Genomic DNA, 144,179 nt, shown 5'->3' with positions numbered 1-144,179 from the left:
TTTCAAGTAAGATTTAAGGCCTAATCTTTCAAAAACGTTCAGCGTTTTGATCAAGCCTGCCTGGAGTGCCGGTTGGGCAGAGTTGCTTTGCACTTTTTTTGACCACTCCATTGGTTATGATGTACCAGGCAAGATCAATCAAGCACAGCTAAACACGCCTGAAAGAATTTGCCTGTAATCTCTCTTGACCAACATTCATAGACTAATGAGATTACCACAGTATATGCCAGATACTGGTGAACTGTTCTTGTGGGCTTTAAAAAATGTTTTATTTTAACCCTTGCGGTTCTTCCTGTCTCTCTCTCTCTCTCTCTCTCTCTCTCTCTTGTACAGGCTATGCTCTCCAGATCCAATGTTACCAGTGTGAGGAGGTGAAAAACAATGAATGCTCCACGCCGGAGTTCATTGTCAACTGCACGGTCAACGTGCAGGACATGTGTCAGAAAGAGGTACTGGTGAAGAAGGATGGTAAGAAAACAGAGTCTCCTGGGCAGTCCCATTCCTTTCCTCATTTGTTCTTCATTGGATCGAGATAGTGGGAGAGTAGTCCCTTCTCGCAGATGCTGTATCTCCGCCACAGCAGAGTGTGAGCTTTAGTTTGACGAGAGAGACTAGTGAGAGAAAGACAGGAAGTTTGGGGGATCTGTTTTGTGTCAGAAGGGCGTGGGTCGGATTAGAACCCACGTCGAACACAATAGAGCTGTGTTCTGCAGCTAGACCACCCCAGGCCACACTGCCTTCTCTGACACCTACCTTGCAATGCAAAACAACCCACACCGGACTGTGACACTTTTAACATGTGACCTAAATAAGGTATATTTTCCTCTTTCGTGTACTTCCTCTCTATCTCTGAATTCAGTGGAACTGACCTATAGGGTCTCCTTGTAACGTAAACAAATGAGATCATAAACTAGGCCTATACCTATGCCCACTAAATCAATTGGGAACTATCAAAGAATCTCCATAGATGAAGAGGCTATTACCATAGTTAATTCATGGTTTATGGCTCATATTCTTTTAATGGGATTTTCCCAAAGGAAGGTTAACCCCCTTGGTTGCTGGTTGCTGTACTCAGTTGATCCATGAATATTTGTTTTTCATTATAAACTGGGTAATATGAGCCCTGAATTCTGATTGGCTGAAAGCTGTGGCATGTCAGACCGTATACCACGGGTATGGCAAAACATTTATTTGTACTGCTGTAATTACGTTGGTAACCAGTTTATAATAGCAACAAGACACCTCAGGAGGTTTGTGGTATATGGCCAATATACCACCACAGCTAAGGGCTGTATCCCGGCACTCCACGTTGCATCGTGCTTAAGAACAGCCCTTAGCTGTGGTATATTGGCCATACAGCACACCCCTTCATTCCTTATTGCTTAATGAGATAACGCCCTTCAAATACACTAGGCCTATTGTTCCTACCACATCCAGTGTTATTACATGTACAGTATGTCACTTGTGATCAAATGTATGCTTTCATTTACAAGAGTATTAAAAAAATGTACCAAGACCATCATACATGTAGCTAGATTGTCTTTAGAGAGTGTTTTATGCCCAAACTATGTCTCTGAACGTGATGGTGGACAAGCTTCATCACTCAAAGGCAATGATCTATGACAATAATGTCATGGACAAATGTACACTATGTGTAATGCTGTGTAATGGTTTGAATAACCTTGAGATAAGGATGCACTTTTGTGTGAAATGCACATGCTTACAGTATATTCACAAATCTTTTCCAGTCTCTGCACTCTTTAGAAAGGTCTTCTGAGTCATTTGATTCAAATGCGATGTTGGCAAAGGGATTCTTATGTGCTCCTGTAAGCAGATAAAATGAAAATTCATGCATACTTTTATTCTAACATAAAACCTTCTAGCAATGTTGGGTAATGAATGTGTTCCTTAATTTGATCATTTCATATAATGTCAGCCTGAGACCAGGAGCCTAACTAATTATCTTTATGTGCAGCAACCGCAATTTATCACAAATAATGAATTTGCGAATTACCATAACATTTTCGTGGAAAGAAGTACTTGCATAATGTGTGTATGATATGTGAAGACCTCTGTAACATAATCCTCAAGGAAAGTTGGCTTTTACACGTGAATTGGTGTCAGCTTGGTCTCTACCCATTCCTCTCCCCAATAAAGGTTTGGGGACTTGGTTTGTTAGACAGTCAGTTCTAAATGTGCAAAGTGATGAAGTATGGAACAAAGAAGAGGGTTGATTAAGCTAAAGTTGTATTGTTAGTTATGTCAAACTTAATAGCAGTAATCAGGGGCCGACACAGGCTGAAATTGTCTACTTTTGTCTTGAAGGCTTGTCTGACGTCTTTGAGACAAAACAAGAATATTGTATTGCATTTACAAATTGCCACTTTGTCTGACAGCTCATCTGTCATTATTTCAAGAGAAAGACGAGTAAATTAGAGCAGTAAAGTTTTGATGGAAGTTTTAATGTGACTAGCAGTTCTCTTCCCCCTTTCATCTATTTCCTCTCTACGCTTTAATTACAATTTTTCGTAACACTTTACTTAACGTCGACAGGTATAACGCACTATGCCACAGTTACAATGCAATGTAAGACATGTCGTGAGCACTTATGAACTTGCGAATGACTGCCTACCGGGGAACAGTGGGTTAAATGCCTTGTTCAGGGCCAGAACGACAGCTCGGTGATTCGATGCAGCAACCTATCGGTTACTGGCCCAATGCTCTAACCACTAGGCTACCTGCCGCCCCTTCTCATCATTATGACAGCTCTTTGCAGTCTGTTGACAAATTTCAGCAAAGAACACATTATAAGCATCCATATATGCTTATAACAATTACTAATGCTTATAGATTCAGTGGAGCGTGAGTCACATCTCCAGGGTCACCTTGGATTTGTTTGTGTCCAAAAGCCCAGTGTCTATTTCCTAGGAAGGAGTAGGGAGAAGTGGGAGTTGTTGAGTCCCTGCAAGGTGTTCATTTATCAGGCAGGGAGACGCAGGCTTTCTTACCACCTCCTGTGGTAAGACTTAATGGCACAACAACATTTCCATGAAATCGAAATACTCTTGTTCATGTGCATTCTCTCGCCACCATATAAATCAAAGCATAGTTTTGTTGCAATTGTTCCATAGTTTGAGAGCATTATATTCTGTCGAGGTGACATTCTCAAGGTTTTATTTTTTACAACGGCTCTACAAAGGTTCCAGGCACTTAGAGGATCACCTCCCAGGAATATGAACCATTCCAGTATTGATCAGGATAAAGTTCTGTTAAATTGCAAATAGCACTGAATTACAATATACTGTATGTCTCGAGAATTTCTCACTAAGCTAAGATCCTAAGGCTAATATTTTCAAATCACCACATTTTCTTGATGTGTAATTGTTATTCCTGTATATTTGTGAAAAAAAGGTAGATTAGATCATACTTTGTCTGATTTTCACAGTATTTGCTTTACGCACAAGAAAATGCACTGTGAAAGGGTGCGAGACATGGTATAGGCCAGACATCCCATAAAACAGACACACATTAATGAAAACAAAACAAAAATGACAGTTGAAGGACTTTTAACCCTCCCTTCCCCAGTGCTTGTGCTACCTCAGTTTGCTCCGAGACTTGGCAGTATTTTCTCCAACAGTCTCACTACCACACACACCTTGACCTGGACTTCCTGTATAGCTTTGCACTATCCCTGACCGCTTCTCTCTCTCCTTCTTCAGGCATATTTTACCGCAAGTCCTGTGCCTCGTCCGGGGCATGCCTCATATCCTCATCAGGCTACCAGCAGTTCTGCACTGGAAGGATCAACTCTGTGTGCATCTCCTGTTGTAACACACCGCTCTGCAATGGGCCCCGGAAGAAGAACCGCCCGGTCCCGTCGGCCGCCACCTCTTCATTTTCCTCCCTTCTTTTGCTGCTGGTCTCCCTCACGCTGGTCTCCCTCTCTCTGGCATAGACCTAGAAGCGTCTATTTGTCCCCTCCTCTACCCGAAGATCACACTAGAGTATTATGAGAGTACATAAAGCCTACAGTGTACATAACACTACGTAGTGTATTGGCTACATCAGACTCTAGTGTCGTCTTTGGAGAGGAATCCTATACATAAGAGACTATCACAGGAGGTTGGTGGCACTGGGACGAACGGGCTCGTGGTAATGACTGGAGCAGAGTAGGTGGAATGGTATCAAAGACATCAAGCACATGGTTTCTATGGTTTCCAGGTGTTTGATGCCATTCCATTTGCTCCGTTCCGGGCATTATTATGAGCCGTTCTCCCCTCAGCAGCCACCTGTGGACTCTACAGCTTCATCTTTGGATCGGATACTCAAGAGCTTAAGACTCTTTGGAAGGATCCCCTTTTATAATCCTGGTGTTTTGAGTTTTTGAGAACTGAATGCTTTACCATTGCCTCCTTCTTCGTCGTTCATCCCTTGCCCTCCAATCACCCTTTGCTTACTCTGTAGGGTCCCTATTGGGGGCAGTGGGCACTGACCTCATCAACGTCGGTGTTCTCATGTTTATAGGTAGATCGAACGCGTCAGATCAATAGTTCCGATGATTAGGAGTCAGACGGGATCACAGTCAGTGAGTACTCAGCAGCCGTTTAGCTGTGTGAGAATTGTGTTAACTCATCATAGATCTGAGTGTAGAGATGGCACTGACAGCTGAGGACATTGAGCAGCGAGTTGTAGGGATTGTGGAGATATACTTAGATGTCTGCATCATTTGCTACTGGTACAAGTTCTTGTTATAGTAAGTACTAAATGCTGGATATCATGTCTTATATCATTTGTAAGTACAGATGTATGATCTTAATTTGACCAGTTTCTCACAGCAGGAAAATATTCCTACAGCAACAAATCCTGAATTATTGTGTAGATTATAATTAATGGACATTTTTGTAGGGGTTGATAAAACATTTTGATAGGGCAAACCAAGTCCAAAATGTTAAAGTGGAAATTACAACTTTAGAAGCCTTTAAAAACCTTGAATACACTACAAGTTTACTTTTCCTACTGTGCAGGAAATTCCCTGCAAAAACAGGTTGATCAAATTAAGATCCTACATCTGTATATACCCAGTTACTTTCTTGGACTTCAAATATTGCTGAAAGACACAAGGGATTTGTTTTTAAACTTATCCATTTAGACGTTATATAAATCAACATATTCAGTAACCTGTTATTAGCTGTAGTCATTTACAGAATGATAATAATCTGCATCAACCTGGTTTCAACTTCAAAAACTTTTTAGGTGTCATTAGGGAGGCAGGTAGCCTAGTGGTTAGAGCGTTGGACTAGGAACCTTAAAAGGTTGCAAGATCGAATCCCTGAGCTGACAAAGCAAAAATCTGTTGTTCTGCCCCTGAACAAGGCAGTTAACCCACTGTGCCTAGGCTGTCATTGAAAATAAGAATTTTTTCTTAATTGACTTGCCTAGAAAAAGTATATTTGAAGTCATTCAACAGTCCTTATAGTTCAGCTTTTTAGTTGTAGAACTTATGCAGTTCAGTTATACATAACTGATAAATTGCAGGGATGCATATTATAAAATGTTCTGTATAGACATGAGATATGTGGCTGTCATTGCGGGAAGGTCGGATATAAGTATTGGTTATTGTAGCTACCTGCTTAAACTGTGTAGAGGTGCTTTTTAGTGTAGTTGCTCACCTGCCACTATTTATGATGTTAGTATAATGCTCATTCAGCAGCATATGTCCTTTGCAACACATTGACTCACAGAAGTGGAAACAATTGCAAAACGATCCGCGATCTGGAACGCTCACCACGTACGGTGTGTTGTGGAATGGATCACTTAGCTATCGGTGGAGGGTCAGAGTTGATGGATACATATGCTCAACAATGCATCATGTACAAATACTGCTCCTACTGTTATGTCTTACTGAAATTATATTCTCTCTCTTTCGATTGATGTTTCCTGTCTGATGGATTGCCACTTGAAAGTACCAGAGAGAGCACAAACACAACTGTTTAGGATTGTATAACATGATCCACATAAAACATTGGAGTGAGTGACTGGTCAAAATGTTTCTATTGACCCCTAAAACTGACGCCCCTCAATGGTAATTAGAGTTTATATGACTACTTGTTGACGCGACATTGTGGAGTTAATTTGGGAGGGAACTGTACAAAAGTGTAAAGGACAACAGTTGCAGGAGGAAATACATGAGGGGGTGTTTATTTTTGTTGGCTAGTGTTTCTTTCTTGGTTCTTGTGCCATGGGCTTTTGCCAGTCATACTCAGTACTAGCTTAACAGTAGCTTTACAGCATCTACGTTGTCTTTTTTTCCAGCTGAGTCTATTGTCAATTGATTATTTATTTATTCTTCTGAAATGGCAGCACAGAGACTGAAGGGAAGACCTTTCTTTTTAAGATACAGCATTTATTGAAATGTCAATAGATTTCAGAAACATATCTAATAACTTACTCTCATTTTGATTTGATTCGATGTATTAATTGGCCATTATAATTATTGAAAGGCTTTGTAAAGAGGATCATGTAAAAAGTATGTCATAATTCATCTTTCAAATTAAAAGATAGTGATTAAATTAAACGATAGGGATAATGATAGAGCTTTTTTCCCCACCTGATTTGATGTTTATCTTGAATGTGTAAGGCATTGAGCTAACAGGTAGACATGTTCAACAGAATTGGGGAATTATGGGTAATTTTTTTGATGGTCTCCCTTAATTGGTCTTCTGTGAAGAGTGATTGTATATTCTGCCCATGTGAAATGCAAATAAAGAGTTATGACAAAAAGAAAACTGCTTCTGAAACAGCAGACTCACCATTCTGTTTTCAATTGACCTAAATACGTAATAGACAAATACAATATGTATAATACGATTTTTAATGACCTCATGAGTCTTAAAATGCCAACCTCTTTTGCTGGGGAGTTAAGGCTTGTCTGTAAGTGAGACGTGGGCCTTGTTAAGTCAACCTCACACTGCGAGAGAGAGATGGAGGAAGGGAGCCAGGGAGAGAGGGATGCCCGACACAGCCGTGCCCCACGTTTAAATGAGAGACCCAGGGTGACGGAGGCTGTGAAATATCATGTCTCGGAGCCTAGCTTGACATTTCAGTGACCTCCAGCGGCTAGGGTTTTTCTTCTTATTCTCCACCAGGTACGTACTATGTGGACCTTGTTCAACTGATTCCACCGTCTGTAAAATGGATATCACGGGGAGATGTCCCTGCATTTCATATTTCTGTCACTTCCACATAGCTAGATGTAGGCTAGGGCAGAATGGAAAACATTGAAGTGGTTTCATCGATTAACGTTGACATCTAAGTGGACAAAGCCTCCACCCACGCACCTGTTTCGTTGTAATTCTGCAGCTCCCAATTTCCAACGTTGTAATTCCATTATTACAGAGAATACTAATGCAATAGACCTTCATTTCAGATTTTTTTCTCTCTCAAAGGTTTGCATTGTTAGGTTTCTCTAATTAAAACTACTGTATAATTGTGTTGGAATATGACGACCCATTCGTGTCCACGATTAACCATGTCTTCAGAACATTGTCACTGTTTCGCTGTCTAGCCTTGCACAAACTAGTAAGACCATTGTAAATGTCTTTCCGTTTAATAACAATATGTCATTGAATTTGTAAAGCACATTTCTCACACCGAATATTCTACATTTCCCTCCACAGTAGATGAGGGACTAAATTAACTGTACCGTATAATGCTACTTTCTGCCATCCACTTTGAGTACCACACTACCATACACTTTACATTGTCACCACCTTCAATTATCATGCTACGAGAGGCAATAAGGAGTTCGGCGCAGAGGCCAATTATAACCAAGCAGCTTCTTGCCATTCCTTCATGTATACACGGGGAAGTACATATTTTGGTGCAGTCAGTGATGAACAAGCAGGCGCTAACAAGCACAACGATCATTTGCTTCAGGCAGAAAAGAAAGTAGAGGATGGTGCAGTATGTAGGTTTCTCTATGGTGTAAGAAACTATGGATAAGACCGTTGACGGTGATACTGTTCAAATCTGTGTGTTAGAGAGATCAGCTGTGTCAGGGTCGTCCCCTGCCTTCTTGGTGTCTGCAGTGACAAACAACCCAGTGCTGCCGTAATGTAGGCTGTGGGCAAGTCTTACACAATACACTTTCCTTTACATAGCACTGTTTTGCCACTTAGAGGCAACACAGACGGATGTGGCTCTACGCAATGGAGTGATATGCTATCAGATGTCTTCAAATATACCCTAATGGAGCATGGGGTGGCAGGGTAGCCTAGTGGTTAAAACGTTGGACTAGTAACCGGAAGGTTGCAAGTTCAAATCCCCGAGCTGACAAGGTACAAATCTGTCGTTCTGCCCCTGAACAGGCAGTAAACCCACTCCACTGTCATTGATGGAATATGTCAACGAAATATGTATCTTTGGCCAACAGTCAGCATAAAGTCTGATGTGTCCTATGCGAGCATGATTGGGCTTCTTCTGGAGTTATCAATATCTCTGTGTGTGTGTGTTTCTAATATCATATACAAAAGCCCAGAATGCCCACTTTGGAGATAGTCACCACTGGTTTTCATTGTGACCTGATAAAGGCTGGCAAAGAAAATAAGAGATTACAATTTAAAGCCCATGAACAAAAACACAGAGAGAGTGGTTTGAATACAAAGCGGCCATGATTGAAAACCTCCTCTCAAATGCTCTCTACACTGTTTCTCACAATGAGTCTTGCTGCTTATTTCAAGCGTTTTGGCGTGGAATGCAATTACACTCGAACACATTGAAGATGTGATTGTTATGGCTTCTCAACAAATAAACTTTCAGGCAAATAGTTTTAGGTATTAAAACGTCTTAAGGATCCACCCCTTTTTTCAATTTTCACCTAGAATGACATACCCAAATCTAACTGCCTGTAGCTCAGGACCTGTTGATACCATTTGAAAGGAAACACTTTGAAGTTTGTGGAAATGTGAAATTAATGTAGAATAATATAGAATAGATCTTGTAAAAGATAATACAAAGAAAGAAACATGCAGTTATTATTTATTTTTGTACCTGAAATGCCCAGGTACAATTTAGATTTTGGTCACTAGATGGCAGCAGTGTATGTGCAAAGTTTTAGACTGATCCAATGAACCATTGTATTTCTGTTCAACAATTTGTATCAAGACTGCCCAAATGTGCCTAATTGGTTTATTAATACATTTTCAAGTTCATAACTGTGCACTCTCCGCAAACAATAGCATGGTATTATTTCACTGTAATAGCTACTGTAAATTGGACAGTGCAGTTAGAATAACAAGAATTGAAGCTTTCTGCCAATATCAGATATGTCTATGTTCTGGGAAATTTTCTTGTTACTTACAACCTCATGCTAATCACATTAGCCTACGTTAGCTCAACCGTCCCGCGGGGGACAAGATAACATGCACTTCAGAAGGGGCTGCTGCAGGCGTAAGTGATTTAGAAACCGATTCTATGTGCCTCTCTAAGGCAGAGTTCAGATTTTTTTTTTATATTGATCTTTTGTCCAATCACATCAGCTCTGAAAAAGATGTGAAAAGGTCTGATGTGACTAGTCAAAAGACTGGAAAAAATGTCAAAATTGGGCTGCCTCTGTAAATGCAGCCAAAATTACATTGTCTGTCAGTCTGTCAGTCTCTCATCGAATGCTGATGCACCAGGTCCAAAAGCCCCTTCAGTGAGACATAACGCCTCATGGCTTCTTTTCAAGCTCTGGCAAGGGCAATGGAGCCCCATATTCCTCTCAACGTACAAAAGTAATTCCGGCAAAGATATAAAATCAGTGTATGGAAGGCTCCAGGTGTATCGGCAAACACCTGGCACGTGTTCCCAACAAAAACCTAGCAACATATAGTCTTAGCTTCCTGTGAGGTGTAGCGGACCTTGAGGTCTCTGTTTCTGCCCGGTACGTTCGAGTAGCATTAATGCCTCGTTCAACTCATGAGCTTTAAGATGATGTGCTTGAGATTTGGATGAGGAGATGTCTTTCACCTCCACCATTTGTTTTGTTATCTACTCTCCTTTAGGAATACGATGGCAACAACGAGCATCCGCTTTCATTCACATCAACTGTCATCCATGTCTTAAGTGAGGCTTACATGCTTCCCAATTGATTGCGCAACGATGGACCAACAGCACATTTACAGTGTTAATAAGTCCCAGTAGTAATATTTCTAGTAAACACACACAAAATCATAGGATGAGGCACATGTGAGCCGGAAGCAATTATGTACTCTTCGTACAGTAAATGAAGAAGATTAAGCCTCGGCCGGTGGGATAAAAGTACGCAGTTAGACGCACAAGATCACAGAGAAACACAGTGCTGAACACAAGCAAAGCGGACGCTCCTGTAGGATCATTAAAGCAGCGGCAACTGCACCCTGCAGCAGAAAAAGTGTTGTCGACAGACAGCGCTATTAAGCAGAGAGGCTGTGTGGAAAAGGAGAGAGCCAAAGGATTGAGATAGTAGGAGAAGAGGGGGTACTAACTGCAGACTACAGACCTCCTGGGTTTAAGAAACAGCAAAAAAGACAGAGATTATTAGAAACAATAGGGCTACCTCTGCTTCGGCCCTAATGATGTTTGTGCAAACATAGTCATATTAGGGGGTGCTGGTTGAAACACTCTAGTTGATGAGGGACTTCAACTCATGTTTGATTTGTTTACTTTGCAAGTGTGTTAGCCAGGATGGCAAAAGTATTCATATTTTGGGAAGGATTGTGTGCAAGGTAGTTATTATGTTTTTGGGATGGGATAGTGGAGGTGGGTCCAAAACCATAGGAACATCCTAATCACCCGACTGCTAATACTGGCTTAATAGGATAATTTTGGAGCCAGAGTTTCGATGGGATTGATCTGAGTTATCATTTCACGTGTGTTAATTGGCATGTTTAAATGGGGGGGGCTTCGCAGCAGACTTAAATATTGAAATGGCATCACAAATACATGCTGTTGCAGACATGCACGGTCAGGGCAATGCACAGACAGACCTTTTGGTGGGGCAGATGCTCAACAAAAAAAAAGACCACCTAAAAAGAAAAATCCGTAACCGCGGTCACCGACTCGGTGAGCAGTTATGGCTTTGATTATTTAAAGAAAAGGAGCATGTACTCTACGCACTTAGAGACGTATAGGAGCATGTGCCTGCATGTGGTGTACATGTACCACGGGAAAACGGGCACGCATTATATAGTGTCTTTGCTTCGATTGCTTTGTGCTCTCAGACATCCTGAGTTATGTCCAAACACTCCAAGTTATGAGGATCAACAATACAGCCTGGCTGATCAAAACCAGCTAATTGATGAAAGTAAATGTTCGTTTTCTCTCCCACTCTAAAGTGATCTGATGGGAAATTTAAAAAAGTGTCTCAACTTATCTTTTTCTCAAGGGAGCTAATAAAGAAAACGAAACTTAATAACACATCTGTTTTGATTGATTCAACTGTGTTATTGGGGATGGGAGCAAGAGCGGATCTATATCATTAGGCAATGGGAAAACATTAACAAGCTTTGGGGCCTACACTAAATACATCAAGCCACCAGAAGAAGCCAGAAGATAAAAGAGACTGTATTAATCAAAATAATGTCGGTCGGGAGAACCCTTGGTGCAATGCCCTGTCGTTTTACACTGATTAAAATAGAAGCCGGCACTTGGAATCCAATAGTTATGCTTTATAGATTGAGACATGCAATGATGGAAATGGATGTCTTGTAAAATGTTAATCTAGTGTTCGTCCCAAATGGCACTCTATTACCAACGAGTGCAATACTTTACACCAGGGCCCATAGAGAATAGGGTGTAATTTGTGGCTAGCATTAATCTTTTCCAGTCATTTATCTCCTAAAGTAAGATGCCATGTCTCAAAGGTTTTTTACAACTTTGGGATAATTATGAACAGATGTCCACTTTTTCAGAGTAAAACATTTAACTGTCCCTAGATTGAGAATTGATAAACCCCTGACTATAGACCGAAAAAAAAAAAATATTAGATCATTTTTAAAAATCCTACATTTTACTGATGTAATTTCTTGTCAAAAGTTTGAACACACCTACTCATTCAAGGGTTTTTCTTTCTTTTTACTTAAAAAAAATATATTGTAGAATAATAGTGAAGACATCAACACTAAGAAATAACACATATGGAATCATGTAGTAACCAAAAAATGGTTAAACTATTTTTAATTTTTAATATTTGAGATTCTTCAAAGTAGCCAACCTTTGCCTTGATGACAGTTTTGCACAGTCTTGGCATTCTCTCAACCAGCTTCACCTAGAATGCTTTTCCAACAGTCTTGAAGGATTTCCCACATATGCTGAGCACTTGTTAGCTGCTTTTCCTTCACTCTGTGATTCAACTGATCCCAAACCATCTCAATTGGGTTGAGGTCGTGTTGATTGTGGAGTCTAGGTCATCTGATGCAGCACTCCATCACTCTCCTTCTTGGTCAAATAGCCCTTACACAGCTTGGAGGTGTGTTGGGTCATTATCATGTTGAAAAACAAATGATAGTGGGACTAAGCACCAACCAGATGGGATGGCGTATCGCTGCAGAATGCTGTGGTTGTAAATAAATCACTGAAAGTGTCACCAGAAAATCACCCCCACCTCCATGCTTAACGGTGGGAACCACACATGCAAAGATCATCCGGTCACCTACTATGTGTCTCACAAAGACAGTGGTTGGAACCAAAAATCTCTAATTTGGACTCCAGACTAAAGGACCGATTTCCACCTGGGCGAATGTTCATTGCTCGTGTTTCTTGGCCCAAGCAAGTCTCAAATCAAATCAGATCTTATTATTATTGGTGTCCTTTAGTAGAGGTTTCTTTGCAGCAATTCGACCATGAAGGCCTGATTCACGCAGTCTCCTCGGAACAGTTAATGTTGAGATGTGTCTGTTACTTGAACTCTGTGAAGAATTTATTTGGGCTGCAATCTGAGGCTGGTAACTCTCTTGAACTTATCCTCTGCAGCAGATGTAACTCTGGGTCTTCCTTTCCTGTGATGGTCCTCATGAGAGCCATTTTCATCATAGCGCTTGATGGTTTTAGCGACTGCATTTGAAGAACCTTTCAAAGTTATTGACATTTTCCATATTGATTGACCTTCATGTCTTAAAGAATGGTGGACTGTCGTTTCTCATTGCTTATGTGAGCTGTTCTTACCATAATATGGACTTGGTCTTTGACCAAATAGGGCTATATTCTGTACTACCCCTACTTTGTCACAACACAACTGATTAGCTCAAATGCATTAAGAAGGAAAGAAGGCACACCTGTTCATTGAAATGCATTCCAGGTGACTACCTCATGATAGCTGGTTGAGAGAAGGCCAAGAGTGTGCAAAGCTTTCATCAAGGCAAAGGGTGGCTACTTTGAAGAATCTCAAATATAAAATATATTTTGATTTGTTTAACACTTTTTTGGTTACTACATGATTCCACATGTGTTGTCATGCTTTTGATGTCTTCACTATTATTCTACCATGTAGAAAATTGTAAAATTAAAAACCATTCAATGAGTAGGTGTCCAAACTTTTGACTGGTACTATATGTATTTTTTGTTGTGAAGCCAGTACATACAAATCATGCAATACCACAAATATTCCATGTGTTATGGTGAGTATATTCCCCCCAATATTCAATTGTTTCGTTACAGCAACCTGCAATATAACCTCTCTTTGAGGGGAAAACTAAATTTAGTTTCAGGTTTATGAATTCCATCAGTGTGTTGAGCCTCTGTTGACCCATTGGAAGGTGATTCATCTTGACCAGGAAATTGCTCTACAGGTGCTTCTCTCCATCACTCGTAAAGCATTTCCATGAGCACCTCCAGATTGACTGTCACAGGTTAGTTTGTCACCCACAAATAATGGATGCTGTTGCACTGGATGCAGACAACCAGCCACCTAGGTATTGAGTGTTATTGCTATTGTCTTACGTGAATGTTACCGTTAGGTTTACTTTAGGTATCTCATCCAAATTCTCACACCTGAAGACTCCTTTGGGTAAAGTAAGTTATTCTATTTTATTGAGAATAAATAACTTCATGCCGGATTCACAACACTTCTGATTGCATTGTTAACATCATGGAGTAGTCCATAGTCCCACAACCTCTAATAAACATCCATTTTATAATCAGGAAAAGATGCCTACAGCATTTTGATATTGTTTCCGTCAAGGACCACATATATTAACGTGATTCATATTCATGCGTCTGGCCTTGCCATCTTCAAAATAAAAGTGAAATCAACGTTTGACATCTGTTTTGCAAAAGTGTAACGTAGACGCAGTGAGTCAGAAAATAAGTGCAGTGTGAGTTTAATAAGAACGAACATGGACCGAATACAAACCAAGAACCATATCTAACAAGGAAACATAAACAATACTACCTGATGACTGACGGAACAGAGTGCTATATAAATGTTAAGTAATCAAGGTAGTAATGAAGTCCAGGTGTGACTGATGATGGGGCGCAGGTGTGCGTAATAATAGTTGCCAGGTGTGGTTAAGGGGTGTTGCCAGGACCGTAGGTTAATAGACCGGTGACGTCGAGCGCCGGAGGGGGCAAGCGGGAGAAGATGTGACAAAAAGAGCTTGAATCCATCACCCCAAGGGAGTAAAACTGAATATGTAGTTTAATTTATTTTTCTTATGCACAGATTTAGACTATAAGTCAACACGAACTAAACAAACAGGTATATTGATTAAGTCCATTAAGTCCATTAAATCTAGAATCCTAAATAGCTTAATCTATTTTTGGAATTACAGTGGAAATTATTTATATATATATTGAATAATATAACTTAAGGCACCTTCAGAAATTATTCATACCCTTTGACTTATTCTACATTTTATGTTACAGCCTGATACGCACAATACCCCATAATGACGAAGTGAAAACATGTTTTTAGAAATGTATTGAAAATAAAATACAGAAATATCTCATTTACATAAGTATTTACACCCCTGAGTCAATTCTTTGTAGAAGCATCTTTGGAGACTTTGGTGTAAGCTTTGAACACCTTGATGGTACAATATTTACCCATTATTCTTTTTTAAATTCTTCAAGCTCTGTCAAGTTGATTATTGATCATTGCTAGACAGCTATTGTCAAGTCTTCCCATAGATTTTCAAGACGATTTCAGTGAAAAACTGGGCCACTCAGGAACATTCAATGTCATCTTGGTAAGAAACTCCAGTGTAGATTTTGCCTTGTGTTTTAGATTATTGTCCTGCTGAAAGGTGAATTTGTCTCCCAGTGTCTGTTAGAAAGCAGGCTGATCCAGGTTTTCCTATAGGATTTTGCCTGTGCTTAGCTCTATTCCGTTTCTTTTTTATCCTAAAAAACTCCCTATTCCTTGCTGATGACAACCATACCCATAACATGATGTAGCCACCACCATGCTTAAAAATATGAAGAGTGGTACTCAGTGATCTGTTGTGTTGGATTTGCCACAAACATAACACTTTGTATTCAGGACAAAAAGTACATTTCTTTGCCATATTTTTTTGCAGTGTCACTTTTAAGTGCCTTGTTGCAAACAGGATGCATGTTTTGGAATATTTTTATTCTGTCATTTAGGTTTGTATTGTGGAGTAAATACAATGTTGTTGATCCATCCTGTTTCCTCATACAGTATCACAACCATTAAACTCTGTAACAGTTTTAAAATCACCATGGATCTCAGTGAAATCACTGAGCAGTTTCCTTCCTCTCTAGCAACTGAGTTAAAAGGGAAAGGAAAGGGGGTTTACCTAGTCAGTTGTACAACTGAAATGCATTCAACTGAAATGTGTCTTCCGCATTTAACCCAACCTCTGAATCAGAGAGGTGCGCGGGGCTGCCTTAAATCGACAGTTCGGAAGGATACCTGTATCTTTGTGGAGACTGGGTGTATTGATACACCATCCAAAGTGTAATTAATAACTTCAACTTGCTCAGAGGGATATTCAGTATGTGCCTTTCTTATTTTTACACATCTACCAAATCGGTGCCCTTCTTTGCGAACCATTGAAAAATCTCCCTGGTCTTTGTGGTTGAATCTGTCCTTGAAATTCACTACTCGTTTGAGGAAGCTTACAGATAATTGTATATGTGAGGTACAGAGATGAGGTAGTCATTCAAAAATCATGTTGACCACTATTATTGAACACGGAATGAGTCCCTGCAACTTATTATGCGATTTGTTAAGACGATTAACTCCTGAACTTATTTAGGCTTGCCATAACACAGGGGTTGAATACCTATTGACCCAATTCATTTTTTATTCATTTCAAAAAAACATTTTGAACAACATGTTGACATTATTTTGTGTAGATCAGTGACACAAAATCTAAATTTAATCCATTTTAAATTCAGGCAAAATGTGGAAAAACTAATAGGGGTGTGAATACTTTCTGAAGGCTCTCATGAGCTTAGTTCAACTGTTGTAGCCCATTAGAACCCCAAATATAAGCTTGTTTTACTCCAAAGTTTGTAAACAATATAAACGTAAACAAGCCTCAAAACATGGTTAAAGCTTTCATTTTGATATCATGTATGGTCAGTCTTTGCAGCCATAGCTCTGTCTATGAGTTTGAGAGTGGTTATACCCCACAATATCAAAATGTTTTGGTAAAAAGCTTAGGGATGGCCATAGAGACATTTTCTCTTGGCCCATCCCTAAGCTTTTACCTAAACAGAGGTGGGGTGTCCACTTTGTTATTGTTTCAACTGCAGATTCCAGCTTTAAGAGCAGTGAGCTGTGACCTGACATTATTTTCATGAATATATACACTCACTGGTTAGTTTATTAGGTACACTACCCTGTTCACAAAATGGATCGCTCCTACGACACAGTGAGTCACGTGGCTATAGCTTGCTATATGAAGCATGCAGACAGACATTGAGGCATTCAGTTACTGTTCGATTGAACGTTGGGCAAAACTAATGACCTAAGCGACTTTGAGCGTGGTATGATCGGCGATTCCAGTATCTCAGAAATGGCCGAACTCCTGGGCTTTTCACTCACGACAGTGTGTTTCCCCAGAATGGTGCGACAAACAAAAACAACATCCAGTCAGCGGCAGTCCTGTGGGCGAAAACAGCTCGTTGATGAGAGAGGTCGAAGGAGAATGGCCAGAATCATGCAAGCTAACAGGTGGGCCATAACCAGACAGATAACAATGCAAGTAGTGTGTAGAATGAGATCTCGGAACAGACAACTTGTTGATACGGAACAGACAACTTGTTGATACTTGTCACGGATGGGCTATTATAGCAGACGACCACGCCGGGTTCAACTCCTGTCAGTTAAAAAGAAAAGAAAGGCACGCGTTCACTATTACTGCACAATTGAGGAGTGGGAAAACATTGCCTGGTCCAAGGAATCCCAGTTCCTGTTGCGTCATGCTGATGGCAGAGTCAAGATTTGGCATAAGCAGCATGAGTCCAGGGACCCATCCAACCTGGTGTCAACGGTACAGGCTGGTGGCGGTAGTGTCCCGCCATCCGAACTGCAGAAACTGCATGATGTCATCATATCAGCGTGGACCAACATCCCTGTGGAACAATAAAAAAATATAAAAACGCATCATGTAAAGTATTGGTCCCATGTTTCATGAGTTTCATAAAATATTACAGAAATTGCACAAAAAAGCTTATTTCTCTCAAAGTTGGTGCACAAATTTGTTTACATCCCTGTTAGTGAGCATTTTTCCATTGCCAAGATAAATCAATCCACCTGACAAGTGTGGCATATCAAGAAGCGGATTGAAAATAATTATCTTTACACAGGTGCACCTTGTGTTGGGGACAAAAGGCCACTCTAAAATGTGTGTTTTTTTTCCACAAAACACAATGCCACAGATGTCTCAAAGTTTTGAGGGAGCATGCCATTGGCATGCTGACTGCAGGAATGTCCACCAGAGCTGTTTCCAGATAAAATAATGTTAATTTCTCTACGTCATTTTAGAGAATTTGGCAGTACGGCCAAGCGGCCTCACAACCGCAGACCATGTGTAACCATGCCAGCCCAGGACCCCCACATCTGGCTTCTTCACCTGCAGGATCATCTGAGACCAGCCACCTGGACAGCTGATGAACCGGAGGAGTATTTATGGTCTGTAATAAAGCCCTTTTGTGCAAAAAACTAATTCTGATTGGCTGGGCCTGGCTCCCCAGTGGGCACCCCTGCCCAGTCATGTGAAATCCATAAATTAGGGCCTAATGAATTTATTTAAATTCACTGATTTCCTTATATGAACAGTAACTCAGTAGAATCGCTGCAATTGTTTGTTTATATTCTTGGTCAATATATACAGTACCAGTCATTGTAGAATAAGACATCAAAACTATAAAATAACACATATGGAATCATGTAGTAACCAAAACTGTTAAACAAATCAAAATATATTTCAATTTTGAGATTCTTCATTAGTAGCCACCGTTTGCCTTGATGACAGCGTTCTACACTCTTGGCTTTCTCTCAACCAGCTTCATGAGGAATGCATTTCCAACCGTCTTGAAGGAGTTGAGCACTTGTTGGCTGCTTTTCCTTCACTGCGGTCCAACTCATTCCAAACCATCTCAATTGGGTTGAAGCTGGGTGATTGTGGAGTGATTGTGCAGTTCTCCATCTCTCCCCTGCATGGTCAAATAGCCCTTACACACTCTGGAGGTGTGTTTTGGGTCATTGTCCTGCAGAAAAACAAATTATAGGGCCTCCCGGGTGGCGCAGTGGTTAAGGGCGCTGTCGTAACCGGCCGCGACCGGGAGGTCCGTGGGGCGACGCACAATTGGCCTAGCGTCGTCCGGGTTTAGGGAGGGCTTGGTCGGTAGGGCTGTCCTTGTCTCATCGCGCACCAGCGACTCCTGTAGCGGGCCGGGCGCAGTGCGCGCTAACCAAGGTTGCCGGGTGCACGTGTAGCCTCCGACACATTGGTGCGGCTGGCTTCCTGGTTGGATGCGCGCTGTGTTAAGAAGCAGTATGGCTGGTTGGGTTGTGTATCAGAGGACGCATGACATTCAACCTTCGTCTCTCCCGAGCCCGTACGGGAGTTGTAGCGATGAGACAAGATAGTAGCTACTACAATAATTGGATACCACGAAAATTGGGTAGAAAAAGGGGTAAAATAAAAAAATAAAAATTATAGTCCCACTAAGCGCAAACCAGACAGGATGGCGTATTGCTGCAGAATGCTGTGGTAGCCATGGTGGTTAAATTGGTTGAATTGTAAATAAATCACAGACAGTGTCACAAGCAAAGCACTCCCACACCATCAGACCTCCATGCTTCATGGTGGGAACCACACATGAAAAGATAATCCGTACACCTACTATGCGTCTCACAAAGACAGTGGTTGGAACCAATAATCTCAAATTTGGTCTCATGAGACCAAAGGACAGATTTCCACCTGGTCTAAATGTCCATTGCTGGACTTGGCCCAAGCAAGTATCTTATTATTGGTGTCCTTTAGTAGTGGTTTCATTACAGCAATTCTACCATGAAGGCCTGATTCTCGCAGTCTCATCTGAACAGTTGATGTTGAGATGGGTCTGTTACTTGAACTCTGTGAAGCATTTATTTGGGCCGCAATTTATGAGGCTGGTAACTCTAATGAACTTATCCTCTGCAGCAGATGTAACTCTGGGTCTTCCTTAAGTGGCGGTCTTCATGAAAGCCAGTTTCATCATAGCGCTTGATGGCTTTTGCGACTGCACTTGAAGAAACTTTCAAAGTTCTTAAAATGTTCTGGATTGACTGAGCTTCATGTCTTAAAGTAATGACGGACCGTCGTTTCTCTTTGCTTATTTGAGTTGTTCTTGCCATATTATGGACTTGGTCTTTTACCAAATAGGGCTATCTTCTGTATACTAACCCTACCTTGTTTAAACACAACTGATTCCCCAAAATGTACTTTTAACAAGGGACACCTGCTAATTGAAATGCATTCCAGGTGACTACCTCATGAAGCTGGATGAGAGAATTCCAAGAGTGTGCAAAGCTGTTTTCAAGGCAAAGGCTGGCTATATTGAAGAATCAAATATGTAGAATATATTTTGGTTTGTTTAACACCTTTTTGATTACTTCCACATGTGTTATTTTATAGTTTTGATGTCTTTACTATTATTCTACAATGTAGAAAATAGTAAAAAATTAAGAAAAACCCTTGAATGAGTAGGTGTGTCCAAAGTTTTGACTAGAATGGTATATTACATGACCAAATGTATGTGGACACCTGCTCGTCAAACATCTCATTCCAAAATCATGTGCATTAATATGAGGTGGTTCCCCCTTTGTTGCGTTAACAGCCTCCACTCTTCTGGGAAGATTACTGTGGGGACATGCTTCCATTCAGCCACAAGAGCATTAGTGAGGTCGGGCACTGATGTTGGCCAATTAGGCCTGGCTATCACGCTGAAACAGGAAAGGGGCTTCCCCAAACTGTTGCCACAAAGTTGGAAGTACAGAATTGTCTAGAATGTCATTGTATGCTGTAGTATTAAGATTTCTCTTCACTGTAACTAAGGGGCCTAGCCCGATCCATGAAAAACAGACCCGGACCATTATTCCTCTTCCACCAAACTTTACATTTGGCACTATGCATTGAGGAAGGTAGCGTTCTCCTGGCATCCGCCAAACCCAGATTCCAAGATGTAAACGCATTCTCTGAAGTGAAGAATCACGCTTCACCATCTGGGGACGGACTGACAGATTTTGAAGCGTGATTCATCACTCCAGAAAACACGTTTCCACTGCTCTAGAGTCCAATGGCGGCAAGCTTTACACCACTCCAGGTGACGCTTGGCATTGCGCATGGGGATCTTAGGCTTGTGTGCGGCTGCTCGGCCATGGAAACCCATTTCATGGAGCCCCCGCCGAACAGTTATTTTGCTGACGTTACTTCCAGAGGCAGTTTGGAACTCGGTAGTGAGTGTTGCAATCTAAGACAGAGGATTATTACTCACTACGCGATGCAGCATTCGGTGGTCCCGTTCTGTGAGTTTGTGTGGCCTACCACTTCGCGGCTGAGCTAGTGTTGCTCCTAGACATTTCCACTTCACAATAACAGCACTTACAGTTGACCAGGGCAGCTCTAGCGGCGCAGACATTTGACGAACTGATTTGTTGGAAAGGTGCTACATTGAAAGTCACTGAGCTCTTCAGTAAGACCACTCTTCTGCCAATGTTTGTCTATGGAGACTGCATGGCTGTATGCTTGATTTTATATAACTGTCAAGAACAGGTGTGGCTGAAATAGCAGAAGGGGTGTCCACATACTTTTGTATATATAGTGTATATTTCTGTCCAGTTCCTGTGCCGTGATTGGATTGGCATTCATCCTTTTTCTATAGCAGGGGTCTTCAACCTTTTCTTGCCCAGGGAACCCTCCCAGGCAAACCGGAGACCCAGGGACCCCTTTCATACATTAGCAAAATAGCATTTTTTTTCACGTCTTGTCTTATCAAGGTGAATGATAATATCCAGGAGAAGTATTTTAACCGTACCGCAACTGGGAATGGTATATGGTAGATAGGAATGTCAAAATAATGAACAACTATCACAACTCAGGATATGACCCAAATGCAGACACAGGAGGCGGATAGTTTGGTTCTCATAGTATGTATTATAACAAATGTATTATAACAAAGGGACAGGCAAAGGGCAGGTAGAGGTTCGTAATCCAAGGCAGAGTCAATCATGGAGAGAACGGCAGGCAGGCTTAGGGTCAGGACAGGCAGAAAGGTCGGAACCCGGGAAGACTAGAAAACCAGAACTTGAAAAACAGGAAATACACTGGTAAGACCTGACAAAACAAGACGAACTGGCAAGAGACAAACAGAAAATGCAGGTATAAATACACTGGGGATAATGGGGAAGAACAGGAGACACTTGGTGGGGGGTGGAGACAAGCGCAAGACAGGTGAAAAAGATCCCGGTGTGACAGCCCCCCCACCCCAGGGGCGCCACCTGGCGTCCTAACCAGGCATGTACCTGGTGAGTCCATATAACGTATTATGTGATTTGTTGAACTAAATTTACTTCTGAACTAATTTAGGCATACCTAAACAAATGGGGCAAATACTTATGTAACGACTATATTTTAGTCATTTAATTGTTATTAATTTGTAAATATATATACACACACATACATAGAAATGTTCACTTTGACAGAGTATTTTGTGGAGATCAATGTAAAAAAAAAAGTAATTAAATCTATTTCAATCCCACAAGTTCAAGGGGGTGTACTTTCTATTGGCACTGACTGTACATTGCACTGTCAAATGCATATTGCCACCTAATGGTGAAATAGTAATACACCCCAAGCTATAATAACAATGTACTGTATGCATCCACTTTCTTATAGCAGCCCTTCAAATACAGTAACTCTGGGCCTGTATATTTAATATTAAATGAGGACAGGAATCAAATGTACCTTTGAAAGGTTTCTCAGCTAAACTGTATCCATTTGTCAGCTTTGTCGACACACAGTAAAGGGATGGTTCCTCCCATTGACTGGAGACTGGAGAGGACCGTTTGAACAAGAGAAAGCTGAGGGCTTTGTGAGGATACAGGGAGTGACGGACCACCAACGTGAGCGATGGATGACTCTTCCTGGAGAGAAATAAGGCAATGTTCTATAAAGCTCAGGTATTGGATCTAGTCTAGCCGCTAGGTGGCTCCATGATGGATCCAGCTCTCAGCCCCAGAGCTCTCTCAGCTAATATATCTTTATCAGTGGCCTTCCATGTGGTCATGGTGAAAGGGAATTACAATCCTCCTTGGCTGGTTGATGGGAGGTAAATCAATGATATCATCTTTAAGAAGAGCAGGTCGCTGGAGATGTTTTTTGGGGGTGCTGCACTAGCCTGTAGCTTCGAGGAACACATAGCTCTGAAAATGGAAACTTTTGAGAGATTGTCTTGGGTGAAACTGATCACTCATGCAGTATACTTCTTGAATCTCCCAATTTTACCAATAGACTATTGAACAATTTACATGGGATAGAGAGAAGAGATCTTGGTTTTCATGTTCACCCAAAAGGTCAATCTAACGCATTGATACAATGCTTTTAAATGTAATTTATTTCAATACAGTCATGCAATGTTCAAAGAAGATATTATATTCAGATAGTCTACTACCCTCATCAGCAGTCACAGAATCCTGTCCATGAATTGACTGAACAGTTGCTACTATAAAAATTACCGTTACATTATAGAGAATAATTGTTTCATATGTTTTACATGCAATTAGAACGTGTACATGTACGTACCCCTCTGATAATGTGCTATATTAGAAATGCTTTAACAAACGTTATGATCAGCGTCTCGTCAGCCGCTTTAAACTTCCGCATCATGTGATTGCGGAAGTAACTTCACTCTGCGGGTTCAGGGTTCCGCCTCTAAACTAGCTAGCTAAATAAATGGTTATCCCTCTACCCAAAACAAACGACTTTCCTTTTTATAAGTCCCATTTGGAATATAGCAGCAATTCACCATTGAATTCTGCAGTAGATATTTAAGGAAACATGGCTGGACGTCTACCGGCTTGTGTAGTTGACTGTGGCACAGGGTAAGTAGCATGTGCTAATGCTAATAATTGATTAGCTAGCTAACTCATTTATTGGCTTTAGCTAGATGCACCCAGACATGGCATACACGTTGGGCGTGCAAAGTAAACAAATCAAGACCGCTAGCTAGTCAGCAACAACCTTTATTTACTTCATTTCGTTTAATCTAGCCAGCAAACTAGGTAGTTAACCATTTTAGGTTCAAGAAGATAGCTTGCTAGTAGCTAATTTCCATCAGTGTCCCCCACTCGTTAGAAGTTACATTAGCAGTATGCATTGCCTTTAATCTGTTACTGTAGTCTACGTAAAATGTATGTTTTAACTTGTGGAAGCGTATAACTGGCATAGTCCATAGACAGTCATAGACTGTCATGAGTTTTCGGTTACCACCAACTGAATTTTGCTCTGCTCGGACACCATTATGATCTATATAACCCACTGAACTTTCTCATGCAATGCATTTGTTGTAGGTACACAAAGATTGGATATGCTGGAAACACGGAGCCACAGTTTATTGTTCCTTCATGTAAGTATGTCTGTGTTACACAGCATCGGTTCCGAACTCGGTGCATGTTTTGGTTTTTGCCCTAGCACTAAACAGGTGATTAAAATAATAGTGTTAGGGCAAAAAAAACACCCCTTGGGGTCCCGAGGACCGAGTTTGGGAAACGCTGTCATACAGTCTTCTAATGATAATGTTCTATGCCCATTCATATGTAGCCCTTGATCATGACTATCAGTTCCTTTCCATTACACGGGTCATTGGACGAAGGTGTCTTCTGTACTGTACGGATCACCACCTCAAGCTGAACCTCGGCAAGACGGAGCTGCTCTTCCTCCCGGGGAAGGACTGCCCGTTCCATGATCTCGCCATCACGGTTGACAACTCCATTGTGTCCTCCTCTCAGAGCGCTAAGAACCTTGGCGTGATCCTGGACAACACCCTGTCGTTCTCAACTAACATCAAGGCGGTGGCCCGTTCTTGTAGGTTCATGCTCTACAACATCCGCAGAGTACGACCCTGCCTCACACAGGAAGCAGCGCAGGTCCTAATCCAGGCACTTGTCATCTCCCGTCTGGATTACTGCAACTCGCTGTTGGCTGGGCTCCCTGCCTGTGCCATTAAACCCCTACAACTCATCCAGAACGCCGCAGCCCGTCTGGTGTTCAACCTTCCCAAGTTCTCTCACGTCACCCCGCTCCTCCGCTCTCTCCACTGGCTTCCAGTTGAAGCTCGCATCCGCTACAAGACCATGGTGCTTGCCTACGGAGCTGTGAGGGGAACGGCACCTCAGTACCTCCAGGCTCTGATCAGGCCCTACACCCAAACAAGGGCACTGCGTTCATCCACCTCTGGCCTGCTCGCCTCCCTACCACTGAGGAAGTACAGTTCCCGCGCAGCCCAGTCAAAACTGTTCGCTGCTCTGGCCCCCAATGGTGGAACAAACTCCCTCACGACGCCAGGACAGCGGAGTCAATCACCACCTTCCGGAGACACCTGAAACCCCACCTCTTTCAGGAATACCTAGGATAGGATAAAGTAATCCTTCTCACCCCCCTTAAAAGATTTAGATGCACTATTGTAGAGTGGCTGTTCCACTGGATGTCTTAAGGTGAACGCACCAATTTGTAAGTCGCTCTGGATAAGAGCGTCTGCTAAATGACTTAAATGTAAATGTACTGAGGAGTTTTGTTAAGAACCGCGAAGCTCGGTCTGAACATTAACACGCATCGCTTGCAGTACGGTTTTGGCAGCATAAGGACCTTTTATATTTTATATCAGCGAGAAATAATAATGAAAGAAAATAGGGTTAGGGTTCCCACACTGCCATATTTCCATGTTACAGCGCTTGTTTATGGAAAACAGAGAGAATAAAGAGTGGGCTACCTGTGCTAAATAGCTATCTGCTTCTTCCGAACACTTGTGTGTAAACGGAAGACGGACGCCACAAATGTTTTGTCACTGATAAATATGGTCAGCTGCAGCTGTGTTAAAACAGTGTGCATCCTGCATTTTGATGTGATATGAAAGTAGAGGGATTTATGTTTTTAGAACCATACCGCAATTGAGAATCGATTCACGTTTAGATGGAGTATTTGGTTGTTTTGGCTTCCAGAGCCAATTCGCCATTTAAACAGAAAATCCTTGGTCTATAAGCCAAATAATGGAGCCTAACTCATAAGGCGGACATACTGTATGGTCATTAGTTAAATGAATCTGCTGAAAGCATTTTGGTATCGGTCCTTCCTGTTTTTCTTATCTGATTAGAGTGCTCAATGGAAGTAGGCGAACACGCCTAATTCAACAAAATTGTAAAACCACAAAGTTTGAGTTGGCTGCCTTCCTCTAGCAATGAGTCATCCAGTGGACCCTAAATGGCAATGCTAGCTTGTTAGAGGCACCATAGACTAGTTATTCAGTGATAAATACAAACCATTTTTGTCTATTTTCAATTATCTTAACCTATTCACTTGTTTTCAGTACTTGAAACTGTCCAGACACAGCTTGAAAGGAAGCTAGTCCAGCCTATATCCAGTGTTATGGCTCCATAGCAGAAGTCCCCTTGTGCCCCTGCTGACTAGAATAACGGACAAACTTGCTAAGGCTTGCTAAGGACTTGAAGTAGCCAGTAGATAGATGACATGTGCACGTTTAGAAGCCTGGATGGATGACAAATAGGCCTACACATTTAGAGGCTACAAGGAAGTAGTTGAGGGAACAATGTTCATAGTCCGACATTATAATAATATATAATGTATGCCATTTAGCAGACACTTTTATCAAAATCGACTTGCAGTCATGCGTGCATACATTTTATGTACGTGTCACACGTACATAAACCAAAGTGATCAACTTTGTCAATGAAGTCACATTATGCAGATAGTTAAAGGCCCAATGCAGCTGTTTTTATGTCAACATCAAATCATTTCTGGGTACAATTAAGTACCTTACTGTAATAGTTTTCCATAAAAAGAAACAAATGTCTTTTAAGGAAAAGATTATAATTCTCAAGCAATAATTTTGCTAGGACTGTTTGGGTGTAGTCTGAGCAGGGTCGGAACAACTGAAAACTAGCTGTTATTGGCAAAGTGGTTTGGAACTCTTTTGTTATATTAACTTATTTACCATCTCGTGATGTCACCAGACAAGCCGTAACTCCATCCATGCAAAACCTGCTGATTTAGAATGTCCTGTATCTAATGTATTTTCAAATCGAAAGAGAACGGTTGCTCTCTCCCAGAAGCTTAGCTGGTGCATAAAAAACATAAATTCAGACAAAGGGGTGTAATTGGTTCACACTCAGAAAGTTGTCGGATAAAGCTTACTTCATTATTTAATGTTGTGAAAATAATTAAAAACATCAAATTACTTTTAGTTGAAAACAACGTATGTGACATTGATATTAGTCAAATATTTATTCCAGCGATAAAATTGACCAAAAAGCTCAAGTAGGTTTAATTTGGTCATAAAGTCAGTATCGTGCAAAACAGAGTTTTGTGAAATTTGTGTTCAAGAGTTCGTCATGATTTAAGGGTTTGGTTTTGATTTCAACAATGCCCATTACCACAGGATATCCAGTCATATGGCAGACCACAGACAACGAGACAAACTTGCACAGCAGCTCGGACTTTGTTTACATAAAACAAGATGTCACAAAAATGTTTTACTTGAGAAATACTGCACCAAACACCTTAGCTAGATGTAAAACTGCGCGACTAAAAGCTCCTCTGCAAAAACGTCAAAGTAAAGTAAATATTTCTCGAGCTATTTTACGGTGAATTCCAGACCACTCAGTCGCCCCTACCAACTCGCTCAGAGGGTGTCCGTTGTCACCTGTTGCTGACTACTCAGAGGGAGACTGTCAGTGGCAAGGGGTTCAATAAACCAACTTTAGTACGCACACTTGTGACTTGAATGATGCAATTCATGTGCCACATTCAAATAATAATAAAAAACATGAAATTCCAAATAACAAATCCCCTCCACCTATTTACAAGATGTAAACCTCTAACATTTAATATGGGAGGTATTCCATTTGTTACATGTCAAGTTTTAAATCGGTTGAAAACAAATGCATGTGTCATGTAATTAAAGTCTTGATGTTTCAATCAACAATGTCCAAACCATATCTAGGCTGGTACTAAGGATTGATGGCGTTGAATCTTCCTAAACTTCAGGTATTGCCATCAAAGAGTCGGCCAAGGTTGGAGACCAAGCCCAGCGCAGGATGACGAAGGGGGTGGACGATCTGGACTTTTACATCGGTGACGAGGCAATAGACAAACCAAATTATGCAACAAAGGTACATTGCATTTTCCAGTGATGGGAGGTCTACTTAAAGGCTAACCTGTAGGCTCTACATAGATTTTTGGACTTATATTCTAAAGTAATTAATATAATGAATTTATAACTTCCTCAAAAGCTTGGTTCAACTGGCATATCCCATCAGAACTGAAATATAATCTTGTTTTTACTCCAATGTTTGTAAAACATGGTGAAACCTACTATGTTGGATGGTCAGTCCTTGCAACCATATCTCTATCTATACATTTTAGAGTGGTTACATTTCTTCAACCCATTAGTCAGATTTTTACCAAAACTGTCGGGAGAGTTTGCTTTATTGTTTCAACTGTAGATTGCTATGTAAATGTTACATGTAAAGTCATGCGGAATGCCTGTTAGAACTGAGTAGAACTGGAAAAATAATGTGTGTGTGTGTGTGTGGTTGTTCCCCTTGTTACAGTGGCCCATTCGTCATGGGATCGTGGAAGACTGGGATCTCATGGAGAGGTTCATGGAACAGGTCATCTTCAAGTATCTGAGGGCAGAGCCCGAGGACCACTACTTCCTCTTGGTACGTTCATAACATGCACATTAGTGTGGAAATTATGCTACCTAGTAGCAGGAACCTATGGGATTTGTACTTTTCTTCTCCACAGACAGAGCCCCCTCTGAATACCCCTGAAAACAGAGAGTACACAGCAGAGATTATGTTTGAGTCCTTCAATGTTCCAGGTCTTTACATCGCTGTACAGGTAAATCCTCTCTACGTTCTATGTTGGATCTATATAATCTCTTCCCTGCACCTCTTCATGGTCAAGTCAAACTTGATTTCGAATGCATTATCACAACTCTCAATATACTTCACAGAGAAAATTAGGGTGTCCAGAGGTGTCCGTGAAACCTCTGAGTGGATCTCAGTTCTGGGACCCTTTTCAAAACAGGAATAGTAGGAGTGCTGATCTAGGATCAGATCTCCCCACTGACTATATGTAATCTTATTGATTGTGATCTAAAAGGCTAAACTGATCCTAGATTAGCACTCCTGATCTGAGACTCTTTGAATACGTGTTGTAATCATTAGTGGAAAGTGACACGGCCTGTGTTTTCCTTGTCAGGCGGTCCTGGCGCTGGCAGCCTCATGGACCTCCAGACAAGTGGGCGAGAGGACCCTGACGGGGACGGTGATTGACAGCGGTGACGGGGTCACCCACGTCATCCCAGTGGTGGGTACATGCCTTCGATCATCATTCCATGTAGTCTTTACTAGAACTGGGTCATGTTTAGTAGGTAGCAAATGTTTTGAAGCAAAGTGAAATGGGGAGGAACTTCCTGAACTTGTCCAACAAGAACACATTTTCTTAATCTGTTGCAAAAGTTTGGAACGGTGTGCCCTACTGAACACTACTCTGATGTATTTGACCTACAGTTGAAGTCGGAAGTTTACATACCTTAGCCAAATACATTTAAACTCAGTTTTTCACAATTCCTGACATTTAATCCTCGTAAAAATTCCCTGTTTTTAGGTCAGTTAGGATCACCACTTTATTTTAAGAATGTGAAATGTCAGAATAATAGTAGAGAGAATGATTTATTTCAGCTTTTATTTCTTTCATTACATTCCCAGTGGGTCAGAAGTTTACATACACTCAATTAGTATTTGGTAGCATTGCCTTTAAATTGGGTCAAACATTTCAGGTAAGCTTCCCACAATTTGGGAATTTTGGCCCATTCCTCCTGACAGAGCTGGTGTAACTGAGTCAGGTTTGTAGGCCTCCTTGCTCGCACACGCTTTTTCAGTTCTGCTCACAAGTTTTCTATAGGAATGAGGTCAAGACTTTGATGGCCACTCCAATACCTTGACTTTGTTGTCCTTAAGGGTCATTGTCCATTTGGAAGACCCATTTGTGACCAAACTTTAACTGATGTCTTGAGATGTTGCGTCAATATATACACCATTTTCCTGCTTCATGATGCCTTCTATTTTGTGAGAAGTGCACCAGTCCCTCCTGCAGCAAAGCACCTCCACGACATGATGCTGCCACCCCCATGCTTCACGGTTTGGATGGTGTTCTTCGGCTTGCAAGGGTCCCCCTTTTTCCTCCAAACATAACGATGGTCATTATGGCCAAACAGTTCTATTTTTGTTTCATCAGATCAGAGGACATTTCTCCAAAAAGTACGATCTTTGTCCCCATGTGCAGTTGTGAACCGTAGTCTGGCTTTTTTATGGCGGTTTTGGAGCAGTGGCCTCTTCCTTGCTGAGCGGCCTTTCAGGTTGTCGATATAGGACTCGTTTTACTGTGGATATAGATGCTTTTGTACCGGTTTTCTCCAGCATCTTCACAAGGTCCTTTGCTCTCGTTCTGGGATTGATTTTCACTTTTTGCACCAAAGTACATTAATCTCTAGGATACATAATGAGTCTCCTTCCTGAGCGGTATGATGGCTTCGTGGTAACATGGTGTTTATACTTGCGTACTATTGTTTGTACAGATGAACGTGGTACCTTCAGGCGTTTGGAAATTGCTCCCAAGGATGAACTAGATTTTTTTTCCTGAAGTCTTGGCTGATTTCTTTTGATTTTCCCATGATGTCAAGCTAAGAGGCACTGAGTTTGAAGGTAGGCCTTGAAATACATCCACAGGTACACCTCCAATTGACTCAAATTATGTCAATTAGCCTATCAGAAGCTTCTAAAGCCATGACATAATTTTCTGGAATTTTCCAAGCTGTTTAAAGGCACAGTCAACTTAGTATATGTACACTTCTGACCCACTGGAATTGTGATACAGTGAAATAATCTGTCTGTAAACAATTGTTGGAAAAATTACTTGTGTCATGCACAAAGTAGATGTCCTAACCAACTTGCCAAAACTATAGTTTGTTAACAAACAATTTGTGTAGTGGTTGAAAAACGAGTTTTAATGACTCAAACCTAAGTGTATGTAAACTTCCAACTTCCAACTATTGCTAACACATACATGGTAACGTATTACATTCCTGTATGAGCGATAATGGATTGTGTGGTTGATTGGTGTTGTGTTTTCTTCCAGGCGGAAGGCTACGTAATCGGTAGCTGTATAAAGCACATCCCCATCGCTGGTCGAGACATCACCTACTTCACCCAGCAGCTGCTGAGAGAGCGGGAGGTGGGCATCCCACCAGAGCAGTCATTGGAAACAGCCAAAGCCGTCAAGGTACCTACACATTTCAAACTTTTTGTTCCCTACACAAACCGAAGGAATTAATACATGTATTAGTTGTGAGCATTTCTCAGGTTCAACAGCAGAGGTCAGTATTGCTGCACCATTGACCAGAGATGTACAAGTCACAGATCATGACTCCTTCTTGTTAACTCTTTGGCATCTACCCAGTGTCTTGTGTACACTTGTTTATGACTTACAATTGATAACGATTCCATATTGTGTTCCAGGAAAGGTTCAGTTATGTCTGCCCTGACCTGGTGAAAGAGTTCAACAAGTACGATACGGACGGCTCTAAGTGGATCAAGCAGTACACGGGCATCAACTCCATCAGCAAGAAGGAGTTCACCATCGACGTGGGCTACGAGCGCTTCCTCGGCCCCGAGATCTTCTTCCACCCAGAGGTATGATCCCATTGATTTTCAATGTATATTCTTGTGCTTGTATTATGTAATGTATCTAGTGCTGAGCGATTTTAGTGCTTTTTGGTTTGATTATTAAAACATATTTTGGTTTCGAAAATAATTTTTAAACATTAAATCCATTGTGCAGTATGTGGGTTGAATACTGTAACACAGAATAAAACAATTAATAAAAGTCTCATGATGGTAGTGGCCGCCCATTACTGCTTATCACCTATAACCATAATTTATTCACATTACTTTAATAAAATATTTCAGTTGTGTATATTACATTTGTTTTATTTGATGACTTTATTATTTAATTCCAAGTCACCATCTCTTTAGAGTTGATGCTCATGCTGTCTGACAAAATAACTATTTTGTAGTTCTTCAAAGTAAATTAGGCATATTTTAATGACTGCTGAATACCAACTATCAATCACTTAGATCATGTATATTCAGGTAGAGATATACTGTATATACAAAAGTATGTGGACAACCCTTCAAATTAGTGGATTCGGCTATTTCAGCCACACCCGTTGCTGACAGGTGTATAAAATTGAGCACACCGCCATGCAATCTCCATAGACAAACATTGGCAGTAGAATGGCCTTACTGCAGAGCTCGGACTTTCAACGTGGCACCGTCATAGGATGCCACCTTCCCAACATGTCAGTTCGTCAAATGTCTGCCCTGTTAGAGCTGTGCCGGTCAACTGTAACTGCTGTTATTGAGAAGTGGAAACATCTAAGAGCAACAACGGCTCAGCCGTGAAGTGGTAGGCCACACAAGCTCACAGAACGGGACCACCATGTGCTGATGCGCGTAAAAATCATCTGTCCTTGGTTGCAACACCCACTACTGAGTTCCAAATTGCCTCTAGAAGCAATGTCAGCACAATAACTGTTTGTCGGGAGCTTCATGAAATGGGTTTTGATGGCCGAGCAGCCGCACACAAGCCTAAGATCACCATGCGCAATGCCAAGCGTCTGCTGGAGTAGTGTATAGCTCGCCACCATTGGAATCTGGAGCAGGGAAAATGAGTTCTCTGGAGTGAATCACACTTCACCCTCTGGCAGACCGACAAACTAATCTGGGTTTGGCGGATGCCAGGAGAACGTGGCAACAGTTTGAGGAAGGCCCGTTCCTGTTTTCAGCATGACAATAGCCCCGTGCACAAAGCAAGGTGCATACAGAAATGTTTTTTTTGAGATCGGTGTGGAAGAACTTGACTGGCCTGCACAGAGCCCTGACGTCAACCCTATCGAACACTATTGGGATGAATTGGAACGCCGACTGCATGCCTGGCCTAATCGCCCAACATCAGTGCCCGACCTCACTAACGATCTTGTGGCTAAATGGAAGCAAGACCATGCAGCAATGTTCCAACATCTAGTGAAAAGCCTTCCCAGAAGAGTGGAGGTTGTTATAGCCTCAAAGGGTGGACCAACCCCATATTAATGCCTATGATCTTGGAATGAGATGTTCGACGAGCAGATGTCATATAGTGTAACTCGCCAAGTAACAGCTGCTCTCTATATCACCTCACGACCACGCATTCTTCTCTGTTCGGTAGCAAGCATAAAGTAAACTGATTGGACAAGTAGATGCACAATGGATTATGGTCATTGTAGTTAATTACCATGTTTTTATGTGCTAACCTATGTGGAATATTGGCCTGTTGGAAACTACAACTCCCTACTACATTGCACAGTTCAGGCTAGTTCTGATTTATTTCTAGAGAAACTGTGCAATGTGCAGCATTGAGCTCCCAGGAGAAAACTGAACTGACATTGGTCAATTAGTTGTTTAAAAAAAATGAAAAATAACTGACATTTCTGTTAATAACATTGGTTGTACTGTATTATACTTTTCTCCTCCCCCAGTTTGCCAACCCTGACTTCACCCAGCCCATCTCAGAGGTTGTTGATGAGGTCATTCAGAACTGCCCTATTGACGTCAGACGTCCCCTCTATAAGGTACGCCTGTGGAGTTCAAGTTCATTTTATTTCATTCACATGACAGGCGACAAGAACGTTGTGTTTGACAATATAAAAGCAGCCCTCGTGATTTATTAAAACGATACATTTATGCCACATACTGAGACTCGTCTCCATCCAGAAATTACGAGGATGAAATGGGTTTTACTTTCTAAATGATCTATTCAGGAGTATTTCAAGGTTCCTTGTCTGTTGCTATGCAGAACATTGTGCTCTCTGGAGGCTCCACTATGTTCCGAGATTTTGGCCGTCGTCTGCAGAGGGACCTGAAAAGGACAGTGGACGGCAGACTGAAACTCAGTGAGGAACTGAGCGGTGGCAAGTTGAAGGTGAGAACTGATTTACATTTGACCTAGTCAGCTGAAGCACTCTTGTAGGGATGCTACATCTTTATGGGTGTTGTGGCTCCTAAAATGTTCAAAATGATGTCATATTTTGCATTTCCAGCATAATCATAGGTCATTATTGAGGAAATAACACCGATGTTTCATGTTCTTTTGCCAGCCCAAACCCATCGACGTGCAAGTCATCACTCACCACATGCAGAGATACGCTGTTTGGTTTGGCGGGTCCATGTTGGCATCAACTGTGAGTTCTAAAACTTAGAGGGGTCTTTGTCTGTTAACTCATGTTACTATCAGAAATATATATTCTACTGGTGTAAAAGCTCAAGACAGACACTTGGAGGCTTTGTTAGCCTTGGTTAGAATATAAAATTGGAAACTTGAAAGGAAAAGTGTACACCATCAAATAATAACGGTCATATCTACTCTTTCCTCAGCCGGAATTTTACCAAGTGTGCCACACCAAAAAAGACTATGAGGAGATCGGACCGAGCATCTGCCGCCATAACCCTGTCTTCGGGGTCATGTCTTAAAAAGGACTTCAGTTATCACTGGAGCTTGCAGTTGGAGCAGAATGGAATGGAGTGGACGGACAGAGGCAGAGGGGCATTCCTGCACTATGGTCGCTGCTTAAATCTAGCCTATTTCCAGGGCTGCGGTTACAGACAAAATACAGGAAGAGAATGACATAGAAATAGAATGACTAGATTCTATTCCTATGGAGAATGACTCATTTATCAACTGCAGACCAAACGATCAGGCTGACAAACGGGGGTGAATATCTATGTAAAATCGAAGGAAATGGTGTCTTAAAGCCAAATGCATTTTCAGAGCAATTGTGTGGACACAGTAATGTGCAAGAACAGGATAATAAAGTGAACTCCTGTATGATTAAGTATGTGCCCATTATTTCTATGGTATCCACACATACAGCAATTTAAGTACAGTTGGATTATATTTACATTTACATTTACATTTAAGTCATTTAGCAGACATATTTACTCAATAGCTCTTTTTTTTTTCCAGATGCACTTCTCTGTGTGTTCAAGGGTATAGCTTGTTTATATTTCATATTATTGAGTTTATATATATATATATATAAAATATATATTTTTGGGGTGGACAAGAACCCATAACGCATGTAATATTGATAGTGGTTATATTCTCTCAAGCTATAACGTAGTCTTACCATCCCCAGTTGTTTTGTTTTGTTGTGTGGTCGCTTCGTGGATTGGTTTGGAATAATCCATGAGTCCCTGAATCATACAGTATCTTCACCAAAAAAAGTTACATATATTATCCGTTAAATTGAAATGACTGTTAGACCATCATTGCTGTCGAGGATCTCGTGTATTTCAACACCTACCCACATTCCAATAAAGGCAGACAGATATTTCTATAAACGTGTCTCGATGGTTTTGGCCTGAAAGGATTATTTTAATGTTACAGCAAGTGTCTTAAGTCTAGAAAGTGCTTTTGATACGTAACTTTCAAAACCAGGTAAACAAAGCAGTAAACTGAAGATGAAATGATATTCAGCAATGGAATCCCCTCTCCCCTCCCTCCCCAATACATTTCAGGGAGTGACTTCATCAGGAATTAACATACAATAGACAAATGAGTTGTATATACCAAAGATGGTGGATAAAAAAAATGTGCTTAATATGGCTGTTTACCATTTAAAATCAAGGTTCCTTTCTGGCTCAGGGTTCCTCCATTTTGGTCGTGTTCCCCCTGCTCAGACGTTGCATGCATCAACCAATGGTTGTGTGCTCTTAGCTGATAATTAACGATCCAGGTGTTTTAAGATCTGGTATGCGTCAGCAACGCCTGGACATGGGAACGCCCAATCTCTGGCATGCTCATATAAAAGAGGGAATGCCTTCTTACACAGGCAGGAATGTTTTCAAATGAAAACTGCCCAATAACAGTCAAATCACTTCAATATTACTGTCTGATCACCGCATTTCAAAAAGAGGGCTCGCGATTTTAACCAATCGCAGCACATTTGCATCCAAAAATGGTTCAATCAAGCCATAATTTTCCCTCACCAATGCAATTTTGTGAGACATTCGACAGAAATCACTGCAAAATGTCAGAATTGCCAGAGCAAAAAAGCACCAATGATGTTGCATTCATAACCAACAGGAGATGGTAATTATTTGTAAATACCAGTTGGCTGTATTGACGTGCTTGAACTAGTTGAGAAACATTGATTGGCTAATGGCAATATAGTATCATGCTTGTAAAGAAATTATAGTGTTCAAAAACCATATTAATAGATTTCTTTTAATAAATAATGTTTTGTTGGTACATTTACCTGCCTAAAATGCTGTTATTGAGGTCATTTTCTTAGTAGTTGACGTCAGAGGTCAGCATGTGGGAGAACTCTGTGCTCAGGAATGATGGTGGTTTCAAGACAACTGGGAACTCAAAAAATACATATAAGGTACAATCATGACATCAGTGATCTTCTGGTTGTAAAGTCGGAGCTCTAGCAAGATGCCAAGTTTCCAACTTGGAATTCCGAGTTGACCGCTCAATATGAAGGAGCTCGAATTCCGTTGATGACAACTCCAAACAAATTTTTCCAGTCAGAGCTAGTTTTTTCCCTAGTTCCCAGTTGTCTTGAACGCACTGAAGTAGGAAGTCAGAGATTTCCGAGTTCCAAGATCCAAGTAGCCAGTTGTTTTGAACACGGCATTATAGACGTGTTTCCCACTTGTAATTACGAATTGGAGGGGCGTTCAAATGGATTATTCCCAGTCGTATGTGGTAATACCACCTTCCCAGTTAGTTGAGACCGCAGCATAAGTTAAAAAAAACTTGACCAATAGAGTCCATTTTAAACTTGTCTAATAAAGATGGTTGATTAGCCTAGGTGGGAGTCATGGGCAACTGCAATTAAACATGGCTCCCGGAACATGAATATGTCAACATAAATGGACGGACGGACGGGACTCTAAAAACTGCAATATTCTCTGCTTTTCTGAAACATGGCTCTCGGACAAGATACCCCCCATGGCTATCCAACTCAATGGATTCTCCATTCACCAGGTGGACAAGACAGTGGAGTCGGGGACATCTAGGGGGGAGGGGTTTTCCTCTACATCAACACCAACTGGTGTGCCAACTCCAGCGCGGTGGAAGTGCCGACCCACTGTTCACCTGTCTTGGAATACCTGATGGTCAAATGCCGACCCTTTTACCTCCCGATTTCAGCTGTAATCGTGACTGTTCTATACATTCCACCTCAGTACAGGAAAATAACAAGCTGCCACTTAACAAACTGTACAAGGCTATAAACAAGCAAGAAACTCCACATCCAGAGGCTGCTTTTTTTCTTCCCATGTCCGCCATTCGGCAAATCAGATCATGACTCCGTACTCCTGCTTCCTGTTTACAAGCAGAAACTCAAACAGGAAGTTACCCGTGACTCGCTCTGTTGAAAATGGTCACCAGAATCAGAGATTATGCTGCAGCTTTGCTAGTGCTGATTTGAATATGTTTTGAGACTCCACTAACCAACTCCGTCACTGGCTTCATTAGAAAATGTATCGGCAATGTTGTCCCCACGGTGAGGGTTCGCTGCTTCCCCAATCAAATGCCCTTGATTAACACAGAGGTTGGCGCTAAACTAAAGGACAGTGCTACCGCACACAGAACTATCGTAGACAACCCCAAGGCTATGGCAGAGGACAGGAATAAGTACAAGAAGTCCCGCTATGACTTCCGTAGAGTCATCAAATGTGCAAAAGGACAATATAGGAATAAGGTGGAATCAAACTACACAGGCTCCGACGCCCGCCACACGTGACAGGGACTACAGTCCTTTACGGATGGCAAATGAAGACCCAACCGTGATCTGCCCAACAATGCCTCTCTACCAGACGATCTCCATGCATTTTATGCATGCTTTGACAACAACAAGATCGTGCCAGGTGTGAGGGCCCTCACCGACCGTGTGGATTGGGTGATCTTGTTCTCCGAGGCCGATGTGAGAAAAGTCTTTAATCAGGTCAACATCCGCAAGGCCAAGGGACCCAACGGTATTCCGGGGTGCATTCTCGGAGCATGCGCAGAACAGCCTCTCCCTGTCCCAGACTGTAATCCCCACGTATTTTAAGATGACCACCATTATTCCTGCCCATAAGAACTCTAAGGCTTCATGCCACAAGAACTATCGCCCTGTAGCACTCACTTATGTAATCATGAAGTGCTTTGAGAGGCTGGTTATAGCACAGATTAACTCCACCATCCCAGACACCCTAGACCCACTCCAATTTGCATACCGCCCCCAACAGATCCATAAATGACACAATCTCAATTGCACTCCATACTGCCCTCACCCACCTAGATAAGAGGAATACCTACGTTGCATTCAGAAAGTATTCAAACCCCTTGACTTTTTCAATATTTTGTTACCTTAGCCGTATTCTAAAATTGATTAAATTGTTTATTTTTTATCATCAAATTACACACAATACCACATAATGACAGAGCAAAAACTGTCTTCTTGGGTATGATGCTACAACATTGGCAAACCTGTATCTGGTATGTTTCCCATATTATTCTGTACAGATCCTCTCAAGCTCTATAAGGTTGGATGGGGGGCATTGCTGCACAGCTATTTTCAGGTCTCTCCAGAGATGTTCGATCGGGTTCAAGTCCGCGCTCTGGCTGGGCCACTCAAGGACATTCAGAGACTTGTCCCGAAGCCACTTCTGCATTGTCTTGGGTGTGTGCTTAGGGTCGTTGTCCTGTTGGAAGGTGAACCTTTGCCCGAGTCTAAGGTCCTGAGAGCTCTGAAGCAGGTTTTCATCAAGGATCTCTCTGTACTTAGCTCCCTTCATCTTTCCCTTGATCCTGACTGGTTCCCAGTCCCTGCCGCTGAAAAATATCCCCACAGCATAATTCTGCCACCACCATGTTTCACTGTAGGGATGGTGCAAGGTTTCCTCCAGACGTGACACCTTGCATTCAGGCCAAAGAGTTCAATGTTGCTTTCATCAGACCAGAAAATCTTGTTTCTCATGGTCTGGGAGTCTTTAGGTGCCTTTTGGCAAACTCCATGCAGGCTTTCATGTGCCTTTTACTGAGGAGTGGCTTCCGTCTGGCCACTCTGCCATAACGGCCTGATTGCTGGAATACTGCAGAGATGGTTGTCCTTCTGGAAGGTTCTCCCATCTCCCCAGAAGAACTCTTGAGTTCTGTCGGAGTGACCATCGGGTTCTTTGTCACCTCCCTGACCAAGGCCTTTCTCCCCCGCTTGCTCAATTTGGCCGGGTGGCCAGCTCTAGGAAGAGTATTGATGGTTTCAAACTAATTCCTTTAAAGAATAATGGAGGTTCCTGTGTCCTTGGGGACCTTCAATGCTGCAGAAATGTTTTGGTACCCTTCTCCAGATCTGTGCCTTGACACAATCCTGTCTCGGAGCTCAACGGACAATTCCTTTTGACCTTATGGCTTGGTTTTTGCACTGACATGCACTGTCAACTGTGGGACTTTATATAGAGACGCGTGTGCCAATCAATTGAATTTACCAAAGGTGGATTCCAATCAAGTTTTAGAAACATCTCAAGGATGATCAATGGAAACAGGATGCACTTTAGCTCAATTTCGAGTCTCATAGTAAAGGGTATGAGTACTTACAGTAGCAGTCAAAAGTTTGGACACACCTACTCATTCAAGGATTTTTCTTTATCTTTACTATTTTCTACATTGTAGAATAATAGTGAAGACATCAAAACTATGAAATAACACATTTGGAATCACGTAGTAACCAAAAAGTTTTAAAACAATCTAAATATATTTTATGTTTGAGATTCTTCAAAGAAGCCACCCTTTGCCTTGATGAAAGCTTTAAACACTCTTGTCATTCTCTCAACCAGCTTCATGAGGTAGTCACCTGGAATGCGTTTTGATTAACAAGTTGTGCCTTGTTAATAGTTCATTTGTGGAACTTCTTTCATTAATGCATTTGAGCCAATAAGTTGTGTTGTGACAAGGTAGGGGTGGTATACAGAAGATAGTCCTATTTGTTAAAAGACCAAGTCCATATTATGGCAAGAACAACTCAAACAAGCAAAGAGAAACGACAGTTCATCATAACTTTAAGACATAAAGGTCAGTCAATGCGTAACATTTCAATACCTTTGAAAGTTTCTTCAAGTGCAGTCGCAGAAACCATCAAGTGCTATAATGAAACTGGCTCTCATGAGGACCGCCACAGGAAAGGAAGACCCAGAGTTACCTCTACTGCAGAGGATGAGTTCATTAGAGTTACCAGCCTCAAAAAATGCAACACAAATAAATGCTTCACAGAGTTCAAGAAACAGACACATCTCAACATCAACTGTTCAGAGGAGACAGTGTGAATCAGGCCTTCATAGTTGAATTGCTGCAAATAAAACACTTTTAAGGACACCAATAAGAAGAAGAGACTTCCTTGGACCAAGAGACACGGGCAATGGACATTAGACCGGTGGAAGTCTGTCCTTTGGTCTGATGAGTCCAAATGTGAGATTTTTGGTTCCAGCAGCTGTGTGAGATGCAGAGTAGGTGAATGGATGATCTCTGCATGTGTGGTTCCCACTGTGAAGCATGGAGGAGGAGGTGTGATAGTTTGGGGGTGCTTTGCTGGTGACACTGTCAGTGATTTATTTAGAATTCAAGGCACACGTAACCAGCATGTCTACCACAGCATTCTGCAGCAATTCGCCATCCTATCTGGTTAACGCTTAGTATGACTATCAGGCTGTGCAAAGGCTATTTGGCGAAGAAAGAGATTGATGGAGTGCTTATTCAGATGACCTTGCCTCCACAATCACCCAGCTTCAATCCAATTGAGATGGTTTGGGATGAGTTGGATGGCAGAGTGAAGGAAAAGCGACCAACAAGTGCTCAGCATATGTGGGAACTCCTTCAACACTGTTGGAAAAGCATTCTAGGTGAAGCTGGTTGAGAGAATGCCAAGAGTGTGCAAAGCTGTCATCAAGGCAAAAGGTGGCCTCTGAAGGATCTCAAATATAAAATATATTTTGATTTGTTTAACACTTTTTGTTATTTCATAGTTTTTATGTATTCACTATTATTCTACAATGTAGAAAATAGTAGAATAAATAAATCCACTTGAATGAGTAGGTGTGTCCAAACTTTTGACTGGTACTGTATGTAAATATGGTATTTCTCTTTCACATTTTTTACATTTCCAAAAATGTCTAAAAAACGATTTTCACTTTGCCATTACGGGGTACTGTTAGTAGATTGATGAGGATTCATTTTTTATTGAATTCATTTCAGAATATGGCTGCAGCTTAACAAAATGTGAGAAAGTCTGAATACTTTCCAAATGCACTGTATGTGAGAACGCTGTTCATTGACTACAGCTCAGCGTTTAACACCATTGTCCCCTCCAAGCTCGTCACCAAGGTTATGATGACACGACGGTGGTAGGCATGATCACCGGTGACGATGAGTTAGTTTACAGGGAGGAGGCCAGTGACAAGGGAGTGTGGTGCCAGAACAACAACCTCTCCCTCACCGTCAGTATGACCAAAGAGCTGATCGTGGACGACAGGGAACGGGGTGGGCGGGCACGCCTCTATCCACATCGGCTACAGTGGAGCAGGTCGAGAGCTTCAAGTTCCTCGGTGCCAAAGTCACTAAAGACTTAAAATGGTCCAAACACACGCACACAGTCACGAAGAAGGCACAACATCTCTTCCCTTCAGAATGTTGAAAAGGTTTGGCATGGGCCTTGACAATTCTCAAGGTGTTCTACACCATTGAGAGAATTTTGACTGGCTGCAATCACTGTGCTGTGGTAGGAAGGCCCGGAAAATCGCTAAAGACTCCAGCCACCCAAGCCATAGACTATTCTCTCTGCTTCTGCACAGCAAGTGGTATCGGTGCATCAAGTCTGTCACCCACAGGTTCTTGAACAGCTTCTAACCCCAAGCAATAAGACTGATAAATTGCTAACAGAATCGCTACACACACTATCTGAGTTGACCTTACTGACCTTTTAGTTTTAGTTTTGCACTGACTCTATGCACACTCACACACTCACTCCATCATCTGCTCACTCACACATAATAAGCACGTACATTTATCCTGACTCAACAATCACGCACACCCACTCACATACAAACTGCTGCTGCTACTCTGTTAATCTAATAACCTGTTGCCTAGTCACCTTACCCCGATACATGTCTACCTCCATCACTCCAGTATCAACCTGTTCAACCTCTCTTTCGTATCGTCTGAGATTCCCATAGATTGGAAAGTTGCCGCGGTCATCCCCCTCTTCAAAGTGGGAGACACTCTAGACCCAAACTGCTACAGACCTATATCTCTTCTACCCTGCCTTTCTAAGGTCTTCGAAAGTTAACGAACAGATTACCGACCATTTCGAATCCCACCGTACCTTCTCCGCTATGCAATCTGGTTTCAGAGCTGGTCATGGGAGCACCTTCAGCCACGCTCAAGGTCCTAAACGATATCATAACCGCCATCGATAAGAGACATTAACTGTGCAGCCGTATTCATCGACCTGGCCAAGGCTTTCGACTCTGTCCTCCAGATGAGCTTCAATGCCATACAACTCTCCTTCCGTGGCCTCCAACTGCTCTTAAATGCAAGTAAAACTAAATGCATGCTCTTCAACCGATTGCTGCCCGCACCTGCCCACCGTTCTGACTTAGATTATGTGGACAACTACAAATACCTAGGTATCTGGTTAGACTGTAAACTCTCCTTCCAGACTCACATTAAACTTCTCCAATCCAAAATTAAATCTAGAATCAGCTTCCTATTCTGCAACAAAGCATCCTTCACTCATGCTGCCAAACATACCCTCGTAAAACTGACTATCCTACCGATCCTCGACTTCGGCGATGTCATTTACAAAATAGCCTCTAACACTCTACTCAACAAATTGGATGCAGTCTATCACAGTGCCATCCGTTTTGTCACCAATGCCCCATATATTACCCACCACTGCGACCTGTACGCTCTTGTTGGCTGGCCCTTTCTTCATACTCAACGCCAAACCCACTGGCTCCAGGTCATCTGCAAGTCTCTGCTAGGTAAAGACCCACCTTATCTCAGCTCACTGGTCACCATAGCAGCACCCACCCGTAGCATGCGCTCCAGCAGGTATATCTCACTGGTCACCCCCAAAGCCAATTCTTCCTTCGGCCACCTCTCCTTCCAGTTCTCTGCTGCTAGTGACTGGAATGAACTGCAAAAATCACTAAAGCTGGAGACTCTTACCTCGCTCATTAGCTTTAAGCACCAGCTATCAGAGCAGCTCACAGATCACTGCACCTGTACATAGCTCATCTGTAAATAGCCCATCCAATCTACCTCATCCCCATACTGTAATTATTTATTTATTTTGCTCCTTTGCACCACATGTATCTCTACTTGCACACTCATCTTCTGCATATTCTACCATTCCAGTGTTTAATTGCTATATTGTAATTACTTTGCCACCACGGCCTATTTATTGCCTTTACCTCTCTTATCCTACCTCATTTGCATATGCTGTATATAGATTTTTCTACCGTATTATTGACTGTATGTTTGTTTATTCCATGTGTAACTCTGTGTTGTTGTATGTGTCGAACTGCTTTGCTTTATCTTGCCAGGTCGCAGTTGCAATTGAGAACTTGTTCTCAGCTAGCCTACCTGGTTAAATAAAGGTGGAATAAAAAAAATAAAAATAATCCCTGCACATTGTAAATATGGTATTGGAAATGACCATGTATATAGTATTCTTACTTACTTATTGTGTTTTTCATATTTAGGTAGTATTTTCTTGTAATATTATATTGTTATTGACCATTGCATTGTTGGGTTTTGAGTTTGCAAGAAAGGCATTTCACTGTACTTGTGCATGTGACATGAAAACATGAAACTACTGTCCTCCAAGCTCATCACTAAGCTCAGGACCCTGGGACTGAACACATCCCTCTGCAACTGGATCCTGGACTTCCTGACGGTCACACCCAAGTGGTGAGCGTAGGCAACAACACATCCGCCACACTGACCCTCAACACGGAGGCCCCTCAGGGGTGCGTGCTTAATCTTTTCCCGAACTCCCTGTTCACCCATGACTGCTTGGCCACGCACGACCCCAAAACCATCATTAAGTGTGCTGATGACACGATGGTGTTAGGCCCAATCACCAACGACGCTGTGACCTGGTAGTGTGCTGCGAGGAAAACAACCTTTTCCTCAACGTCGACAAGATAAATGAGCTGATCGTGGACTACAGAAAACGGAGGACCGAGCACGCCACCATCTACATCGACTGGGCTGTAGCAGAGCTTGTCAAGAACTTAAAGTTCCTCTGTGTCCACATCACTAAGGAATTAACATGGTCCAAACACACACCTTCCCTGCCTTCCCGGACCTCTAAACCAGGCGGTGTCAGAGGAAGGTCCTAAAAATTGTCAAAGATTCCAGCAACCCAAGTCATATATTCTCTCTGCTGGTAAAAGTCAAGAGGTCTGAATACTTTCCAAAAGCACTGTATGTACATATCGAACTCAATTACCTCATACCGCTGCACAAAGACTCTGTACTGGTACTGTATATAGGGCATTTATCATGACTAATGGTGTATTTATTCCTTTTGTTTTTAACTTTCTATAATTTTTTTTATTTTTCTCTCTGCATTGTTGGGAGGGGCCCGATAAGTAAGCATTTCACTGTTAGTCTACACCTGTTGTTTACGAAGCATGTGACACATACCATTTGATTTGCTCCCGGGTTTAACAAGAAGGCCTTGCTACCGTCCCAGAAGGACAGTCACAGGCCAGCTGGTCGAGAAGACTGTCGTCCTCAACGCCAAAGCTGTGGCTGAAGCCAGTAATGTTGTGTGGCTCACTTGGTAGAGCATGGTGCTTGCAACTCCAGGGTTGTTGGTTTGTTTCCAACAGGGGACCAGTACGAAAATATATGCATCTGGATAAGAGCGTCTGCTAAATGACTAACATTTAATTGTAACGTGGCAATCCTGAGAGCTTCTCTCTCTCCAAGCTGACGACGTGTATAGCCGCCATCACGTGAGAGGAGATTAACGACATGTTTTCATTAAAAACGTTATTTAAATGAGCATATTCAGTTTGATTTCATTCTTCCACCATATGATATAGTCCGGGCAAAAGCAAATAATTTGTTCTGAGATTCTGAAATTGCTAGCCAAACGGCTGGTCGTCAATTCTACTGGCATGGTTGCTATCCATAAGGACATAAGGAGTTCTAAGAAGACAAAAAAATATTTTATGCAGGCTAGCTACTTTTCCTTTGCTAGCTAGACAACTAAGGCTGGCACACAATCACATCAAGCAGCTGAAATGACAGAAAACTATGTGCATTTTTGTTTGTTTGACCTTTGTTTGAATTGCCACATTCATTATAATGATTCTGATGAATGAATTCGCCTGGCTCAGAGAAGCTGTCAGTCTCACCACGTTCATTTTCTATGTCAGGGGTTTTCAAACCGGGGTCCGCGTTGGTACTGTGGGTGGTCTGCAAATTGTTTTGGGTTGAAAAATATTTTTTCAGTTTTATTTTATGAATATCGCTAGCTGCAACAGAATACTATTGTGGATCAAATGTGTACGTCTTTGCGTCCAGTCTGAAGGAAGTTACAGGTAGTTTCACGAGCCAATGCTAACTAGCATTAGAGCAATGACTGTAGTCTACAGGAACATGGAAATAGATACTGTAAATGGCTTCATTGCCAAAATCTCGAACTATCCCTTTAATATGGAGAAAATTACAGTCATTGGAGCTCATTACAGTATATTTGTTTTAGGGGGCGGGCCGTCTAAGTGGTAATTTTCAGGATAGAAAAACATTTTCAGTGTCAACTTAAATGACCAAAACCAGATAGAAAGCACACATAAAATATATATATTGAACTGCAAAATCTTCTCTCAGATCAATGAAACATTTTCTAGAATTGCAGAAAATGTGCATTACTACAGCAATATTTTCTCTATGCTGCCAAGATACTTTTCTAAAAGACTATGTTAGAGTTTACACTTCCTCTTTCAAAGAACTGTGGCGAGGACAAATAATGAAACTGTCTACCAGACATATTCATTTTAAAATGTTGATTACTTCTACTTGCTATTATCATTCCCCCAATGACTGTATATGAATGAACAAAGCCATCAATCACGTGACACCATTTATTCCGATGTGAAGTAGATTCAATAGCGCACTGAAGCCTAATGAAGTCGATCAGTCCACCATCAGACTGTTCGGCCTGTCCTGAAGTCATCAGGTGAGAATCGCAACTTGACCTGTTGGTTGATGATTATTTTCTGTTTTACTTGGTGGGTGACGGCTATCCAATTGAGTTGCTTATCCAAATGTTTGATTGTTCTTACCAGGTCCTGGTTTAATCGTCCAGACGACTTCATATGGTCCACTAGTCCTTTATCTCTCTGGTGTTCCTCCGAGGTTTGTCCAAGAGCAATCTGTGGTGGTGAATGAAGACACGATACAGTATAAAGACGTAAAATGGCCTTCTCAAACCCTTTTTGTCAAAATTGTATTTGGCTACCCTTCACTGCCTGTCATCTTGAATTTAAATAAATGGGTGCACACATTCAATAGAATCAGGATACAGCTTTGCCAAGTTTTTAATCGTATTCTTTTTTGAAAGGCTTTTCAGTTTGGCATGGTATTGTTAGTGGGTGTTCACCCTAAATGTTTTTAGGTGTATTTTCTTTTGAACATTACTGAAGGGTTCATTGGTCTGTGCTTTACTAATGTATCATGATCTGTGATAAAGTCAATCAAAGTACTTAACATGACTGTCTTGAGTGAATTATATATACAGGTTTTATTTGAATAGTACACATTTGGAGCTAAAAGCTGAATTGCAGCATAAATAGGCCCACATGCAACTGATTAAACCAAATAGAAGGTAAGTTATCCTATATTCATCTGAATGCAGACTAAAATATATTTTTCAAACACCTACTGACATTCTGTGTACTGTGTAATTTCAACTGAAATGTATCATTCAAATCACAAAACCTGTGAAGAATTTATGCCAGTAATTTGTCTTAGTTATACCAGTCCTTTCCAATTGGATGGACTTGTGATTTACCGCCCACCCACACAGACACCCACATCTTCCTGAGCAGCCTCCTAAAAAGCAAAAAGGGTGTAGTGTGTATGCCTCTATACATTGAATAAGCGTATTTTCTCTGTGATAGATGCATGCAAAATGGAATGGAATGGAATGTAAACTCCCATAGTGTATTTGTCAAAAACTCTGCCTACTCAAATATTATCAGAACCATACCATATCATCAAAGACCATGAAGATGTAGGTGCTGGGATTTAGAATGTTAGACTGCAATGAGTACCCCTTTCCTGAATTAAATGACCTAAAGCGTCCCCTTTGGCCTCATGAGTGGGATGTTATTAATACATTTCATAATTAACAAGGATTATAAATAAAATAAAACTATGAAAAATCCAGTATTTCTGGGTCAAAAAGTTTTGTTATATTTCAGTCTTCTGTGATGTATATAAAGTGTAATATTCAAAGCTGCAGGAAGTAGTTTGGGGGGGGGGGGGGGACTAGTAAAGGCCCAGTGCACTGCTTTTGTGATTTTTATTTTTGTTCCTAAATATATACTGAACAAAATTATATACGCAACATGTAAAGTTTTGGTCCCATGTTTCATGAGTCATACTATAAGGACCCAGATTATTTTGCTCAAATTTTGTGCACACATTTGTTTACATCCCCATTAGTGAGCATTTCTCCTTTGTCAAGATAATCCATTCACCTGACTGGTGTGGCATATCAAGAAGCTGATTAAGCAGCATGATCATTGCACAGGTGCACCTTGTGCTGGGTACAATAAAAGGCCACTCTAAAATGTGCAGTTTTGCCACACAACAGAATGTCACAGATGTCTCAAGTTTTGAGGGAGCGTGCAATTGGCATGCGGACAGGAATGTCCACCAGAGCAGTTGCCAGAGAATGTTATGTTAATATCTCTACCACAAGCCGTCTCCAACGTTGTAGAAAAGTTGGCAGTACGTCCAACCGGCCTCACAACTTCAGACCAGGTGGCGTCGTGTGGGCTAGCGGTTTGCTGATGTCAACGTTGGGAACAGAGTGCCCTATGGTGGCGGTGGGGTTATGGTATGGGCAGGCAGAAGCTACGGACAATGAACACAATTGCATTTTAGAGATGGCAATTTGAATGCAGAAAAATAGCATGAGGAGATCCTAGACCTATTGTGAGGCCCATTCTTTTAACGATATCTGTGATCATCATATGCATATCTGTATTCCCAATCATGTGAAATCCATAAGATTAGGGCATAATGAATTCATTTCAATTGACTGATTTCCTCATATAAACTATAACTCAGTAAAATCGCTGAAATTGTTGCATGTTCAGCACCCCTACTTCCCGTGGCTGTGGTAAAATTTGGATGCAAACTCAAAATTGAATACATTTCAACTTTATAACCGATTTGGTATAGTTGTCTTTTTTTTAAGCCCATAACCATATGTGTGAGGTGTATACTTTTGTTTCAAATCAGATTTGTTCAAGACTACCAAGAATTACTCTGTGACCCTGATTTAGCCCACTGACCACTTTAGTGGCATTTAGATGTCATTTTAGCTGAGGTCAGCTGTGCACCTACTCGGTCCTATCGTATGCTTGGTAAGAGTAGTACTGCTTCCTGTGAGGTATTAGAGTGAAAATGTCAGCAAGGGTCAGTCATAATGGTCTCCTTGTATCTTGGATGATGTTTGGAGTAGTTTGACATGAGTTATAGCTCGATTCTTAATTCATTTTTTCCCTACACATAATAAACGTGTATGAAAACAGTGTCAGGTGTGCTGTTTGGGGTTAGCAGATGAAGCCCACGAATGCTAGCTAGCTACTCAGCTTGCTAGCTAACTAGCTAGCTAATATTTGCTAGCAAGGATTTTAGCTAGTCAGTTTGTATACATTATAGACATTTACATTTTGGGGGGAATATCTGTATCTCCATCATTCGGAGGCATAGCGTCAAGGTTTATTTAATGTTACAATCTTGCATGCGTTTTGCTACATTATATATACAAAAGTATGTGGACACCCCTTCAAATTAGTGGATTTGGCTATTTCAGCTACACTTGTTGCTGGCAGGCGTATAAAATCGAGGATGCAATCTCCATAGACAAAGCTTGGCAGTAGAATAGCCTTACTGAAGAGCACAGTGACTTTCAATGTGGCGTTGTCATAGGATGCCACCTTTCCAATGAGTCAGTTCGTCAAATTTCTGCCCTGCTAGAGCTGTGGCGGTCAACTGTAAGTGCTGTTATTGAGAAGTGGAAACATCTAAGAGCAACAACGGCTCAGCCGCGAAGTGGTAAGCCACACAAGCTCACAGAACGGGACCGCTCACTTAAAAATCATCTGTCCTTGGTTGCAACACTCACTACCGAGTTCCAAACTGCCTCTGGAAGCAACTTCAGCACAATAACTGTTTGGCGGTAGCTTCGTGAACTGGGTTTCCATGGTTGAGCAAGCCTAAGATCACCATGCGCAATGCCAAGCGTTCTCTGGAGTGATGAATCACGCTTCACCATCTGGTAGTCCGATGGACGTATCTGGGTTTGGCGGATGCCAGGAGAATGCTACCTGCCCGAATGCACAGTGTCAACTGTAAAGTTTGGTGGAGGAGGAATAATGGTCTGGGGCTGTTTTTTATGGTTAGGGCTAGTTCAGTGAAGCGAAATCATAACGCTACAGCATACAATGACATTCTAGACGATTCTGTGCTTTCAACTTCCTGCCAACAGTTTGGGAAAGGCCCTTTCCTGTTTCAGCATGACAATGCCCCCATGCACAAAGCGAGGTCCGTACAGAAATGGTTTGTCGAGATCGGTGTGGAAGAACTTGACTGGCCTGCACAGAGCCCTGACCTCAACCCCATCAAATCCCTTTGGGGTGAATTGGAACGCCGACTGCGAGCCAGGCCTAATTGCCAAACATCAGTGCCCGACCTCACTAATACTCTTGTGGTTGAATGGGAGCATGTGCCTGCAGCAATGTTCTAACATCTAGTGGAAAGCCTTCCCATAGGAGTTGAGGCTGCTATAAAAGCAAATGGGGACCAACTCCATATTAATGCCCATGGTTTTGAAATGAGATGTTCGACGAGCAGGTGTCCACATACATTTGGTCCTGTAATGTAAGTGTCAGTGTTGGTTTGAGGAGAGTGGTTTTTGCACTGCTGCTATTTGGAGATCAACATGTATTCTCTATAATTATGCCAGTATTCATCCTCTGAGTCCTCTCTCAGCTTCAGCCCACTCTGTTGACACACTGCCTCCTCTCCATGTGTGTCTCTTCATAATACAAATTCACCTCAGTGTGAAAAAAAAGGGAAATATTAGGATCAATGTGGCAATTATTAATGTTGCCGATGAATGAAATGTTAAATGGAAGTGCTACAATGTGAAAACCTACTGGTATACTTATATATTTTTTTTACATAATTGTGCTGTCTGAACTGTGAATAATAGTCATATGAATAGTATTTACATGCATTAATATTACCTCCCCCAGCTTCATGACTTTGAGGTATTGGTTATTTTTCATCATGATGATATGATACAGCAGCGGTATTGTTAGTTACATAAGAATGTGAAGAGGCTGGCAATGATTCATTTCCCACTCTGCAAAAACGGGTTAAATCAACGCTGTTTCCACGTCACTTCAACAATAAACAAAAATTGCGATGACGTTGAATCAATGTGGAAAACAGATTGGATTTGCCAAAAGCCACCAACATCAGGGAATGTTGTACCCAACTTTAAAGCGAACTCTAACGAAATGTTGAATTCACGTTGACTTCATGTCAGTTGACAACTCAGCCAAATGTAAATCAAAACTAGACATTTAACTGGTGCCCAATGGGTTGTCCTTAAATATGTACACTAAGTGTACAAAACATTAGGAACACCTGCTCTTTCTATGACGTAGACATACCAGGTCAATCCAGGTGAAAGCACTTATTTATATCACCTGTTAAAACCACTTCAATCAGTGTGTGTCAAGAACGGTAACGCTGCTGGAGTCTTCACACTCAACAGTTTCCCGTGTGTATCAAGAATGGTCCACCACCCAAAGGACATCCAGCCAACTTGACACAACTGTGGGAGGCGTTGGAGACAACATGGGCCAGCATCCGTGTGGAATGCTTTCGACACTTTGTTAGAGTCCATGCCCCGACGAATTGAGACTGTTCTGAGGGACAAAAGGGGGCTGCAACTCAAATATTAGGAAGGTGTTCTTAATGTTTTGTACAATCAGTGTATACTTAATGTACAGCAGTCAGAGATCATCTCAGGAAGTGCAATGCACATCCCATGAATGTGATAACCAAACATACTCTGTTGATTTATTTTACAGTAACATCATTTCCACTTGTAGATGACAACCATTCAGTAAATGCAACATGTATTTGGAAAAAGAGGGCATTACAAGGGACTGGGGCTCAACATGCCTTTAGGAACTGCCTGAGCATCTTAAAGATATCTCCCCATGTACATATTCAGGCAGTGTGTAGGCATGCCAGAAATTCTTCAGTCTACATGTTTTACAATCAAGGTCTTATTTTCACCAATGGGACTTCATCTAAGGTTAACTCTTCAAGGAATGTGAGTGAAACGTTGTGAGACATGTACTAGGCTACTGCAATGTTCAGATTGTGGTCCTCGAAGCAGATCAGTGAAGGCAACAGAACAATATTTCAGAGGTGGATAACAGTATTTTAGTCTCAACCATGAAATACTTCATACCGAAACCTTTCATTTCAAGTCTTACTTGTGAAATTCAGAGGAACCAAAGACGACAAAACACTTGACGACTGAATAACCTTAATATTTTTTTGAAAAATCAGCTGTAGCTCTTAGTTTTATTTTTACTATCCCTTCTCTACATGAAGCAAACCCAGTAAAACCAGTAACATATTCAGAGTCTGCTTTGGAGGAGGTGTGTCAGATATATTTTCCACAGAGGGAGAGAGAGGAGCAGCGACTGAAAAACTCATCACCGGGAGGCAACAAAGATCGAATGCAGTAACTGCAAAGTGTTCTAGACACCGAACACATTTGATAGCAACGTGCACCCTGAGCTTGGAAAACTCTAGACCACATTTCATTTGTCTTTATCAATTTATCTTTATCTCCGTCAAAGGAAACTGTGTCCAAGATGAATCAAACAGCCTGCGTCTCTCATCAAATACCATGCCAATCATCTAAAGACATGGTAAGTGTGTTGATTTTATAATGCATGAGGTCCACAACCTACTTATACATTCAGATATATGTCATATTTCTTCCTATGTCTAAAGTCTGCAGTAGCCTAATCACCACCTGTGGCTTACAATGTTGCCTGTATGACAATGGGATTGTGATCAATGGTTTGAACAGGTGTGTGCAAACAATCGTATTCAAAGCTCCATTTTTTTCCATCACTGTCAATCACAATAGTGGGTTGCTCAGGCTAAAAGTTGTCTCTTCTGGACTTGAAAGATGAATGAGTATCTGCGCAGCTTCTGCCTTTATAGAAACTAGTTATTCAAACAATCTAAGCACCCAGAACCCAATCTTATGTGTGTAATTTATAAATCTGTCACGAGACACCACGCAAACAATTAAACCCTGTCATATGAAATGATTATAGTGGCGGCACATTAAAGGGATATTATCTTTATCAACATCCGAAACACCAAAAATAAAGGGACCACAACTGGTCTCTTAGCAACAACGGTGATTGCATGGTCTGAAAACATGGACATTCAATCCAATGGATTCAGTGGCAGTCGGTGCTGTTTAAGATCAGGGAGGACAATGATTTTTTATGAGCATGGCCTTTTTTCTATTACAGCATATTTGATGACTGTCATTCATATTCCATTCACACAGCTCAATGTAACATACGTGATAATCCAATGTTCCCTATACCCATCATGAGGTTGCTACAAACTATCCCTTGAAGGAAAGTTTACAATGTAGGTGCACAGGTCGAGAGAAATTTGAGTAATCGAGATGACAGACATTGACACATTCAATATATCGCCTGCATCTTGCCTGCATCTAGCTGATCTAGGTTGTAAGCATAGAGTACCACAGTCATAATACCCATAAAACCTAGTGGTTAAACAGGGAAATGGTTCCAATCATTTTTCCACCATTCATTTTTCCCATAGGAGATTTTAGAAACACTTAAAATAAGGGCTGTATTTCGTGTAGGCTCACCTTGGCATGATGTTTTGATAACTGTGTAAATCTCTCTAGGACAAGCTGACTTTTATCAATATATTTGCCTGTATTTTCCCCCCCAAAAATGAAATACTAATTAGCTGCAAATGTGGCTATTATAAGGAACTACATATCATGATCTAGACAAGAATGACGAATCGAGGCAAAGGTTAGAATTAACTATCAAATGTTAGCTAAATGTTCGTAATGAATAAATTGGCAAAATTACTTTAAATAGACAATATTATGAACTGTCTTGTGCACGTTTTAAATTGACACAATACCTCTTGGTAAAGGTGTCAGCTAGAGATAACGTGCAGGAGCTTGCAGCGATTTATAGTCTTGCATGATGTCTACTGATGCTAATTAACATTTTTGAATCTGAGATTAAATAGAGGTGAATATATTGATAAAAGTCACCTATTAATCCAACGGTTGCAAACGAGAATTTCTATTAGACAACTACAGGTATGTTTATCCCAGTTTCATTATGTTTGCTTTCATTTAAGAAAGAATCGGCAGAATGAATACACCCCTGATCACACGCAAACACAGTTCACTTTCATGGCAGCGACATACAAACAGCAAACAGCATGATACCTTTTGGTTGCATAATTCCTTCTCGCATCTACGTGCCGTCCTCCTCTCACCTTTTCCCTTCACTTGTGGACTTCAGTGCAAAACACATCAGCTATCTGTGACCACGCGAAAAAAACCTTTCAAGTCAAACCTTCATATCATAACCGCTAACGGCTACACAAAGCCAACATGGTTGTCACCATATCAGCTAACGTCAAGTCAACATAGATACTTGAACTAACGCGTTAGTAAACCCACTACAATCATGCAGTACAGTGTACAGTTAGCTAGCAGTTTAGCAGTTACACCTGCGGGCCCCGGTGGCAATACATTTATAAAACCAACAGCTTACCTTGACTTGGAAGAGGTCCAGTGTTGGATAGCCATAGACAGCTAGGTAACTCTCTGTTTGAGCCGGGTGTTTGAGTAAGCTAAACTAGCTATCTGTATTCACTAGCTAAGTGAAAGTGAGAAAAAAACTAAATATAGCCCTCTCTCTATCTTTCTCTCCCTCTCTCTTGTTTATCCTTCATTTTTGAAGAAATTACTCTGTTCAAAACTGTTCAACTATTGTCTTTCTCTCTTTTTGAATAAACTACTAACCTCATTGTATGCACTGCAGTGCTAACTAGCTGCAGCTTATGCTTTCAGTACTAGAATAATTATCTGATCCTTTGATTGGGTGGACAATATGTCAGTTCATGCTGCAAGAGCTCTGATAGGTAGGAGGACATCCTCTGGAAGTTGTCATAATTACTGTGTAAGTTTATGGAATGGGGTGAGAATCACGAGCCTCTTAGATTTTGTATTGAAGTCAATGTACTCAGAGGAGGACGGAAACTAGCTGTCCTCCAGCTATACCATGGTGCTACCTTACAGTGCTGTTGAGGCTAATGCATACTTCCATTGCAAAACAGTGTGTTTTCGTCAATTATTTGGTGACGTGAAAATGTTGAGTATAGTTTTATCTAAAAGGGATAACTTTTTTAATGTTTCACTATTTATATTTTTATGAAATTCACTGAGGAGGATCCTCCTCCCCTTCCTCCCCTGAGGAGCCTCCACTGCTAGAGACATAGAAGGCTGCATCATGTGTTCAAGGCAAGTGTTAGGTTTGGGCAAGTAATAACATTTCTTACCATGAAAATGAAATGCACACAATTCATTGGCTTAACCAAAGGTAATATATACAGTTGAAGTCGGAGGTTTACATACAATTAGGTTGGAGTTATTAAAACTTGATTTTCAATCACTCCACAAATTTCTGGTTAACAAACTATAGTTTTGGCAAGTCGGTTAGGACATCTGCTTTGTATATGACAGAAGTAATTTTTCCAACAATTGTTTACAGACAGATTATTTCACTTATAATTCACTGTTTCACAATTCCAGTGGGTCAGAAGTTTACATACATAAGTTGACTGTGCCTTTAAACAGCTTGGAAAATTCCAGAAAATGATGTCATGGATTTAGAAGCTTCTGATTAATTTACATAATTTGAGTCAATTGGAGATGTACCTGTGGATGTATTTCAAGGCTTATCTTCAAACTCAGTGCCTCTTTGCTTGACATCATCGGAAAATCAAAAGAAATCAGCCAAGACCTCAGAAAATAATTTTAGACGTCCACAAGTCTGATTCATCCTTGGGAGCAATTTCCAAATGCCTGAAGGTACCACATTCATCTGTACAAACAATAGAATGCAACTATAATGACCATGGGACAACACAGCCGTCATACCGCTCAGGATGGAGAAACGTTCTGTCTCCTGGAGATGAACGTACTTTGGTGTGAAAAGTGCAAATCAATCCCAGAACAACAGCAAAGAACCTTGATGATGGAGGAAACAGGTCAAAAAAATGATCTATATTCACAGTAAAACGAGACTTATATGAACATGGTGTAAGGTAGCCTAGTGGTTAGAGCATTGGACTTGTAACCAAAAGGTTGCAAGATCAAATCCCCGAGCTGACAAGGTAAAAATCTGTTATTCTGCCCCTGAACAAGGCAGTTAACCCACTGTTCCTCAGCCATCATTGAAAATAAGAATTTGTTCTTAACTGACTTGCTTTGTAAAATAAATAAAACATTTTTTTAAATAAATAACCTGAAAGGCCGCTCAGCAAGGAAGAAGCCACTGCTCCAAAACCGCCATAAAAAAAGCCAGACTACGGTTTGCAACTGCACATGGGGACAAAGATCGTACTTTTTGGAAAAATGTCCTCTGGTCTGATGAAATAAAAAGAGAAATGTTTGGCCATAATGACAATCGTCATGTTTGGAGGAAAAAGGGGGAGGCTTGCAAGCCAAAGAACATCATCCCAACCATAAAGCACGGGGTGGCAGCATCATGTTGTGGGGGTGCTTTGCTGCAGGAGGGACTGGTGCACTTCACAAAATGAATGACATCATGAGGCAGGAAAATGATGTGTGTATATTGAAGCAACATATCAAGACATCAGTCAGGAAGAGAAAGCTTGGTCGCAAATGGGTCTTCCAAATGTACAATGACCCCAAGCATACTTCCAAAGTTGAGGCAAAATGGCTTAAAGACAACAAAGTCAAGGTATTGGAGTGGCCATCACAAAGCCCTGACCTCAATCCTATAAAAGAATTCTGGGCAGAACTGAAAAAGCGTGTGCGAGCAAGGAGGCCTACAAACCTGACTCAGTTGCACCAGCTCTGTCAGGAGGAATGAGGTAAAATTCACGCAACTTATTGTGGGAAGCTTGTGGAAGGCTACCCGAAATGTTTGACCCAAGTAAAACAATTCAAAAGCAATGCTACCAAATACTAATTGAGTGTATGTAAACTTCAGACCCACTAGGAATGTGATGAAAAAAATAAAAGCTGAAATAAATCATTCTCTCTACGATTATTCTGACATTTCACATTCTTAAAATAAAGTGGTGATCCTCACTGACCTAAGACAGGGAATTTTTACGAAGATTAATACATGTCAGGAATTGTGAAAAATTGAGTTTAAATGTATTTAGTTGAAGTGTATGTAACCTTCCGACTTCAACTTTATGTATATATAGATATAGATATTTTTTATTTGGTTTATCTTCACCTCTGAATTATATAGAACATATTTGCCACAGATATACTGTACATTTACATCTGTGATATTGGAAGGGGTATAGGGACATAAGAGCTTTCTCTCTGAGGCTGACATTTGTCAGGTTTTTAAACAGGTCAATACTCGCAGGGCCAGGGCCAGACAACATTCCAGGGCATGTCCTCAGGGCATGTCCTCAGGACATGTGCAGACCAGCTGGCAGAGTCTTCACAGACAATTCCAAACTCTCCTTTTTCAAGTCTGTAATCCCCACGTTTCAAGCTGACTACCATCATTCCTGTTCCCAAAAACTTGAAGGCATCCTGCCACAATGACCCTGTAGCACTCACATCTGTAAGTGCTTTGAAAGGCTGATCATTACACATCAACTCTATCATCCCAGACATCCTGGACCCACTCCAATTTGCATACCGCCAGAATTTGCACTCCACTCTGCCCTCTCCCACCCGGAAAAGAGGGATACCTATGTGAGAATTCTGTTCATTGACTACACCATAGTACCCTTCAAACAACACATTTCAGAACATTTTGAAGATTGTTCCACAAATAGTACATATTTACCGCAATTCTCAAGTATCTCTGCACATGACTGGCACTGACCCCACATATAGCTTCCCCTCTTATTTCTTATTTCTCGTGTGTTTTCTTTGTATATACATACAGTGGGGAGAACAAGTATTTGATACACTGCCGATTTTGCAGGTTTTCATATTTACAAAGCATGTAGAGGTCTCTCATTTTCATCATATGTACACTTCAACTGTGAGAGACGGAATCTAAAACAAAAATCCAGAAAATCACATTGTATGATTTTTAAGTAATTAATTAGCATTTTATTGCATGACATAAGTATTTGATACATCAGAAAAGCAGAACTTAATATTTGGTACAGAAACCTTTCTTTGCAATTACAGAGATCATACGTTTCCTGTAGTTCTTGACCAGGTTTGCACACACTGCAGCAGGGATTTTGGCCCAGTCCTCCATACAGACCTTCTCCAGATCCTTCAGGATTCGGGGCAATACGGACTTTCAGCTCCCTCCAAAGATGTTCTATTGGGTTCAGGTCTGGAGACTGGCTAGGCCACTCCAGGACCTTGAGATGCTTCTTACGGAGCCACTCCTTAGTTGCCCTGGCTGTGTGTTTCGGGTCATTGTCATGCTGGAAGACCCAGCCTCGACCCATCTTCAATGCTCTTACTGAGGGAAGGAGGTTGTTGGCCAAGATCTCACGCTACATGACCCCATCCATCCTCCCCTCAATACGGTGCAGTCGTCCTGTCCCCTTTGCAGAAAAGCATCCCCAAAGAATTATGTTTCCACCTCCATGCTTCATGGTTGGGATGGTGTTCTTGGGGTTGTACTCATCCTTCTTCTTCCTCCAAACACAACGAGTGGAGTTTAGACCAAAAAGCTATATTTTTGTCTCATCAGACCACATGACCTTCTCCCATTCCTCCTCTGGATCATCCAGATGGTCATTGGCAAACTTTCGACAGGCCTGGACATGCGCTGGCTTGAGCAGGGGGACCTTGCGTGCGCTGCAGGATTTTAATCCATGGCGGCATAGTGTGTTACTAATGGTTTTCTTTGAGACTGTGGTCCCAGCTCTATTCAGGTCATTGACCAGGTCCTGACATGTAGTTCTGGGCTGATCCCTCACCTTCCTCATGATCATTGATGCCCCACGAGGTGAGATCTTGCATGGAGCCCCAGACCGAGGGTCATTGACCGTCATTTTGGACTTCTTCCATTTTCTAATAATTGCGCCAAAAGTTGTTGCCTTCTCACCAAGCTGTCCTGCAGCCCATCCCAGCCTTGTGCAGGTCTACAATTTTATCACTGATGTCCTTACACAGCTCTCTGGTCTTGGCCATTGTGGAGAGGTTGGAGTCTGTTTGATTGAGTGTGTGGACAGGTGTCTTTTATACAGGTAATGAGTTCAATCAGGTGCAGTTAATACAGGTAATGAGTGGAGAACAGGAGGGCTTCTTAAAAAAGAACTAACAGGTCTGTGAGAGCCGGAATTCTTACTGGTTGGTAGGTGATCAAATACTTATGTCATGCAATAAAATGCTAATTAATTACTTTAAAATCATACAATGTGATTTTTGTTTTAGATTCCGGCTCTCACAGTTGAAGTGTACCTATGATAAAAATTACAGACCTCTACATGCTTTGTAAGTAGGAAAACCAGCAAAATCTTGTTCTCCCCACTGTATACACTACCATTCGAAAGTTTGGGGTCACTTAGAAACGGTTTGAATTTTTTAAAATATATATTTTTTAATTTTACCCCGTTTTCTCCCCAATTTTGTGGTATCCAATTGTTTAGGAGCTACTATCTTGTCTCATCGCTACAACTCCCGTACGGGCTCGGGAGAGACGAAGGTTGAAAGTCATGCGTCCTCTGATACACAACACAACCTTGCCGCACTGCTTCTTAACACAGCGCGCATCCAACCTGGAAGCCAGCCGCACCAATGTGTCGGAGGAAACACCGTGCACCTGGCAACCTTGGTTAGCGCGCACTGCGCCCGGCCCACCACAGGAGTCGCTGGTGCGCGATGAGACAAGGATTTCCCTACCGGCCAAGCCCTCCCTAACGTCCTTGTTTAAAAAAAAAAAGAAGCTATTTTTTCGTCTAGCATCCCGGAGTTGCCTCTTCACTGTTGACTTTGAGACTGGTGTTTTGTGAGTACCATTAAATGAAGCTGCCAGTTGTGGACTTGTGAGGCGTCTGTTTCTCAAACTAGACACTCTAATGTACTTGTCCTCTTGCTCACTTATGCACCGGGGCCTCCCACTCCCCTTTCTATTCTGGTTAGAGACAGTTTGCGCTGTTCTTTGAAGTGAGTAGTACACAGCATTGTACGAGATCTTCCGTTTCATGGCAATTTCTCGCATGGAATAGCCTTCCTTTCTCAGAACAAGAATAGACTGACGAGTTTCAGAAGAAAGTTCTTTGTTTCTGGCCATTTTGAGCCTGTAATCGAACCCTCAAATACTGATGCTCCAGATACTCAAATAGTCTAAAGAAGGCCCGTTTTATTGCTTCTTCAATCAGGACAACAGTTTTCAACTGTGCTAACATAACTGCAAAAGGGTTTTCTAATGCCTTTTAAAATTATAAACTTGGATTAGCTAACACAACGTGGCATTGGAAAACAAGTGTGATGGATGCTGATAATGGGCCTCTGTACGCCTCTGTAGATATCCCATTAAAAATCAGCCGTTTCCAGCTACAAAATTAATTTACAACATTAACAATGTTTACACTGTATTTCTGATCAATTTGATGTTATAAAGTGGTCCATTGAAGTGACCACAGTGACCCCAAACTTTTGAACGGTAGTGTGTGTATGTATATGTGTATATATATTTGTTATAATGAATACTGTACTGTGTGGTAGAGCTTACAAGTTAAGCATTTCACTGTGCTTGTGCATGTGACAAATAAAACTAGAAGGAAAACTATGATCCTCAAAAGAGCTGTGGTATTAGGATTTGCCCAAGGAAGTGTTTAACTCTATGCAGACAAGCTGTCTCTGAGGGTGACAGGCAAGTTGTAATCCCCTCATTTAAATGCATGATTTATGGTGTGAATTCTTGTCAAGAATTCTGCTCTAGAAATGCTAATGTGGACTACAGTAGGTTTTGGAGGGATGTAGATGTGACCAAATAACGTATTATTTGGGCTTGATTTACTGAAAGATTGGCAGCAACTAATTTGTGTTTGTTTGAGTGTTGGCACTTTGGTAACAAAGACATTTCTCAAAATGAGAAAGGATGTAATTCGGATGATGTAACGTGATTTCAAGTTCACAGATTAACACCCTGCTCACAAGTTTGCTTCATCTACTCAGTATGTACACTGAGTGTACAAAACATTAGGGGCATTGAGTTGCACCCCCTTTAGCCCTCAGAACACCCTAAATTCATTGGGGCATGGACTCTACATGGTGTCGAAGGTGTTCCACAGGGTTGCTTGCCCGTGTTGACTCCAATACTTCTTACAGTTGTGTCAAGTTGGCTGGATGTCCTTTGGGTGGTGGACCGCTTATGATACACAAAGGAAACTGTTGAGAGTGAAAAAACACACGTCTGTAGCCATGAAGTGCTTTGAAAGGCTGGTAATGGCTCACATCAACACCATTATCCCAGAAACCCTAGACCCACCCCAATTTGCATACCGCCCAAACAGATCCACAGATGATGCTATCTCTATTGCACTCCACACTGCCCTTTCCCACCTGGACAAAAGGAACACCTATGTGAGAATGCTATTCATTGACTACAGCTGAGCGTTCAACACCATAGTACCCTCAAAGCTCATCACTAAGCAAATAACCTGGGAATAAACACCTCCCTCTGCAACTGGATCCTGGACTTCCTGACGGGTCGCCCCCAGGTGGTGAGGGTAGGTAGCAACACATCTGCCACACTGATCCTCAACACTGGAGCTCCCCAGGGGTGCGTGCTCAGTCCCCTCCTGTACTCCCTGTTCACCCATGACTGCATGTCCAGGCACGAGTCCACCACCATCATTAAGTTTGCAGACAACACAACAGTGGTAGGCCTGATCACCGACAACGACGAGACAGCCTATAGGGAGGAGGCCTTTTACGCTACTGCTACTCTCTGTTCATCATATATGCATAATCACTTTAACTATACCTACATGTACATACTACCTCAATAAGCCTGACTAACAGGTGTCTGTATATAGCCTTGCTACTCTTATTTTCAAATGTCTTTTTACTGTTGTTTTATTTCTTTACACACACACACACACACCTTTTTTCCCGCACTATTGGTTAGAGCCTGTAAGTAAGCATTTCACTGTAAGGTCTACATCTGTTGTATTCGGCGCACGTGACAAATACACTTTGATTTGATTAACAGGTGACATCAAGATATATATATTTTTAACTAGGCAGGTTAGTTAAGATCAAGTCCTTATTTACAATGACAGCCTACCCCAGTGACACTGGACCAATTACACACCGCCCCATGGGACTCCCAAGCACAGCCAGATGTGATACTGCCTGTAATTGAACCAGGGACTGTAGTGACACCTTTTGCACTGAGATGCAGTGCCTTAGACCCCTGCGCCACTCAGGAGCTCATTAAAAAGCTGTGTATCATAGTCAACAGTTGACACACTGATCCACAGACCATGTTGCTTCGATCAGATAGAGTGAAAACGTAGAGAGAACGAGAACTTAGGCAGATAATACTGTCGCCTAGTGGTAATGCATTATATTGAAGTCATCCTTGCTGTATGAGTGTCATACATGCACATCTCATGCTTGACCACTAGAGGGTAACGCTATCTTATTTATACTGCCATCAAAGTGAACTACATCTTTATGGCTGAAGTAAATTCATCTCAACCAACATTGAGGAAGATAATTATGTAATTTCACAGTGTACAGGCCAGGGACAGGGGACTGATGGGATACAAGGTTTAGAGTACCCTTTAGGGTAAACAAAAATATGAAATGTCCCGTGGTTACCCAACATCCCTGCTCATGAAATCATTGTGGAGAACATCAAAGGCTGAAGTAACCCACGTTCTCTTTCTAGACAATCCAACAAGACATGGACAATTTCACAGCAATCTGTGAGAAAATGTAAAGCCCTCAGCTAGGTGCTCTGGTTGAAGGAATGGTCATCTTTGTGAGTTGTTATACAGTTATACACCGAGTTATGACAGTAGGCTGTATTCATCAGTTCTACAAGAGGTTCTGGAACAAGAAGGAATGCTCTGTGGATAGTGTGCGGATAGACTGGAGTACCAGACTGTTATATCAACCTTAAACGTCATATACAGTACCAGTTTTCGGGCTGCAATACACCTAGAACTCTGTGTAAACATTGGCTGTAATAGACTATATGTGGGAATATGTAAATCTTCACCTTAGATTGACCTATACTTCCTGTTTGTTTGTGTTATTGTCATTGTCCGTAGATTTGGGCTGACTCAGAATGTGCCTCATAACATCTATTAAAATCCAACTGGATTTAATTCATGTACAAGGCTGTACGTTTCACCAAGGTTTTGGGTGTTCAGGATGTCTTTGTTCCAAGAGAGAAATTCAAGGCAGTTGAGAAATTGTGGGCAAACAGAAGTTGACTCCTTGAATTGTAAACTGAGTAAATCTTGAAATCGATTTGTTGGTGTTTGTTGGTGTTATGTCAATTAATCAATAATCCTTATTTTGTTCCATCCATAACATTGTGGTTTACATTATAGGAATAAGTGTTATGTGAATATTGGGGACATTATATGTTTAGTAGGTGCCCATAGCTTCCCCACTCTGTTCCCCCATTCTGTCAGGTTAATATAAACAGGGACAGGTGTAAGCCCACCTGGTGCAACCAGCCCCAGAGCATCACTATAGGACATACAATGTTGCCTGGCAGCCTTCGCTGTGTATTCCTCATTAGTAAAGCTTTGCCCAAACAAGTAGAGCCTCCCATGATCCGTGATGTCACTCCAGGAGCAGACAGAGAAGGGGGGGGGGGGCTATTTCTGGAGCTTGAACAAGGGAGGGGTCAGTGGGGGCAAAGACCTTCCCCATCAGCCTCATCTTTTGAGATGCTGCTAATAGCCATTCTCGTTCCTGTTCGTTTTACTGTGAAAGGGAAGTTAGGGGTGGAGAGGAGGATCAGTGTCCAGACCAGAACATTGTGATATGGACAATTTCAATAATTTGATGTGGAAGAACACAATGGAATTATAATCAATCTTACTTGTACTGTATGATTTTAAACAGAACAGAAGGGAGATTTGATGGTTGGTTGTCTTGTTGTAATGTATATTGAGGTACTGGATTCTTTCTGTGTATGTAAATAAAAATCAAGAGGCCAAGCCAGGGCTCCTCCCTGTGACACGTGCAGGAGAGATTAGTGGCGCTGATGCAATGTTTGGAATCGCACTGAAACAAATTGCACTGCATTACTGGCTGTGTTATCCTCTGGACAAATTACTCAACCGTGAAGGCGAAACTGCTCAGTGCTAGAAGTAAATCTACACCGGACAGGGGAGAGGAAATCAGCATATATCCTGTCCTGTCCTGAGTCACGGCATCTAAGAAAAAACCCGCCCTGATAGGATGATTTGAATGGGGGAAATATTTTGACAACGCGTCCAAAGATGACTGAGGACGACTTTACAGAGGTGAAGTGTGTATGACGGATCTCAACACCCCACTTACTCCCTCTCCCATCCCCTTTTCCCCAGTATGTCGGAAGGGGTTTAGAGACTGTTTTCTCATAAGCGACCAGTCTTTCTACCATACAGGCTGAAGTCCCTGGAGGGATGCTGGATTAAGAGCAGGACAGAGGAGGAGGACAGGGGGAGGGGATGTGAAGGGTAAGACTCCAGTGCTTGGCTGGTATGGATCCCTGGAAGAGAGAGGGCCATGAGAAATATAGACAGACCCTGTGGCTAGGATGGATCCCTGGGAGAGAGCGGGCCATGAGAAATATAGACACAGGCCCTGTGGCTGGCATGGATCCCTGTGAGAGAGAGGGCCATGAGAAATATAGACACAGACCCTATGGCTGTTATGTATCCCTAGGAGAGACAGGCCATATGAAATAGAGACACAGACCCTATGGCTGTTATGTATCCCTAGGAGAGACAGGCCATATGAAATATAGACACAGACCCTATGGCTGTTATGTATCCCTAGGAGAGACAGGCCATTTGAAATATAGACACAGACCCTGAGGGATCTGAAGTGTGTCAGTGCTGAACTTGTTCTATCCCAGAGATAATTGTGTCCCTGCACTGACATACATAGATAGCTGTTGGACACCAATATGCCTTTAATATTCTAAGTAGACGGCAATGTCCAATATGTATGGAGAAAAAAAGAAAAAGAAAATGCGTGCACTCTCTACTGTAAGTCACACTGGAGAAGAGCATCTGCTAAATGACTGCAATGTAAATGTAATGTTTGAAGGGATTATCACTATGCTGTTGACGTACCTTTGCCAGTTGTGTACTTCAGCTACTTTGGCCATTACCTTTCATGTTGGTTAGCCTTAATTCAGTTCCCTGTTTATAATGCATCATTATGTCAACTGGCTCTGGGCGAAGATTAATCATAGTGGCATGTTTATCTTCTTCCATTTTTCTCATTTGCTTCATTAGATGTCGTTAATCACCGCAGATCATCACCACATAATAGTTAACCTTTTAAATGGTCTGTATACTGATTTAAATGTTAGCTGTGCTTAACCGTGTTTGGTGGAGGTGGGCTATTTGTTCAAATGGTCGGGGCAACCTGGGTCAAAAAAACTATTGACCTGTGCATTTATTAGTGCCAGCAGGAGTGGGTAGAGAATAGTTGAAACTTCCTCATATTTCTATCCGCCTGTCTATGATTTGGAGTGTAATTATCTGTATACCACTACACCTTATCATTAACCGCACGCAGTAGATAAAGTCAGGGATATAGTCGGTGTAGCTGGCGCTCCGACAATCTCCTTCTGAGCTGGTTCACTGACTATAGTGCTTATGTGAGGAAATGAGGCTATGTCCCAATTATCTCTCCTCCCTCCCGAAGTGTGCACTTCACTTCCCTTCACTGATTTGAAAGGGAAATGGCCGATACAAGAAATATGGTGGAAGCTCCCACTAGCCCGTGCCTCCACCCCATACAAGGGTTTTCGATTTTCGGAAAGTAGTGAACGAGTGCACACTTCAGGAGAAAGGAGATATTATTGGGACGCACACATTGTAACTGTAGCACTGTGTGTTCAGTTTGTTGTCTAGCGCCGACTCTCTACACTGGTGTATTTGGGCTTGGTTTTCAAAGGCTTAGGCTAGCCTGTGGGCAGCACATCCCGACTCAACCATGCTCATTGTCTTCCAGTACATGTCCACTGCCTGTTTAAGTATTCAGAGGAAAGGCTTGTTGGCTAGGTCAGTCTATTGCTATAATAACAGACGACTTGATGAGGACTCTTGTCTTGTTCCTCCTCTCTAGTGTCTACCTCTGGATAGAAGGCAACGTAACCTGTTTCAGAGTTCATGCTGTCCTGCAGACCAGGTGTCTGAGTGGTTTGCTGTTTTCATCCCTACTGTAGGCTTCTGTTTAATAAGTGAATGTAGTTGATGCACTCTGACACCGTGCCTCAGTGTGGAGAAGTAGGCCCGTGTGTGGGGCCTAGTCTGGTTAATGCAGGATTGAGTTATGAGACGATAATCTGCAGCCGTAATTGAGATTGAGAGATCGACAGCCTCCGGCGAGATAATATTGTCTGTGCATTGTCTTCCGGAACACAGTCTTACAGGCTCTCATTTGGGACCTGGCGGTTAGGAACTTCTGGATGGCATTCCTTATATAGTGCACTACTTTTGACCAGAACCTTATGCAGCCCTAGTCAAAAGTAGCACACTAAATAGGGAATAGGGTGTTATTTGGAACACGTCCCTGGAGGTCGGCCATTTGAGAGTATTTCAGATGAGAATATTTGATTACTGACATCAGCGGAGCTTTGGGCCGTGAGTACCACATTGAGATGGTGAAAATGAAGATTATAGGGCATTTGTCTCTCCACAATGATAATATGCCTTTTGAAATTGCCCAACCAAAGATCAGTGTGAAGATTCTTGGCAACAAAAAAAATAAGTAGAGACTAAGTGGCGACACCCCTTAGGAAACAGAGTTGGATCTTGCAAGCTCTCGTTTGAGTCGCTTCCTATGACCTACAATCCTAATAGACAGACGAGACTCCTGCCCTACCCCAGCCTCTCCCCCACTGGGAGAGCACACCAGGCTAAAAATACCAGGATATCACACTTAGAAAACCACCTGGAGCTATAGACGAACCCTACTCATCAACTATCTAGAAATGGTGTAGCCTACACATCAAGGTCAATTCAAATTGAGCTATCATGATTACGGTGTTTCAAATTGCCACAGCAAGATATTCATCCGTGATTGTTTTGCATTGTATTCTTCGGATGTTCGCCATGTAAATTGCCTCAATTAGTCAGGGCATGAGTAAGGAGAGAAGGGAGGAAGGCTCCCTATACATGTTCATTTAGAATAGAATGACACAACGTGGACTCTGTCCAGTCTAGAGGATATGACTGAACTTCAGCACTCTAGGGGAGGTAACACCTCTCCCTGAGTCAGAGTGAAGACCATTTAAACACGCACGCATGCACACACACGAATGCACACATGCACACACACACACTCACACACACACACACACACACACACACACACACACACACACACACACACACACACACACACACACACACAGTCTCTGATTTCTCTGTTTAAATATTTAATGGGAGAGCGGTTTTGATTTCTCTCTCTCTTCCCCTGCTCATTCCAAATGATGTGCTTAATGCGTACCAGTCTGGTTATAGACTGGTTATAGACTGGTTATAGACTGGTTATAGACTGGTTATAGACTGGTTATAGACAAGCTACGCATGTCTTAAATTATGTGTTAAATTGCCATATTTATAGACCTATCCAAGGCCTTTGATACTGTCAACCATCCCCTACTCATTCGGAGGCTGTCTGAAATGGGCCTCGACCAGGACCATAAGTCAAGTTACCTCGATATTACTAAAGGTAACATGGGGTCGATTTTGGGACATGTCGTCTTTACTATTTATTTAAATAATATTGGTCTATCTGCAAAAATGTGTAACATTCATCTGTATACACTCGAAATTGCCCCTACTGCTGACAAGGCTATGTTAGAGCTGCAATAAAATAAAATAAACTAATTAAGAAGCTGAAGTTAAATTAGGCTTATTTTATAGAAATAGATCATGCCTCTCCCTTAACAGCAGGAAGCAGATTGTACAGGAAACCTTCCTGCCAGCTCTTGATTGTGGTGACACCATTGATCAGAATGCAGCAGCCACTACTCTAAAACCGTTGGAGACGGTGCACCATAGCGTGCTTCGCTTTATCACAGGCGACAGGTATAATACTCATCACTGCATCCTTTATCAGAAAGTCGGCTGAACCTCTATGAATTCCCGTAGATCCATTTATTTCTCCCTTTTTTGTTTACAAAGCTCTGCTGCACAAGCGTCCGACATATCTCACTACTCTGTTAAAGTATACAAATAGAAGGCACCAAATCCACTCACAGGGTTGGTTAACTCTTGAGGTCCCTGGTGTCTCTACCAGCCTAGGAACATCAGCATTTAGCTTTAATGCATCCCCTTTTTTGGGAGAATTGACAAACCTCGTTACATCTTGAATCCCCGGTGCCAACAGGGCAGTTTAGAACGCTGAAGAGGAACGGATTCACTGAGGTCTTCGGGTGTTTTGGTTGATTGTAATAATGTATTGGTGTTGTTGCAGTGTATCTGTAAACGTTGTAGTTTCTTTTTTTTGCTGTTTTATTGAATTATCATGTTGATTTGGGAATAAATACAAGTTCAATAAGTAAACAAAAATGTCACTTATACAGTATCTCCCAACTCCAAAAAAGCCAATTAAAGAAAAATATCCCCGGGCTTGATTACCTTTCCTCCCTCCTTTTATTTTTTAGAGGGGAGCTTGAATAAAATCTAAAGGTCGATCTCAGTCACACCCATTGGCTGCTGTTCTATCACTGATGTAACATGGTGGTTATTATTATATTTTGATTGGTCGTATTTGTAAGTTAGAGGACTTCAACGCGGATTTGGCGGGTTGGATCACTTTCCTTATAGTGGGGTCTTGAGATGTCTTCTCATAGTAGTATTGTCTCTCTCTCCTGTCTGTCTGTCTGTCTGTCTGTCTGTCTGTCTGTCTGTCTGTCTGTCTGTCTGTCTGTCTGTCTGTCTGTCTGTCTGTCTGTCTGTCTGTCTGTCTGTCTGTCTCTCTCTCTCTCTCTGTCTCTCTGTTTCTTTGTCTCTCAATATTTTCTATTTCTCTCTCTCTCAATCTTTTCTACAGTGCCTTCGATTAGTATTCAGACCCCTTGACTTTTTCCACATTATGTTACGCTACAGCCTTATTCTAAAATTGATTAAAAAGTTGTTTTCCCCCTCATCAATCTACACACAATACCCCACAATGACAAAGCAAAAACAGGTTTTTAGAATGATTTGCTAAATATCATATTTTCATAAGTATTCAGACCCTTTACTCAGTACTTTGTTGATGCACCTTTGGCAGCGACTACAGCCTCAAGTCTTCTTGGGTATGATGCTACAAGCTTGGCACATCTGTATTTGGGGAGTTTCTCCCATTCTTCTCTACAGATCCTCTCAAGCTCTGTCAGGTTGGATGGGGAGCGTTGCTGTACGGCTATTTTCAGGTCTCTCCAGAGATGTTCGATCGGGTTCAAGTCCAGGCTCTGACTGGGCCAGTAAAGGATATTCAGAGACTTGTCACGAAGCCACTTCTGCGCTGTCTTGACTGTGTGCTTAGGGTCATTGTCCTGTTGGAAGGTAAACCTTCGCCCCAGTCTGAGGTCCTGAGCGCTCTGGAGCAGGTTTTCATCAAGGATCTCTCTGTACTTTGCTCCCTTCATCTTTTCCTCGATCCTGACTAGTCTCCCAGTCCCTGCCGCTGAAAAACATCCCCACAGCATGATGCTGCCACCACCATGCTTCACCATAGGGATGGTGCCAGGTTTCCTCCAGACACGATGCTTGGCATTCAGGCCAAATAGTTATTTATTGGTCTCATCAGACTAAATAATCTTGTTTCGCATGGTCTGAGAGTCTTTATGCACCTTTTGGCAAACTGCAAGTGTGCTGTCATGTGCCTTTTACTGAGGAGTGACTTCCATCTGTCCACTCTACCATAAAGGCCTGATTGGTGGAGTGCTACAGAGATGGTTGTCCTTCTGGAAGGTTCTCCCATCTCCACAGAGGAACTATGGAGGAACTATAGAGCTCTGTCAGAGTGACCATCGGGTTCTTGAACACCTCCCAAGGCCCTTCTCCCCAGATCTGTGCCTCGACACAATCCTATCTCGGAGCTCTACAGACAATTTCTTCAACCTCATGGCTTGGTTTTTGCTCTGACATGCACTGTCAACTGTAGGACCTTATGTAGACAGTTGTGTGCCTTTCAAAACAGGTTCCTAAATTGCTAAAAAAAATTGTTTTCGCGTTGTCATTATGTGGTATTGTGTGTAGATTGCTGAGGGCATCTCTTTCATTTAATCCATTTTAGAATAAGGCTGTAAAGTAACAAAATGTGGAAAAACTTAAGCGGTCTGAATACATTCCAAATGTACTGTATTTCTCTCTCTCTTTCTCCTTCTCTCTCTTTCTCTCTCTCTGGTACACACCCACACCATGCCAAAAACACACACCTTCAACACTAACTCAATGACAACTCAGCCCTGTGTTTGTGAGCAGCAGGGAATTTGTACCAATTTGTAAATCACAATTATAATCTTGCAGGACATGGCACTCATTTGGAAGAGTAATGATGTTGTGAAGAATATGCAGGCCCGCGTATGACTCACAGAGTCATTCAACAGGACCGGGGATGGATGGCTATTCTGAGAACCGCTATGTGGACCATGATTGCTTGGCAGTGCAACAGATAAAGGAACGCTGCAATCTGCATCATTAACTCAGGCTGGAGATTTTTCAAACACCTGAAACAGCATCTTCCTGTAATCTAGAGCCATACTCATCATGCTTAATTCTATGTCCAAAATATAATATCTGGGTAAAAGATTAACAGGAATGTGAGTCTTATTTAGTACATTTAGTAATTTGCTTGCTTTTCTAAAGTCTACCGACCTTGCCTGCAGGATAGTTAGACAAGCTAGCTACTCTAACTTGATTGATAGCCTGAAATGGCTTATTGGTACCTAGTTATGAGGTTGGGAGATTTGGAGCCTATCTGGGCTAGCTACAGTGCCTTGCAAAGTTTTCATCCCCTTTGGCATTTTTACAATTTTGTTGCATTACAACCTGTAATTTAAATAGATTTTTATTAGAATTTTATGTAATGGAAATACACAAAATAGTCCAAATAGGTGAAGTGAAAAAAATATATACTTCATATAAAATAAAATAAATAAAAAAAGACAGTAAAGTTGTGCGTGCATAGGTATTCACCCCCTTTCCTATGAAGCCCTTACATAAGGTCTGGTGCAAACAATTGTCACGGCAGATTTCCTCCTCTTCCTCTGAAGAGGTGAAACAAGGATCGGACCAATACGCAGCGTGGTAGGTGTCCATGGTTTTTAATAAGAAAAACTAAACATGAACGCAAATACAAAATAATAAAGTGAACTGGCAACGAAACAGTCCAGTGTGGCACAAACACTGACACAGGAAACAATCACCCACAAAATACCCAAAGAACATGGCTGCCTAAATATGGTTCCCGATCAGAGACAACGATAAACACCTGCCTCTGATTGAGAACCAATCTAGTCAACCATAGACTTACATAAACACCTAGAATGAACACAACCCCATAAATTTACAAAAAACCCTAGACAGTACAAACACCCTACATCACCCATGTCACACCCTGGCCTAACCAAAATAATAAAGAAAACAAAGATAACTAAGGCCAGGGCGTGTCACCGATTACCTTCATAAATCACATAATTAATTAAGGTCCACCTGTGTGCAATCTAAGTGTCACATGATCTGCCACATGGTCTCTGTATACATACACCTGTTCTGAAAGGCCCCAGAGTCTGCAACACAACTAAGCAAGGGGCAGCACCACGCAAGAGGCACCATGAAGACCAATTAGCTCTCCAAACAGGTCAGGGACAAAGTTGTGAAGAAGTACATATCAGGGTTGGGTTATAAAATAATATCTGAAACTTTGAACATCCCACGGAGCACCATTAAATGGAAAGAATATGGCACCACAACAAACCTACCAAAACTCACAGACCAGGCAAGGAGGGCATTAATCAGAGAGGCAACAAAGTGACCAAAGATAACCCTGAAGGAGCTGCGAAGCTCCACAGCGGAGATTGAAGTATCTGTCCATAGGATGACTTTATGCTGGACACTCCACAAAGCTGGGCTTTACGGAAGACTGACCAGAAAAAGTCAGACACGCTTAGGGTTCGCCAAAAGGTCAAACATATGGAAGAAGGTAATCTGGTCAGACGAGGTAAAAATTGAGCTTTTTGGCCATCAAAGAAAATGCTATATCTGGCACAAACCCAACACCTCTCATCACCTCGAGAACACCATCCCCAACATTAACATTAACATTATGCTGTGGGGATGTTTTTCATTGGCAGGGACTGGGAAACTGGTCAGAATTGAAGGAATGATGGATGGCGCTAAATACATGTAAATTCTTGAGGGAAACCTGTTTCAGTCATCCAGAGATTTGAGACTGGGACGGAGGTTCACCGTCCAGCAGGACAGTGACCCTAAGAATACTGCTAAAGCAACACTCGAGTGGTTTAAGGGGAAACATTTAAATGTCTTGGAATGGCCTAGTCAAAGCCCAGACCTCAATCCAATTGAGAATCTGTGGTATGACTTAAAGATTGCTGTACATCAGTGGAACCCATCCAACTTGAAGGAGCTGGAGCAGTTTTGCCTTGAAGAATGGGAAAAAATCCCAGTGGCTAGATGTGCCAAGCTTATAGAGACATACGCCAAGAGACTGGCTCTACAAAGTATTGACTTTGGGGGGGGGGGGGGGGGACAGTTATGCACAAGTTGTCTGTTATTTTTGTCTTATTTCTTGTTTGTTTCACATTAAAAAATATTTTGCATCTTCAAAGTGGTAGAAATGTTGTGTAAATCAAATGATACTAACCCCCCAAAAATCCATATTAATTCCAGGTTGTAAGGCATCAAAATAGGAAAAATGCCAAGGGGGTGAATACTTTTGCAAGCCACTGTAAAGCCAACTTCATAAAATTGGTAGAAGCTAGTAGTACTACAGAGAAACAACAACAAAGTATTTTAAATAAAATATAAAATATTTTTCTATAATATTTTTTAAATTTTTTTACAGAAATAATCTGAGGGGCCCCATATGGGCAGGAGGCCTCTGCATGAAAGGCACTGTTGGCCGCTGGTTTAAGACTGGCAAGATTATTTGCTCAAAGTCCATGTAGGTGATATCTCATTTTCCTTGTAATATTTCTGGTTTGTTAGATTTGTTTGCTTCAGTGAACGACTGACTGTCAATTCTCTCAAAGCACAATGCCGTTGTGTAGTTTGGAACTTCAGCACCATGGACAGCTCACATTGAGCGCTGTATCCTTCAAAGTGCGATACGAATTTATTCAAACTCACACTTACACTAAACTGGATTATGATACAAAGAATAGACACATCACACTAATGACATAACCCTTGCCAGTCAAATTGTATCCAGTACTCTGAAAACTCTTGTCATGAACACGAAGTGTATTAATTTTCCCGCCCCCTTGGCCGAGTGTTTGTCTCTTTTATTGTCGTGTGAGCGGGGGATATTTCTACTCGTGGTCGTGGATGTTTACAGCGTTAGCAACAAACACCCCGCATACTTTCTTTCTCACGATATTGCGTGCTTTCCTCTGCTTGAAAGAGATAGGGGATATTTGATACACTGGGGAGGGGGAGGGGGGGGGGTACCTTTTCTTCATATATGCTTCTTTGAAATGCGAGCGCCAGTAGATTTCTTGAAATCGTGATGCCACCTACTTGACTTGGGTTAACATTTCTCGATTGTGTTGTGTGTCAAGCCCCTCGCCATTCTCTGGGTTGATACGTAGCTACCCCGAAAGGTCTGTGCATACATTGCACACATTATCGAGTCCATCTGACCGAGGAGGTCCGAAAATCAAGATTCCACAATGACAGCTTCAAAGGAAGGAGAGGAGGTAGGATGGTATACGCTAATACTGATTTTGATTGAGGCATTGCATTTGTGTAGAGATGGAGTGCTTATATTCCAGTTGAGTCTGTGTCAACTGCGTGATGGATGCAACAGATCCGTCATCATGCAAAACAGAACTGATGCCATAATGCAAGGGATTCGTTTGGTTTGAAAAGACGTGAGATGTATTGATCTCTTCCGATAGGCACACTTTGAAGATGTTTTAAATTAAGATTTAGCCAACCATTCATGGTGCTTTTATTAATTGACTCCCAGTGATGCATCTTGTATTGACATCCTTCCATCATGACCCTGGCTACTACACCATGAATGCTAAGATGAACTGTTTCATAGGTTTCTGAAGTTGCCTCATCTTATCACAGCAATAACAATGTCCCGAACATGTGTAACTCTGTGTTGTTGTATGTGTCGAATTGCTACGCTTTATCTTGGCCAGGTCGCAGTTGCAAATGAGAACTTGTTCTCAACTAGCCTACCTGGTTAAATAAAGGTGAAATAAAAAAATACATTTAGAAAAATCGAGTTCAGCACATGCTCAAACCAATATGAACGCTGTTAAGCCAACTCTCAGAGAAGTATAGCATGCATGTATGGGAGCCACATATACTTAGTCTCATTACAAATGTGTCAAGCTCAGTTAATAAACCCCATATTCAGTTATGTGTAGCTTCAATCGAACACAAGTTTAGTTGATATTCACATTAAATATGTACATCTCATGGATTCAAGCCAAGACACACTGATCATTCTCTGAGGCAATTCACTTATTTCAAGGTGAGATCTTATTACTTGAAAGTGATTCCTATTAATAACAATAATAATAATAATAATTTGGTGGGTGCTTATATTTGTCCCATTTCACAGATGTACAAGTGTGCATTATAAACGTGTGAATAGAACATGCGTTTTTTTTGCATATCCTCCCTGCCGATCTCCCTCTGAGACACCCTTGGGGAGTAGGGTCATGGCCCTGGAGCAATTAGGGTTAAGTGCCTTGTTCAAGGGCACATCGGCAGATCTTTCGCCTTTTCTGCTTTGGGATTTGAACTCGCAACCTTTTGGTTACTGGCCGAACTAGAGCTGGGATGATAAACCGAAATGATCGACACGGAGCATACTAATATCATTCATTATGATAAGTAGCCAATACTAGAGAAATATGACGTTTGAAATGAAATGCGTTTGCTAATATGGGTGATTGCCAATGGGACAATGAATAGCTACAACCATCAAACCAGTAGTAATACTTTAAAGGATGCTGCATAATGATGTCATAAATGTAACCTATTTATCATTACCACACAAATGAGCAATAATTATTTATTGCAATATGAATTTTTGTCCATATCGCCCAGCTCTAGGCCCATCGCTCTAACCGCTAGGCTAACTGCTGCTCTCTATTATTGTAGTTGTCTGAGTAGGAAGTGCTATTGAGTGCTATTGACTAGAGGGAGATTTCTTAATATGTGTGTGTGTGTGTGTCCGACCAACCCCGCCATGTGGTATCTCCAGCTCTCTGGGATCCATGAAGATGATAGACTTCAACTACAGGGATAAAGGAAATGATTTAGCTCATTGCACATTTTGGAAATGACTATAGTCAGTTTTGTATACAAATGTAGGCATGCTGTTTGAAATGTTTAGCAGCAAACTGACAAACGCTTTCCTTATGATAACATAAAAGATACCAAAGACCCCCCAAATGGTCATTCGGTGTCAGTGAATCTCTTGCATAACTGACAATCAAGGTATGTTTGTTGTACAAATCCTTTCATTAGCCGAACACATTGCGACGAGTACAGTTCCTCAGCCAGCCCTTGCTGTTTAATCTAATTTTTTTAAATGTCATGTAAAACCACTGGACTGCAGTTCTTACAGGCCTTATTCTCTGGTTTTCATTAATGATTCCGGTTTGCAAACATAGTTTTAGGCGGTTTCAGAGAGTCTGGCCAGCACCCTGCTTGGGCTTTATCTGTCTTTGATAAGTAGAAGGATAGCTCCGATACGTGTTTAACAAATACTCTGGGACTTTTAAAGCCCAGTGCTGTGCAGTGACTGCTCAGGCAGCTGCTGAGTAGAGCGGAAATCCTATTGACGGACATGTAGTCTCAGTAGGAAGGAACATGATTTATTCTAAATCTTCTCTGGATTAGGAGCAGAATACAAATCTGGCCCTCTGTGTGTGTGTGATCTCTCTGTGTGTGTGTGTGTGTGTGTGTGTGTGCGTGTGACATGCTCACCCTTTTCCTCACTCACTCTACACCAACCTTGTTTGTGTGAACACTCTTGACAGTGATAGAACCGTCCTCGTAAGTGTGTGGCCTAGATGCACATTTTAACTGATGCACATGAGAATTGCCCCCCCCCCCATTGGCTGGAGGTCATCCAAAAGGGCAAGTGTGGTAGCCTATTGTCAAATCAAATACATCTTTTATTTGTCACATGCTTCATAAACAACAGGCAACTAACAGTGAAATGCTTGACTACGGGTCCTTTGTCAAACAATGTAGAGTTAAGATAATGATACAAAATGTGATGAAAAACGTACATAGTGACACGAGGAATAAATCCGCAGTGAATACTGAATAACAATACCAGGTACAGGTAACATGGGAGTACCAGTACCGAGTCGATGTGCAGGGGTACAAGGTAATAGAGGTAGCTATTAGGGCTGGGATTTATCAGGGACCTCACGATATGATCACGATACTTAGGTGCCGATATGATATGTATTGCGATTCTATGTATTGCAAATCAATACTTTGATTTTATTGCCATTTGATGTTCCAAACGTATTGCTCACCTGCCGCAGAGAGACAAGACAGCCACGAGAAAACAAGTGTTGATCAGTCATGGAAATGAAAGTGCTGAAAACTAATTGGCTCCCAATTTCAAAAGAAGACGGAGAACCAGCTATGAAGGAAACATACTGGAGTTTTGGTGCTGGTACAGCAAAAAATAATACTCAGATTTGGTCAAAACGACACGATATGTTAAAAAATATATACCCTGATATGTAACTGTATATTTTTCCCCCCATCACACAGTTAGGCAGGAGTAAAGTGACTAGGCAACAGGATAATGCAGATAATAGACAGTAGCAGCAGCATATGGTGAGTGTGAACGTGTGTGTGATCGTGGGTGTGTGGTGTCAGTATGCATGCGTGCGTGTGCTATGTGTGTGTATGTGTGTGTTGGGATGTCAGTGTGAGTGTGTGTGAGTGTATGGGTAGAGTCCAGTGTGTGTGCATAGAGTCAAAAAGAGTCAATGCAGGTAGTCTGGGCAGCCATTTGTTTTATCAGTCTTATGGCTTGGTTAGTAGAAGCTGTACAAGGTCCTGTTGGTTACAGACTTGCTTCACTGGTACCGCTTGCTATGCTGTAGCAGAGAGAACAGTCTACTGCTTAAGTGGCTGGAGTCTTTTGAAAGGGGTCCTGATGACAGGGAGCTTGGCCGCAGTGATGTACTGGGCTGTACTCACTACCCTCTTTAGCGCCTTGCGGTCTTGTGCCTTGCATTTGCCGTACCAAGCGGTAATGCAGCCAGTCAAGATGCTCTCAATGGTGAAGCTGTAAAACTTTTTAAAGATCTGAGGGCCGATGGCAAATCTTTTCAGCCTCCTGAGGGGAAAGAGCTGACGTGCCCTCTTCCCAAATGTGTTGGTGGGTGTGGACCATGTTAATTCCTTAGTGATGTGGACACTGAGGAACCCACTCCATTACAGCCTTGTCGATGTAAATAGGGGCATGCTCGCCCCTCCGTTTCCTGTAGTTCACGATCAGCTCCTTTTCTTGCTGACATTGAGAGAGAGGTTGTTGTCCTTGCACCACACTGCCAGGTCTCTGACTTCCCTATAGGCTGCTTATTTTGCACTCACATCATGGTCCTCTTTTCAATGGGCTGAATACAATGAACTAGAGGGAGAGAGTGAGACATTACTAGTCTATACCTGTCTACAGCTCCGCTCTGATGTATGGCGAGGCTGGCTAGCTGAATGTACTGCCAACAGATCTCATAATGAAACCACTACAACAGCACACCTCTAAATAATTCAAAATTCACTGAAAGCTGCCCCAGTAGGGAGTTATGGGTATGTACTGTATACGGCCCAGGGGTAACTCCACATGCCTGTTCGATTCAATACTTTCATGACAGGTTAGACTGAGTTAAGGCTGAGTAGGGGGCCTTGGGAGATCAAACCCATCTATTTTCCTGGCACGTATCTATAAATATTATATTCATATTAGCTCTGGTCCTGGGTGTGAGTGTGTTTTCCTTCACAGGCTCAGCATTAGCAAGCCCCACTAACATCATGGACCAGAGTTTTACATGAATATCTGTTAGGAATTGGGACTCATAAAAGGGATCATTAGGGGCCAGACAGTGACAGGTGGCCCTGTGGTCACAAACAAAAAGAGTCTGACAGCAGAGTGGAGGGCTAGGGAGATGTGTTCTGTAAGGACTTGGCAAGACCTCACTCTCCCTAATTGCACTTGTTTGTAGTGGCTGGCACATAGTCAGGAAGTTAATGAGACTCAGTGACTGCAGGGAGAAAACTCACTGCTCTCCTAAATCCCAGTGCCTTGAGAAGATGCTCTGTCAAAAATCACTATTCTAGTGGATGATGTGTGCAAACATGGTTTTGTATACAGCAGATTTCTCACGTCAAGCACAGAATTATATAGGACTGTAGCCTGTATACAGTTGAAGTCGGAAGTTTACATACCCATAGGTCGGAGTCATTAAAACTCGTTTTTCAACCACTCCACAAAATTCTTGTTAACAAACTATAGTTTTGGCAAGTCGGTTAGGACATCTACTTTGTGCATGACACAAGTCATTTTTTCCAACAATTGTTTACAGACAGATTATTTCACTTATAATTCACTGTATCACAATTCCAGTGGGTCAGAAGTGTACATATACTAAGTTGACTGTGCCTTTAAACAGCTTGGAAAATTCCAGAAAATGATGTCATGGCTTTGGAAGCTTCTGATAGGCTAATTGGCATCATTTGAGTCAATTGGAGGTGTACCTGTGGATGTATTCAAGGACTACCTTCAAACTCAGTGCCTCTTTGCTTGACATTGTGGGAAAATCTAAATAAATCAGCCAAGACCTCAGGAAAGAAATTGTAGACCTCCACAAGTCTGGTTCATCCTTGAGAGCAATTTCCAAATGCCTGAAGGTACCACGTTCATCTGTACAAACAATAGTATGCAAGTATAAACACCATGGGACCACGCAGCCGTCATACCGCTCTGTCTCCTAGAGATGAACATACTTTTGTGCGAAAAGTGCAAATCAATCCCAGAACAACAGCAAAGGGCCTTGTGAAGATGCTGGAGGAAACAGTTACAAAAGTATCTATATCCACAGTAAAACGAGTCCTATATCGACATAGCCTGAAAGGCCGCTCAGCAAGGAAGAAGCCACTGCTCCAAAACCACCATAAAAAAAGTCAGACTACGGTTTGCAACTGCACATTGGGTCAAAGATTGTACTTTTTGGAGAAATGTACTCTGGTCTGATGAAACAAATATAGAACTGTTTGGCCATAATGACCATCGTTATGTTTGGAGGGAAAAGGGGAAGGCTTACAAGCCAAAGAACACCATCCCAAACGTGATGCACGGGGGTGGCAGCAGCATGTTGTGGGGGTGCTTTGCTGCAGGTGGGACTGGTGCACTTCACAAAATAGATGGCATCATGAACAAGGATAATTATGTGGATATATTGACGCAACATCTCAAGACATCAGTCAAGAAGTTAATGCTTGGTCGCAAATGGCTCTTCCAAATGGACAATGACCCCAAGTATACTTCCAAAGTTGTGGCAAAATGGCTTAAGGACAACAAAGTCAAGGTATTGGAGTGGCCATCACAAAGCCCTGACCTCAATCCTATGAAAAATGTGTGGGCAGAACTGAAAAAGCGTGTGCGAGCAAGGAGGCCTACAAACTTGATTCAGTTACACCAGCTCTGTCAGGAAGAATGGGCCAAAATTCACCCAACTTATTGTGGGAAGCTTGTGAAAGGCTACCCAAAACGTTTGACCCAAGTTAAACAATTTAAAGGCAATGCTACCAAATACTAATTGAGTGTATGTAAACTGACACACTGGGAATGTGATGAAAGAAATAAAAGCTGAAGTAAATCATTCTCTCTACTATTATTCTGACATTTCACATTCTTTAAATAAAGTGGCGATCCTAACTGACCTAAAACAGGGAATTTTTACTAGGATTAAATGTCAGGAATTGTGAAAAACTGAGTTGAAATGTATTTGGCTAAGGTGTATGTAAACATCCGACTTTAACTGTATCTACAGTTGTACTTTCTAGCCTGCATCCAAACTGAATGTATCTATTTACATTTTGTGAAGTGAAGCAGAACAATTCACATTAAATCCAGGCTAGTAAGTTACTGCTCCTGGTGAAAACAATGTTCTCCTTAACTGGTTCATTGGGAGATCACAGTAGGCTCTCCACAGTAGGCTAGACGAACAAGTTCAGACTCGCAGAGCCATGACTCATGTTTCTAAGTGCTAATCAAAAGATTAATGTAACGCCACAGTTGGCAGGAACATGACCTCGTTAGTTTGTTTGTCTGCCCAGCAGTGTCTCACATGACAGGTGTTACTTACGGTGTTGATTACCTTGCGCTGGACTGCCTGTCTGTTTTGCATCCTTTGTTGTCTATTTGCATTGTTCTGATGAATGGTCTTGTTTCCAGAAATGTAACAGGTTGGAAACATGATTGGCCGAGTGTTGCCGTCCAAAATATTTTCTTTATTGAATTGGTATAACCTACTCATGACAAACTAGCAAATGATGAAAAAACACCTACAGTATGTGCACATTTACCATAAATCTGTTTGGTTTTATAGTTATACATATTACATTAACTGGGCATAGGTTACAGGCTGTGAACCAACCATGTAAATCCAGTGTGCTTTTACAATTGTAATTCTGCATTCTATCCCAAATCAATGCAACCAACCGTGTACAGTTGTAATTCTACATTCTTACCAACATTAGATGAAATTGACATCATTTATTTATGCATAGACTATAGACATACCAAAAATAGATGTAACAAGCCGTGATACAACTCTATGATTCAGTGGCTATGACTCAGTGTTTTTAGAGGAGAAATGAAAGGGGCATTTGAAGGTCTCAGGGAGTATTCTCTCTGGAGATAGCTTCTTGAGAGCAATCAATAGTTTGTGTTTCCACCACTCTCTGCCCTCCCTTCGTCCCTTTTCGACTGAGAAAGGAAGGCTAGGTGGTGTACTGTAACACCCGTCTATACACCTCTCAGCTCTAATCATGTCCGCTCTGGTCAGTCCGAAAAATGTCTAGACATACACCTATTCACTTGGACATATTCAGAATGATCATTATGAAAAGGGTGGACACCTACTGCTTTGAGGCAAAGACATGTCCATAGACAGCAGTGTGTGAGCCCATTTAATTAAACCATAAGCTTGCAGTAACCGACTGGCACTGTCATTATATTAGGGATTATGTTGTAGGAAGTGGTGGGGTTGGTTCCCATTGCTGACACCAAACGTCGACTCCACTTAATTACAATTTAGAATTAGAATCTTGCAACACTGTTTAATTGACAATCCACAAGTGCATATGAACACCATATTTCCTCATTCCAGAGGAGACCCTATGTTTCATAGGGGCCTCTACTACCGAACATGTTTATGTCTGGTAGTAATCATTACAGTACAATATTTACTTGAAGAGTGTTCTCAGTTTGCTTTGTGTGTTTTTTCCCCGCCAGGACTTTGTGCAATTAAGCCCTGAATCGAGGAACTACAAAGGAATAGCCATCTCCCTGCTGGTCATAGTGGCGGTTTGCTCCCTCATCACAATGTCTGTCTTTGTTCTCACACCAGGTACTGTACCCAACAGGGGACCAAGAGACCTCATGGAGTTTATTTGCAGGGTCATAGTTACTGTAGGCCTGTATTCTAACTAACAAAATATAAGAACCAGCATTTTTCCTGGTCAGGTTATATAGTCAGAGCCCTGAATTTTTCAAAACAGTTTTATGATCAGTGTAATATTGACTGTTGTTATGTGTGTATGAATATCAATTATTTTCCTGTGTGATTTTATCCTTATCAGGCTGTAGTATCCATATTTTGATAACTGGCCTAACACTGATATCCTATTTGCAGTGGAACTTCCTGGTGCGGCTAACTCCAGACTTACTGTGCTGGACCTGTTCAAGCCAGAGTTCTCGGTGCACGATCCTGAGGCCAGGTGGATAAGTGGTAAGTACTTTCAGGGTAACCGTCCAACATTCCTGTTCTAACGAAGCCTTCAGACGGATCCTTATACTCTCAATCTGATTGAGTCTCACAAGAAAAGGTTGGATTTCATTTAAAAGCATCCCCAAAAGCAAAAATGTATAAGCCCTCAGCAGTGCCACAAAGGGTATGGAGGCTAGTATTATAAGAGAAAGGGTCTGCCCAGGAGGCTACTATTATAAGAGAAAGGGTGTGGCCAGAAGGCTAGTATTATAAGAGAAAGGGTCTGCCCAGGAGGGTACTATTATAAGAGAAAGGGTGTGGCCAGAAGGCTAGTATTATAAGAGAAAGGGTGTGGCCAGAAGGCTAGTATTATAAGAGAAAGGGTCTGCCCAGGAGGCTACTATTATAAGAGAAAGGGTCTGCCCAGGAGGCTACTATTATAAGAGAAAGGGTCTGCCCAGAAGGCTAGTATTATAAGAGAAAGGGTCTGCCCAGGAGGCTACTATTACAAGAGAAAGGGTCTGCCCAGGAGGCTAGTATTATAAGAGAAAGGGTCTGCCCAGGAGGCTACTATTACAAGAGAAAGGGTGTGGTCAGGTTGGCTAGTTTTTGGAAGCTATTGGGCTACAGTCTATCTGATAGGTGAATGAGGGTGACAGAGATTCTATTCTCTTGACATGATCCTAGAATCCAAAGTACTTATCATAAAAGATTAAGTCATAGATTTTTGTTTGTTTTGTTGTTATACATTTTAAACTTTGTTTCACTCACAAGCAGAGCATTCTGAACCTCTCAGCTCAAGCATGTGAGTATTCCTGCAAGCCTTCATCTCATCTTGAGCTATAATGACAGCTGAGAGTTTAGCATGGCATGGGAGCAACACCTCCTGACCAGTCTCAGTAAAACAGATGGCCTCCCAGTCATGCCCCTATTCTGTCCGGTTTGCCAAAACAGGGTTGACTCTATCTCAAGCCATCACTGGGAGCCCCTCTGGGATATACTCTCAGGTAAAATCTCCCACCCCGTATCCAGAACAACACCCCTTTCTCCAAAACCTAGCAGGTTTCATAATAGTGTGAGAGAATCGTTTGGGGTGGCAGCGCTGGTGTCTGTTCTGTTGTCTGAGCTGGTGTGGTTCTTCTTCGCTCCTCTTGGCCACAGCGAGCGGAATCTCTTCCAGCCTGCGTATGAAATTGAGGCCTGGAAGCCTGCGGAGAGCTTTTCCATCCAAGGGTAGCAAATACAAATGACTTTTTCAGTCGCCTGTTGATTCTCATTATGGGGATTGGAGTGTGATGCCTTCTCGCACACTGTGTTGACCTGATGGACTGCATTAACTCTTATGGGCCTCCCGTCGTTTTTCACAACGCCTTCCGTGATGGATCAAGCCATATCGTCTGCTCACGCTGACGATTCTCATTCTGTAGGACACAGCAATAAAACTTCGCTACCCCCCCCCCCCCCCCCCATGAAACGCTGTGAGAAATATAATGACCAGTGATTTCATCACCACCTCTCATGTTAGCTGATATTACGTTATAGTGGTACATATTGGTGAGATTAGAGCCAAGCTAACAGGTGGTATGAAGACAGACATAAAGACAGAAAGACAGACAGACAGTCATGTAATGGTGAAAGGCAGTGGTCTGCCATGGCACAGCTGCAGAGGCAGTTCCTGCTAGGACCTCATTACATTTGGGGGGATTATCTTGGTGAGTGCTCCCTGTCTGCCTGCTGCTAGCGTGCTCTGCTACAACACTATCAGACTGTTCCTAAGTAGACACAGCCCCTTAGAAAAGCTGCTCAGGTTTAGACTATTACCATTAGAAAACTAGTGTTCACAATCGCATACATGTTAACGGGATTGTCTTTTTTTAATACCTTGTTTGAAATGATCAGCACTAACTGTGTATCACGTTGTCGGTTCTAGTTCATAATTTTTTTAAACATAAGTACCAAAAAGTATCAATTAGTGTTCATTTCACGTCGTAAATAATGTTGTAATAGTAAACGTACTCTTGCTGATCATGATATGTAGTATGGCCCTTGTTATTTTCTAGTGCATACACTACATGAACATCCAAACAGCCTGCATCCCAACAATTCATTTAAATATCATACAATTAATTTGTGTAACCACGGAAACTATATACCTTATTTATCGATTTCCTGAATATATTGTACGTGGTGTATCATTCTCCACAGACTGGGGAAGGATAAACACTGTTTGTTCTGGCCAGTGGGATGTACTGTATATTTGACTTATGTAAATGAGAACTAACCCTACATTTTCACACAACATATTAGTCAGAACACGTGTTTTAATCAGGGAAGACGACACGATGTTCATACTAAATATAGCCTCTGAAATGTGAACACCATACACACTCTGTTTACCCCGTTTGTCACCATCGCCTGGAGTGGTGGGTGCAGAGTCAAATGCAGAGAGCAGAGGGGAAATCGACTTTATTTGGATTCCCAAATGAACGCCCAAAACAACAGGCGCAAAATCGACAGAAAAATAGTCCGACCCAACACAGGGCACAAACGGACAGGAACACAAACCACGCACACCTTGACTAACAGAAAACAATCCCGCACAAAAATAGGCGGGCCTAACAGGCTTATTTAGACATGAATCAAGAAACAAAATAAGAGACAGGTGCAACCTATAAGACCCAACATACATATAGAATATGAAGTAGTTGTCCATAAGTATAGAATATGAAGTGGTTGTCTATACATATAGAATATGAAGTGGTTGTCTATACATATAGAATATGAAGTGGTTGTCTATACATATAGAATATGAAGTGTTTGTCTATACATATAGAATATGAAGTGGTTGTCTATACATATAGAATATGAAGTGGTTGTCTATACATGTAGAATATGAAGTGGTTGTCTATACATATAGAATATGAAGTGGTTGTCTATACATGTAGAATATGAAGTGGTTGTCTATACATATAGAATATGAAGTGGTTGTCTATACATATAGAATATGAAGTGGTTGTCTATACATATAGAATATGAAGTGGTTGTCTATACATGTAGAATATGAAGTGGTTGTCTATACATATAGAATATGAAGTGGTTGTCTATACATGTAGAATATGAAGTGGTTGTCTATACATATAGAATATATAGAATATGAAGTGGTTGTCTATACATATAGAATATGAAGTGGTTGTCTATACATATAGAATATGAAGTGGTTGTCTATACATATAGAATATGAAGTGGTTGTCTATACATATAGAATATGAAGTGGTTGTCTATACATGTAGAATATGAAGTGGTTGTCTATACATATAGAATATGAAGTGGTTGTCTATACATATAGAATATGAAGTGGTTGTCTATACATATAGAATATGAAGTGGTTGTCTATACATGTAGAATATGAAGTGGTTGTCTATACATATAGAATATGAAGTGGTTGTCTATACATATAGAATATGAAGTGGTTGTCTATACATATAGAATATGAAGTGGTTGTCTATACATATAGAATATGAAGTGGTTGTCTATACATATAGAATATGAAGTGGTTGTCTATACATGTAGAATATGAAGTGGTTGTCTATACATATAGAATATGAAGTGGTTGTCTATACATATAGAATATGAAGTGGTTGTCTATACATATAGAATATGAAGTGGTTGTCTATACATATAGAATATGAAGTGGTTGTCTATACATATAGAATATGAAGTGGTTGTCTATACATATAGAATATGAAGTGGTTGCCTATACATATAGAATATGAAGTGGTTGTCTATACATATAGAATATGAAGTGTTTGTCTATACATATAGAATATGAAGTTGTTCTCCATACATATAGAATATGAAGTGGTTGTCTATACATGTAGAATATGAAGTGGTTGTCTATACATATAGAATATGAAGTGGTTGTCTATACATATAGAATATGAAGTGGTTGTCTATACATATAGAATATGAAGTGGTCCTCCATACATATAGAATATGAAGTGGTTGTCTATACATATAGAATATGAAGTGGTTGTCTATACATATAGAATATGAAGTGGTTGTCTATACATGTAGAATATGAAGTGGTTGTCTATACATGTAGAATATGAAGTGGTTGTCTATACATGTAGAATATGAAGTGGTTGTCTATACATATAGAATATGAAGTGGTCCTCCATACATATAGAATATGAAGTGGTTGTCTATACATATAGAATATGAAGTGGTTGTCTATACATATAGAATATGAAGTGGTTGTCTATACATGTAGAATATGAAGTGGTTGTCTATACATGTAGAATATGAAGTGGTTGTCTATACATGTAGAATATGAAGTGGTTGTCTATACATGTAGAATATGAAGTGGTTGTCTATACATGTAGAATATGAAGTGGTTGTCTATACATATAGAATATGAAGTGGTTGTCTATACATATAGAATATGAAGTGGTTGTCTATACATGTAGAATATGAAGTGGTTGTCTATACATATAGAATATGAAGTGGTTGTCTATACATATAGAATATGAAGTGGTTGTCTATACATGTAGAATATGAAGTGGTTGTCTATACATATAGAATATGAAGTGGTTCTCCATACATATAGAATATGAAGTGGTTGTCTATACATATAGAATATGAAGTGGTTGTCCATAAATATAGAATATGAAGTGGTTGTCTATACATATAGAATATGAAGTGGTTGTCTATACATATAGAATATGAAGTGGTTCTCCATACATATAGAATATGAAGTGGTTGTCTATACATATAGAATATGAAGTGGTTGTCCATAAATATAGAATATGAAGTGGTTGTCTATACATATAGAATATGAAGTGGTTGTCTATACATATAGAATATGAAGTGGTTGTCTATACATATAGAATATGAAGTGGTACTCCATACATATAGAATATGAAGTGGTTGTCTATACATATAGAATATGAAGTGGTTCTCCATACATATAGAATATGAAGTGGTTGTCTATACATGTAGAATATGAAGTGGTACTCCATACATATAGAATATGAAGTGGTTGTCTATACATGTAGAATATGAAGTGGTACTCCATACATATAGAATATGAAGTGGTTGTCTATACATATAGAATATGAAGTGGTTCTCCATACATATAGACTATGAAGTGGTTGTCTATACATGTAGAATATGAAGTGGTACTCCATACATATAGAATATGAAGTGGTTGTCTATACATGTAGAATATGAAGTGGTTCTCCATACATATAGAATATGAAGTGGTTGTCTATACATATAGAATATGAAGTGGTTGTCTATACATGTAGAATATGAAGTGGTTGTCTATACATGTAGAATATGAAGTGGTACTCCATACATATAGAATATGAAGTGTGTGTTATAGGTACCCCCTGGGGGATGTCATGAGTGATTCAACATAGTATCAACTTCATCACCACAGTCATACCCTATTAGCTCCATACACATGTCCAGCTTGATCATGACTACCAACATATGTGATTCCATAACCTCTGACATGTCTCTGTAATAATTCATTATTCATGATCACCTCTGTATTCATATATATTGTCATGTCCATGTTTTGGTGACTGATACAGTATTTCTATTCATCATGAATACCGTAGTAGTATTTCAAATTGGAAGACGTATTTTTAACAGACGCTTTTATCCAAAGTGCCTACATTTTCTCATGGGCGTCCCCAGCAGGAATCTAACCCATAATTATGATGTTGCTAGTGCCATACTCTTTTCAACTGAGCCACACAGGACCACAACACTAATTTGACCTGATTATGCTCTACATAGATAGTGTTTGAATGTCATGTGAGGAAGGCTATTTAAATATTATTATTGCCTTGCCTTGTAGACATAGGAGGGATTTTCATGAGCTGAATAAAAATATATTTCGAATGACGTCACCGAGGCAGAGACTGCAGTGGCTAAGCAAAATGGGCCATTTAAAGGTTATAGTGTCACATGAGCTCCAGCTAGATAATGTGACTCACCACATAGGCTACAGGCTTCCAACTGGGCTTGTTGGTTGTCTTATTCCAGGTTCTCCTGAAATCAAAGTATTGCTAAATGGTCTATAGTTGGCCAGGGTTTCTCAAACTCGGTCCTGGGGCCTTCCCTGGGTGCACATTTAGGTCATTGCCCTAGCACTATACAGCTGTTTCAAATAGCCAACTCATCATGAAGCTTTGATTATTTGAATCAGCTGTGTAGTGCTAGGGCAAGAACCAAAACGTGCACCCCATGGAGGGCCCCAGGACCGACTTTGGGAAGCCCTGTAGTAGGCTACCCTTTTCACACTACTGAGCCAGTCAAGCTGTACTGCACCGCCCTGGTTACACATCCACCGTAGTTGGTTGAATATCATCATAGTTTCCCTTCATTATCATGTCAAAAGTACGAGTTGAGGTGTCATAGAAATATTCCAATTATGTTGTACCAGTGAAGCATGTAACTTCCTGCTCCTCTCCATCAACCTCACAACGGATCACTTAGACATGTACATCCTCCAGGTTTTAGGAACAATCTGAGGAACTGCCCCTCCAAAAGAATTCATGCTTTGGCATGTTTTTGTGAGATGTTTTGTGTGAAATCACAAAGGTGTGTTTACAAGCAGTAAGCTAACATTATACCTCGCTCATCAACTCATCCCTGACCGCTGGCTACGTCCCTTCTGTCTTCAAGAGAGCGAGAGTTGCACCCCTTCTGAAAAAACCTACACTCGATCCCTCCGATGTCAACAACTACAGACCAGTATCCCTTCTTTCTTTTCTCTCCAAAACTCTTGAACGTGCCGTCCTTGGCCAGCTCTCCCGCTATCTCTCTCAGAATGACCTTCTTGATCCAAATCAGTCTGGTTTCAAGACTAGTCATTCAACTGAGACTGCTCTTCTCTGTATCACGGAGGCCCTCCGCACTGCTAAACCTAACTCTCTCTCCTCTGCTCTCATCCTTCTAGACCTATCGGCTGCCTTCGATACTGTGAACCATCAGATCCTCCTCTCCACCCTCTCCGAGTTGGGCATCTCCGGCGCGGCCCACGCTTGGATTGCGTCCTACCTGACAGGTCGCTCCTACCAGGTGGCGTGGCGAGAATCTGTCTCCTCACCACGCGCTCTCACCACTGGCGTCCCCCAGGGCTCTGTTCTAGGCCCTCTCCTATTCTCGCTATACACCTATCATTGCTATGCAGACGACACACAATTAATCTTCTCCTTTCCCCCTTCTGATGACCAGGTGGCGAATCGCATCTCTGCATGTCTGGCAGACATATCAGTGTGGATGACGGATCACCACCTCAAGCTGAACCTCGGCAAGACGGAGCTGCTCTTCCTCCCGGGGAAGGACTGCCCGTTCCATGATCTCGCCATCACGGTTGACAACTCCATTGTGTCCTCCTCCCAGAGCGCTAAGAACCTTGGCGTGATCCTGGACAACACCCTGTCGTTCTCAACTAACATCATGGCGGTGGCCCGTTCTTGTAGGTTCATGCTCTACAACATCCGCAGAGTACGACCCTGCCTCACACAGGAAGCAGCGCAGGTCCTAATCCAGGCACTTGTCATCTCCCGTCTGGATTACTGCAACTCGCTGTTGGCTGGGCTCCCTGCCTGTGCCATTAAACCCCTACAACTCATCCAGAACGCCGCAGCCCGTCTGGTGTTCAACCTTCCCAAGTTCTCTCACGTCACCCCGCTCCTCCGCTCTCTCCACTGGCTTCCAGTTGAAGCTCGCATCCGCTACAAGTCCATGGTGCTTGCCTACGGAGCTGTGAGGGGAACGGCACCTCAGTACCTCCAGGCTCTGATCAGGCCCTACACCCAAACAAGGGCACTGCGTTCATCCACCTCTGGCCTGCTCGCCTCCCTACCACTGAGGAAGTACAGTTCCCGCGCAGCCCAGTCAAAACTGTTCGCTGCTCTGGCCCCCCAATGGTGGAACAAACTCCCTCACGACGCCAGGACAGCGGAGTCAATCACCACCTTCCGGATACACCTGAAACCCCACCTCTTTCAGGAATACCTAGGATAGGATAAAGTAATCCTTCTCACCCCCTTAAAAGATTTAGATGCACTATTGTAAAGTGGCTGTTCCACTGGATGTCTTAAGGTGAACGCACCAATTTGTAAGTCGCTCTGGATAAGAGCGTCTGCTAAATGACTTAAATGTAAATGTAAATGTAAATGTAACGTTTTAACAAGCAGTAAGCTAACATTGTAACGTTTTAACAAGCAGTAAGCTAACATTGTAACGTTTTAACAAGCAGTAAGCTAACATTGTAACGTTTTAACAAGCAGTAAGCTAACATTGTAACGTTTTAACAAGCAGTAAGCTAACATTGTAACGTTCCTAGTCATTTCGCACATTTGGGCATGGCTAGGTGGCTTTGTAGATTTGAATTACATTTTCCATTGTTATTTTTTATTATTTGAGGAATTCAGTTCTATAATATATAACATAATATAATGCAGACCAACCGTTTTACGCTCATTCTGCATTATTTAGCATACCAGTTACGTAGCTGCATTTAAGATCACATTTTTACTCAGAGGAACTGCCCGAGGCCAACAACTGTGAATTGGGAGCCATCTTCCTAAAGATAGATAGTGAGATTTGTAATGCAGAACAAAATGAAGCCATTGCAATAATGTGGCTGGCTGGCTGGCTGGCTGCAGGTCAAAAAGGTTTTGCTCAGTAGAAATGAGGAGAGATGAGAGGCACTCTTAAAATGAACTGCTGGAAAATTAAATGCCTTCTCCCTCTCTCTTTGGGGTCTGAAATGGATATTGATAAGTGGTTATACAATGTCAGAATGTGTAGGCCTATTTTTTTCATCTTATCTAAAATGTGGTTATCAAGGAACATTTTACAAAAAAATTCCTGTATCCTTTTACAGATTCAGAGGTTTTGTACAGGAACAGAGACGGCCACGTCATCAAGTTCAACTTTGCTTTAAACGAAACAGAAATGATCCTGAGAAATAGCACGTTTGTAAGTAGCTTGCCACCAATGGGTCCCCCTCTCTAACCTCAATTGACCCATCAACATTCATAACACAGTACCATATTTACCCATCAGCATTCATAACGCAGTACTATATTGACCCATCAGCATTCATAACACAGTACAATATTGTTCCATCAGCATTCATAACAAAGTACTATATTGACCCATCAGCATTCATAACACAGTACCATATTTATCCATCAGCATTCATAACACAGTACTATATTGTTCTATCAGCATTCATAACACAGTACCATATTGACACATCAGCATTCATAACACAGTACCATATTGACACATCAGCATTCATAACACAGTACCATATTGCATAGAAATATCAAAGCTGAGCACATTGTCATTATTTGCCTCCTGTAACATTGTGATAAATCAATTTAAATATTGAAAAGGTGTGGGCTACGGAGAAAAATATGGCAAAGACTGCTACAAGCACAGGAAAGTTCCAGGGGATAAAGGATGAGGGGATGTGTGGTTGTGAGACATTGCGGTGGGAACGTAGGTCTGAGCAGGTGTCATGTCATTGATGTTTGATGAAATGTATGTCTGTCTGTTTATTGTCTTTTGTTTATGTATGGTTGTTATTGTTTGAGAAAAAATGATATAATCGTTTAAAAAAAAAGACTGATCTGACAGGTCATGTTTTATGTGTTGCATAAGGCTAAGCGGCTTTTGACTGTCATTGGCAGGCTTGCTTTTTGCCATTTAATAATCTAACTGGGCGAAAAGCAGGGCACCATTAATCCCTGATTAATGTTTAGACATGCTAGCTACAATTTTGGGTGGAAAGGTTATATGCCTGTGATTGTAATAGCATGGTACAGTATACAGGCTGTGTATTGGTTTACCATCATCTGAATTATTTCTGAGATCTACAGTGCATTCGGCAATTATTCAGATCCCTTCCATTTTTCCACATTATGTTACGTTATAGCCTTGGGGGGGGGGATGTATTAAAAATTAAAAACAGAAATACCTTATTTACTTACAGACCCTTTGCTTTGAGACTTGAAATTGAGCTCAGGTGCATCCTGTTTCCATGTTTCTACAACTTGATTGGAGTCCACCTGTGGTACATTTAGTTGATTGGACATAATTTGGAAAGGCACACATCTATCTATATAAGCACCCACAGTTGACCGTGCATGTCAGAGCAAAAACCAAGCCATGAGGTCGAAGGAATTGTCCATAGAGCTTTGAGACAGGACTGTGTCGAGGCACAGACTTGAGGAAGAGTACCAAAAAATGTCTGCAGCGTCGAAGGTCCCCAAGAACACAGTGGGCTTCATCATTCTTAAATGGAAGAAGTTTGGAACCACCAAGACTCTTCCTAGAGCTGGCCTCCCGGCCAAACTGAGAGGCAATCGGGGGGAGATGGGCCTTGGTCAGAGAGGAGATATCCAGAGTTCCTCTGAGGAGATGGGAGAACCTTCCAGAAGGACAACCATCTCTTCTGCACTCCACCAATCAGGCCTTTATGGTAGGGTGGCCTGACGGAAGAAACTCCTCAGTATATGGGACATGACAGCCAGCTTGGAATTTGCCAAAAGGCACTTAAATGACTCTCAGACCATGAGAAACAAGATTCTCTTGTCTGATGAAACCAAGACTGAACTCTTTGGCTTGAATGCCAAGCATCACGCTTGGAGGAAAACTGGCACCATCCCTACATTGAATCATGGGGGTGGCAGCATCAAGACTAGTCAGGATCAATGGAAATATGAACGAAGCAAAGTACAGAGAGATCTTTGATGAAAACCTGCTCCATAGCGCTCAGGACCTCAGACTGGAGTGAATGTTCCCTTTCCAACAGGACATCAATTTTAAGCACACAGCCAAGACAATGCAGGAGTGGCTTCGGGACAAGTCTCTAAATGTCTTTGAGTGGCCCAGCCAGAGCCCAGACTTGAACCCGATCAATCATGTCTGGAGAGACATGACAATAGCTGTGCAGCAACTCTCCCTATCCAACCATACAGAGCTTGAGAGGACCTGCAGAGAAAAATGGAATATACTCCCCAAATACAGGTGTGTCAAGCTTGTAGCGTTATGCCCAAGAAGGCTGTAATCACTGCCAAAGGTGCCTCAGCAAAGTACTCGGTAAAGGGTCTGAATACTTATGTAACTGTGATAAATTGTTGTTGTTTTTTTACGAAAAAATGTTTTTGCTTATGGGGTATTGTGTGTAGATTAATGAGGGAAAATCATTTTTGAAATACTTTTTAGAATAAAGTTGCAACATAGCAAAATGTGGAAAAAGTCAAGGGGTCTGGATACTTTCCAAATGTACTATGTGCACAAGATATTTCCTAGATCTATGTACAAGATACATCCTAGATCTATGTACAAGATACTTCCTAGATCTATGTACAAGATACTTCCTAGATCTATGTACAAGATACTTCCTAGATCTATGTACAAGATACGTCCTAGATCTATGTACAAGATACGTCCTAGATCTATGTACAAGATACGTCCTAGATCTATGTACAAGACACGTCCTAGATCTATGTACAAGATACATCCTAGATCTATGTACAAGATACTTCCTAGATCTATGTACAAGATACGTCCTAGATCTATGTACAAGATATGTCCTAGATCTATGTACAAGATACGTCCTAGATCTATGTACAAGATACTTCCTAGATCTATGTACAAGATACTTCCTAGATCTATGTACAATATGTGTTAACCTTTAGATGTTTTATTTGTGACTTCTGTCTTTCCCTTGTCCTAGGTGTCTTTCAAAGTTGCCAAATATTCTCTCTCTCCAGACATGAAATATGTGCTATTTGCTTACGAAGTGAAACAGGTAGGATATGAATAGTCGTTAACCTTCATGTTGTGTTCGTTTCATGTTAATTCATTCTGTGTTCCCGGTCCAAAATGACCGCCCCCATTGTAGCTGATTATAAATCCATAATAATACATATATTATCACCGAATGTTGTGTTAGATCTTTTTATCAACTTAGGTTCTTGTGAACATTACAAGGTTTGAACTTCTATTTGCTATTTATGGCCTGTAGGCCTCATTGACCTGAGCTCATACAACTAGTTTTTGAGTTTAAAAAAAGCATTATGTATGGATTATTTTGACAATAACAAATACTCAGATGAAACACATTGTGCTATTTATCACAGACTACTTCACTGTCAGTTTCCTGGCCTCTCTCCTCCTCACCAGTGTCATGATCAAAGATATGATCAAGAGCCTCACATACAGTATATCGTCTGGTCATTGTGCTGCCACGGAATGAATTGTGAGCAAGGCCTCAAATAAGCTTTATATACCAGAGCTGCTAGAAAAGTTCTGTATATTATTGAACCAATGTTGCGATTGTTTGTGAGAATGCCAACAGGTGTTGTTCCCGTGGGGGAAATATTCTATTGGGGAAAGGTTCCCATGGGGGTTGCCATGGAAGCCAAGAATGGGAGTGAGGTGTGTGTGTGTGTGATCAAACACACATGCATGTGGGGATCTGGGAGAGGAAGTGTGTCCATCTGATGAATGGGCATGTGCCGGAACTCAATTTTATACACTAATTGTAGCCTCACCCATTCATTTGTAATGACCAGTCATTTTTGACTGGGAACACCACAGGTGTACAAAAGTTAAATAAAACACCCAAAATGTAATGAAAATAATCTAAATGTATTTTCTGTGTTCAGATGCCCTGTGTGGACAAAGTCATGGAACCTCATGACAATCAGATTAAATGAACTACATTTTTCAGAGAGAAAACTTGTAAATCGGTCCAATTTGACCGGAACACAACAGGAGGGTTAAATGACTGTTGTTTGTTATTTACCAATACACTTTGAAATAACAGTTACGAGAGATAAACATGTCAACACATACAGTACAACGTCACAGGGCATTATTAGTATACAAACAGTCAACTGAATACAATTTTCTTCCACCAGAGCAGTATATGAGATATGAATCACCTTTCAGCCAAATAAATAAATAAATAAATAACCAAACACGAACCTAGTGCAAATGTTTCAGCTAACCAAAAGAAAAATGGAACTACAGAATATATCAGTGTTTCCCATGACCCTAAGCATAGGTTGAGTCTCAATTGTTATTCCCTGATTCCTAGCCTCTTTCCTCACCTCATTCTCAGAATGCATAGGAGGAGAAGGTCCGAAGGAAATCTCAGATCTTCTGTTTTAATGTGTTTTGAGAAGGACGCGAGGAGAGGGGACGCGAGGATTCAAGGAAATTGCAATTGAGATTCGCCCATTGTCGGACCGGGAAGGAGACCAAACCGCAAATAAGGCTCTGATCAGAAATCAGATTGCACCAGCTGGGTTAATGGCGGGTGTACTGACCTCATTGAGGTTTTATCTTCTTTTTCTTTCTTTATTCACCTTTTATGTGTTTTTACGTATTAATATTTAAGCCCAAACCAGGGATCTGTCATTGATTTCCTTTTTGTTTAATGGCTGGATCGCTGGCAACCAAGGTTTGGGAACATTGCACCAGAATGGGATTCCCTAGAGAATGGACTGATGCAAATGTTGTTTAATTGTGTTATGCATTATTATTATGCAGTATCGGTGGTGTGCAGCCAAGTTTGCATGATGATTAACCTTACCTGACATCTGAAGAGTTGCGTTGGCTCCCTGAGCTGTGCGGGCTAACACAGTCTCGAATTATTTTCGTAAACAGTTACATTGTGGAATCCCGACACGTGGTTTCTAACATGATTCATTTGCATCTTACATGCTTTATTGTTGTCTATTATTTATTGTAACATTAATTGTCAATACTTTTCATTTCAGGTGTATAGACATTCCTATACGGCAGCTTACATTGTTTACAACAGCCACACAAGGTAAGAGACTGAATGGACTGGTTGATGCTTCGCGTCTTGTATTGACATGCATGCTGAAGAACATACCGCATTATGTATGATACACCCCATCTTTGACATCTCTAGTTCAACAACAGATGGGGTTTGTTCATGCCTGTCTGCCTGTCTTTGTGTACTTTTGTGCGCGTGCTTGTGTTTCAGGGAGGTGTGGGAGTTGAATCCTCCGGAGGTCCAGAATGCAGTGCTCCAGCATGCAGCGTGGGGTGTGAAGGGACAGCAGCTGGTGAGTCTCTCCTCTTCTATGACGCCATACACTTCCTCGTTTCCCTCTCTCTCTCACCCAATCGGAAATGAACCTATGGGCACAGCTCCTAGACTGTCACAGATGCCTCATCACACATATGAAAGAAATTGATAGGTGTGAGCATTATTGATGGATTTTGTACAGTGTTCCATCAAGATGTGTTGGCATGCGGGAGACCCGGTTTCAAACCCAGTCGTCACACTAGGGGTTGGTATAGAATTTGCCATATTTATATTTCAAATGATGACCAGTTGTGGTACAGTTTCTCATGTGAAGGAGTAGAAAGCACCATTTGCTGTATATCAGGCGGCCATTGTGACAGCAGGTGGTCCTGTTACAGATGGGGATGCAGACTAGGCTTTTCCCGGACCAGACACTTGAGCATCTGTTACTCTGTTCAGTTTGTTTGGTCACAAACAAAACCCAGCATGTGATTTTTGTCTTGCCGAACATCTGGCGGCCTAACAAAGCACACTTGATTGTTAAAAGGGTACAAAAGTGAACATGTGAAAGGAACTGATTGAAGAAGAGAATACTGAAGTTTAGCAATATATAGTCATTAATCAATGCTATTTATTACGGTGCACTTTAATTCCTGATATGGATCATAAATGGAAATAAGTCATAAAATCACTACCATATTTCTCTGGCAGTGAACTAGTGCTGTATTGTAGATACTGATGGGAATCAGAGTCTGGCTTTTGCTGTGCTATAGTTTTATAGCCACCATGCAAAGCACAACTACAATTCTCTTCACTCTCATTTCAGATCTACATCTTTGAAAACAACATCTATTACCAATCAGATGTGCAGAGCAATTCTCTTAGGATTACTTCGTCGGGAGAGGAAGGAGTCGTATTTAATGGAATCGCTGACTGGCTGTATGAAGGTTTGTCTGAATGCCTTGTACCCAAGAACACAATGTCAGGGAAGGTATTCCAGACATTGGAAATAAATAATGTTCAGCCACAAAGGAATTCATCACTTTCACAGTTGAACGGCTCTCAGTCACATTCAGGGTCGGATGGAATAAGAATTCAAAATGAACTCTACTAACGATATTAGTCCCATTTCTGAAGGATAAATGAGAACTAACTCTGAATTTTGATCAAAGTGAATTAAATATAGATGAAGGAAAGTCATTATTTCACTACAGCAGTGTTGTCTCCTCATGAATGGGCCATAATCCACACATTGTTCCATGCTCAGGGATGGCAGGGACAATTTCATTCACAATTTGCACTTCTCATTTACAGCTTAATGATGAATTGTAGCTCTGACTTAATTAAGACCAATTTTGTGCTTTATCTACACCAGCCCAAAACAATGTCCGTCAAAAAACTGGAAGAATTCTTCATTTGTCATCCTCTTGACATATATTCAACAAGGTTGTGCAAAACACAGATTTCCAATTGATGCAGATACAAATTCTAACTTTCTCTGAACCTCACTTACAGTAACATATTGCTCTTATACAGTACATAGCAACTTCAAGTACTGGTGTACAGAAGCAGCCTATATTCATGTGGACTCGATCCGAAGAAGAAAAAACCAATAGTATAGTTCAGAGTTGAATTGATGGCAGTTTGGTCCTTGTGTTTTCAGAGGAGATTCTGCAGTCACACATAGCACACTGGTGGTCACCTGACGGAGAGAGACTGGCCTTCCTCATGATCAACGATACCCTGGTACCTACCATGTTCCTGCCCCGGTTCACTGGCAGCCCCTACCCCAGGTCACAGGAGTACCCATACCCCAAGGTAATGGAAAGACGCGATATAATGGGACAGCATGCTGCTGAAAAAAGTGCATCTATCTATCTGTGTCATTATTTTGCCTCCATTGGTGAAATTGTGCTTGTTTGTTTGAAAAACAACACTGTAACTATTGTGTGTCTTTGTTGATTCACACAGTATGCTCGATTTGAGCTTTGGAAATCACGTCTCTGTGCTATCGACTGATGCGTTGTATTATATGTGCTGCGCGTCGATGCAACAACTATGGCTATCGAGTTATCGAGATTATCCTGTTGCATAGAGTTGGTTAGAAATACTGCTCACATCAAGGTCTTATATTCTGGTAGATCAAGTATTTATGGAGCCTCAACAAAAGGGAAATTGGAAACTGAATAAATGATTAGGCAAAATGATCAGAACACTGCTCAGATTTTATAGGTGGTAATGGCGCTTCTAACTAAGGCTGTGATGGTTATGGAATTTTGAATTACGGTTATTTGTCAGCCAAATGGTCACGTTTATAGTTACAAGTATAACCGTTCGAATAGCAAAGAAAAAGGAAGCACATCTTCTCCTCTCTCTCCTGACTGCACGTCTGGTCTTTTTGAATGCCCGGTTGTCTACAGTCAGCTGTCTACAGTCTACAGTCAGCTGTCTACAGTCTACAGTCAGCTGTCTACAGTCTACAGTCAGCTTTTATCTTCTCTCATCTCTCCTTACATTGGTTGTTCGTGAATCAGGCTTACTCTTACTTATTGCTTTTAGGTCAACTTTGTCGACTTACAAATTACGTTCTTCATCCGTAATCGTTGTTTACACGATTATAGAATTACCGTGCCAGCCCTACTTCTAACACATCTACATCTGCCAGAACAAAGAAGCCTGCTTGTATGAGGTATTCACAATGATATTCTGCCAGTTCAGTCATTCCCTCTCGGGATTTAAAATAAATAGATGATTTGCTCAGTCATCTCTGAGATAATCTCTCGTTGGATGTTAAGCTAGGACAGATATCCAAATGGCCCAGACAAAACAAAGATGTTAAGCTAGGGTAGACATCCAAATGGTCTAGACAAAACAAAGATGTTAAGCTAGGACAGATATCCAAATGGTCCAGAGATGTTAAGCTAGGACAGATATCCAAATGGTCCAGGGATGTTAAGCTAGGACAGATATCCAAATGGTCCAGAGATGTTAAGCTAGGACAGATATCCAAATGGTCCAGAGATGTTAAGCTAGGACAGATATCCAAATGGTCCAGGCAAAACAAAGATGTTAAGCTAGGACAGATATCCAAATGGTCCAGGCAAAACAAAGATGTTAAGCTAGGACAGATATCCAAATGGTCCAGAGATGTTAAGCTAGGACAGATATCCAAATGGTCCAGAGATGTTAAGCTAGGACAGATATCCAAATGGTCCAGAGATGTTAAGCTAGGACAGATATCCAAATGGTCCAGAGATGTTAAGCTAGGACAGACATCCAAATGGTCCAGGCAAAACAAAGATGTTAAGCTAGGACAGACATCCAAATTGTCCAGAGATGTTAAGCTAGGACAGACATCCAAATGGTCCAGGCAAAACAAAGATGTTAAGCTAGGGCAGACATCCAAATGGTCCAGGCAAAACAAAGATGTTAAGCTAGGACAGACATCCAAATTGTCCAGAGATGTTAAGCTAGGACAGACATCCAAATGGTCCAGGCAAAACAAAGATGTTAAGCTAGGGCAGACATCCAAATGGTCCAGGCAAAACAAAGATGTTAAGCTAGGACAGACATCCAAATTGTCCAGAGATGTTAAGCTAGGACAGACATCCAAATGGTCCAGGCAAAACAAAGATGTTAAGCTAGGACAGATATCCAAATGGTCCAGGCAAAACAAAGATGTTACGCTAGGACAGATATCCAAATGGTCCAGAGATGTTAAGCTAGGACAAATATCCAAATGGTCCAGAGATGTTAAGCTAGGACAGACGTCCAAATGGTCCAGGCAAAACAAAGATGTTAAGAAGATAACCTGTGAGATCATTTGAAACATTGATTGTTAGCCTAGTTTATAATGAGTAGCTGAATATCAACTGTTCATGCACCTTGATTTGAAAGCGGTGTAGCAACAGTATTTGTTTTTCTCTGAAATACTTAATAATTGACCTTATGAGGATCTGTTTGCTGACAGGCTGGCCAGCCCAACCCTACAGTCAGGCTGTTGGTGGTGAACCTGTACGGTCCCACACACACTCAGGAGCTGGTACCACCTGATGGCCTGAGAGGAAGGTGAGGAAGACACATCATTCTGGCAGCCCCTTAGTTCTTTTAGTGTGCATTTGTAATTGTTGTGGTGCCACCAAGCTTGTCAGGTTATTCTTTGCATGTTATTTCTTTACTAACCGTTATAACCAGTATACGACAATTTAATCTGTATGGCTGCATGTTTAATTGTTTCCAGGGGCAGACTGGGACCAGAAATCGGTAGTGTCATTTCTAACACACCGGCTCATTTTTTCCTTGAAACCCCCACACCGGTCCATTATATTCCTCAAGGCCCCCACATTGGCCCCTTTTTCCCTTCGAGGCTCCAATTATTAGCCTGAATGGTTTCATTTTGCATGAAAAATCCAGGTTAAAGAGGCCCATAGACTAAAAATGAAACAGCCCATCTGGCATTTGCCCAAAATGCCAGAAGGCCAGTCCGCCCCTGATTGTTACAGTGCATGTTTGATCAAGTTCCATTCACAAATACACAACCGTCATTCAGAAATATGATTCAAATGTCCCGGAGAAGTAGTTGCTATACATCTGAATATGTGTCTGACGTTGACCCAGAGAACACTATGTGAGTATGGTGAAGTGGATCAGCAACACCCATGCAGCGGTTCGATGGCTCAACCGGCCCCAGAACGTGTCCTTCCTCACTGTGTGCGACGCCACCGTCGGATCCTGTGTACAGGTGGGTTTTTTCCTTCATCTATGCTAAGGTGGTCCTCCATAAAAAAGGGTTTTATTGGCGTCGTCTGTGTCGTCATCTATGTTGGATCTAAGACGTGTTCCTTCACTTGAATTTCAGAAACATGAGGAAGCTTCAGATCTCTGGCTCACCAGACAGGTAAGTTGAAATGTAAAGGTTCTATAATATTAGCAAATTCATATTTCCATCTAGGAACATTTTATTTGAATGCTACTGTGGGTTTGATGTGGTCCGCATTGTGCTGCAATTGTAAAACTATTGTATCTATATGCTAATAGTAAAGAGGAAATTGATGCACTTTGACTGTCCCTTAAAATCCAATGTCCTCAGAACCAGAAGCCAGTGTTTTCAAAGGACAGGAGCAGGTTTTTCCTGACCATACCGGTGAAGCAGGGGGGACAAGGAGACTTCCATCATATTGCCATGTTCACCAAATCGGTGGGTGCTGTCATACTCCAATTCTGAAATACACCTTGGTCATCTTGTCGTTCTCCAGCTTTTTCAGGGCTCACTTTGTGTCTTTAAAAAAAAAAAACATTTTTACATGTTTTTATCGAGAGGAAGAAAAAAAAATCACAATTTGTCTTTTCTCAGTTCAGAAGTGATCAAAATGATGTCCGTCACTTGACGTCAGGCAACTGGGAGGTGACCAAGATATTAGCTTATGATGAGGGGGAGCAAACCATGTAAGTCTGGAGAATAGGAGAATAAATGATGTCATATTTTGTGTTACAGATATGAGCTTCAAGCAGTGTTGACCTTTTTTCTATTTTCAAACATCTCTTCTGTTGAAACTATTCTATTTGTAACTGTAGATTATTGTACTTGCCCTGGTTAAAGTCATTCTGCTTTCACCTATATAGATATTTTATCAGTACTCAAGACTCCCCACAAAAGAGACACGTGTACAGGTGAGAAATGATTCCAAAACGTTTTCCCCATCAAGAAATGCGCATGCTGCATGTCGAAAACATTCTTCTCAATAACACCAGACATTTCATCTGCATTCTAGGAGCTGTCAGCCCTATTCAGCTACAGTGTAGTGTATCTTACCCCATCCGTAGTATTGCATAGACATAATACATTGTTGAAATGCAATTATCTCAAGAATGCGAAGAAGTGCTTCAACAAACCAACACAAAAATCCCTCTTTCAGTGCATCTACTATTGGTCTGTTCTCTCAACGATGTTTGACCTGTGAGGTGAACCAGGAAGCATGCGCGTTCTTTGATGCAGACATCAGCCCGAACAAACAGCATGTTATTCTACAGTGTAAAGGTAAGGTCTGTGCTTTTTCCTTCTTGATATAATTCAGCCAAATACAGCTTTATGTAGTAAAACACAACCTGTTCTGGGTAATGTATGAGACATGGTTAGGGAGTAATTATGCCATGATGTATTTTATGATACATTAGCAGATGGCGCCTGGGTCTCCGAACCACTGCTTTAATAAGTATATCCCGCGGGTGACGTCGTTGGGCTCACATAGCCTAGGGTAGCTACGATACTACTATAAAACCATGTTAGGAAATCCTACTGAACCTTTGTTCAGTCTCAAAACGATGCCATGCAGTATTGCTAGGGTATCTTCTGCTCCACAGGTCCAGGTGCTCCATCTGTGATGCTGCAGAGTTTTAACGATGGAAACAGTGAGTAATACTAAGTATTGATATGAATTCTCGTGTCCTGTACTGTACTGTACTATTTCCAGTCTGTTTTAATGGTTCCTATTTCATATTTGGCCACGAGATTGTTGGCTGTGTTTCACATTGTGTGAAATACATTGTCAACAGCTGTCCAAATGAAATGTTCTGCCAAGGTTTAAATGAGCATCTGGGAAGTGTTTTTTTTATTTTTTATGCAAATTGTATTGATTTGTCTTTTATATGCCTGGATGCTTTTCAATGATACTGAATATGAGGCATAATTGTACTGAAATGATGTGATTGGTGACAGTCTAAAACAAAGGATCACAGGACATGTGGTTCAGATGCAGTGGCCTATGTGAAGTCAGCCAACTGTATTAGAAAAATGTACAACTCAAATGAATGTGCTTCGTGAAACAATATGTTGATTGATTTTTCCATCACGTTTAATACCCCATATAATCGCTATCCTTGTGTCTCTTTACACACAGTGTGTCAATGGTTACTTTCACACTTTATCCTCACAGCTTACTTTATATTGGACAACAACATGCCTCTGAGAGCTGCCTTGGAAATGAAAAAGATCTCGAAGTCAGATGTCAGGGTTATTCCAAGTGAAGACTTTGGTAACTAACCATTTCTCTCTGTGTATATTTCTGTCTCTCTCTCTCTCTCTCTCTCTCTCTCTCTCTCTCTCTCCCTCTCTCTCTCTCTCTCTCTCTCTCTCTCTCTCTCTCAATTCAAGGGGCTTTATTGGCATGGGAAACGTGTTAACATTGCCAAAGCAAGTGAGGTAGATAATATACAAAAGTGAAATAAAAAATAAGAATTTACAGTAAACATTACACATACAGAAGTTTCAAAACAATAAAGACATTACAAATGTCATAGTATATGTATATACAGTGTTGTAACAATGTACAAATGGTTAAAGTACAAAATGGAAAATAAATAAACATAAATATGGGATGTATTTACAATGGCATTGTGCACATAGCCTGTCTTCTCTTGAGAGCCATGTCTGCCTGCGGCGGCCTTTCTCAATAGCAAGGCTGTGCTCACTGAGTCTGTACACAGTCAAAGCTTTCCTTAAGTTTGGGTCGGTCACAGTGGTCAGGTATTCTGCCACTGTGTAGTCTCTGTTTCTCTCTCTCTCTCTCTCTCTCTCTGCTCAACAGTCTGTCGGTCACATTTCTCTCTCTCTCTCTCTACAGTATATTGTTTATTTGAATAACTACTGTAATTCAGTATTTTCTTCCTCACAGAGCTGCCTTTGAAACTCACCTATCCCCTTGACTTTTCTGAATCTCTTCTCTATGGCCTTCTTTTGATTGTGTAAGCATCGCTCCTCTTGCCTAGCGTTCTAACATAGTTACACAGTCTTCAGTACATTTTCATTCAGCAATACGTTTAGAACTGAGTACGTTACCTTGAGAACAAACACAATGATTTTCTAAGTCCATGATGTGAGATTATGCTTTCTTTAATTACGGGAATATGTTTTCACATAATATGGAACTTTAAATTTGTCATCTTGTTTGAGAAGCTTGAATTAACCACCCTCTTTCATCCCTCTCCCTCCCCCTACCGCCCCTCTCTTAGTGACGGTGGGCCTGGCAGTCAGTCGGTGAGTGATGAGTATGAGCTGGGTTGGGACTCGGTGCTGGTAAGTTGTGATGAGGTGATCGTGGCCAGGCTGGACGGCAGGGGGACAGGCTTCCGGGGTCTGAAAGTCCTGCAGCAGGTCCACCAGCGCCTGGGTACCGTGGATGTTCAGGACCAGATAGCTGCACTGGAGTATGTAACCTCCGACCAGCATGTGATATATATATATATATATATATATACACTGCTCAAAAAAAATAAAGGGAACACTTAAACAACACAATGTCAAAAGTCAATCACACTTCTGTGAAGTCAAACTGTCCACTTAGGAAGCAACACTGATTGACAATACATTTCACATGCTGTTGTGCAAATGGAATAGACAACAGGTGGAAATTATAGGCAATTAGCAAGACACCCCCAATAAAGGAGTGGTTCTGCAGGTGGTGACCACAGACCACTTCTCAGTTCCTATGCTTCCTGGCTGAGGTTTTGGTCACTTTTGAATGCTGGCGGCGCTTTCACTCTAGTGGAAGCATGAGACGGAGTCTACAACCCATACAAGTGGCTCAGGTAGTGCAGCTCATCCAGGATGGCACATCAATGTGAGCTGTGGCAAGAAGGTTTGCTGTGTCTGTCAGCGTAGTGTCCAGAGCATGGAGGCGCCACCAGGAGACAGGCCAGTACATCAGGAGACGTGGGCCGTAGAATGGCAACAACCCAGCAGCAGGACCGCTACCTCCGCCTTTGTGCAAGGGGGAGCAGGAGGAGCACTGCCAGAGCCCTGCAAAATGACCTCCAGCAGGCCACAAATGTGCATGTGTCTGCTCAAACGGTCAGAAACAGACTCCATGAGGGTGGTATGAGGGTCCACAAGTGGGGGTTGTGCTTACAGCCCAACACCGTGCAGGACATTTGGCATTTGCCAGAGAACACCAAGATTGGAAAATTCACCACTGGCGCCCTGTGCTCTTCACAGATGAAAGCAGGTTCACACTGAGCACATGTGACAGACGTGACAGAGTCTGGAGACTCCGTGGAGAACGTTCTGCTGCCTGCAACATCCTCCAGCATGACCGGTTTGGCGGTGGGTCAGTCATGGTGTGGGGTGGCATTTCTTTGGGGGGCCGCACAGCCCTTCATGTGCTCGCCAGAGGTAGCCTGACTGCCATTAGGTACCGAGATGGCACCCCCCCACGCTCAACTCAAAAGATGGCGCACAGAATGCAAAAATATTCTTAGAAATATTTAACCTCCACACATTAACAATTCCAATAGCTCAAATGAAAGATAAACACCTTGTTCATCTACCCAGCGAGTCAGATTTCTAAAATGTTTTACGGCGAAAACATAGCACATATTTATGTCAAACCACCACCAAAGACACAGCCAATATATAGCCATTTTGTCGAACAAAAGATGCAATCACAAACGCAGGATTAAAAGAAAAATAATTCACTAACCTTTTGAAAATCTTCATCAGATGACAGTAATAGGACATGTTACACAGTACATTTATGTTTTTTTCAATAATATGCAATTTATATCCATAAATCACCGTTTACATTGACGTCATGTTCAGAACATGCTAAAAAAATGTCAGGAGAAATTATATATAACTCTGCCAGATAACGCCAGATAACAGCAATACACATCATAAACTTTGACTAAATATACATGTTCTACATATAGTTAGAAAGATACACTGCTTCTTAATGCAATCGCTTTGTCACATTTCTTTTTAACGTTACAGAAATCGTTCATTTTTCAATAATCTGAGACGGCGCTCAGACATAAGCAATATTTCTCCGCTATGTTGGAGTCAACAGAAACACAAAATTACAACATAAATATTCCCTTACCTTTGATGGTCTTCGATCATAATGTAGTGGAAGAAGTCATACTTACCCAAAACATCGTTTGGTTTCAATTCGTGTGTCTTTGTATTAGCAAATGCTGCAAGTTCCAGCTGAAATACTACCAAAAATTACTTCTGGTCACAAACAGTTGCGCATCAAAACTTCAAAATTACATATTATACGTCGACTAAACTGGTCGAACTAAGTGCAGAATCAAGCTTTAGGAAGTTCTTAACGTACAAAACTATTATCTAATCTCTCGGACAAACGTGCTTCTTGGCAGGCGATCTGGAACAAAGGAACGTGTCTCCAAGAAGCACGCTCACGTAACCTTGAATTTTCTCGCGACACTCAGTCTTTTGCCTACTAAAGGCTCAAAACACGCGAAATTTGCACAATTAAACGCTGTACTGAATGAGGACATCTAGTGGAAGACATAGAAAGTGTCTCCAGATCCATAGCTGGTTGGGAAGGGTGGGGGCGATGACGTCAAAGTTGCCCCAAGTTTGAGGCTCCCAAAAATAGTTTGGGAGATTGCCTGCCCTGTGAGTTCTGCTATACTTACAGACATAATTCAAACGGTTTTAGAAGCTTTAGAGTGTTTTCTATCCAATAATAATTATTATATGCATATATTAGCAATTTTGGACAGATTTATTTTCAGTTTACTATGGGCACGCAATTCCTCCAAAGGGGGCAGTATTCTGCCTAACCTTAACTGGTTTTAACTTGTTTTAAGGACATTACATCAAAGTTGGATCAGCCTGTAGTGTGGTTTTCCACTTTAATTCTGAGTGTGACTCCAAATCCAGACCTCCATGGGTTGATAAATTTGATTTCCATTGATAATTTTTGTGTGATTTTGTTGTCAGCACATTCAACTATGTAAAGAAAAAAGTATTTAATAAGAATATTTCATTCATTCAGATCTAGGATGTGTTATTTTAGTATTCCCTTCATTTTTTTGAGCAGTGTATATTATATCATATCTATATATATTTATTTACATATGATGGGATGTATAGACATTATGGACAGTAGATGTATAGAATATGTATATATATATATATAATATAGAATACAATACGATGCGATATACACTATTATATGATATGATACGATATGCAATATATAAGATGTAATGCTATATACAGTGCGGTGTGATGCCATACAATATGATATAAGACAATACCATAAGACAGGATGTAATATAGTACGACACAATATTTTCCCCTTTCCATTGAAATCCATTGTAAATGAATGTCATGGTTGTGCCCTCTAACTTTACTGTCAGTCATCTGTGTTAAAGCCATGAAATGTCTGTAAAAAATAATTAGTCATTCGGTTTTGGGTTGTTTTTATTAACTTATTACAGATACTTGATGACACTCCCATACATTGACCGCGCTCGGATCGGAATCTACGGAAAGGCAAGTTTAACTGCTGTCTTTCAGTTGATCACCATGCTTCACACTCACGTGCGTGTTCAACAAGTGAAGGTGTTCTTTTCTTTCCAGGGATACGGTGCTTACCTCACCTTGATGCTTCTGAGGTCCACTGCGCTGATTAAGTGTGCAGCTGCTAATTCTCCAGTGGTTGACTGGAAACTTTACGGTAAGTAATGTCTCCATGATCTTACCCTTTAGGTCAGTTTCCTTGACAGATTAAACCTAGTCCTGGATTGAGAAGCAAGCTGAATGGACAATCTCCATTGAAATAGGTTTTTGAGTCTAGGTTTAGGCTCAATCTAGGATTGGGTAACCGGTGCTGTGTGTTTTGTGTGAGTACATTTTCCACAACAAATTACATTAAATATTGTACAAATGTGATTATCAATGAAATTGGAGATGAAAGAACTGAATACTTTTTTGAAATGTTGCGTACTTTCCTCCACATGAAGCTTCAGCATTTTCAGAGCGATACTTTGGCCTGACGTCAAAGAACGACAACAGATATCAAGTAAGTTGTTTATCACAGTCCATCTGTTGTTGTTGTTGATGCTTTTCTATTTGTTGTTCTACAGTATATCACAGCAGATTGGAGAACAGCGGGAACTGTCACACTGAAGCGTGCGTGTCTGCGTGCGTGCATGTGTGTGTGTGTGTGTGTGTTGGGTGTTTGTATTTATGTCTGTGTACGTGCGCAAATTTTTGTGTGTGCGTATGTTCATGGGCCAGGTATTGTTCATCAGTCAAAATAATAACTAGTGAAGCTGTACAACTTCCTGTGTGAGATTACTGTGTTATCAGTGAAAGTGTTCCCCTGAAATTGGGTTGTTGATATGTGGGCCACACAGTTCCAGCCATTTAACATGTAAATGATGCTGGTCCAGAGAAGTAGGTCAAATTGATCATAAACGAACAGCGGGGCATCACTCATACAGTCCTTAGAGGTAGATGGAAAAAGGCACGTTCTGTTAAGGATTAGCCCCTTTTTTCAATTTTCGCCTAAAATGACATACCCAAATCGAACTGCCTGTAGCTCAGGCCCTGAAGCAAGGATATGCATATTATTGATACAATTTGAAAGGAAACACTTTGAAATGTATGGAAATGAGAAAGGAATGTAGTAGAATATAACACAATAGATCTGGTAAAAGATAATACAAAGACAAAACCAACCGTTCTTTTGTATTTGTTTTGTACAATCATCTTTGAAATGCAAGAGAAAGGCCATAATGTATGATTCCAGCCCAGGCGCAATTTAGATTTTGGACACTACGCGGCATCAGTGTATGTGCAACGTTTAAGACTGATCCAATGAACCATTGCATTTCTGTTAAAAAAATTGTTTCAATGTGCCTAATTTGTTAATAACTTTCATGTTCAAAACTGTGCACTCTCCTTAAACAATAGCATGGTATTATTTCACTGTAATAGCTACTGTACATTGGACAGTGTAGTTAGATTAACAAGAATTTAAGCTTTCTGCCAATATCAGATATGTCTATGTCCTGGGAAATTTTCTCGTTATTTACACACCTCATGCTAATCGCATTAGCCTACGTTAGCTTAACCGTCCCGTGGAAGTGACACCGATCCCGAAGAAGATTTATAATGAAGCAACACACTGGATCCCCTGGGGTGTTAGACAGGTTTGATCCAGTCCTGTATTGTAGCCTGGCTCAACCAGACTGAACACTGTGCTCAGCATTGTTTGTGAAGTGAAGGAATAAGTGAGCAGTCTGATTTAACAAGGCTAATTGTTTAACGCGATCTATTCACAACTATTTATTCAGTGCTGTGGTTGGTTTTCCCTCTGTACAAACCTGAGGTTTTGTTTTGCTTTTCGTGTATTGATGTGAATATTCATGTGAAAATGGATGTATATTGATGTGTATAGTTTAGAGTGTGCAAAGCTGTCATCAATGGAGTGTGGCTATTTGAAGAATATCAAATATAACATGTATTTAGATTTGTTTAACACTTTTTTGGTTACTCCATGATTCTATCTGTGTTATTTCATAGTTTTGATGTCTTCACTATTATTCTACAATGTAGAAAATAGTCAAACTAAAGAAAAACCTGTTATGAGTATGTGTTCTAAAACGTTTGACCGGTAGTACATATTGATGTGAATATTGATGTGTATAGTGTATATTGATGTGAATATTTATGTGTATATTGATGTTTATATTGATGTGTATACAGGGCTTATCTGTGAGAAAGACCTTGGTCTCAGCATGACTCCTTGTCAGAGATAATGGTTAAAAAAAAAGTAAAACCTTGAGGTTACACTGTCTCCCATATCTTTTCTTTCAGGTTTCTAAAGTACTTCCAAATATGAAAGGGTTGCAAGGAAACATGATGAAAGGACCGCAAGGACCAGATTTTCTGTTGATTCATGGAACCGCTGATGGTAAATACCCTTTTGTCCAACAGAAATGGAAAATAGACCATCCTAAATCTGTCAAAATCAGTGACTGGTGTTGTATTCAAAGTCAATTTGCAAAACCAATTGGTACTTTTTTGTTCTTTTCTCAGCAAATGTTCATTTCCAACATTCAGCAGAGTTGATTAAGCACTTGATCAAAATTGGAGCGAACTACACAATGCAGGTACGAGCCGTGATAAACAAATTTGAATGAAAATGTTGAATGAGTGATTATATAATGTGATTATTGAAGTGATTTTGATTGCTAGCCGATATATTTTCACTCACCCACCACCCTCGCACGTACACACATGCACACACACACACATACAACGCACACACACACACACACACACACACACACACACACACACACACACACACACACACACACACACACACACACACACACACACATACACACACACACACACACACACCTCTCAGGAAAAACATTGAGTTACTTTGTTGTTTCTTCTAAATGATAGAGGAGTAACCACAATTCACTACAGAAATGACAGTCCCAATCCTGGACAGTACTATCCTGACTGACCTTGTGTTTGACCTTTGACCTTTGTTTGAGACAGCTCTACCCAGACGAGGGCCACTTCCTGTCCCTGCAGAGCCAGAAGCACCTGTCGGAGTCCCTGGTTGGCTACTTCAGAACATGTTTTCAGGACTTCAGCACACTGCTACCTGAGGAGATAGGCAAAGAGGATGATGACTGACAGGGTTGGGGTTAGACGATGACTGACAGGTTTAGGGATAGATGATGACTGACAGGGCTAGGTTTAGATGGTGACTGACAGGAGGACGTGCAGGCGGGCCGTGTGTGGATCTGGGATCGCTATGTTGAAGCAGTACAATGACTGCTCTGCCCTCGCGAGAGGGATGTTTGCTGTTGATTAGGTGTCCAATGTAGGCAAGACATATAGTTGAAGTTGGAAGTTGACATACACTTATGTTGGAGTCATTAAAACTCGTTTTTCAACCACTACACACATTTCTTGTTAATTAACAAACTAAGTTTTGGCAAGTCGGTTAAGACATCTACTTTGTGAATGACACAAGTAATTTTTCCAACAATTGTTTACAGACAGATTATTTCACTTAAAATTCACTGTATCACAAATCTAGTGGGTCAGAAGTTTACATACACTAAGTTGACTGTGCCTTTAATAAACAGCTTGTAAAATTCCAGAAAATGATGTCATGCTTTGGAAGCTTCTGATAGGCTAATTGACATCATTTGAGTCAGTTGGAGGTGTACCTGTGAATGTATTTCAAGGCCTACCTTCAAACTCAGTGCCTCTTTGCTTGACATCATAGGAAAATCTAAAGACATCAGCCAAGACCTCAGAAGAAAAATTGTAGACGTCCACAAGTCTAGTTCATCCTTGGGAGCAATTTCCAAACGCCTGAAGGTACCACGTTTATCTGTACAAACAATAGTAGGCAAGTATAAACACCATGGGACCACACAGCCGTCATACCGCTCAGGAAGGAGACACGTTCTGTCTCCGAGAGATGAACGTACATTGGTGCGAAATGTGCAAATCAATCCCAGAACAACAGCAAAGGACCTTGTGAAGATGCTGGAGGAAACAGGTACAAAAGTATCTATATCCACAGTAAAATGAGTCATATATCGACATAACCTGAAAGGACGCTCAGCAAGGAAGAAGCCACTGCTCCAAAACCACCATAAATTAGCCAGACTATGGTTTGCAACTGCACATGGGGACAAAGATCGTACTTTTTGGAGAAATGTCCTCTGGTCTGATGAAACAAAAATAGAACTGTTTGGCCATAATGAACATCGTTATGTTTGAGGAAAAAGGGGGATGCTTGCAAGCCGAAGAACACCATCCCAAACGTGAAGCACGGGGGTGACATCATCATGTTGTGGGGGTGCTTTGCTGCAGGAGGGACTGGTGCACTTCACAAAATAGATGGCATCATGAGGCAAGAAAATGATGTGGATATATTGACCCAACATCTCAAGACATCAGTCAAGAGGTTAATGCTTGGTCGTAAATGGGTCTTCAAAATGGACAATGACCCCAAGCATACTTCCAAATTTGTGGCAAAATGGCTTAAGGACAACAAAGTCAAGGTATTGGAGTGGCCATCACAAAGCCCTGACCTCAATCCTATTGATAATTTGTGGGCAGAACTGAAAAAGTGTGTGCGAGTAAGGAGGCCTACAAACCTGACTCAGTTACACCAGCACTATCAGGAGGTATGGGCCAAAATTCACCCAACTTATTGTGGGAAGCTTGTGGAAGGCTACCCAAAATGTTTGACCCAAGTTAAACAATTTAAAGGCAATGCTACCAAATACTAATTGAGTGTATGTAAACTTCTGACCCACTGGGAACGTGATGAAAGAAATAAAAGCTGAAATAAATCATTCTCTCTACTATTATTCTGACATTTCACATTTTTAAAATAAAGTGGTGATCCTAACTGACCTAAGACAGGGAATTTTTACTAGGATTAAATGTCAGGAATTGTGAAAAAATGAGTTTAAATGTATTTGGCTGAGGTGTATGTAAACTTCCGACTTCAACTGTAGCTGATGTGGGGTAATGTGATGTGTGTGTGTGTGTTTGGTTTGTGTGTGTGTGTGCGTGCGTGCGTGCGTGCTTGCAACATACAGGACTACAGATCATGGAGGCTTTCTATTTGTAGAATAACGCAGTGGTTGGACAAAATCTGAGGGTTAAATGTCATTTTTGTTTGACATTTTTTTAAATTCCACTCAGTGATACACTGGTTTCTCCCTCCACAGCTTTTACCATCAGCTGTATCGTCATACTGTGAAAAGCATACTTTTGTTGAAGCCCACGTTTATCCACATTATTCTAATTGTAATAAGCATGAACACAACTCTACCGCTTTCCGTCTGTCTTATCCCATTCTTGTATGTGCTCTAATAATGTGTACATTTTACTTTCAGTTACTGACATGCACATATATATACACATATTAGGTGATGTTACGTAGGACATAACACCATGGATTATTTGATAAAGTGCTATTTTTCATGTCTTATGATATGCTGTTTTCAGCTGTACGTTTACAGTATACAGTGTGTATATTTTTGAGATATGTGTCGCAGGGGTTGTTGATCTTTAAGAATATTGTACGAGTTTACAGTCTTTGTTTTTACTGGGGTTTGTTACACTTCAGATGAGTAGCCATTGTCTTTGGATTGATTGAACAATAAAGAAGTTTAGAAAACAACTGTGTTCTGCCAATGAAATGTCCGTGACAGGTCTCTCTGGGTCTCATACTGAGAGGCTTTCTGTCGATTTTTCCATATGAGAGCCAAGTAAATATAGGCATCAAAATAATATATTCTGCACAGCATTCAGATGTCAGGAACCTGAAGTCGGAAGTCTTTAATCCTGCTTAAGTTTCCATTGGCTACTCAGTGTCCCAGTGGTTCAGATGGCAAGTTAAGCAGGTTGGAGGTTATTGCTGCTCATTCATTTATTGTATACGATACAAATCCATGCACACATTGGGTATGATATCCCTGTTATAGTGGTTGTTTGCCATTCATCTTTACTTGATTTTATTAGGTGTGTTTGACAGGAGCAATGCACATTAATCAACATGTGTGAAAATATCTGTGCCACATTAGCCAGCCGGCTACTTTTCTACTGTAGTCCCATGGATCTAGCCAGTGACTTGTGTGATTATTTTACAGACAGACTGTTTGCGTCCTGAATGGCAACCTTTTTAGTGCCCTACCTGCAGAACCATAGGGCTCTGGTTAAAAGTAGTGCACTATATAGGGAATAGGGTGGCATTTAGGGGGATGTGCATAGGGAATACATTTGGGATGTATAAACTGAGAGAGATTTAATTACTTTACCGGAACAAATTAAACACTGTCCTGTGAGTCAGCTTCATACTGAGTCTCCTCGGACCGAATGAAGCTATTTGAGAGAAGGAAAGTACAAAATAAATCTAAATCTAAATCTGAGTAGACACACGGTATTGTTGTTTACATGTACTTAATGTTATGTACTGTACATTCCATTGACCATTTCCTCATTTTTCGAAGTAAGCTAATGTTTTGGTTTCGTGGCTCGGAGAAGGATGTTAAGCACTACACTTTTAGGGAAAAAAAAGGTGCTATCTAGAACCAAAAAGGGTTCTTTGGCTGTCGCCATAGGTGAAAGAGTTCAAGGTAGAACCCGTTGGGGTTCCATGTAGAACCCTTTCCACAGAAAGTTCCATATGGAACCCAAAATAGTTCTACCTGAAACCAAAAAAGGTTATCCAATGGGGACAGCCGCAGAACCCCTTTTGGAACCCTTTTGTCTAAGAGTGTATTGAAGGCCTTTCCCTGCAGAGTTTTTAGTCCCATGGATCTAGCCAGTGACTTGTGTGATTATTTTACAGACAGACTGTTTGCGTCCTGAATGGCACCCTTTTTAGTGCCCTACCTGCAGAACCATAGGGCTCTGGTTAAAAGTAGTGCACTATATAGGGAATAGGGTGGCATTTGGGATGTATAAACTGAGAGAGATTTAATTACTTTACCGGAACAAATTAAACACTGTCCTGTGAGTCAGCTTCATACTGAGTCTCCTCGGACCGAATGAACCTATTTGAGAGAAGGAAAGTACAAAATAGGTAGCCTCAGAGCCATGTATCTGAATCACTAAGTTTTCTATGCTTCCCCATTGTGTGAGACAATGTTGAGCGCAGCATTCAGTCTGGTTTAACCAGGCTACAAAATAGGCCTTGAGCTTGAGCGATGTGGAGGGATACAGAGCCAAATGACAACAGCACACTTCTCCCATCTCTATATGAGGAGATCCCCATTGTTGCAAGACAGATTCACTTGTGATGGGCATTGCACTTTGTTATTATTCATGCGCTTAGGGATTCTGTCTGTTGCTGCTGTCTTTTTAAAGTCTATGGGGGGGGAGGAAAGGAATACAATTCTGACCTGGATGATACTATGTCAAATGGACATTGACTGTAGCACTGCATGGTTGTTAGCCTATTATACAGTAAGCAATCCTCGCTACTTAGCCAGAGGACGCTTTTACACATGGATCACTGAAGAGCCGAAACTGTGCTAGCTCAATTGGTTTATTGTATTGTTCAAAACAAAAAATAGCTGCTTATCTCCAGAATACATCTTATCATACAGTATATGGAGCATTTGTAAGTTCTTGCTAACATCAATATGTCCTTTTCTCATTCTTACACCTGAAGCCTCCTTCTCATAGTCTGGTCCAAGATCTGAAGGTGCTCTTGTCAACTCCCTTACTTTCTTTGTCAAGCCAAATATTGTTTTTCTTGACAATGAGTGACGAGGAGTTGGTACGATAGGGCAAATGACACGGTCCTGTGGAAATCCTGCCCATGCTTTGAGAATATTCTTATGTCCACTGTCAGTTCTGGTCTAGGTCTGTGTGAGAGATTTCGATCAGAAAGCAAAAGCTAGAAATCTTAATTTGAACCCGTTTGCTACAACAGGAAATTAATCCTGCAACAACAGGAAATGTGAATTATTATGTGGATCATAATTAATGGCTATTTTTTTAGGGGTTGATAAAACATTTCGTAAGGGAAAATCAAGTCTGACATTTCTAAGTGGAAATTTCAAAATTCAGAAGCCTTTTTAAACCTCAAATACACCGCACGTTGAAAATGTCCTGCATGCAGGAAAGTTCTCTTGCAGCAAGTGATCAAATTAAGATCTGACACCTGTATCAATGCTGTAAATAATAATGGGTTGTTGTGGGCCATGTTAGCCTCTGCAGGCCCTGAGCGTCTGTTTCCACGCTCTGCGTCCTACTCACTTGTCACTTGCACCGTGTATGCAATGTGAAGTCTAAAACTAAACATCACACATCTCCATGCCGTGTAAGCTCTCGTTAGGAATAGATGTCGTCTCAACCCTAAATTATTAGCTGTATGTAGATTTGATGTCACATAACAACTCCTCCCGTTTCTATCATCTTGATATGTAATTCAATTAATACAACGATGCACAACCTATACTGGCAGTGTGTACACGCATGCATACAGAAGGCGTATTCAGTCTATATTGGCTAGATTATCTTGAGTTGAAAATATCTCCAAGCCCTTTGTACTATCTAAATCTGAGTAGACACACGGTATTGTTGTTTACATGTACTTAATGTTATGTACTGTACATTCCATTGACCATTTCCTAATTTTTCGAAGTAAGCTAATGTTTTGGTTTCGTGGCTCGGAGAAGGATGTTAAGCACTACACTTTTAGGGAAAAAAAAGGTGCTATCTAGAACCAAAAAGGGTTCTTTGGCTGTCGCCATAGGTGAAAGAGTTCAAGGTAGAACCCGTTGGGGTTCCATGTAGAACCCTTTCCACAGAAAGTTCCATATGGAACCCAAAATAGTTCTACCTGAAACCAAAAAAGGTTATCCAATGGGGACAGCCGCAGAACCCCTTTTGGAACCCTTTTGTCTAAGAGTGTATTGAAGGCCTTTCCCTGCAGAGTTTTAACTTGAATACTGATGAACACTATGGAAGCCACACATTATACTGAAGAGGAATGGACATAGACCTATGCTATGTTCCTATGTTGAAGTGGCTGAAACAGAGTTCATAAGCCTGCCATCTAAACAAATGGGATCAATGGGCTTGCAAGTAGTTCCCCAATGTCCTTCCAAGGTTCAGATTCCATGTCAGTGTACGGGGCCCCGGGCGCCGGGTCTTCCCTAATGCTTCTGTCTGTCAGGCTATACTCCTGCCTGGTTGGATGTCCTCACTCTGTGGTGGGGAGTGGGAGAGGGAATGTGGCTCAGTTGGCTGCATGTTGATTCCTCCCTCAGCCTCAGACAAACCACACTCAATAAACACTCAGAAAATGGTATTTCATGAAATGCTTTTAGATATTATCAAATGGAAGCCAGATATGAATTGTTTAAAAACCACTGAGTACACCACTAAGATTGCGTTACCTCTCACTATGGTCATTGGTTACACTGCATACAAATAACCTGTTTCAACTAAGTCATAGCCCCGAGTCACTATAGCTGCAATTAGACAGGCAGCCCAATTCAGATATTTTCTCCAATTATTGGCAAAAGAGCTGATCTGATTGGTCAAAAGACAAATGAGGGAAAAAAATATCAGAATTGTGCTGCCTGTGTAAATGCAGGCTTTGTGCCAAAATGTTGGTTCAGCATTACAGACTTGTGAGTAATATCAACTTTGTTGATTTGTTTTGACTTCAGAGTAAGACCAGAGCACCATCTAGTGTTGAAGTACCCTCATCTCAAGTACCAAAATAGTCCTCCCAACGTTAACCCTCTCAAATCACGCTTTACAGCAGACAGCTAACAGATGTATTATTGTGGTAGAGGTTTCTAATACTATTAAACATGAAGTTACTTTTCTGATAAGACCAGTGGCCAGAAATATGTTTCCTATAAGGAAGAGGCTTCCAATCCCACCCTCAGGGAAAGATGAGGGCGGCACAGACAAAAGCAAAACGTAAGCAGTACAGACATAAAGCCAAGTCATATATGTGTATGCATTGCTCAATATATCTATCTTCCTTTCTGATATTGTAATAGCACTGCTCAACTTGCTGCACCACCAGTCTTCCCTACAGAATAACAATTTGTCCTATTGCTGTGGCACTCCAGACAAGACCAGACAGGGGAGAGAATGAAAGCCCTCTGGGGCTGATGGCGTGTTTCTCTGCAAACCCTCTTATCTCAGAGAAGACAAATCGAGAGGATGACAAGATGAGGATTTATGACTTAACAATTTGCTTCCTTTCACCATGACCAGGGCTCAGCTCTTGTCATTAGCTAATGCTCCCCTATATAGGGAATAGGGTGCCATTTTGGACACAATCATGTTCCTGATGTAGGCCTATATTTTTCAGCTGTTCAACCAACCTGCCTATTTTCTTCAGTAAACATGTGGCATACAGTGTCATACATTCCATAATGGAGACCCGCCTCTAAACAGCATGTTGGTATAGGTCCTCTCACGGAATATCCATACAGACAGTTCTGAGAGAGGAAGCCTATCACTTTTGATTATCCGGGTTGTATTCATTAGGCACGAAACGGTAGAAAACAAACTTAGACAAGGAGGGGCAATTTGAACACCTCCAATGAGACATTTATAATTGTCCTTGCAAAACGTTTTGCTACGATGTGCCCTACTGAATACGCTCCAGTTGTGTCTGAGTTTCCGTTCCGCGGCCACCTGCCTAATTCGTTCACTCCAACGAAACGGTGTGGCGGTGGGGGAACCACATGCGAAGACATCTGCGCCACATTAGTGGCGTACCATCCATTAACAATGGCTGTCACAGCGCTCTCCGCACCTGGTGGTGGAAATAGTGCATGTCGGTGTCGAGTAATAGATGCCCCACTCCCTCTGACCTCTGACCTTTAAGTGGCCATCGCCATGACCACCTGGCTTTAAAAAGCAAACAGAGCTGAGCTTTAACAAGGTTTTTATTTCACTGGATGGGGAAAACAGATCTCAACTTTGTCTCCTCACCTGTCACACATGTGGGAGCCACTACAGTCAGTAAACCATTATTAACCAGTGCTTTCCCTTAACTCAGCATAGCTCATACAGATATAGCCTAGGCCTAATGCTAGGGTCTACAAAAATGCAGTAGGTATCGCACTGAAATGCTTCCCGCTAACTCGTCTCAGGTCCAAACTCCAGGGGGGTCTGCGCATTCTGGTAGCAGTGAAGGATGGGGAAGATTTGCAGTAAATTCCAGAGCATGACCCTCCACTAATACCTCCCAGCAGAGACATCTGGAGCCGTGGCTATTGCAGATCAGCTCTACTGTATGCTGGAGCAGCTGCTCTCAGCTACTAAGGGTGGGTGGGAAGGAAGGGGGAGGGAGGGAGGAACCAGGGAGGGACCTCCATGAGTCCTGAATAGCTGCAGAGTTTAGTGGGGCACCTGTTATGCCCAGGTTGCATCAAGCCATCTCGTTCTGGTCAACCAATCAGGTCTCTTGCTACAGTTTGTCATTCCAAAAACCAGTCCATTTGGACAGTGTTTCAGCTGCTGAAAGCACAAACCACCTGACACGAACTGTGTGACTAATGAGTGATTTAGACCTACGCAGTCATCAGGCTTGCATATGAACATGTGTACAATAACCACTGAACATGAAATAGATTGTCTGTTGATTCAATACAAATGAATTCCATCTACGATCTTACAACGAGGGACAGACAACATTATCAGCCAGTTCCTGCCATACAGGTGTATCCTTCTTTTCATACCAGTTGATAGATTACAGCTTACTGTGCATATGATGTTAGTACAGTGAGTGGAATGTAACCACTGATTCCTGGCTCTCCAATTAGCCTAGACAGCCCCTCCAGGTTCCCCCCAACGCGAGATAGAAAGAGGCTGCTTATCTAGTACTCTGCAGGGCATGCAGGTCTGGAGGTCTGCTCAGCTCTAAACACCTTCACACCCATTGGTGACAACTAGCCAGGCCTACTGAAGAGCTAGCAGGGCTCCAGTGGCTCCAGTTCAATGCCATCTGTGTCCCAGTCACCCTAAACACACCGCTAGATTAATGAGCAATGGAGGCACCAGGGATTTATAGAGCCAGAGCCGTAATGGTAGATACATCTGCCAGTGCCACCTCAACTATGGTGTCAACAAGGCCAGGGTGGAAACTGGGCACAGTGATGGGGATTGATGCTTAGATAGACAGCTCAGTAGTCAGAATTCAACCATTGCTGTTATTTGCAAACAACTGAACTAAGTACTTGACATTTAGAAATATGCTACAATCTATGAATGAAATAGCGATATGAGTGCAGTGTTACAATACATGCATGTTGTCTTGCATGACACTGAATAGAGTAGAGATAAATACTGTAGGTAAGGGTGAAATTATATCACTGAACATATTGTATGGACACCATGCCTTTTCACCTGCAGGTGGTGCTCTAATTTAACATTTTAGTTTTGGACAGGCGCGTTTGAGTATTCTTTTTTTCTCACCACAAGAGAGCGCTGTTGTCCAAGCCTCAGCTAAATGCTGTACAGCCTAATCTATCAAGTCAAATTGTATTTGTAATGTAATCCTTACACATTCACCAGAAGGGAACAACATGCACGTGTTTGTATGCAGTCATTAATGAATTATCAATGTTATATAATCATAATAAAGCACCGCTGTGAAAACAATAGCAGCACATTCACTGTGAAGATGTTCATTTAATAGAAGTAGGACTACATTTGCTTTTGTATTGCCCTCCCAAAACACTGGATTATAGGGATTTTTTATTTATTATTTAATTATTCAGGTGCCCACATAGGATTCTAAGACACTGTATTGATGATCCAGAGTTTGGTGTTCCTGCCTAGTTAAATAATGGTTACATTCTTTAAAAAAAAACATTTTTTAAAATACTATCCTACAGAGCCTGAAATCCTTGGATACTTGACAAAGACTAGGCTCCTCTGTTCTCTTTCCTGTCTGCCTTCTTATTACTGAGGCAGCTCCATAATGATGTTCTCTCCAGCTCTTAGACGTCATCACCTGGCCAACGACGCAAAACTAGAGAGAGGAGATGTTCTCTCCAGCTCTTAGAGGTCATCACCTGGCCAATGAAGCAGAACAAGAGAGAGGAGATGTTCTCTCCAGCTCTTAGAGGTCATCACCTGGCCAATGAAGCAGAACAAGAGAGAGGAGATGTTCTCTCCAGCTCTTAGAGGTCATCACCTGGCCAATGAAGAAGAACAAGAGAGAGGAGATGTTGTCCAGTAGTCTGTTTCTAATCAGGGAACCTCCTTCACCTGGTTTCAACCAGACTTCACCTGGTCTAAAGAGCAGCTCAGGAACTCCCCATGGCATCATATGCTGACACGGTGTCTTGAAGCTGCAGTCTGAGGTAAAATGTGTGAAAAACTTCAAATCAATACTATTACTGGTGATACTCAGCATCCTCTTCATGCCCCTCATCATCATCACCACCAGCAGCAGCATCTTTAGGCATCAATATCTGATATAATACCAAGACAGTAATGTAAACTTGAACCTACCAATCCCTCCTCCCCCTTTATTTTCTTGAGTGTCTCTTTCTGAATCAGTCGATCATTAGCTCGCCCTCCTCCGTGCCAGGTTAAGTGACGTGTGAGGAGCTGAGAGCTGCTCCGTGGGGTTAAACCTAGTTTCCAGGTGAAATCACAGGCTTGACAAATGGCTTGAAGCCTGAGGTGTCTGTATTACAGCAGGAGAGACGTTCTATTAGAATGGCGGAGGCCATCATGGACTGTGAATCACGGCCAGGTAATAGAGTTGCCAGTTTGAATGACTGAGGAGCAGGTGAATTCGATTAAGGCCCCTTTGTTTTTTGTTTTAAATCAGTCATTTTCGGGGCTTTCCTGTTCGGTTAACCTTCGGTGTCACGGGATTGGTTGTGTAATTATCATGGTGTGATATCGAAACTGATAATAATATAAATCATTTTGTGGGTGCTTATATTTGTCCTATTTCACACCCGTGCGTAGTATAGCATGTGTGAATTAGAAATATGTGTATTTTGGAAATCCCAACTCCTGAGACACCCTCAGAGAGGGGGATGTCTGATGCTCCCTTCAGGTTCCCCCTTCTCTTCTAATCGGTAGATGGTTTGGAGTTTATTAAATTCAGTTCATTCCTGTAGTACTATTGTGCTTGCTATTAGGGCACTAATAGACTACTAGTACTACTTTTTAAAAAAAACATTCTGACCAAAGGACAATCACTTTAAAACTATGATTTGATTTGAAGTCATATTCTTTTGTCTTGTTTTCTGTGTTTGCCCATGTTCACGAAAACTGTTGCAATATTGCTACTACATTATCTTATTCTACCGAGAAAAAATGAGGCATCTGATTGAATAATTCCAGGTTTATTGTCCTATTCCTACTTTTTAATCAAGTATGCTAATTATATGAATCAGCTATCCATGACAGTGGCCTTGTGGAGGCCTCCTCTCCCTGATGAGAGCCAATGAACAGCCTTGACACTGTCTGGTGACGCCAGAAATAATAATACACTCAATGTGCTGTCACACTCTGTGACTTCCATAAAACGGAGCTCATTTAACCCTCCACTGCAAAATGTCTGATTCGATACGTCAGTTCTACGAATCAAGGTTATAATTTAACAACAACATGATTTTTATTTATTTTACTAGGCAAGTCAGTTAAGAACAAATTCTTATTTTTGTTGACGGCCTAGGAACAGTGGGTTAACTGCCTGTTCAGGGGCAGAACGACAGATTTGTACCTTGTCAGCTCGGGGATTTGAAACTGCAACCTTCCGGTTACTAGTCCAACGCTCTAAACACTAGGCTACCCTGCCACCAATAATGCCCTAGTTGTAAACTAAAAGAGTCTGTGAATTGGGGGAAATACTGTAACAGATGGGCAGAGGTGCTCCTGTTTGGCTTTTTATGGCCACACGCACGCACGCACACACACACACACACACACACACAAACAGACACACACACACACACACACACACACACACCATTTAAAAGAGCCAGCAATATGAAGAACCTATTTCCTTCCTCCTCCCAAACCCACATAGCCCTTCCTCTCCTGCTGCCAATGACAGGTGTAAGATTAACTTTGTTAGGTGTCGGACTCATTCGAGCAAGCCAAATTAAATTAATGGAACAAATTTCCCACGTAATTAAGATAAAAATTCATGTCAGCTGTAACCTTGCCGTGTGCACTAATTACGCACAAATGATTTATCATCTGTTTCGCCCCGAATATTAATCTCAACCTCATTGATAACTACCAGCCCAGTGTTAAGAGATGAGACTTGATTAACAATGACAGTTTGGAGAAACCGAAAGGCTCGTGCGCCGCCAGCCAATCAGAGTCCACCATTCTCAAGAGCGCAGACTTCCTCTTTCTTCATTCAATTAGCGATCATTATAGGTGCAGGCGGGCAGAACGTAGCTTTAAGACGAGAATGTATTGGCTTCGTGGGCTCTAAGTAGCACGGTTAGTATGGCTGGTAATACGCGTATGGCTGCCGGCCTGCTGCCCAGTATTCTTAATGGATGGGTCTGGGCTAATTAGATAACTGAGGTGGGGGGAGTGGCTGGGGGATGTACTGGCTAGTGGTCGTGCCTGCGTGGACTATAGTACCTAAATGTGCCAGCCAGTAGACAGAACAACAAAAGTATTTCCTTTCCTCAGCCTATATAACCGTATCTCAGGGAGTAGTCGGTGCTACTATATAACAGATAATGCCTTGAAAAGGCAAGGCGTTTCAAGTTGGCAGGGCAGCAAACAGTACAGGCAAACCCTGAGATGAGGCCTCTGAAAACCAGCTGCACACAGAAGGGGAAAACACAGCTGCAACCACTGCAGTGGCGGCCTTCTGCTATTGTTCCTGGGACTTGTATTATTTGAGCTGATTTGTGTTGTGTTTCTGCCTCTCAATCGAGGCGTGTGCACGTGTGTGTGTGCTCAAACACTGGCACCAGGGGGCACAAGGAGGCCAGAGTTCCAATCGTGACGATCCACAGAGGTTTGAACATGTTAAGCAAACAGCATGGTTTTTATACATTTATGGCTTGACTGCTTTATTCATTTGGCTTCATTTGCTCACGCCTGAAATGCTGCTTTGGAGTCAAGCAGAATGTGCAGAAATCACTACCATTATTATCTCTCTCTAATGCTTTGTGGGTTGCTGTCTCAGAAACCATAGCCTATAATGGTCCCACAGAATGCATCTCAAAGGATGATGCATAGTACCTTATTGTTGTCTTTACAGTGCTTAAAAAGCTGGCATTGTGTAGTCTTTGACGTTTTGCTGTGAATATATTTCAGCCATTCATACCGTCCTATATGTTGGTATGTTGGAATGTATTCGGGTGGACATTTTGGTATTTACAATGTCCCGCGCAGCAGTGAATACATTGATTATCTAAATACAGAAAGACAGCAACTTACGGAAGTACAATGAGAGGACAATTATTTTTCAAGTAAAACGCTTCGACCACAGACGGTCTCGTCTGTGGTTTCTGAACCAAACTCCTTGACTAGAGAGGGAACACTATTCTCTATGTGCCTTCACCATGTCAACAGGATAGATATGGGTAAGGAGACGCTAGATCAGATTAGGTCTATGTATACATGTATCTTCCCCTGGAGACTCCTGGGTAGATACAGTCCTATTAGTCATATTTCTCTATTCATTTGGACCTGTCGTTTCTCCTCCACAGCTTCTTCCCTGGCTCAGACGCTGCCCAGCAGATGTTTAGCTGGTCTCCGCAACTTGTCACAAGTAGTTAGAGCGATTTCTTCGTCTGTCCTTACTCTGTGGGAGATTGGGGGGCACACGCATATATCTCCCACTTTCCATTGCATAACGAAGGGTGGAAAATGTGATTGAACAGCAAAATACTTGAGGATGTGAGGCAACCAGAACAATTGGCCATATGATACTTGTGCCTTGTGCCTCGCTTCCAAACCGAAGCAGATGTGTGTGTGGACAGTCACTTCAAGTAGTTCTGACATTGTTTTCTTTAAATTCATTTTGAATAAAGACTTTGTAATGCTTTATCTATTTTCTTATTATCTTCCTATTGTAAATTGATTTGTGAAAGAAGAAAAGCATACCAGCTAATGCTAATTAACTCACATTTACATCTCTGAATTTTCTGCACTATTCTATATAAACATTATCCCATATAATCCAATTCCCAATGGCTCCTCCACCGTGCTAAACGTAATCCCTGCAGTGAGTGTTTTCCCAACAATTTGTCACTGTCTGCCCCGATTTGTCACCGGAGCTTTGGCGTCAATGGGATCTGGGCTAAGGTTTTTTTTCATCTTCGTCAGGGAATTGAACCTACATGCAGAGGTTGCAGGGTTAATAAGAAACAACTGAGGGGTCAGGGGGGGGGGGGCTGATCATGTGGGGGCAACTACACTCATAATGGGGGGGTTTAACATGAGGGGCCCCCGGTAGAAGATTTATACCAGGGTTGTGACACTGGGACAAATAGTGCTGATAACTGAAGGACCCTCAATATTGGGCATGCCGGGATGATGAATCGGGTGCCAGGTCGTATTCACTTATCATCCGGAGGAGGCTACCACTACTATCAACCCCTCTGACACCCTAATAGGGATCCCTCCACCCATCTTCTCTCTCTCTCTTCACTCTGTATTCCTACTCCCTTTCTCTCCCTTTCTCGCCTTCTTTCTACCATCTCATCCTTTCCCTTATCCCCCTTTTTCCTCCCTCTATCCTCTAGAGATAGAACCCCAGCCCCCCCAGCCTATCCGTTCACATTAACTGATAAGCGCGGTGAGCTGCTGACAGCCCTGAATTAATTTACAAGCAATGATGCCATTAAGCAGTGATAACCCCTTCATATATATGGACAGGAACAACACCTCTGAGCCTCCCGCTGAAGAGCAGGAGCCGCGGTATCACTGTAATTATATGGGAGAAGGACCCGGGGCTCTGCTTTCTTTATTGCAAATGCTGCATTATCATTTGATTGCACTTGCCTCTCAAGCTAGGTCATGATGTGTGCTGTTGAGAGGATGAGAAAGCTTTGAGCATGGATCCTCCATTACAATACAACCGTGACTATTTTTCAGCCTCGACAGAAATACTGTGTCTTGCTGTCTTCTTCCTAGGGTTTCAGGAAATAGGAATTATATGCCACTTAGCAGGCACTCTTATCCGACTCGAAGCAACTTACAGGACAGTGAGTGGGAACATTTTCAGTATTTGGATTGACCACAACGGGACATACGGACGGTTTTATTGAATGGCGGCCTGGCTCCACTTAATCTGAACGTCCCTGACTTGTTTACAGCAGAGCACACAGAACCCCTGAACAACGTGTGTGTGTGTGTGTGTGATAATTGTTGTTCCCCTCTTGTCTCTCATAACTACTCACTTAACACATATGATTTACCAAAGCATGAGGTCTAATAGATTTAAAGCTAAGCTGCAAAGTAAAAAAAAAAAAAAATCTAGGTGGATTAAGGAAATCTCTGCAGTTTATTCCTGCATTAATTAGTCACTCCAAGAGTTTGCCATTTATACTTTAGAGGGTATTACACAGTGTGTATTGTGTACGGTTAAAGGTTTAGAATCCTTATAGAAACTCGTACAAAGTATGAGGCTTGTTTGGGGATCAGCGGATTTGGTGTTGCTCATAGCAGACTATTTTGCTCTAATCCAATTTCCATGTCATGTGACACATTTTGAGTTGTACACTCCTACTATTTCATCCTATGACTTCATGGGTCAGGCATAAAGTACACTGTAAAACTTTTCATTACCAAGCGTAGGGGTATCCATTTGCCAAATGCATGAAATGATGCCGCCAAAGGAATGGCCACTTTTGTGTAGGCAACCTCAATTCTAAACTTTACTAGGAGCCTGAGGCTCATATGAGTTTGGATTTGCTGCGCTGTCGGGTGGGATTATGCATTTTGAAGGGACTGGGACTAAGGGGGACTGGGGGAGTGCAGACTTGATCCACATTTTTGGAGGAAAAATGCTTTACGAGGTGTGAAATGATCAATTTCTCAAAGGCGGCATTTGGCGGGCAGCTGCAGCGAGTGAGAGTCGCACGGCGGCGATGGAAGTTCAACTGGTCGACACAGGCATCGTGTCATAATTTACCCAGACACCATAGGGCCTGGTAGACATGTAGCGACTACTGATGCTTTTCTTGATTGCCCCATTGAGCAGGCCAGTACATTACATGGACTCGTACAAAGTAGCACTACACAGTGACTAAAATAAACTCTGTTCCATGTGATGTCGGTCTAACAGCTGGTTAGAGTATTCAGAACTCACCTTGGACAAGGTTCCATCCCATCTATCTGAAATGTTACGGTTATTTTGCCCAGTACGTGTCTTTTTGTAACCCCTGTGCTCTCTCATTACAGGGACTGCAGTGCCAATATTACATGGCTGAACTCTTGCGAGACCAACTTGTTTTCATCCTCTTGAGTATTTGGCTCAGCTCAAGATGTGAAAATCCAAAAGCTGAAAACTCCATTAGAGCCAGAGTCATGCAGTTCGACAATGCCAGACAGCTTGGTAAATCATGAGCTGTTTGCAGTTCATCTGACGGGGGGGCAACAATAGCAGCAGTGTGTTGGCCATGGGGTGTTGTAGGGAGCCCCTGGAGAGCCCCTGGCTGGTGTGGAGTGGTGCGGAGCAGGACCAAGCGCCTTGATCCACTGTGAACAGGCCTAGAAAATGTGCACCTGTCTGTCAGACATTGACTGCTGGAGCCCCATCTACTTATCATACCGCCAGTGTACAGGTGTAGGATCTTAATTTGATCAACCTATTTGCAGGAAATGTCAAACTTGTAGTGTATTTGAGGTTTCAAATGTATTCTGAAGCTTGTCATTTCCACTTTGAAATGTCAATCTCGATTTGCCCTAACAAAAAAGGCGTCAACTCCAACAAAAATGTCCGTTCAATACAATCCACGTAATAACTCCCATTTCCTGTTTCTGCAGGATTATTTTCCAGCTTTAGCAAACTGGCTCAAATTAAGATTCTACATCTGTAGCATCCAAAAGCACAACTGTCTCACTTGTGTTCTGCCTCTGTGTATTTGACTCATTCTCCATAGACTGCCCCTTGGCAGCTTGTTAAGATGTTGTTACAGTTCAAATGATGGGCAGTTGGGCACTTAGATTCATACGCTCTCACACTGGAAGGCTAACACACACACTAACACACACACACATTTGATGCTTCTGTGTATTGTTTGGTGTGAACCAGTGCTCGCCTGCATGTTTTTTTTCTCCTACCCTGTAATCAATTTGGCTGGGATTGTGGTCAGACTGACCGCTTGGCGCCTCAATTTCTTGCTGCAATGAAGCAAGTCATATCATTTATTGGAAACGTAATCTGCAAGAAAACGTTTACAGTGAAAAGAATCCCACTATAATAAAGATATCATATTTTAGCATCATGACGTTCGTTCCTTGTACGAAATTAAGAAATGTAACACAAAAATAAATAGAATTATCCTAACAAATGAAATGACAGCAGAATATTGTGAGGACAACCCTGAATATTTCTAATCAACAACGTCACACAAGATGTGCTGTTAGTAAGGATGTTGAGACCCTCCTCCATGATCCATAGCCCAGTCTGTGGGCAAGCCTCAGCAGGTGCCAAACACTTGTCTGTGGAACACCAGTAGAGCAGTGCAGCAGACAGACCTCCCACGACTAACGTCCTCCATGTTGCTCAACTCGAGCTGTCTGACGCTCCTTCCAGAGCCGTGCTGTCACTTCACCTCACCTCCAGTCTGACCCTCTCCTAGAAGTTAATGCAGTGGCTCCTTAGGAGCCATGTAGGGTAACCTTGAGTGATGAAAACGCTGAACATTTCCAATAGAAAACAACAGTACGGACAGTGTTGTGATTTTTGCTTATGATTTAGCATTTTTGTCCCCGTAATTATGTCTTACTTAGTACATTTAAACTGTTATTAAGTAGTTCATATTTTCCTGTATGATGTCAATCATCCATAAGTTCAAAGGTTGATTAGCAATACAATAATACAAAATATGGACATTATGACAATAATCGGCCCGTACTTCCCTCAACCCCCCTTCTCCCTCTCTCTTTCTTCTCCCTCTCTCCTTCTTTCTGACTGTGACATTGTCCCTTTCCCCCCCAATCCCTTTTGTTGATCCGGGCCAAATTTCAGCATAGTGCTAGAGTTTGCTCTTTGACATTGGGGCTCAGTAAATTATGTAAATCCTAGATTGAGCGAGAGCCTGCGAGCAGATAAAACCTGAGCTAAGTGGATTACCTTTAATTACATTAATATTGTGTTTCTGTGTGACCTTATCGGCCCATCCCTCATCGTGTGTGGCAGACAGGCTCCAGTTCACCCAGAGATACCACCTTGGATGATACCGGTGCACACGCACACACACACACACACACACACACACACACACACACACACACGTATGCATGCACGCTCATGCACATGCGAGTGAGAACAGACACATTCACGCATATGCAGGCACACACACACACAGCACACTGATGGGCCTTTGTGACACACACACTCGGTCCTCCATGTTCAAACACAGCAAAACTAAAACATAAAAAATCGCACCAAACTGCAATAGAGTGACGTCACCTCTACAATGCTTATGAAAAACACTCATTCACAGTTTCTAAAACTAGCGTATATTGAAACTTAGAATAATATTACTCCCCTAACTGGAAGGTGGATTAATAAATCCCCTGATCTTTTATTCAAGGTCCGGTTTCATCACTTTAGTAACATGCAGCCTAAATGACTATGAATCAGCACTGAGGCTATGTCCCAAATGGTGCCCTATTCCATATGCAGTGCACTACTTCTGACCAGAGCTCTATGGGCCCTTGGTGAAAAGCAATGCACTACATAGGGAATAGGGTGTCATTTGGGACTTAGCCTAAGTGTCCTGTCCTCTGTCTGCCTGTCCTAATGCAAATTAATGCTACCTGCCTCCTTTTGGCTGCCACCACCACAAGCAATTAAGATGAATATTCTCAATTTTAGGGCTGTTCTGTGTGTGGCATAATCCTCAATTTCCCCTATCTCCTCTCCCCTTTTGAAAAACAGATCATGGGTAGAGTTTCAAGGGTTGTTTGGTGGAGTCATTTTCATCAGGAGTGTGAAATAGAGTAAGTAGTATGACACTGCTGCTACACTGTTTATTTTTACAGGTTATTAGTTTAATATGAATCATGTTCAGTAGATGAGGGTCAACGCCAAGGAGAAAGTGCTTTGCACCAAGACCTTTGGTGCACTTTGAAAGATGAGCATCTTTCCCTTGTCCCATTTCAACCCTGGTGATGCAGCTTTATTGCACGCTACAGATTTGACTGCAAACATGATATCTTTTTGTCTCGTTTGAATCAGAGTCTCTGCCATTTAGACCCAATCAGAAAAGCCATTAGCCCTCCTGCTGGTTGTGAATGGGGTAGGTTTACATTTGCATCTACTTAGAGAATTAAACTGGCACTCTGTCTGGTATCATCTCATTCACAATACATTTGTGAAGTGTTTTGGAAATACAAAATGAATGCGTTTGTGTTTAATAAGAAATGTTAATAAGAAACAATTCAATTGAAAGCAATCTTTGTTAAGTAGCTATTTAGCTGCCAACGATGATAGGCAGACTCAGGCATCATGTTCAGGCATCATTCTCAGGCGTCGTATTCAAGCGTCGTATTCAGGCATCATACTGTATTCATCTGGATAATTTACATAACCGTCTAAACATGTTGTGCTTTCACAATGATAAAATATGCTTCTGCTCTGCCATCATTACATGATGGGATACTGTGGGTGATTGGTTGGAGAGGACATTCAGCTGACAAAGGGGAATTACAGTTACTTAAAGAGGTTTTCAATTGAGGCGTATTGTACAGTGTGTATGTGTGCTATTGTGTCTACGTGTGAGTACGTCAACATGCACAGGGCTGAGTGTACATGTGTTCAGAAAGGGGTAGGTGATTTCGTAAAGGGCGTGGGCCTAGAAAGAGACATGTGGGTTAAAGCGTGTAACACACACACACACACGCACGCACACATATACACACACACACACACACACACGCACACGTATACACACACACACGGGCCCCCCCCAGTTAGGGTGAAACAAATCCATTTTTAATAAGGGTTGTACCTAATAATCCTCTCAGCACCGGCAGCAGGTGAGGACCAACATATGGGGTGAGCTGAAGGAGGACAACTACTCCAGCAGCTGTTTGTTGTAGCTGAGTCAGTGAGCTACGGAGCAATCTCAGTGTGTTTTTGGGCTGCGGTCCAACACAGGGAGGCAGACAGGGAAGGACACACACACATACGCAAGCAGGTATACATACACATACACACGCGCGCGCGCGATCTGTCCTTGAAGCAAATGAGCGGTGAAAAGGAACTCACTCTCTCTCACTCAGGGAAAGAGAGAAATAAGAGAGAAACCAATGTCCTCCTCTGCATCAACAACACTTGTTTCTCTGTCGTTTCTCGTTCGTGGTTAATAGGCGGTACTTTTTTATTTACCAGATGGCGCTCTATGCAAATGAGGCAATGGGGTCTTCCGTTGAGCGTGTTTGTTTTAAAAGAAGGATGGAGTTTGCAGTAGTGTAGCATAGTTTGCAGTAGTGTAGCATACTTCTCGCTGTGAAAATTGTACTCAGCAACCTTTAAATATACAATCGAATAGCTCTTAGAACCCATTTACCCCCTTCTATTTTTACTCTGTGTAAAAGTATATCTTCTGAGCAGAGTGAAGGGGTTAGGCACGCAGCAAGTACATAGGTAAATGTGTTGACACAGGTAACTTCACACTCAGCATAAGTCATGCAGTGAGTGGCTCCGAAAGCATGTTTGTTCGACCCTCCATGGGATTTCCACACTCTGTGAGCTACGAAATCTCTATAACCTGACATATTGGAATAGGGAAATTGAAACAACTGAAAGCCTTGCTCTCTATTCTCTCCTTTCCCTTCTGCCTCTCTTCTAAAGTGAAATCAGGGGAAGAACTCGACAGAATCCAGTTTAATGGGGGTGACAAAATGAATCACAACTACTCAAGGCATCCATCACTGGCTACGAGGTGACCACAGATGATCTGTGGACCACTATATATTGATTACTCATGTACTACAAGTGTCGGGTTTCATGTCGGAGGGCCGCAAAAAGGCCGGCCAAGACAGCTGGAGCCTTAACTCTTCTTTGATAGATTTTAATGGTGAATTATTGATTTCTGTCCAGCCAAGGTCTGCCGGTACGGGCCAAAGTCATTTGTTGGATGATGCCGGACACCCAGTTTGCTAGTCACAATCAATCATTTTGGCAACTGTGCCCCGGAAAATTGAAAAAAAATGAGGACAAAAGGGAAGGAAAAATCAGAGTGAAGCACCTTGGACCCGAACACAATTCCTGTTGGCTGTGCCTGTTTTACAGAAACCACTGAAGAAATAGGCTCGCCGTTACCTGAAGGAAATGAATGGAAAATATGAATCCCGTGTCAGTTTATTGAGTGGCGACGGCAAATCGCACCTGACGTGAAGTAAGTTTGAGTGCCTGAGAGAGTGAAAATGAGCGTCTCGGTAAAAAAGAAAAGAGGAAAGAAGGGCGCTCTGTTTTATTTAAACATCCTTGAGGGAGAGACGGGAGCGACTGGAGGTTCAGGTAATCTGTTGTGTTACAACTCAGTGCCCGTTCTTCCCCCATCTCGCCCCACCCTCATAGTGATAACACACAGCCTCTAATAGGAACCCATCAATCACAATAAGCTTCCAATTTCGCCTGTGTCTCCCCACTCCCAGCTACTGTTCAAAGCTCCCTAATAGCGGTGATAACATAGTTCTATGGCTCCGATAGCGCTCGCCGCTCCTCCTCAGCCACTCTGAGGGTCATAGTCATTCCCAGATTGCGCAGGCTGCGAAGTCAGCATCTCTTTTACACGTTCGGAAATGAATATGGGGGAATGTGACAAGTAGGCTGAGAAGACGAGGGGAGGATGAGAGGTGGATTGGTGGGTCGAGGTGTGAAGGAGGCGAGAGAAAAATGTTGAGTGGGAGACTTGAGAGACTGGTAGCTTGTCAGAGCACAGGATACACAGATGCACTGGGGATAATGGCTGATTTGGTTTTGATTATCTTGCTTACCTAATGATTTTTGCTCCAGCGCCCAGCTCAATTGCACTCGTAGGGGGAGAGGCATTCTATTAGGGTGTCAAGGAGACTGGAATCGTTATCTGAGGGAGGGAGGGCCTGATGCACAACAACCTCTTCAGCGCTCACAGTTAAATGGCCTTGGTGAGGTGTGGTATGTGTGTATGTGTGTATGTGTGTATGTGTGTGTGTGTGTGTGTGTGTGTGTGTGTGTGTGTGTGTGTGTGTGTGTGTGTGTGTGTGTGTGTGTGTGTGTGTGTGTGTGTGTGTGTGTGTGTGTGTGTGTGTGTGTGTTAGAGAGAGAGAGAGGGATTGATAGATAAATTCATAGTGGCTGGCTTTGCAGTGCCTTAATTAAAGTGCCACATTAAAATAGGCTTTGGACAGAATCCGCCTCATTGACCTTTGCAGTGTGTACTTTGCAGTGTGTAAACAAACACGTTTGAGTTCAATTCAAAACTAGTAGGCTGCACAACTAGAAGACTGCACACTGCTCTTGATAGTATCACTGCTCTTTAATTAGCTTGGTGTGACACCGAACGCTTAATAAAGAGCAGTGTGCAGGTTTCTTGTTTTTTCTCTCATCTTATTCAACTGTTACCTTGCACCTGCAACAAAGATAGCTCAGATGTGCGATTGCCTTTAGAATGTTCAAACTAGTAGACTAAAACCCATAGGATGGGTAGAAGGATAATACTTACTACCACTTAAGACAACGCAAGGTCCCAGTAAAGTCTGTATATACCTACTGTGATACACAATCATTTGCGTATGCAGTGACATCCAAATCTAGATTCAGCATAATGTTGATCATATTTGTATACTTTTGTCTCTATGGCCTTCTATCTCTCGTATTGTTGTTAAAAGGTGTATTCTGAACAGCCAGAAGGGGGCACAAAATCCCTGTACCCAATATATATAATGGTACCTCGAGGCCCATGTTGAACAGTAATCAACTCCCACTGTCAGAGAGGACTGCTGGCTTCCTCTGTAGACTACAGGGAAACTACTCCAATTTTTATGACCAATTATCACCGTTTAAGATGAATTTGAAACCTCGAAAAAGGGGAGAAGAAAAACACTAAAAGTGTTAAAAATAGGTTGAGAATGTTGTATGCTTGAAATATTTATATGTAAGTGTTTATATACATGTCAAAAGTGTAATGCCATACATCCCATATTATTGTTTTTCCCAGTGTACTATCAACATTATAAATAATGTATGTTACATTAAATTGTATTTCGGGATAAGGAAAATATTATTTTATGCATTTCCTTTTTAGGGACTAGTATTTCAGAATAAGTTATGTTATTTTTATATATTGGTTGGTACTTTAATTGAGACCCTCTTAACTATACGAATTGAAACCTAGATACTGTGTATAAAAATACCTTCCAGACAATGATAGACTTACTGTCTAAGTTCATTGAATTGCATTTCCTATATTGGTTGTGAAAAAAAAATGACTCCAATCATGGATAGTACTGTGTTGTAATCATGGATAGTACTGTCTTGTAATCATGGATAGTAATATCTTGTAATCATGGATAGTAATATCTTGTAATCATGGATAGTAATATCTTGTAATCATAGATAGTAATATCTTGTAATCATGGATAGTAGTAATATCTTGTAATCATGGATAGTAGTAATATCTTGTAATCATGGATAGTAATATCTTGTAATCATGGATAGTACTATCTTGAAATCATGGATAGTAATATCTTGTAATCATGGATAGTAATATCTTGTAATCATAGATAGTAATATCTTGTAATCATGGATAGTAATATCTTGTAATCATGGATAGTAGTAATATCTTGTAATCATGGATAGTAATATCTTGTAATCATGGATAGTAATATCTTGTAATCATGGATAATGTAATGTGTAAAATATCTTACTCTCAGATTTCTAGAATAAACTATTTTGGTTTGATAAAACTGCCATAAGAAGATGCTTTATTAAAAAATAAAATAAATAAATGGAAAATAGCATTTTATATCAAACATGTACATGTATCTCTCTCTCTGTGTGTGCGTGTGCGTGCGTGCATGTGTTTGCGTATGGCTTATATACGTGTGTGTGTGTGTGTGTGTGTGTGTGTGTGTATGTGTGTGTTTGCGTACGGCATGTGTGTGCGTGTATACCTGCTTGCTTGCGTGTGTGATTGCATGCAAACTAACATGTACGTGTGTGTTTTCTTGCATGTGCTCCTGTTGTGTAGTAAACAATTTATCCTGTGAATAAGAATCAGTGTGCAGGTTAAGTAGCTCAGAGGCCTGGATAAAGGCTTACTTCCTCGATGGTTTTGTCACCTTTTGTGCTCAGAGCATTGGCGGGCTGAACCTGTCAATCAAGACTTTGAACAGGAGTCAAAACACCATGTTGTCCCAGCAACAGGACAATAACAAAGTATTACCCAGGGCTTAACCCTTTAAGGGCGTCTGGGACATATTAGTGCAACAGAAACCCTGCGATTGTTCCCGGGTAAATTCACCATGCAACATACAATGTGCTACAAAACTGCTCAGAGACTGGTGCAAAGATGAGAAGGCAGGAACAATATCCTGGATGTGGATGTTGTCTCCGTCAGATCTCATTTCCAGCTTAAAATATACATGTCATCTTCTGAGTGGGTGCAGTGTTTAGGACCTTATGAACATTCACTCAACTTACAAGGCAGAGGTTTTGCTCATTTGAAAAGATAAAGACATGCCTATTTCTGTGTTTTTATCAGTCGGTCTTTCATTCTAATAAGCAGTCTGACTGAACACACTCTCTTTAGGCGTTATTGATTGTGCCGCGTGGAGGGTGGATAACGTTCGTGGTATTTTAGGGCTGTGTTAGCTCCTCAAACAGACCAGGGACTGAAAAGAGGAAAACAGAGGACGGATAGCGCAGATTGAAAAATAAAAAAAGTTCCTCCAGTTAGCCGAGCACAGACACGTCAAAGTGAAGACTTGGTTTGGGAGGAACAATGGTTGCAGTCACACACGAGGGGTCTGAGTGTTGTTGCATGTTTGCTCCCCTGAATCCCCGCAGACAGTGAAATCACTGGCTTATTAAACCAGCAGATGCTACAGCTCTCGAAGAGAGAACAGTATTATTCAGACTGTGCTGAATCCCAGCTAGGTGGCGTGTAACGGAACAAAGACAAAGAAGATTGAGGAGGAAGATACACGGAAGAGGAGATCATCATTATCGCCCGCAAATAAAGAATCCTGTTTCACTTGGATTTGTTGCAAATCTTGCATATTAAAACGGTTGATTAAATTGTATTTCCTGCAACGCAATTTGACCGTGTGAATGTATACTACTCCCTAGGTGACATGGACACGTACAGTTGCAGCATTGCTCTTCAACGCATACAGGAGATATCCCATGACCGAAGATATCCACAATTCAAATTCATGGATGAGCAATGAAATCGAACTGACTGAGGACATCAATGTATTCTGCTTGTGACTGAGAAATATATTTTTGGGAGCATATGGGAATGTCATTACTAAGTGATTTGCAGTGTTGACATTCTCATAACCTCCATGATGCTCCAGGCATTGAGGTCTAGGACCAACCCTCTCAGAGACACTTCAAAACCCCAACCAAGACCTTGGAGGATAATGTGAACCATAGAGGGAAATATACAATGGGGAGAACAAGTATTTGATACACTACCGATTTTGCAGGTTTTCCTACTTACAAAGCATGTAGAGGTCTGTAATTTTTATCATAGGTACACTTCAACTGTGAGAGACGGAATCTAAAACAAAAATCCAGAAAATTAGATTGAATGATTTTTAAGTAATTCATTTGCATTTTATTGCATGACATAAGAATTTGATACATCAGAAAAGCAGAACTTAATATTTGGTACAGAAACCTTTGTAGAATTACAGAGATCATACGTTTCCTGTAGTTCTTGACCGGGTTTGCACACACTGCAGCAGGGATTTTGGCCCACTCCTCAATACAGACCTTCTCCAGATCCTTCAGGTTTCGGGGCTGTCGCTGGGCAAAACGGACTTTCAACTCCCTGCAAAGATTTTCTATTGGGTTCAGGTCTGGAGACTGGCTAGGCCACTCCAGGACCTTGAGATTCTTCTTACAGAGCCACTCCTTAGTTGCCCTGGCTGTGTGTTTCAGGTCGTTGTCATGCTGGAAGACCCAGCCACGACCCATCTTCAATGCTCTTACTGAGGAAAGGAGGTTGTTGGCCAAGATCTCGCGATACATGGCCCCATCCATCCTCCCCTCAATACGGTGCAGTCGTCCTGTCCCCTTTGCAGAAAAGCATCCCCAAAGAATTATGTTTCCACCTCCGTGCTTCACGGTTGGGATGGTGTTCTTGGGGTTGTACTCATCCATCTTCTACCTCCAAACACGGCGAGTGGAGTTTAGACCACATTACCTTCTCCCATTCCTCCTCTGGATCATCCAGATGGTCATTGGAAAACTTCAGACAGGCCTGGACATGCGCTGGCTTGAGCAGGGGGACCTTGCGTGCGCTGCAGGATTTTAATCCATGACGGCGTAGTGTGTTACTAATGGTTTTCTTTGAGACTGTGGTCCCAGCTCTCTTCAGGTCATTGACCAGGTCCTGCCATGTAGTTCTGGGCTGATCCCTCACAATCATTGATGCCCCACAAGGTGAGATCTTGCATGGAGCCCCAGACCGAGGTTGATTGACCGTCATCTTGAACTTCTTCCATTTTCTAATAATTGTGCCAACAGTTGTTGCCTTCTCACCAAGCTGCTTGCCTATTGTCCTGTAGGCCATCCCAGCCTTGTGCGGGTCTACAATTTTATCCTGATGTCCTTACACATCTCTCTGGTCTTGGCCATTGTGGAGAGGTTGGAGTCTGTTTGATTGAGTGTGTGGACAGGTGTCTTTTATACAGGTAATGAGTTCAAACAGGTGCAGTTAATACAGGTAATGAGTGGAGAACAGGAGGGATTCTTAAAGAAAAACTAACAGGTCTGTGAGAGCCAGAATTCTTACTGGTTGGTAGGTGATCGAATACTTATGTCATGCAATAAAATGCAAATTAATTACTTAAAAATCGTACAATGTGATTTTCTGGATATTTGTTTTAGATTCCGTCTCTCACAGTTGAAGTGTACCTATGATTAAAAAATTACAGACCTCTACATGCTTTGTAAGTAGGAAAAAATGCAAAATCGGCAGTTCTCCCCACTGTATGTATGTATGTATGTATGTATGTATGTATGTATGTACGTATGTATATATATATATATATGTGTGTATATATATATGCATGTATATATATGTATATGTATATATGTATATATGTGTGTATATATATATATATGTATATATATATGTATATATATATATAGAGAGAGAGAGAGCAAGAGAGAGGGAGAAAACAAGAGCGAGAGAGAGAGAGCAAGAGAGAGGGATAAAGTGAGAGAGGGAGATAACAAGAGCGAGAGAGAGAGAGCAAGAGAGAGGGATAAAGTGAGAGAGGGAGATAACAAGAGCGAGAGAGAGAGAGCAAGAGAGAGGGATAAAGTGAGAGAGGGAGATAACAAGAGCGAGAGAAAGAGCAAGAGAGAGGAAGATAACAAGAGCGAGAGAGAGAGAGAGCAAGAGAGAGGGAGATAACAAGAGCGAGAGAGAGAGAGAGAGCAAGAGAGAGGGAGATAACAAGAGAGTGAGAAACAGAGAGATACGGAGCAAGCAAGCTTAGCTCCACACCATTCAACATCTTTCTCCTTTTGCTCTCCACGTCAGTAGTACGTCCTAAAAGAGCGAGAGAGTACACTCCACATCATCACTGAAAATCTCTTATTTTAAACCTTTCTGGAAGTAAACCCCATGTATATAGATTAATGTCAATGCATTATTGATTATTGTTAGCCTTTTCAGCATATTGTGTGATCCAGTGGAGGCTCCTCAGAGGAGGAAGGGGAGGACCATCCTCCTCAGTGAATCTCATAATAATTGAATAGTGAAACATTGAATAAAATACTATACCAAATATATTCATGTCACCAAATAATTATGAAAAAACTCTGTTTTGCAATGAAGGTCTAAAGTAGCCTCAACAGCACTCTGTAGGGTAGCACCATGGTGTAGCCGGAGGAGAGCTAGCTTCCGTGCTCCTCTGGGTACATTGACTGCAATACAAACCTAGGAGGTTCATGGTTCTCACCCCTTCCATAGACTTACACAGTAATTATGACAACATCCGGAGGACATCCTCCAACCTATCAGAGCTCTTGCAGCATGAACTGACATGTTGTGCACCCAATCAAAGAATCAGAGAATGAATCTAGTACTGCAAGCATAAGCTACAGCTAGCCTGTACTGCAGTGCATAACATGTGGTGACGAGTTGACTCAGAGTGAGAAAGACAACAGTTTTGAACAAATTAATTTATTCCAAAAAAAAGGAGAAGCATGAGAGAGAGAGAGAGAGAGAGAGAGAGAGAGTTATATTTCATGATTTTTTTTTTCACTTTCACTTATCTTGAAAATGAGGCTAGCTAGTTTAGCCTACTCAAACACCTGGCTCAAAAATAGGGATGATATGTTAGCTAGCTGGCTATGACTATCCAACACCAGAACTCTTCTAAGTCAAGGTAAGCCTTTGGTTTTACAAATGTAATGCCACAGGAGCCTGCCAGTGTAACTGCTAAACTGCTTACTGGCTGCTTACTGCTTACTGGCTAACTGGCTTACACTGTATGGCATGATTGTAGCGGGTTTACTAATACGTTAGTTCTATTAGCTATGCTGACTATGACGTTACTTTAGCTAATATGGTGACAAGGATGTAGGCTGTGTATAGCAGTTATGATACGAAGGTTTGACTAGGAAAAGTTTTTTTGCATGGTCACAGACAGCTGATGTGTTGTGCATTGAAGTCCACAAGCGAAGGGAAAAGGTGAAAGGAGGAGAGCGTGTAGATTCGAAAAGGATTACAACAAGCTGTTTATATGTGGCTATGAATGTGAAATGTGATCAGGGGTGTATTCATTCCGCCGATTCTGTTACAACTTTTCTTGAAAGGAAGCAAACGGAACGAAACGGGGATAAACATGCCTGAATTTGTCCAATAGAAACACTTGTTTGCAACTGCTGGAATAATGATTACACCCTACTGTAGATCAGCTAGATGCAGGTAAGAGTGTGCACGGTGGTGTTGAATGTGTCACTGTCTGTCCATGTGTCACTGTCTGTCACGTCAAATCTTTCTTTCAAAATGTGTGCACCTACGTTGTGAACTTCCATTCATAGGCTAGTTTGTAGCAACCTCATGATGGGTATAGGGAAAATTAGAGTATCATGTAGCAACCTAAACCTATCGATGTTACATTGAATTGGGTGTCACCATGTTGCTGTAATAGAAATAAGGCCATGCTCATAAAAAATAAAAGTTCTCCCACATCTTAAACAGCACCACTGGTGTGATCATATAACAGTGGGTACAGTACCTACAATGTACCTGCTATTTTAATTTGAAATGAATCCACCATTTCAAACCATTAAATTCTGGGTAGGGTGGTCGTGTGCCGTAGCTTGAAGATTTTGGCTCCACTGGTTCTTCATTCGATAACCACTGACACTAAATAAACCATGTCAATGCTTTAATTACCGAAATCCACTGTGGAAAAGAAATAAGGCCATTCCCTCACAACTAGCTCGTTGTCACTCCTCCCTGAATAAATAGTTCCTTTGGAAGACAGACAGAAATCACTGGAGACGTCTGTCCACCTGAGTGTCCAGTCCATTCACTGAGGAGGAACTCAATAAGAGGACTGAGTGGATTGACTGATTGGTATCATCGGTGACTTGATCAGCTAGACCTAGCACCATAGACCCCTAATCATTGAAGTCTAGGTCCTGGTTAACAGGAGCTACTATTGAATGGACATGCCATTGATCTGGAAGGTCTGCTAATGTGAGCTCATTATTGAATTAATTAAGCCTTGGTTAGTAGAGAGAGAGAGAGAGGGAGAGAGAGGGAGAGAGAGAGAGAGAGAGAGAGAGAGAGAGAGGGAGAGGGAGAGAGAGAGATGGGGAGAGAGGGAGAGAGAGAGAGAGAGAGAGAGGGAGGGGAGAGAGGGAGAGAGGGAGAGAGAGAGAGGGAGAGAGAGAGAGGGGGAGAGAGGAGAGAGAGAGAGAGAGAGAGAGAGAGAGAGAGAGAGAGAGGGGGTGAGGGGAGAGAGAGAGAGAGAGAGAGAGAGAGAGAGAGAGAGAGGGAGAGAGAGAGAGAGAGGGAGAGAGAGAGAGAGAGAGAGAGAGAGAGAGAATGAATGTCTATGGTCATTAAAACAACATCTTCAGAGGAGGGTGGGGTCACATGACCGTTGGTTTTTCTTACAGGAGAGAAAGATGATGGTCCACAACTGTTTCCTGTGACTTGTGAATAATGAATAGTTCTGAATGGGTTTTAGTCTCATAGTATAATGTCCCTGTCTGAATGGATATCCCAGCATTGGCTTTAAGGTCGGATAGTAGGAACAAAATACCTTTCTTCAGTAATGGCCCTCTTTTTTATATGGGCAGATCAGTAAGGGAAAGAGGATAATATGTGTATGTCTAGTCAATGGCGTGTACAGTACTAAGCGTTTCCCTTGATTGGATCAACATTTATAGGTCCAACAGGAAGTATTATTTTGTCATGTGATACATTTTGTTTGTACTGTTTAGAAATAACGCCATTGTATCATTTACATTCTGTTTGAAAACCCCCAGACAAACGCCCTCACCAGAACAGAAAGCCAAACGTAGCAGAGAGAAGAGCAAAGAGACCAGTCATCTCAAATATCATCCTATAGCTTTAGGTGTGCAGCTTGTGCTGCACTTTGTCGCAGATGTGCCCACGACAGTGCTGCTGTGAAGGGTCAACCGGCTGTAAATGGTGTCGAAACGGCATTGACTACCCCCACAGGGGGCGGGGTTAAAGAGATAACCCCAGGTTCTAACCCGAACAGTGGTAGGGGCCGCCAACACTGCCGCCCTGCGATGATGTCATGATTGGATATCCGTGACACAGCTCGCACCTCAGCCATCCCCAACACAATATGGGGCTTTAATTAACCTAATCTCCACAATCACCGCATCTCCAAGACCAAGGCCGAAAATGTATGAGTTTAATGACCCTCTTTCATTGGGAGCAAAATGATTTTTTCTAAAAGATTACGGGATTAAACTCCCTGTTTAAATCCGTAAAGTGCTCCAAACACCCCAAATATTCATTTACACATGATACAAAAGGAAGACATGAGCCACTCATAATGACTTACCTTCTAATCGTTTCTAACCAGGAGCTCACCATGTTACAAGCCACTGGTCATCATACAAGAGCCTTTCTCTCTCATTATCACAGGGGACATTTACATGACATAAGACCCCGGAGACACAACAGGCTGGAAATGTATGCATGAATGAATAGGGATTGTTTTTGATCACCAATGTCGCGTCCCCGGGCTGGATTGGAAATCTCATCCCTGAGAGTTGAAAGGGAGCCTGTTGTCAATCGGTTTCAGCTACAATGAGGCTCCCTATCTTACTGATGCTAGGCTTAATCATTTCCTGATGTTAGTGGGTCTGATGCGCGTGAGGTCTGGCTCCCATAGATATTTTCGGACTGAATAATAAATCAATAGCTGAGGAACCATCCCACCGAGCAGACAGCTTGGGCTTTCCACCAGGGTCCTCTCATGGAAGAAATGTCCTTTAAAAGGTTCCCAGAGAAGATTTTAATTGAAGGTGATCGAGCGCATTTCTCACCATGTCCTTTTTCCACCCAGCAGGTGGTAGCTTGTTCTCTGACAGCGAGAGAGAAAGATTGTCTTACAGTGTGTGTGTGTGTGTGTGTGTGTGTGTGTGTGTGTGTGTGTGTGTGTGTGTGTGTGTGTGTGTGTGTGTGTGTGTTTGTGTGTGTGTGTGTTGGGTTTTAAAGGTCAGGACCAAGGGCAACAACCCACAATGAGATCTATGTGAATTCTTAGTATACTTAGGATACAGAATAGAATTCAACTGTAATTTAGGATTAAATGTATCAACTTCATATTAGCACGACTGGAAATGTAATTCAAACCAATTTATGTCCTAATACTCATAATATTCCAGTCAAACACCCACAGGAACAAACCCATTTCAAAATAATACAAAATAAATTATGTTCATTAATAGTAGATGCCATTTAGCAGACTCTTTTATCCAAAGCAACTTCCAGTCGTACGTTTAACTTATGGATGGTCCCCGGAATCAAAGCCACTACCCTGGCATTACAAACACCATACTCTACCAACTGAGCTACAAAGGACCAACTAATAACATAAGTAATAGAAGAGATACTGTACAATCTACACACCCCATCTTGGGAGTAGGCGTCATGTGGTAGCAATGATAGCAACTGGCAGCGTGATTATGTGGCTATTGACTGTTCAGGCTTAAAGATAGTATTTATGACTTTCCAGTACTCACACAGTCACATAGGACTGATGTATAGCTAACACGTTAGAGGCCGACTAGGGGATCTAGTGAAACCTCTAGTTGGTCCTCACACCGAAGGGTTAGGTGTTCTTTCCTATATTAGAAACTATGGCTCGTTCTACCATCATGTTTAAATAGCTCCTGATGATCCCAATAACACCTTGTGTGTGTTTATGTGTGGGAGGCTCTACAAACTCAGACAGTGAGTCACCCCCTTAAACCAGTTAAATGTAACTATGTGTAATTCGAAAATGTCATCTAAGTAATCCCCAAAAGTAATTATTTATCATGAGAGGGCCATAAACAATAACTAGTAATGCTGCATACTCCAAGAAAGGCCATAATCTCACCTTTCTAGTCATTTTTTTATACATTTCTGAGGTGTAGGCACTTTTGGGGACACAAGCTCAAGTACACAGGACAAATATGTAAAAAACTATGAAATATGAAATATTTCATATGATGTGTTTCCTATTCAACAAAACAGTGTGAATATGGCTTGAAATAACTTATATACCTTCTAAATATAGTATAATCAAATTATAAAATGACTGATTATAACATTTCACCTTCCTTATAACTGTCAAATACATATTTGTATGTTTATTTGTGCCTATATTCCAAAGGTCTCTCTTGATCAAAATGTCTGCCCCCATTGGCTTCCTGAACTCATTAGGAATTCACCTTTTATCGCATATTAATCTTGTCCATGACAAACAGAAAGTGTTTTTTTATTTAAAATCTAATTATTTTAGATTAATCTACAAAAATATACCTCTGAATGTGGTACCGTGATGCGCTACGATGTAAGAATTGCAGGCATGTGCTTTATCCGAGGCTGTGACCTTCCGTATGGTTCAGCCAGGAGTTGATGGACAGTCTGAAGAGCGAATTAAATGGTAGGAGGGACATCCCAGCTTCAAGTGGTTTCAGATTTCACATCCTACATCAGACAGGCTCAGAAAATATACTGTCTCCGTGGGAACCAGGGCTATCGCTCAATGCAATACATTTTGATCTACGGTGTCCACAGAACAATTTATAAGTGAGAAATTGGTCGGAACCGGTACCAGAACCACGCAGGTCCCCTAAAGAGGGGACTTTATATCTAAGATGTTTTAATATCCAGTAGCACTAGAAGATCTGAATACAGTACCTAAACTGACCTTGTAGTCCCTGTGTGGGGCCAGAGGGGTTAGGCTACGAGACCCATTAAGTCCTTAAATATGACCCT

At 41.6% G+C, this 144,179-nt stretch overlaps 3 protein-coding genes across 3 annotated transcripts in view; all 3 read left to right on the top strand.

Annotated features, from left to right (window-relative positions):
* Positions 1 to 6,783, top strand: part of LOC115145131 (ly6/PLAUR domain-containing protein 1-like) — a 9,911-nt gene extending 3,128 nt beyond the window's left edge. Inside the window, exons 2-3 of the mRNA XM_029686426.2 lie at positions 334 to 468; positions 3,720 to 6,783. Of these exons, the coding sequence (XP_029542286.1) occupies positions 334 to 468; positions 3,720 to 3,955 (371 nt within the window). The 3' untranslated portion in view covers positions 3,956 to 6,783. The remainder of the gene's footprint in view (positions 1 to 333; positions 469 to 3,719) is intronic.
* A 16,580-nt stretch (positions 6,784 to 23,363) lies between these two features.
* LOC115133137 (actin-related protein 3) lies at positions 23,364 to 34,698 on the top strand. The gene is made up of 12 exons (XM_029666062.2): positions 23,364 to 23,572; positions 24,041 to 24,096; positions 27,750 to 27,874; positions 28,316 to 28,426; positions 28,512 to 28,607; positions 28,971 to 29,078; positions 30,909 to 31,052; positions 31,289 to 31,462; positions 33,346 to 33,438; positions 33,663 to 33,788; positions 33,964 to 34,047; positions 34,241 to 34,698. The coding sequence occupies exons 1-12, from the start codon at positions 23,529 to 23,531 to the stop codon at positions 34,334 to 34,336; spliced, it is 1,257 nt and encodes a 418-aa protein (XP_029521922.1). The 5' UTR covers positions 23,364 to 23,528; the 3' UTR covers positions 34,337 to 34,698.
* A 29,051-nt stretch (positions 34,699 to 63,749) lies between these two features.
* Positions 63,750 to 112,972, top strand: LOC115133122 (inactive dipeptidyl peptidase 10-like). The gene is made up of 26 exons (XM_029666050.2): positions 63,750 to 63,968; positions 81,412 to 81,526; positions 81,812 to 81,907; positions 90,795 to 90,889; positions 93,660 to 93,734; positions 95,713 to 95,765; positions 95,946 to 96,027; positions 96,817 to 96,937; positions 97,654 to 97,808; positions 99,961 to 100,058; positions 100,608 to 100,731; positions 100,849 to 100,887; positions 101,080 to 101,187; positions 101,344 to 101,435; positions 101,613 to 101,660; positions 101,906 to 102,027; positions 102,351 to 102,398; positions 102,923 to 103,021; positions 103,661 to 103,730; positions 103,998 to 104,192; positions 107,235 to 107,289; positions 107,377 to 107,473; positions 107,760 to 107,818; positions 109,621 to 109,717; positions 109,843 to 109,916; positions 110,320 to 112,972. The coding sequence occupies exons 1-26, from the start codon at positions 63,945 to 63,947 to the stop codon at positions 110,458 to 110,460; spliced, it is 2,382 nt and encodes a 793-aa protein (XP_029521910.1). The 5' UTR covers positions 63,750 to 63,944; the 3' UTR covers positions 110,461 to 112,972.
* The last annotated feature ends 31,207 nt before the right edge of the window (positions 112,973 to 144,179 follow it).

Source organism: Oncorhynchus nerka, linkage group LG2 (assembly GCF_034236695.1).
Source record: "Oncorhynchus nerka isolate Pitt River linkage group LG2, Oner_Uvic_2.0, whole genome shotgun sequence".
Lineage (NCBI taxonomy): Eukaryota > Metazoa > Chordata > Actinopteri > Salmoniformes > Salmonidae > Oncorhynchus > Oncorhynchus nerka.
Note: the sequence above shows the minus strand (reverse complement) of the source record. Positions and strands in the feature narration are given on the sequence as shown.

Excerpts from the sequence above, each read along its gene's own strand:
- LOC115133137 (XM_029666062.2), top strand. The coding sequence starts at position 23,529 with ATGGCTGGACGTCTACCGGCTTGTGTAGTTGACTGTGGCACAGG. Across the intron at positions 23,573-24,040 it reads GTAGTTGACTGTGGCACAGG|GTACACAAAGATTGGATATG; the intron begins GTAAGTAGCATG and ends CATTTGTTGTAG. Across the intron at positions 27,875-28,315 it reads AACCAAATTATGCAACAAAG|TGGCCCATTCGTCATGGGAT; the intron begins GTACATTGCATT and ends CCCTTGTTACAG.
- LOC115133122 (XM_029666050.2), top strand. The coding sequence starts at position 63,945 with ATGACTGAGGACGACTTTACAGAG. Across the intron at positions 95,766-95,945 it reads GTTTACAACAGCCACACAAG|GGAGGTGTGGGAGTTGAATC; the intron begins GTAAGAGACTGA and ends CTTGTGTTTCAG. Across the intron at positions 107,819-109,620 it reads AGAACGACAACAGATATCAA|GTTTCTAAAGTACTTCCAAA; the intron begins GTAAGTTGTTTA and ends CTTTTCTTTCAG.